This window comes from Tinamus guttatus, unplaced genomic scaffold, assembly GCF_059628265.1.
Source record: "Tinamus guttatus ecotype Peru unplaced genomic scaffold, ASM5962826v1 Tinamus_guttatus_pri_ptg000036l, whole genome shotgun sequence".
NCBI classification, from domain to species: domain Eukaryota; kingdom Metazoa; phylum Chordata; class Aves; order Tinamiformes; family Tinamidae; genus Tinamus; species Tinamus guttatus.
In genome coordinates this window covers 876535-1019661 of record NW_028288570.1, presented here as the reverse complement: position 1 = coordinate 1019661, position 143127 = coordinate 876535, and the positions used below count along the sequence as shown (strand labels likewise).

The 143127-nt window shown below is 42.8% G+C and overlaps 6 protein-coding genes across 7 annotated transcripts in view; 1 reads left to right on the top strand and 5 right to left on the bottom strand.

Annotated features, from left to right (window-relative positions):
- FAXC (failed axon connections homolog, metaxin like GST domain containing) overlaps positions 1-9066 on the bottom strand; it is a 19706-nt gene extending 10640 nt beyond the window's left edge. Inside the window, exons 1-3 of the mRNA XM_088534605.1 lie at positions 8763-9066; positions 7717-7852; positions 2411-2607 (exon numbers count right to left, since the gene is read on the bottom strand). Of these exons, the coding sequence (XP_088390731.1) occupies positions 2411-2607; positions 7717-7852; positions 8763-9028 (599 nt within the window). The 5' untranslated portion in view covers positions 9029-9066. The remainder of the gene's footprint in view (positions 1-2410; positions 2608-7716; positions 7853-8762) is intronic.
- Positions 9067-16962: 7896 nt separating this feature from the next.
- Positions 16963-22893, bottom strand: COQ3 (coenzyme Q3, methyltransferase). The gene is made up of 7 exons (XM_088534725.1): positions 22821-22893; positions 21807-21927; positions 21308-21460; positions 21048-21147; positions 19191-19433; positions 18164-18323; positions 16963-17159 (listed from the first exon to the last, which is right to left on the bottom strand). Exons 1-7 carry the CDS (start codon positions 22891-22893, stop codon positions 16963-16965), a joined length of 1047 nt encoding a protein of 348 aa, XP_088390851.1.
- Positions 22894-26142: 3249 nt separating this feature from the next.
- PNISR (PNN interacting serine and arginine rich protein) lies at positions 26143-40706 on the bottom strand. The gene is made up of 11 exons (XM_010213702.2): positions 40446-40706; positions 39121-39306; positions 36411-36634; positions 34546-34732; positions 33813-34003; positions 33166-33303; positions 32314-32413; positions 31540-31593; positions 30056-30226; positions 27529-28630; positions 26143-27264 (listed from the first exon to the last, which is right to left on the bottom strand). Exons 1-11 carry the CDS (start codon positions 40531-40533, stop codon positions 27234-27236), a joined length of 2472 nt encoding a protein of 823 aa, XP_010212004.2. The 5' UTR covers positions 40534-40706; the 3' UTR covers positions 26143-27233.
- A 16078-nt stretch (positions 40707-56784) lies between these two features.
- USP45 (ubiquitin specific peptidase 45) lies at positions 56785-104537 on the bottom strand. Its single transcript, XM_088534660.1, has 18 exons — positions 104519-104537; positions 95987-96092; positions 93816-93985; positions 93147-93250; positions 92354-92454; positions 83323-83468; positions 82037-82132; positions 79334-79464; positions 69067-69154; positions 65607-65688; positions 64519-64610; positions 62459-62515; positions 61826-61969; positions 59917-60586; positions 59069-59166; positions 58608-58694; positions 58014-58167; positions 56785-57136 (listed from the first exon to the last, which is right to left on the bottom strand). The coding sequence occupies exons 2-18, from the start codon at positions 96084-96086 to the stop codon at positions 57006-57008; spliced, it is 2451 nt and encodes an 816-aa protein (XP_088390786.1). The 5' UTR covers positions 96087-96092; positions 104519-104537; the 3' UTR covers positions 56785-57005.
- Positions 104538-104963: 426 nt separating this feature from the next.
- TSTD1 (thiosulfate sulfurtransferase like domain containing 1) lies at positions 104964-110879 on the top strand. The gene is made up of 5 exons (XM_088534716.1): positions 104964-105127; positions 106589-106688; positions 109045-109294; positions 109516-109675; positions 110799-110879. The coding sequence occupies exons 1-5, from the start codon at positions 104964-104966 to the stop codon at positions 110860-110862; spliced, it is 738 nt and encodes a 245-aa protein (XP_088390842.1). The 3' UTR covers positions 110863-110879.
- A 4073-nt stretch (positions 110880-114952) lies between these two features.
- Positions 114953-130219, bottom strand: CCNC (cyclin C). 2 transcript variants are annotated; one of them, XM_088534681.1, is made up of 12 exons: positions 130126-130219; positions 129640-129746; positions 126363-126447; positions 126032-126101; positions 124478-124529; positions 121924-121979; positions 120510-120545; positions 118736-118827; positions 117894-117961; positions 117725-117804; positions 117322-117440; positions 114953-116676 (listed from the first exon to the last, which is right to left on the bottom strand). In XM_088534681.1, exons 1-12 carry the CDS (start codon positions 130155-130157, stop codon positions 116622-116624), a joined length of 852 nt encoding a protein of 283 aa, XP_088390807.1. In that variant the 5' UTR covers positions 130158-130219; the 3' UTR covers positions 114953-116621. The 2 variants fall into 2 exon arrangements, with proteins under 2 accessions (XP_088390807.1, XP_088390815.1); XM_088534689.1 differs by lacking the exons at positions 126363-126447; positions 130126-130219 and having other exon boundaries at positions 115407-116676; positions 129640-129745.
- Positions 130220-143127: the final 12908 nt, after the last annotated feature.

Here is a 143127-nt window from a genome sequence, read left to right as displayed (position 1 = left end):
CTGTGCGAGGTCGAAGTTTGTGGGCTGGAATTTCCTGATGTACCAAAGGATGTCAACAAAGTCCCTGCACAGGTAGCTGTAGAAACCTGCTTGCCATGCAGCTTCCAGAGTAAATGGCTTTTGCAGGACTCAACCTTCATCACTGCCACCAGCAGGAGAGATAGCACTGTTATAACTGACTTGATGTATTTAAACATTGTTTATATTCTGTTTAAACCATGGCCAAGTTTGAATTCCCTTATATCACCATATCATGCTTTCCCTGTTCTTCGGGCACTCCCTGCACACATCCATCTTGGACAACACGGTAAGAGGGCACATTTGCATGGTCTTGAAAGACAAAACAAGCAATGAGTTACATAAATATATTTTTAAAAAACTATAGTTTGACAACACAAGCAAGGCAACCTAATGGGTTAGACTGGTTAAGCTCAAAGCTTTAGCTTCTCGATAGGCGCATTAGTGTTAATGACCTCAAGATCCCTCTCCTAAGACTAAAGCATTAGAAAGTATTTGCAAGCTATGACTGGTCCAAGCACCAGGGATTCCCAGGTTTCCTATGTTTGCAACACCAAGTAGCCCAGCATGCAAATGTAGGAAGGACTAAGAAATCAGGCATGTTCTGGCCTTTCTTACACAGAAAGTCCAATCCCACTAATGTGCTGGGGATACATGGAAAACTGGAGCATCCTGAAGGTGGCCGTGTGGCACCCAGCTGATTTCGAGTGGCCCACTGACTGCTGCACATGGCTGAGCCAGAAACAACCCAAGACAAGAGCTGGGCACTCATACGAGCTCTGAAGCCAGACCCAAGACGCTAGGTGAGAAGCCAAGACCTGGGCTGCAGAACTGGGTTGCATCCTTTCCTCCCTGCTCTCTCAGGCGTCGGGTTAGTTAGCAGGCTTTTCTTCCGCCTCACTCAAACGCAGGAACAGCTTAACAGGCTAGGCATTCTCCAGGGACAGGGGTTCCAGGGCCTGCTCCAGTCACTCCTGCATCCCAGAGACAGGCTTTAATGCCCACACTAGCACCTGTGCACTTTCTCACCATCCTTCTGTGCCTTAGTGAAGCTCAGTCCTGCGATTAAACAGAAAAGGCCACATGGAAGCACACCCGGGCGCATTCAAATCCTGAGTTATTTCAGATTTGCCCATCTCTCTGTCCGAGTCCGCACGTGACTTTGCGAGATGTCTCCCTCCAGCTCCCGCCTCGCGCCCCGCAGGGCCGGGGCAGCCGGCACGAGGACGCGCAGAACCTGGGAACGGTTCTTACCAACACTGCTACACTCAAGGCAGTAACTCCACAGACCACGGAACAACCCGGACTAAGGACAGGAGGCATTAAACACCTTATCTTCCCTTCCATTAACTGGAAGAAAATACAATTTTAAAAAAATCGTATTTGCAAATGACTGAAGTCTGGGAACGGTAATTAGATTTTTGAGGATATATCACTGCAGACTGGGTATAAGAGACAATAGTCTGGGTTCGGAAAGAAGGGTTATGTTTCTAAACCATATCATTTCATTTCGTCTGCTAAATGCTAACATTGTCCCTAAGAATGACTTGAACAGCAACACGTGTCACGTTAAAGTAGAGCTTGGGCTTAAACACAAGCTAGAAAACAGCATAGAAAACTACCGGGAGCAAGCCTTGTGCCTGCACAGGTATCCCATGCAGGATCCAAGACACTGTGTCCATCTTCCACTTCTATGAATCCACTTTTGAAAGGACAAGGAAGCAAAGACTAAAATATGAAGGGTGAGAATAAAAAAGAAACAGATATTTTTTGTAAAGGTGAGAGTAAAATGTATTAATACCAACAGTTTTAGATTTTCGTTCATGTATGTACTTCAGTTGGACACTGTATTTCTCAGGATCCTGTATCCTACCAGCTGGCACACTAGGTCGCAACACATACTAACAGGACAATTCTGGGTGAGAGGACAACCATATATATTGCAGTCACACCCATAGATTATTAAAAGCAGAGACTGTAAGAACACAGTATTTGGGATTAACTCCAAATTCTGTAATTTCTGGGAGCTTTCCGCTGTCAAGCTACAGAAGTATATGGTCATCCTGACTTTTAGCTTTAACAGGGCTGTTTCTCCAGCTTTGAAGGCCATGTGCAACAGGACCAAGCCCACTGCTGCTCCCTTCTACAAGGCTGCAGGCAAAGGGCCTGATTGTTTCCATCACTTATACACGGCTACAGCTCCCAGAGCAGTCACTCCAGATTTATGCTAGTGAATAGAAAGAAGCACCAGTTCCCTAGAGTGAGAAAACTTGCAAAATTCATAATTGATTTTAGGTTTCCTGCAAAACAAATAAGCACACATTTCCAGACAAAAGTGCAGGTGAAGGTTTGACAGCAGCAGAACAGAACTAGCTTTACCATGCAAGCTTACCAATAGAAGTGCTCCTCCACCATTTTTGTCACTGCTCTGGAAACAGCTCTTTCATGTGGACCAAGGTGTTTATTTAAATTCACTCCAAGTTTCTCTTCCAAAAAGTCAATAATGAACTCAGTGCCAGACACCCTTGTGTGATTATATTCAATCCACGGCATTTTCCCTTGAGGGGAAAGTTTTCCATCAAAATAGTTCTAAGAAAAAAAGCAAGTAAACAAACAAACATACAGACAAAAAGGCCCTTGAGATTCTGTTTATATCAAAAATAAAGCTTTTTAAATAATTTTCTGCGTTTTAAAGGCAACATTATGCAACAAACATTCCAAAAAAAGGTCAATACTCTCTCTACTAGTGGTAGTTACTAAATCAGAGCAACAGTATTACTCTATATGAAAATATAAAAACAGCTATTTCCAGGCCCTGCAATGCTTTTATACTAGAAGTTGTATGTTCTAACACTACTTAAGTAGTTATTTACTTAAGAGGCTGGAGACACTCCAACCTCCCAGAGGACGGGACCCAGTATTTTAAGCAAGTTTTTAACCACCAAAATCACACGAACTTTGGCTCTGAGTTGTTACAAAGCAACACTTTTCATGTTGACAGTTTTGTACAAAGTTAATCCACTACCTGTTCAGAAAGCTGCACCAGCTCTGAGGATAAAATACACACCCCAAAGTGTACAATGAAATGCGTACCATCCCCTCACTGGGTAGCAGGGAAATCTGCCTTTACACATGCTCCTAAATTTCATAGCTTAGAAATTTCACATATTTACAGACACGCTTATTACAACTGGATCTACAGGAGTTCAGCACCTTTGCCGAGTACAACATTAGTTGTACCCATACATCTTCTTAATGTAGCATTCCTACAGGAATATTAAGGTATTTCTGCTTTTTACAGTTGAAGGAGGTGGAACATGGAGCTTAAACAGAAAATGTATTTCTCATTCTGACAAGCTCTACAGGAATTCCTGGCTTGCAAAATGTGATCAGGCATTTGACTTCAACTCTCTTTTTTCTTCTGAAAGTAGAGACACAAGGCAGAACTGCTTTCCTTTCTTGGGGTTCAACTCCTGGTGTGCTGTTATTTAGAAAGAGAAAAGAAAATCCTAGCTCAGAAACATGAATCACAGACTCACAAATAAAAGGCACTCTGAACTCAATCCCTGGCAGTCACCCCAAGTACTTTAGGGTCTAGTTCCTGATCTCTGAAGGTTTAAGGTTAGCAGTTGTGTGGTGACTTAATTGCATCTAAAATATCTCAAATATTTCCCCTTCGTAGCCCCATTAAAGGCTGATTAAGGTATCTCATTATGCAGCCAAGAGCAGACACCAGAATGCAACTCCAAGCCAGCCCTCTCTTTGAACACACATCACCTTGGCCACTGCTCAACCATGCGAGTGCATGTCCACCTCCAGAAGCTCTTCCCTTTGGATCGAAGCAGAAGGAATGGGTCACACTGCTGGGAAGAACACAGTGCCTTCTGCTTGGAGCCCCCTCTGGGCCTTCTGCCCAAGCAAACATTATGGCAGGAGGGGCCAGTTACGCAGTGTCTCATCTACTGAACTTTATTCCTTGAGAGGTGTAATGTGTGTATGTCACACTGAACCCTGCTCACTTAACCTATATTTAAGTCCGTAGGGCTTTTCAGTAAGAGATACCCTTCACTGTACAACTATGTATAACAAACACCGATGTTTTGCAGAAGGTGTTGGACCTTATTACTGTTATCCTCTGCATTCTGCATATCCTCTGCATTACAGAAAAAGTACATTCTTTCTACATAAATACATGCTTATTCAAGCACATCTTTTTGTTTTGGTTTGTTTTTTTATATAAAAAAAAGTTTTGTCCTTCACTAATGCTACTTTTAAAAACTAGGGTTCCTATGGGAAAGTTGCTTTAGGTACACTTAAAAAAAATGCTCAGGATTTTCATGTGTCATTACATTTAGTTTATCAAACAAAACAGAAAGTATCTTCTGACGATCTAAGACCACCTTAATCTCTGGACAAACGTTCACTTATTCTGTTCTTACATTCACTGTGCTCAAGTAGGTATTTTTAGGTTTGAAACCTCAGTATCCTTATAGCTGCTACTAATTGCCATCAAATATTTATCAACTTTCCACTTAAAAACTGGCCAGCTGCAAAGCGGGGAAGAAACTTTGGTATCACCATAAAAAAAAAAAAAAAAAAAAAAAGACAAAAGCCCTCTCATAGTACATTAAATGCAGCCTACAAAGCAACTTTAATAAAAGCTCCTGAGAAGCTCATTTATAGGGGAATTTATAAACTGAATAGCATAAGGCACTCTGGAGTCATTTTATAGTAGTCTCTAGAAAAACTAAGGCTCCAAATTTCCAACTTCCAATTTACTGCTGCTTATGTCTTACCTTTCTTCATGCATCTTCTCAAAGAGATGATCGTTTTCCTAGATCTCATAGGAAACAGCATGTTTCTGCTGTGCTAATACTAATCAGTTCATATAAATGCTCAGAACTTTAATATCCATAGGAAAACCCCTGAAGATCCCCACAGGCACCCAAGATGGGTTCCTTCAAAACAAACTTTATGAAGAGCTTCAAATTCATATACTTTGAAAAAAAAAAACAGCTAGGGAAGCAAGTGTCCCTGCAGTCACCTGCAGTGGCCTGCTGGTAACGCACTGATGAGGGACCCAAATAAAATTTAGAAAGTCTTTGGGTAGCAGATTCCCCATAGGCCACTAATTCCAGCTCCAAATCACTGTGTTTATCTTCTACCCTCCAACAAGGTGTTCCTAATGCCCCCCTGCAGTCTGCTCCTGTTCCGGCCCTGCCTTCCGCAGCCAGAAGCAGCACCGCACTCCTAACGACAGGAACTGAATCTCTGCTTCTTTCAGATGAGAAAAGCTGTTTCCTCTGCTCACAAGTTTACCTGCACCTCTAAAAAGGCTCCAACTCTAAAATCCAATCTATGGCTGGTCACCTAACGAACAAGGGATGAGATGCTCTTACAGCAGGCCAGCCAAACACCTCTCTCCTGCGTAAGGAGCCACAGACACCAAGATTCCCTACTGAGCAGCATGAAGCAGGGTGGGACAAAGTGACCCACAGGAAGCAGGACCACTGCTGCTAAATACTGCTCTTTCTTGTGCCTAAAGCGAGGTTTCCTCCAGCAGTGTAAGCACCAGCTTGACACAATGACTGATCCGAACTGCGGTCAAGACCGCAGTTGTGGCCACCTCAGCACAAGGCCACAAGACGACTGTACTCCACCCAGATTCCTCCATTTTGCCTGTATTTCCACTTTTTTACAGAGTATGAGAGAACAAAATTAAAGACAGCGTTTCGATTTACACCGAGAAAAAGGTTCTCTAAAATGAGACAGGCTGAAAACACTTGTGCGCTTAGAAGACCGGCTGCAACAGGGAACACCGGAGCCCCCCAGACACCCAGGGGCTGCACGGCGAGCAGAGCGCAGACCCGCGCTGGAACTACATAAACTACTCGGTCGTGACTCTGGCTGTTTCCGTGCTGACCTACATGGGCTTCCCGGCCTGATTTGCCACGTGGAACAGAAAAACACATGCTGGGAAAGGGCAAAAGGGAACAGCCAAAGCAGGCTGAAAGGCAGGACTGCTGCTCCTGGGCGTCGTGCTGACCTACACCAGCTTATGCACCTACAGCCAGTTAACTGCTCCTAAAGGGAACAGGGAGAAAGAAGAGAGGCTACAGCAGAATGCAGTGATTCATCTGCAACCAGATAAATTCCTTATCAAAAATAAAAAGTGGAGAAAAACTCTCTGGAAAGCCTTCCCTCTCTAAAAGACTCCATCCTGAAGCACCCAAGTATAGAGGATTATCTTTCAGAAATAATCAAATTTGTGACAATCATCTTTTATATGGCAACTTTAATTACTCTCCACTAGGGCAATTTTAATCATTCCAAACCTCCAAACCGCACAAACTGCCAAACAGAACATAGATTCCACCAGAAATAATTTTCCCTTCAAATGTGCAGTTTCTCTATATATTATTGAGAAGTAATACATCTTAGGTCCTCCTGGCCCTGTCCAAACTTCAGTGTCTCACCGATTCTGTGAAACAAACTGAGGAAAATGTATCCTGTGGCCTGGAAACCTCTCTGCAATATGCTGCAGGACTTGATTCAAGCATCATTAATTTTAACATAACAGACATTAAATCTCACGCTTTAAAAGCTAGGAGTGTTTTAATCAGATTAGAAAGTAGAAGGATATCAGTTACAAATACGTTAAAAATTGTAAAAGGCCTTGTTTTACCCTTGCAAAACATTAGATTTGAACGAGCAACCTTCATAATAGCTTGACAAGCACTAAAAATAAAAAGAATCTGAACCTATCTTGGGTGAGCGTGCAACTTACCCACAACTCAGCCCCTTTCAGACAAAGTCAGGTCCCAAACTTACTCCACTTGAAAAACAGAGACATTTCTCCCATATTTCTCCTGCCTAGGATCCTTATCATATTTATCAGTACTGTTGTATCATCTTAAATGCACATGATGTACGTCTACAAACAGAAAAAAAACCCTCACCCTGTGTCTTGCATTGCGCGTAACCTCACTGCCAACTCTGCAATGAATTGTGAAAGCCAAAGCAGTGGCAATGCAACTAAACCTTGACTTTTGTAAACAAGAGAGCTAGATCCAGATGCTGCTCTCCTGTCTCGCACTCACTGCAGCAGCCTGAGCTTCATCCCCTGTGGAAAGATGGCACCAGGTTCTGCTCTACGGGGCCCCAGTGCTACTAAAACACAAGATTCGTGACTTCTAAAAACAATCCTGTTTTCCTTCATCCGAGGGGAAGCACCAGTGACAGGAGGTTAAGTGAAAGGAAGACACATCTTTCAAGGAGAGCACAAGAGGGAAACCCTCCAGGAAAACAAGAAGTTTCAACTGTACAATCTTTATCTCCTTGGCATCGTGAAAATCAGAGACCAAATAACACTGGTTTAGTTTTAGGGTATTACTTGGCATTATATAACCTTCATACTACTCTCCCACTTAAGCATTTCTAATCGGGATTAATTTCTAACACCCATTCAGCTTTGCCAATTAAACCTAGAACTGCTTAGACCAATCTGCTTATTCAAGTCATACCCTTAAAGGTTACAGCACAAATTTAGCCAGAGAGAAGCAAGCAGCAGATTACCCACCTATTTGTATGTACGTTTTACATTTCCTTCCACGAGGCAGGACTTTTTTTTTTTCCATTATTTGCCATTTCATGTGATTATAAATAACTGCAACATGAAGAAACAGTGTCCAAATTTACCTGGTAGGGTAAATCAGCCATCCTTAAGTAAGTTTCCATTTTCAGACAGAAAGGATTTAAACTTGGGACACCATTGTTAGGCCTCGAAAATTGATGCAGTATAATGGCATCTTTCGAGTCAACCTCTTGCTCTTTCCTATCAAAAAGGAAAAAAAAAGGGGGGGAGGAATTAAGGAAACAAACAAACAGGTGTGTCATGCATCTATATATTAAACACACACACGGCAGAAACCCTGTCTGAAGCAAAACGTACATCCTCCCTTAATGGACGACGGCAATCGGGTTTATTTATTTGTTTGTTTGTTTGTTCATTCCCGGAGCCTGGAGTCACCCAGCAGCACTTAGGCCGCTGTAGCGGGCAGGACGCTCGGCTAATCCCGCACCAGGGAGCACTGGAAACCCAGTGGAGGACATGGAGGCCCTGCACGGAGCCAGGCCCCGCGTCCCCGTGCGACCCGCCGAAGGGGCCGCTGCTCCGAGGAAGGTGCCAGCCCGGGGCACCGCACCGGGGACACGCGGGGGCTCGGGGGCACCGGCAGCCCCGTCCCGGCGCCGCGGCGACGTAAGATGGCTGCAGGTGCGGCGAGGCCCGAGGTGCCGCCACCTCCGGCCACGGGCATCCCGCGAAGCTGCTTCTCCACGGGGGGCCGCCAGGAGGCAAACGCGAAAATAAATAAATAAATACGTAAATAAAATTTATGTGCTAATAAATACATAAAGTTTATGTACTCGAGGCGCGCGCGATGCGGCCGGGCGCCGCACTCGCGCCCTTCCCGCGGCGCATCCCTATCCAGCGCGGCATTCCCGAGACGCCCTTCCCGTGGCGCATCCCTATCCAGCGCCCTTCCCGCGGGCGCATCCCTATCCAGCGCGGCGCTCCCGAGGCGCCCTTCCCGCGGGCGCATCCCTATCCAGCGCGGCATTCCCGAGGCGCCCTTCCCGCGGCGCATCCCTATCCAGCGCGGCGCTCCCGAGGCGCCCTTCCCGCGCGCTCTCCGCCGGCCTCCCCGCCGGCGCCGCGGCCGCCATTTCGCGGCGCCGCTCACCGTATGGCGAGCAGCTCGTGGAGCAGGTAGGCGGCGGCGGCCAGCAGGGCGCCGCCCGTCAGGTAGAGCGTCTTCTTCCACCACGAGTCGGAGCCGAGCGCCGCCATGGTGCCGCCGGCGGGCAGCGGGAAGGCGACGATGTCGCCCCCATAGAGGGCGGGCGGCGGCTCGTCGGGCGCCGCGCACCAGCCGAGCGCCAGGCTGCGGTTGCGGCTCAGGTCCGCCACGCAGGAGCGCGGCGCCGCCAGCGCCACGGCCCAGGGCATGGTGCGGCCCCGCCGCGCCGCCGCCGCGGCTCCCGCATGCCCGCGGCCCGCGGAGCCGCCGCGCGGGGCTCGGGGCGGGAGCGGCGCCGCGAGGGGAGGGGAGGGCCGCGCTGCGCTGCGCTGCGCTGCGCGGGGGAGGCGCCCGCCGCGGGGCCGCTGGCGCCGGCCGCTCCTCTTTGCCCCTTCGGCTCGGCTCCTGCTGGGGCTTTTCTGCGCTCCCCCCTGCGGGTCTCGGGCTCCCCGGGCAGCCCTTCGCCCACAGTAAAAATACAGAGGGGAGCGCTTGTTTTGGAGCAGATCCGGTCCCGGATTCGGGAATCTGGCGTTAAAACACGCCGTGCCCTGCTGGTAGGCGCCTCCCTGCACCGCTGCTCGCCTCGCTAAGGGGCCCTGGCGCTTCTTGCACCTTACTCGTCCCCAGGCACCCTGCTGTAAAACCCGGGGGCCCAGCTGCAGCAGGGAGCAGCGCTGGGCTTTTCTTTTTTTCTTTCCTTTTTTAAATCTGAGATCAGGCAAAAACTAAAAAAAAAATACTATTTTTTTCTGTTACGCTGCTGCATGAGCAGGTGGCTGAGGAGATGGCCTCTCGCAGGCCCAGCAGAGCCAAGCCACCCTGGCGCGAGCGCCGCGGGCCGACGAGGCTTTACTGCGCGCCCGCGGGATAAGCTCGAGGTTTCCGCCGGGAGGCCTGGAGAGGGCAGCGGGGCAGGACTGGGCAGGGTGCAGCGCATCCCTGGCACCGCGCGTCGCCCCGCTCCTCGCTGCCCGCCAAAACCCACGTTTTTTGATTAATGCCCCGCTCCGAAGGCTGAGCCCGTTATTTACTGCAGCCATGTGTGCACAGCTGCTCCACAGAGAGAAACAGCAATAAACACGAGTAGAGTGATGAGATTCTTCATGCAAATTAGCAACTTGGAGCATCCCACAGGGGAAGAAACACTGAGTCTCTGTGTCCCGGGGCTTTGCAGGGCTCTGCTTCAGGATATGAGGCAACACAGGCCAAACATAACCCCAACCGGCCGGATTCAGTGTCTTGTCCTTCCTCAGCCTGGAGGGAGGAGGAGGGCTCCGAGTTCATGGTATTTCCAGACGTCAGCAGTGGACAGTTTTGTGTGCAGTTTTGCTTGGTGACATCAGAGCCCTGGCTGTGTGTCCTGCCGTTGCACAGCGGGAAGGATGTTGCCACTTTCCTGCAGCACTTCAATCCTGCAGGTAGATGGATGTTTCTTGGTAGTCAGTAGCCACAGGCCTCAGCACAAGAGCCCATTGTACCACCCGGGATGCAGAGTTGATGCTCCCACGAATTAATGGCAGCAGATACGTCCTGGGAACCTGATAAATCTCATTCCACAACAGCTTGCTCCCTCCAAAACCTGCTGCGCTCCTTTGTCTTCATCCTCTCTGGGTGTTGTCCAAAAACTTTCCTTTTCACAACTTTTGGGTCCTTCCACATTACAGATGAACAAACAACGAAGCAAGTGAGAAGTGCGAGCAGCAGAGGAAGAAGTTTTGTGCCACAGCAGATCTTTCGCAGCATAAGGATTTGTTAAATTCTTACGATAGGGCAGCGAACAGACAAAGAAGAAAAGCTCTTTCCCTCTGCTACAGCCTCTGCAAATCTCAGGCTGAAGATTAGTTTCAAGTTGCAGACAGCCTAATCAATCTGGGCTGCCCCAGCCTGGTAGCAGGTCTCGGCTTTTCCTATGGTGAGGGAATTGCTTACTGCGTTACAGATAGGAGCGATCCGATTACAGATGGGATCTAAACTTCCCTGAGGGCAGGGCATGGCCTTGGGTGCCCACATCACACCTGCTGGCACTCTTTGACTCTCGGGGGCAAATGAGCTACCCGAAGTCTTCCTTTTGGGCCAGTATCTGGCCCAAAGAAGAGGAGGAGGTTTTAGGTCTTTCACTTCTCAGCGCTGTCCTGGACAAGGTAAGTGGACCAGGTTTTTGAAGGAAACATTGCTGCAATTTAGGCACAGAGGTGAATTCTTTGTGTTGGCTTGCACCTCTGCTGGTGCAAAATGGACAAATTCAAGGGGTGTTATAGGGCGAAAGAGCTGCCCAAGGATTATTAGAGCAGTTCCAGGTGCTACAATCTCCTGAGCTATGTTCCTGTTTTCCCATCTTTGCGAAACAGAAGATCACAGGTAACGTGTGCAGGAAGAACAGCTGCCTCTCATTGGTTTGGATATGGAAGAGAAGTGAATGCTGCATCTTTGCTAAATAACCACCTAGTGAGACACCCACACTCCTGTTTGGTGCAAACACAGGCCAGCTAAGGGCAGAACAGTCTTGAGGAGTGATCCATCAGGTGTATCACACAGAGCAAAACAAGATCCTGTGTGTAGCTTGTCTGTAGCCTGTCTGAGGGAGACTGCTTCAAGTTACCTGTTTAAATGAGAGGCAGCAGTTGTCGCTGGCCATGTTGCCTGGGATCTTCTTTTAGACACTGACTATTTGCTGCTCGGAGCTCTCGTTTTGCCTGCTGGCCGGGCAGCCGCTGCGAGGGCTCCAGCACTCGGGGGACAGGCACTTCCTTCTGTTGAGAAAGAACCCAAATTTCCTGAGCTCTGCTCTGCAGAAGACACGGTTTCATCGGGTTTTGTGGTAAGGGCTGAGCTTGAGAGGGAGAAAAGGGCTTTTTTGTAGCTGGCAGGCTTTCCGAGTTCCTCTGAAATAGTCATCTATTGCTGCCAGGATTTGTTTTGTTGTAATATTAATGATCTCTCTGGGCAGCTTGAGTTTCATATACACATCTTTTTAATTATTAAAACAAAAATAGCCGAAGTATAGCTGCAAAACCTTCATGCTGCATTTCAGTTTGGATTTTAAGAAGGGATTAATTGTAACTTTAAATACGAAAATACATAGAAAAATACATACATGCTAAACATCTAGGATCAAAAATACTTTTTGTCTGCTATACATAACTTCCTATATGTAAGCCCATGTTACATACTATTGCATGAGTTGCAAGGAGTTCATCTTGTGCTTTCCGATAAGCAAAGCTGCTTTTTTGAGCGACTGCCCCAAATGATGAGAATAACTCCGTGTTCTCCTTTGCTTTCGCATAAAAATGGCAATGTATAAACCTCCTTTATGCAGATGGAGACACTCCAGCTGTCAGTCCCCTGCTAAGCTGGTCATATTCATAAGCTAGCTGGTCATGTGCAGAGCGAGATACTCACTTGACAGACCTACCGTCCTTTGAGCCTTTAGTTGTTTATAATTTTAGCACAATGTTTTACAAGTCAGTAGCCTTTCTTAGGTATTGTAGCTGCATAAAGGCTATTAGTCACCTGCAGATTCCTGTTTACCTTTCAAGTATCGCTGCCTTCCAAGGGTCCACGTTTGTATTTTCTATCACATTTTGTATGCAACTTAGTTCAGCACAACTTCTCCTTTGGGCAGATTCCTAGAGGCACGTTAGACACTGAGGTGCCGTTGCTTTTATAGAAGAAAACTTGCAGGTGAATGAAGGGAGGGCAGGTGCTGAGCTGCGAGACTTCTCCAGGACCAGAGAGGAGCCGGAGGATGACAGCGTGGGGAAGTAACCCCCAAATTCAGTGCTCGTGTGTTCAGGGGGGACCTGGAGTAAACCTGTGCACTCGTGGAAATTGCTCGTTTGTTCAGTAGTGTTGGTAATAAAAATAATGAATTGAAAGTCAGCCTGAGAGTCATTATTTAGTCTTTACATTTTTTATGTGATCCGAATACATTCTTTTGGTGTGTCCTCTTTATTGCATTGTTGCGTTATTTTCATTTTTATGTCTTACATGTTATGCACCTTTTTTTCCTAATTCAGGAGAATAAAACACTTCACACTTCCTGTCTTCCATTTTTATATATAATCTCTATATTTTAAGGCAAAATAGTGTTCTTATTTCTCAGTTATTTCAGTTTTTTGTTTGTTTGTTAGCACAACTAATGAGGAAACAACAGAGGCCTCAAATTTATTAATAGAACATTAATCATCTCTACTATTCTGGCGAGTAGAGAATATTGCATTTTTTAGAAGAAGCGCATATTGATTCTGTTGGTCACTGCGATGACTCCACAGGGGAGTAAAAGCTCCATAAAACGCAGCCCACATTACGTATCCTGGATTCCTAGTGCACTGATGTCATCGGCGACGCGGGCTGCGTAGAGCAGACGTGTGTAAGTCAAGCCAGCCACGGGATTTTACAGCCTCCATGAAATCCTATCCTCTCTGCCTGGAATAGAACATGACAACATTACATGTCCCTTCAAGGAAACAGGGTGCCAGTCTATCAGGGTAAGGAAAGTGCACTGTTGGCATGAATATTCAGTGACTGGAATTTTATCCAATCGTTTTGATAAGTGCAGAGAATGCAGGTTGATTTTATCACAAAAACATCATCTGAAAGTGTGTATTTTTATTTAGATTCATAGCACTTGTTACTTGAAGCAGAATTAAGTGATTTTAAGAGTTATAAAACCAGTGTTCTGCTTTCCATTGGATGGAGGCTAAGGAAAGATCAGGACACAGTGAATAGGCGGGGGCCAAGACAAAAGGTTTTCCTGTCTGCAAGACTGGCTGGCCGAGGACTTGAGGGAAGAGAAACTTTGCAGCGATTTCCTCGTGGCCTGTTCAGGCTTCGGGGGTTTTCCATGTTAACAGGTGAATGACCGTGTCTTTGCCAAAGCCGTCTTGCCTGGAGCCTTTCACCTGCTCAGTGAGCCAGGCCAGGGCTCCAAGTTGTTCCCACCTATGGGCAGCTTGGGTGGTGAAGAAGTTTTCCTGTATCCCAGGGAAAGTCTCCTGAATACCTAAACTCCTGCACCTGGCAGAGGCCTCTCCTGCCCACTGGCAGCTGCGTCCAGTGCACACATGCACCGCAGTGTCCTAAATATCTTTGCTTCACATTCCTGGTCCTTAAGAGTCCGATTTATCTTCCAGGAATATGAATATTCTTCCTTCTGTAACTACCAGCTCCCCAGTGCTGTTCCCCATCGCAGATACACGTGGCTTCCTTGCGAGTCACGTGCAATGACAGCGTCAGCACTTAGATTATGGTTTATATTCTTCCTGCATCACTTGTTCTCTCCTCTGCTTCACCAGGGCAACTTAAAAAAAAAAAAAAAAAAGTAAAAGAGGGGGCAGGTTTATTACGGAAGTGGAGCCTTTTGACTTCTGAACCCTCAAATTACACATTTCTGTCCCCACTACTTCCTCTCTTTTCCATTTCCCAGAGAACTGATACAGGCTCTTTGTGAAAGCCTATGTAGAGAAATCACAAAGTTCTGTAGAAACAGGCATGAAATGTCCCTTGACTGCAAGGGGGTACCAGGCAATGAGGCAGCGCGGCAGAGCATCATTTCTACAGCAAGTTCTATTGTTACTTAAACAGTAAATTAAATGCAAGTCTTCTCTGAGGCTCTCACCCCCTCCAAATTGGGACTGAGTACACTCAACATTGGCAGTGTTTCTTGACATGCTGCTCCCCGGGACAGGCTGAGCCAACCTGCAAGCTAATTGCCACTCGAGGAGGCTGCTCTCTCCCCACCGCCTGCTCTCACTGCCTGCCTGGTGCCTGGCTCTGGTCCTTGGCTGGGGAACGACTCAGCTCCCTGAACAGTGGAAATCCACCACCAAAAAAAAATCAAAAACTTTTACTGCGTCCAAGGGCTGAATCAGACTAGCACGAGACTCAGCAAGGGCGAGAGAGGAGAGAAAGCCCGAGCTGCACCTGGGGCTGAGCCGAGCCAGGCCAACATGGGCCGCTTTGCCACGTGTTTTTAGCCAGATCAGCTCCTTGCCTTGGTTTGGTGGTGGTTGCAGAAACCAACAACAGGAGGGAACAGGAGAGACAAGGACTGCTTAGACGATTCTGCAGCCAGAACTAAAAACTGAGCCCAAAACGTGATTGTTCCTCACGATCTCAAGGGAAGAATCACTTTGTATTTGGCTGCAGAGCCCCAGGTGCTGACCTGTTACCGTCAGCATTACATTTGCTCTTCTACAGCCACTATTGCTGAAAGTTTCAGAGGTGCCAGGAGTGGGAAACCAGGAGCGGGAAAGCCAGAGATTTGAAAACCTGTCTGACCTAAATTCTAGTTCAGTAGCTCTTGTTAAATTTTCACAGCAACGGGGCTAAGAGAAGCATGAAGTCTCCACTGGATTCCAGTGCACCAATTTCAGGGCACTCTGAAGACCTGCCATGCTGACAGGGCCCTGTTTCTCAGCCCTAGTGAGCCGGGTGCTGCTCTGCCCATTAGGTGCCCAAGGAAGCTTTTTGTCAAAATCCACAGCACATCGGGTGCATCTACTGGTCACTTAAATCTCAAGCAGTTAGTTTAGCTACATAAGCCTCTTGTGAGCAGGACCTGGGAACTCCAGCTGCATCAAAGGCTTTTTGGTTTTGTGTTAGGTACAACAGAAATAGAAAAAAAAATCTTTCCCAAGCAGCTTGCAATTTAATGAAAGAAAATTACAAGTATGCAACAAGCAGTTGGGAAGAAGGGAAAGGATGAGAAAGCCATGGTAAAAGCTGGTTACACAAACATCCATATTTCCAACTCCTAAAGCAAACAAAAATCAGCTTCCTCTGCCTATTTTATCCACCTTAATTTTATTTTACCTGACAGGTCTTAAACACAAATATGCAAATGGCAGATTCTTGGCCATGGAGGATGCCTTAGTGGCTCTCACAGGGATCTGCCTTGGACTGAGTGCTTTCCAGATACTCTTTCTTCCAATTCACTGTTGGTAAACTTTGAAACAGTCCTGGAGTGGTAACTTAGGGGAACTCACTCAAATCACATGCTTCAAGATGCCTGAACCCAAGGGCCACATTCCTAGGAGCAACAACTGTTACCCAAGAGGAGACTAAGGGATGACTTGACTCCAAACCTCAACAACAGTATTTGCCAGCAGGAGACAGCTGTGAGCAGAGGAAAGTTTCATCACAAAGAAAACCCTAAGCCCCCAGCTGGCTGGGATCTGAGGCTGCCACACTGCAACTAATCCCCCTTGCAACAATTTGTTAAAGAACATTGTGGCCTCTCCATCACTGAACTCTACCTGAAGATGAACCTTCCTCCCCAAAGTCAAGCTATATCCCAAAGGGATTTTACGAAGCAGAAGTCACCGTTACTGAAAGGGCCAAGACAGATAATCATGATAATCCTTTTTGGTTGAATTGAATTACTAACATTTCCATATCAACCAAACAGAGCCAGCCCATCTCTCTACCTGTAAATGAGATGCAGAGAGCAAGACAGAAGGAAAAAGTGATACAAGCACGGACATACACACAGCATTTTATTTGGGAAATCCCATTCCAAGGCAGACGAGCACTCCTTTGAATGCGTGGGGCCAGGACTTCAAGACTGTGTAGGCATGGAACTACTCCCTTCGAGGACAGACTGTAAATACATCGTTTTTCTAGCACAAAGATACAGTTGCTTAGTAATTTCAGTTGCACATGCTTTCGGTGGGAGGTTTTAAGTGATTTATATTTTTAATTGACTTGGTTAGAAACTTGACTACTAAAGGCATTTACCGCATAGTACTGTATTTTTGAAACTCATTCTACATTTAAGCTATTATTCTGTGGAGATCTGAGTTCTCCTGAGAAAGCTACCACAGAAGAGCCTCCTCCAAGTTACTGACAGAATAATTTACATTCCCCCATCTGACAATTTGCAGCTATATCTTATAAAAATACTTAGTCTTCCCAAGCTTTACTCATCTCAATCTTAAATGATTCCTGAGATAATGGGCACTTGTTTTTTTTTTTTTCTGAGACTGCCCTAAGACAACTGGCCAAAACCAGCCTCAGCATTATTAAACAGCCTCAGCGTTACCCACGGAAGCAGCAGACTCACTGCTGCAGGAGGTGTGCTGATGTCCCTCTGTGTAAAATCTTCCTTGGTGCCCTGCTGGCCACCACGTGTGGAGACGGGTCACAGGCGGGTGCCAGCTGTGGCAGAGGGCTCCTGGTGCTGCGTCCCTGGCGAGGGCTCCGCGTGGCCCGGCTCGCCCTGCCGCTCGCATTTCATGGCGTGGACGGCATAGTTAAGGCTCCTGCTTTCCCTCCAGCTCCACGCCCCCGTAAGGGGATTGTACAGCATCCCGTTCACAGCCTTCACGGAAAAGCCACCTAGGAAAACGAGAAGGTGTAAAGCGACTGATGCTTGCCAATACTCCAAGTCACTGCGGCATCACTTTAGAGGGGGTGCCTCTTCCCCTGAGCTCTGGAACAGCACTTGTTTTAAGGCTGCTCTGGTCGATGCCACGCAAGCTGGGCACGAGGCAGCAGCACCGGCCCCAGCTCCTGACGGCAGCAGCTGTGTGAGACACAGGGCCTGGCCCATGGCTGCAGGACACCACGTGGGCGAGACTGCTAAGAGTTGTTGCAGGTGGACAGTTTCTTCAGATCAACATCACTCAATACCCGATACGTCCTTGGGAGGGTTCTGGAGATGCCCCTGAAGGAGAGCAAAGGCAAGAGGCAGAAGAATGCAACCGGGTCCTCAGAGCAAGCGAGCAGTGCTGCAGCACTCCCTGCTGAGCAGCGCTCGGGCTCCTCGCGTCACTTTGCTGGGTCCCAGCAGAATACACCAGGGAAGGCAGAAAGCAAACACGCTACCTGAACAAACCGCTTCTCTGCACCTGCCTCTCCTCTGAAGGGAGGCTGGAAAGAGCAACCAGCAGGAGAACAAGGATTACTCGTGTACCTTATGGCATCACTGCAAAGTGCTAGGAGAAGAACTTAAGAAGAGAGTAATTCAAATCATACATCAGCTGCCTTAGGGACTAAGGCAAAGTAGTTTTTTTTTTTTTTTTTTTTTTTTTTTTTAATACCGTTTGTACAGAAGGAGGTCACTGGGCAGCGCTTTATTTTGAAGTAATCAAAATGAGGGCAGGTTAATTCTTTGCTCAAATCAGTTTCTCAAGAGCTGACTGAGAAACTTGTGGTGGGTTTCACCTTCACATTTTTAGAAAACTTTTTAATAACATGAGTAGAGAAAAAGAAGCAGCTGCCAAAAGAAGAAAGCACCTTCTCCCAACACGAAGATGCCAAACAGTGCAGTTGCATACATATGCATATATGTATAACAGTTGATATCTCCGTGCATTCCCACCGCCCAGGCTGGTACTTACTTGATTCCAGGAGGTGCTGTAGCTCTTCAGGGGGAACAAACTTCTCCCACTCGTGTGTTCCTTCTGGGACAATGCCTATTATTTTTTCTGCAACCACAATTCCCAGGACATAGGACAACTGTGTTTTATTGATTGTAGTAATGAATAAAGAACCTTCAGGCTAATTAAAAGATTAAAATGTTCAATTAGAAGAATATTTAACATATTTAACAGAATTTAAAAAAAAAAAAACCCTCAAAGCTTCATTGCACTAAACTATATAATTTGTCTATGTACAAATCTACATGCTTCAAGAGAACTGATTTAATGCCAGGACACACACTTACAAGTATACTGTTTAAACATAATACAAAAGTCAGAATATAATGTTCTAACGGTGTGACTCAGTAGTCTTCAGTCACCATAATCACAGCCTTGGATTACCTGAAAACTATCTCCTTGTTCAAAAAACACTTACCCTAATCACATATAACAAATACTATTGCCCCCGCCCAAAAAGGAATGAAAGGTATAAGGTTTCTGCAAGATATAAGTATGTATTTCTACTCTAATTAAAACTAAAAGAAAATGAACAACACTGCTTAACTTAAGATCCTGCTGAATGCAATGCTTGTTTTAATGATTTCAAGGACAAAAACAAAACCCAAAAACAGAACCAGGAATTAACTGTAATCATGTAAAAGAATGTCTGATAGAAACAAAGGATAATCTCACCCCGGAGAGGTCTGATGTAACCAGATTTCTTGAGGTCTTGATGCAAAGCAACACTGCAATATTAAGTAATGCCACTAAGGCCGGGTTGGGGGAACAAATTCCCTTTAACTTCAGTCACTGAAGTTGGGAAGATACACTTCTTGCATCCTCAGGGAAAATAAAAGGCATCTTCAGATGCCTTTCATATTTTAAGCACTTCAGTGTGGAGGAATGAATCCAGACTTAGGTGTTTTCACACACTTAGCTTCAAATAAAAGCTTTAATAATAAAAGAGAATAAATTTTCCCAATAACGAAAGCAAAAGCTCCCTTACCTTAAGCACCTGATAGCAACACTTGATAAACATTTCAAGGTCAGCCACATGCTCCACTACTTCAGAAGCTACGATTACATCAAAGGTTTCCACAGACTCTTCCACCATCTCCTCTAGTGAGCTGCTCTTGTACTGCACTCTCTTGGCCAGGATGGGATCAAATGACTTGTGCCAATCTGCTGTCCTAATGTTGTCCTCCACAGGATCAATTCCGGTAACCGAAGCTCCCAGCCTACCTAGAGGCTGATAATACAGGGGGTAATTTATTCTCTGCATAAAAGCAATTTACCTAAAGGCAGCTGCAACATCCAGATCTGCATAAACAAACCTGAAAACACTTGCAGCTAACATTAATAGCGGAATAAGACAAACAACAATAAATGATTGCCTCAACTATATTAAGCTTTGATTCTCCAGCTTTATTTGAAGGTTCATTACAGATAAAGCACAAACAAAAAGAGAAAAAAAAAAGCATGGAATTTCTGGAGGAGAAAAGAGAATACTCTTAAATGCAAAAAAGTTCCTACTAACATGTATCTTTTTTTTTAAGAATAAATTGGTCTGAATCCATTTTGCTATCCCAAATAAAGATTTCTTCCACTATTAGCATCACATACAGAAAAACAAAGGGGGAAAACCAATGCAGTATTTAATTACTGTCATTACTTTCTTCAACATCCTCCAGTAAAGTGTAGTAAAGCCTCATATCTTTTTAATGGTTACTTAATATATGATTATCTCTGGGACGTTCTCACTGCTGAGAACTAAACACTGGTGTTTACTAGGATAGCATCAGAGTTGGTTGTCACTCAAGTTTCTCTAGTGTCTTCTTACTTATGGGTTAACACCTCAGTCATCACCTCGTTTGAAACTGAAACAGGCTGCAGAACATGACCACATGTATGTTATTCCAGCCTGGAATTCGCCAGTTACTCAGTTTGAGAAGCTTATGCAGCATTACAATTTTGACATGTCTGAGAGCCAAGTCTCACAAGACTAGAGAATTTTGCTTGAAATAACAACAAAAAGTGGGAAGAGACTAGAGTCACTTTTGTAACACCTCATGTTTCAAGTGCTGATTAAAATTCCAGAGAAAATCAGCCAAATCTGCAACTCTAACTTTGCAAACTATCTATTGCAAATCAACTGTCAAACTACCTACTATTGATAGGAAACAGCACTGCCCAGAGAACTGGATCTCATTCCTTCCCAGCCCCAAATTTGTGAAGACTCCACGGGGAGCAGCAACAGAGCCAACACGAGGAGACTCTGCTGCCAGACAGGAGGTGTATTGCAGCTGCTTCACATTATTCTGTGCTTTCTTGATGACAAGGCAAAGGCAAGAACCTCACCACAGAATGAGAAAAATACAAAAACAAAAACTGATGATAAGCAATACAAAGAAATGAGCAGAAAAACAAACAAACAAAAAGTTTGTGATGGAAAATACTATTTTGATAGCAGGGATTGTCACAGTGAAGTGTTCTTGACAAAGTCGCAAAACAAAAGGATTTTCATACTGTGGCTGCCCAGAGGAATGCTAGAAGGCATTTACGTCATTCTCTCCTCTTTTTCTTTACCCTGCCTAAAATCTTACTTTTCTGATGACTCTTTAAGATCTTAGCATTTCTTACTACAGATTCCCTTCTTTTTTGTGCACCACCACCACTGTCCTAAACAAACAGTCTATATGGTATGTAGAATTCACTGCACTCCAAAACACTTCCTAACTAATATACCATAGAAGAGAAAAGGTTCTCTTCAGAGGTTGAGAAATTAAATAAAAAATCGTTTTAAAAAAGTCAAAATCCTCTGAAGACTTTTTAAAACAAGAAACCAGACCAAATTATTTCTTACTTCACTTAGCAATCCACCACCACAGCCAACATCTAGAATCCTTAGTCCAGAAAGTGGGTTTCCCAGTTGATGATGATTCCTCATGTTCAACAGGGTATCTCTAAAAGCAAAGGGATGTGATTAAGCACAAACACACAAGGTGGTTTAACAGACATTATGTGCATTTATCTTACATACTGGTTATTGTAATTCTTTTACAACATTTTCTCATATTGCAAAGAAATAACATCTGAAAACTGTTTGCACCTTCAAAAACATACCTAATAAATGGCACTCTAATATCATTCATAGAATGAAGGGCTGAATATTCCCCTTCTTCATCCCACCATTTATGTGAGAGGAGCTGGAATTTTTTCATTTCTTTTGAATCTATTGTTGAGCGCGAAGTGCTGAAAAGCCTCTTCATGGTGAACCTAAATAACAAAAGTGAAATGCCATGAAACTTATTTTGATGTTTCATGTTAGCTGAAATACAGGAAAAAACAAGTTCCTGAAGAAATTCCCTTTTTCCTCTACAGATGCTAGCTATGCTTGACTAAAACTGTAGGAATTACACACTGTAGGAATAATGTGTTTTCTAAAACAGATGACTCCATGGCTATAACTTTGGAGCAGTAATTATTAAAGCAAAAATATCCAACACCAAATATCTAAATATTTGTGAGATTTAAAAATAATCTCATGTGACACTGTCACAAAGTAAAATTGTTACAGAAAATGCCACTCATCATTTAAGAATATTTTAGACACAATACTTACAGGCTCTTTATTTCAGTTAGAGAGGCAGGCAGAGCACTACTGGATTTCAAATGTTTTTTCCAGGTAGCATTCTCAAGAGTACCCCTTGAGCCTGTCTGAAAAGACACATCACCAAGGTCACCTGCGTGAATGAAAAAAAAAGGCAAAAAATCCTACTTAAACAGTGCTGCTTCAGCAACTTTTAAACCTAGCACTCACCAGTATGCAGTCCCAGTTCTACTGATTACACTTACAGTAAAACAGGGAAGCCAGTGGCTCGCTTGCCATGGCAGCACCCATTTTACAGGCTTTTCTGGGTAATTAGCAGTGCGTATCATTGCCCGCCTGCTCACTGTGCTACTTAAGGCACACAGAGGCAATATGCAAGGACAGCATACGTTAATTTACCTGTACGTGTCAAAATACACGTGGTGACATTTCTCAGAGTGTCTAGGCAAAGCAGTTTTTCCATCTACCTGAAATGTTTCACGGCTAGTGATAATTTTGCTCTAAAATGCCTACTCTGAGCACTAGTTGCACACGCCATAAATGACTGTCAACATGGGACTATGATTCTTCATTCATTCCATACCAGAGTAAAAACTGGGAGCGCGTGTGCGCACAGATGCGACCGCTCTCGGCAGAGGCTGAGCAGGCACTCAGCGAGACCCGTGCCACCAAGCAGAAAGATCAATCCAGATTTAAATTTTATTTCACTTTAAAATTTTATCACTTTATTTTTTTTTTGTGACATTCATTAAAAACAAACAAAAAAACCGCCATCGGCGTTTTAAATTTAATTTTTAAAAAAAACGTTAAGCGGCGAAAAGCGCAGGCAACGAAGGCGCCGCGGGCAGCCGCCCCCCGCCCGTTGAGCGCTCCGGGAAGGGCGCGACAGGGGGCGGCGGCACAAGATGGCGGCGCGCGCCCGCGGCCGTTACCGGGAGGCCGTTAGCGGGAGGCCGCGGGCCCCGCCGCAGCGCAGCGCAGGGCCGCGCGCGCCCCGTCCCCGCCGCGCCCCGGCCCGCCGCTCACCGGCCGCCGCCCGCCGGGCCGCCAGGGCGCGGCGCAGGCTCAGGGCCCGGCCCGCGCCGCCGCACATCGCCATGGCCGCGCTGCGCGTGCTCCGCCGTCCGGCCGCAACGCGGCCCGCGCCGCTCCGCCCCGCGCGGCCCTCCTGAGGAGGCGCCTGGAGACGGCGCTGCGCCCGCACCGTTTACCCCACAGCGTAGCTCTGTCGAGCACCGTGAGCTCGGGGCGGCGCGGGGGCGGAAATCACACTGCATTTTTTTTTCCCTCACGAGCTCTGCAGTGCCCAAACACATTTTCCTGATAACACCGCTACTGTGGCAGGCCCTAGTACCCTTCCTCCCTGCAAAACCGAGCCTCTAACTGTGAAAAGCACTGCTGGCACATTTGAGCTTCCTAATGCTTGTTGCTATCTCTTAACCTTGAAGTTATTCAGAAAATTCATGCTACTATTATTTATATTACATCTAACTTTAGACTATAATAGCAACTCCTTAGCAGCTGTCTACTCTCTTACGTACTTATCAATACCAGCATCCAAGTATTTGCCAGAACTGCCTTATTTTTTTTAGTTAGCTGGATTGCCTTAGAGCTAAATAAAGCTGGACTTAAACACATCATGAGACTCATCACCTTTCTCTGGAGACAGGCGACATGACAGGCACATGAACAGTCCCCGGATGGCAGATCCGCAGAGCAAAGCACTTGGATCTCTGAGCTGGTGAGGTTGAGGCAAGCGACCTGGCAGGGCTCCAGCAGCAGCATCCCCATGCCCTGCCATCCACACCAGGGAGGTCATGATCTAACTCACTCTTCTCTGTACCCAAGTCTACTTCATTAACTGATACTATGAGGAGCTACAAGGCTCATTCATGAAATCTGTGCCCAGCGGTAGATCTATTCCCCTTCACACTTGCAGAATGTTTCTGCTGGTAACACTGAGGAGACACTCAAGTTTCTTCATACAAGCGTTCATGTTGCCTGAATCAGATATAAACTTGGCATCCATAGTTGAAATAATTCAATGACAAAACACTGTGAACTTTCTAACCTTGTCTAGCTACCTTCTCTAAGAAGGCTTCTCATTCCAGTGTTTGTTTTTTTGCACTTCTCCTTGCATACAGCGATACCGAGATGCCCATCAGATACACAATGCCTGAACAAATTCACAGTGAATGCACAGGAGCTTAGTTCTTGGATAAGGCAAATGTATTCTTGAATTATCTTCTTTCTGCTCTTACTGCAGTTACAAACAACTTGCTATTAAAAAGTGTTGCACAGTATATTCTGAAAATATGCTATTTTGAATTTTTAAAAAAGGAAAAAAAGAAAACCCACTAAATGAGGACTACAGCAAAGTCTCCAAGTTGTTTTCTCTCAGCAGCAACTAATACCCAACAAACCTTATTATTACATCTGCAGAAAGCTTCCCTACTCACCTTCTTTTCATCCAACAAAGCTCATAGTAGACTTAGGAGTCATTAGGAGTCGCACAGCTACTGAAGAATAAGAATTCAAAGCCAAGAAAACCTTTATGCTAAGAAAGTTTCCTTAAGACTCAAAACTAAGCCTTTCCATAAACTGTTTTGTTTTAGACTTTGCAAATTAGTTAATAACTTTTCACTTATTGAGCAAAGGAAAGGCAAAATACTGAGAATGAATATCTAGATTGTCATTAGACAATTTCAAAAAAAAAAAACAGCAAGCAAGTTACATGCCCACTGGCAACAGCCTAGACTCTTTCTCTTAAGCTCCCAAAGAACGTCCCTCAAAGACCCAAATGAGAGCAATTTATTTTCCAAGCCAGGAATTGTTACTAGGCCATATTTCAGAAAGTCTGGTGTTGCTCAGTCTTTATGGTTAAGACTGTCTTATTTAACTGCCACTGCCTGGCTTATCCCTGTAGCAGCCTGTTCCTGGTCTTAGATTTATATACTGTGTACCTTTGGATACTTACAGTTTCTGTTGTATTTATGGCCCAAGCAATACTTGCATGCAAACTGTTTTCCACTTGGTTCCACAGCATCTCTTTATTTATATATTAAAAAAGACTTTCAAGGCAATTCCCCCAGAGTCACTGCGTAACGTTTAGGTGTATGTCTTGCTCACCGCATGTCTTTCTCTCCTAGGCTGCAAGAGTATTCTTAAAATATTCTTATTTTAAAATCTAAAATAATGACAACCGAATTTAGACTTTTCTACGATTACCATCTTTGTATATATTTGCATATGCCTCAATTTAAGATCACTTAAAATATATGGCATCAAGACTGGATGTTATTTTAGCCTTTACATTTGAAAAGCACTGAAGAACGGAATTACCAGAACATGATGACGTGTATAATATGAACGTGAAGCTGACACAATCCCAACGTACTGATAATTACTGGTGCGCTTAGTACGATTTCTGAAACAGTTACATACAGCGGTTGTATGCTCTTTTTATTGGCATACAGTCACTAACCATATAAGTGCATTTGTGTCAAAAAATAATTTTAATTTTTACAGGAAGTGACAAAATTCCAGTTGTTGGCAGAGTATATAAAGCTCTTCATACACAATCTTTTTTTTATTATTATTGAACAGATAAAATCTGAATTGAAAACCAAATGCAATGCATCATGGAAACTGTATTCCTCAATAGTTTTTCTTCCTCAAAAACAAGTCCTTCTATGATATCTGAACAGTTGTACTACCTACTCTTCAGTAAAATCCTCCCTTTAACCAGGAACCAATAGTGTATTGATTGAGATATCTCAATATTTATATCTATACTAATGCAAGTAAAAGTAGCATGTTGCAAATTATGCCTTATTTTGCTATCAGGTATGACTGCTTAATCTACTTCATGTAAAAAGTTCCCAAATTTGGAGGGGGCATATTACTTATAACTGAATTAAATGATTACTTAGCTGTAGAAGTGTTTTGATAAACATGCATGTATTTCCCAGCCATTAACTTGCTTAATAATTGCACAGACATGGATTCTTTGCCAAAGCACCAGACTTATTTCTGCATCTCGTTTATGAAAAAAATGACATCGGCAAAAATGCTACATAGCTGGACTCTACTTTTAGTTAAATGAATTAATCTGTTCAAAAAGGCAAGCTTTGCAAAATCATATATTGCTGATACCAGCATATATTTTTTTCTTTTAGGAGATAACCCTCAAAGAGGCCTCTCACTTTGCTGTTACGCCTTTTGCCTTTTTCACGATTGCTATTACACCAGATCTTCTAGGCACAGATCATTAATCTTTATCTAAATTCTGTAACAGTCACTGGCCTAGGGTTGTTTTGGCTGGTCTTTGTTTGTTTCTTTTTATTAGTGTTATTTCACAGTCTTGTTATTAACAATGATTTATTTCCTGAAGAAGGAGGTAATCAGAGACTTCTTTCACTTTACGGTAATACTAAAATCAAAGTTTTGGTTAAGTTGCTGTTTAACCAATGTATTGACTTAACAGGAATCACAATTTTCATAACACTAACAAAAATAATCAGTTTCAATGCTGACTACACGTGATGCACGTGCCAAAATGTAAAGTTTATCTATTGTCAGTTTTCTAACATGTACTGAGGGCCCTTTATACATATATTCAAGAAAACATCTAAAATGCTGAGTCTTGTTCCTGTAATAACCCTGACTGTCCAAGAAGTTTTCTCTGAGCATCAAATACAAGTGGGTGAGGAATATAGTTCCAGAGCTTAACACTGTCACACTTCATTTAGTTGCACATACTCCTGAAGGGCTGTTCAGTCTGTTTAAGTATAGGCTTGCATTACAGTGACCCATATTTTACACACACAGCATATGTCACTTGATATTCAAAGAAAAAAAAAAGAGATTAAAAAAATTATTACACATACTTAAAGAAAAAAATAAGATGTCTATTCTTTGTTCTCCACATTCCCCACCCAGCAGATTAATCTCATCAGGTCCATGGATAACATACTTCAACAAGTGTCTTATGTTAAAATCTTTTTTTTTTCAAGTACTTTAAAAATTTGTTATACCAAAAAGCTGCCCTTTTTTTTTTTTAAAGTACTTTCTACAACTTAACACAAAATTCAGGTGCAAGAATTTTTAACAAAAATGAACTAAAGAGCTTTATTGACATCACAGTACATTCAAGAGTAATTTAAGAACATTACAGCTGAAAGAGAATGGCATGTTTTATATTCTTATTAAGCACTACCGTTCTCGAAAAAAAAAAAAAAAAGTAATACAAAGAAATCCTATTAGGTATTTAATTCTGAGCAGCATTTGGAGAAAAATACACCTATTTACAGATAAAAAAAAAAGAAAAAAAAGGATTCTGGTTTCACCTACATAGCCACAATGTGCCTCTATAATGAGACAAGCCTTTTATAACTCATGGAATTTTTAAACGTCATAGCACTTGTGCCATATCATTCCTCAGCGTTTACGACGAGGAGGAGTTGTTGATCTGAAAAATAAAGGGAAAGGGAAGAAAGTTAATTGCAAAAAATAAAAGACCCCCAAGCCCACACACACTTCAGGCTTAATAATTAATAGTTTTAAAAGACTTTCCAAAGTTACTTTTGCCCAAGACAAGAAATATAATAAATACCATACTTTATTAAAAAAAAACCCGAAACTTTCATATGCTGAACACATGAAGACGAATAGCAAAAAAAAAAAAAAAGGTAAAAAAAAAAAAGTCAGACAAAATACTTAAAAATTATACTACCTTGATCGTGACTTAGACTTGTGTTTGCGGCTTGCCTTCTTACCAGACCTTTGAGATTTCTCCACGGAGCATGATCGAATATGCTTCGATTTCTTGGCCTTCTTTTCTTTACTGCTTTCTGGGGATTCAGAACTACTCCTTGCGCTAGATTCAGAGCCTGAATGTTTTTTGCTATCTTTGGTAGAACTTTTTTTGCTGTCCTGTCTGGAGTCCTGTCTTACTATTTTCACAGTTATTGAATCACTGCGAGAGAAAGTTCTTTCACTGTCTCTTTTTCTCTTTAACCTACTGTCATCATGATTGCCAGCCTTAATTTCTTTCTCTTCTTTTTTTGGCTTGTCCTTTCTTTTTTCCTGATCTCTCTCCCTTTCTCGGTTCTTTTTCCTGTCTTTATCTGTATTCCCACCCTGCTCTTTTTTCCTTTCTTGGTCTTTGCCATCACTTTTATGTTTGTGCCTATTTCCAGGGGGACTTCTACGCTGGTCTTCACTCTTACGCCTATCCCTACTCCTGCTGCGGCTGGCTCGGATAATTCGTCTGTCTCTCGAGCGACTGCTACGTCTGTCCCAACTCCTCTCCCGGGAAGGACTTCGATTTCTGCGTCTCTCCCCTCTTTCAATGCTCAGATTTCTACTAGGTCTTCTCCTCTCCCTTATTTTTTCCCTACTTTTACTTCTCTCTCTCCTGTTCCTGTGAGAGTAGCTCCTGCTTCTGCTGCGCCTAACCTTATGTGAGGGGGTCCTACTGCGACTATGTCTCTTCTTCCTCTTCGGGGAGGAAGAACGTGAGGAACTGCGACTACTACCTGAGCTGGTGCTGTATGATGAACTAGACACACTGCTGCTACTGCTGCTACTTCTGCTATTGCTGCTGCTGCTACCACTACTAGAGCTCCTGGACCTACTCCTGCCTGTCCTCTCCTTTTCTCTACCCTCTTTTTTTGCTTCTAAGTCAAGTGAGATTGCATTTGGAGATCTTTTCTTCTCGTGAATCATATCTGCTTCAATTTCTTTTCCCTCCTGTGATGATAAATTACTGTTTTGTTCCTTGCTGATAAATTCATTCATCTCTTTCGACATTTTTTCATTTTGTAGCTTTTCTTCTAAAAAAGAAAGAAAAAGAAAAAAAAGAAAAATACATTTTGAAGTAATTAGAAGTAATATGTCAAAAAATTCCACACCATTACTTTTGGAAAAAAAACAAGATTTCCTAGTACCTTTCCGAACGCTTACAATTACTAGACTGTCACCATAAAACCACTTATCAAACAAATTGTTGTTTCTTGGAGTTTTCTTTTGTTGCTGTTGTTGTTTTAATTCTAAAAAGATTGTTCCCCCATTTCAGGAAAAGTGGAGAAACCAGAGACTTTTAGAACTATCTGAACATTTCATTTTCAGTGGCTCTGGACTATGAACACCCTGGGCCACGAGCGCTCCTAGTTCACCCACATGAACCCACTCTCTGCTGACAACCTCCCGCACACCCGGTTTTCCCCTTCTCCTCCCTGCTCCCCTCCTCCGGCCACACGGGTGCTCCCTGCCTTCCTCTGGGTCACTCGTGGGTTTCAGGCTACCCCCTCTTTGCTCTGCAGAAGCTGCATTTCCCAAAGAGCATCTCTCAACCTCAGATCCACGTGGACTGCACCTGCCTGCGTGCTCTGCAGGACTTGTTATCCAAAGCTGTCCTACATCCTGTCTGTACAGTACTTTTTACTGCAGGGATCATTGAGAGAAACCATTCCTTTCATGGCTTTATCCAGAGATAACTTAGATTAGCCCCAATGCCAAATAGTTACAAACTATTAATAATTGTTTAACATAAGAACAAAATGAAGGAAACTATCCATCTTAAAACAAGAAATAAATATGCTGCCATTTTCTCTCTTCTCCAGATTAGGAATTTAGATCACTGGGTATTATGTGGGTTTATTACTATTGTATTCATCTGTCCATCAAGATTGTTCTGCAGTTATACAAGGACAAGCCTGACTGCAATAGCCCTCTTTATAGTATTGATACAACAGAATACTTTACCTTGCAGGATAAAGCAGCAGTAAACCACTGTAAATCACACATTGTTCTTTGAGATCAATAATCTTCAGAGATGGGGTTTAATAATCTGTCCCCAGTATTAGGCCCAAAAATCCATTTATGAAGGCAGAGCATATGGACACATGCCTCAGTTACACCTCAGTTACAAGTGCAACACTGAACTGAAAGTTCAAAGAAACGAGAGCCTCCAGATGTACATTCTGAAGGGCATTCTGCACAAGAGCGTGCAACCCAAAAGCAGCTTTTCAGAACTAAAATGTGCTAAAAATTTATGAAGTTGCTTGAACATCTTTTCTTCTTTAGTAAAATAAGTAAAGTAAGTAAAAATAAGTAAAATATTTTACTAAAGAACAATATTTCTAAATTTGGCTTCATATTTTTGGTTCAAAATGTTCTTCCACTCAAAACGATTAACACGCGCTCTCTAAATACCAGAACCCCCACGGAGCAGCACAGCAACAAAACAGGCGATTTACCTTCTAGCTGTTTTTCTAGCAATAGCTGCTGTTCTCTCTCCTTTCTCCAAAATGCTTCCTGTTTTTGCCTGATTCTGTGTCGTAATTCCTCCTCATCAGTATCAGATGATTCAGAGCCTCTGTCACTCCTCTCATCTTCACTGTCTCCTGATCCATAACCACCCAGTCCACCTGCGTGCATAAAGTCCAGTCTATCACGAGGAAAGATTAAGTTTTGTTCTTAATATTTCTGTGGGGCAAAGAGGAGAGTAACACTGCCCTTCCTTCACTTTCTCTTCTCTGAAGAAGCCACTTTATTCTGGCATGTTGTTTGACTGCTGTGATCAAGGCCCCCATATCTGCATTGGTGCTTAGTGTCTGGTTCTACTCCTCCTGGAACAGCTTGTCTATTTTCGTCAGGCAACCACTGTGATCACGACACTTTTTCCATTGTATGGAAGGGCAAAAAAACGTGTGGAGATCATAACAATGCCTTCCTATCAGGAACCGCACGGAGAAAGCGGGGAAATGCCCGGGACTTTTCCCTGAAGACATCTCTGAAATGACTTCAGCCGTCTCCGTAGTCCAAGGCAACACAAGTTCTGAATGCCATAACAATTTCTCTAGTCTGATTTTCTATTCTGAAAATACTGCACTTTGAAAGGTACAGAGGTGGAACAGAAATGGTCTTTCTTCTCCCCAAAGATATTAATAACTACTGAACTGATAAAAAAGTCAATTTAAACATCTGACATGGAGAACCTTTACTTTCTTTGAGGCTGAAGTTCTTACGATCTTTATTAAAGTACTTTTAAAGCGTCTGAACACTCGGGATGAGAACCTTCAAACTAATTCATTGTAACACCATGTAATAGACACACCAGTGATCATTCACACTTTGTTGTCTTAAGTTTTTAGATGATAAAAAGTGCGTGTTAGGAAAGATCTTCTGCTGTAATGTCTCAAGCTGGAATTTCAAGTTGTTTTTCATGTGTTGCCTTTAACTCGTAATCTGACATATGGGAGCTTCTGCACATATGTAGCTTTTCAATAAACTAGAAATTCCAAACATCGTATTTTAGTTACAAACAATTTGTGTTCAAACATTATTGTTCTATAAACTTTTCTTTGTTGTTTGGGTGGATCAAAACAGGAGAAAAATATAGAAATTGTATTCTTCGCTCTAAGAGACAGCAGTGTGCTCCTGGAACAATCATCTTATTGAAAAGTAAGTTTAGCTCGTGTTCTCACGTATTTTTCAAACTTAGGGCAAGATTCTGATATACTAACTCGCACTGACTAGTCCTTTATTCCAAAAACCATCCCACTGATATCAGTAGGATCACCTGTGAAACAAACAGAGGTGCTGGTAATGACAAAGTTACAGGAAAGCGACCCATAGTCCTGGGCAATTAAAATCTAGCTTCAGAATACAATCTCTAGAAATGCAAGGCAAGAGTGAGACTCCCCCTTTAAGCCCTCTCCAAAATAAGGAACATACTTACCGAGTCCAGTGAGGGAAGCCAGTGCACTGGACTGTGCCAGCTGTTTTGCAGGAGCTTTGTATCACATCAACAACAGGAACAACATGTTAACACAAATAGCCACGATTTCATAGTCATGAGAGTCTACGGTATTGTTAAATCTACTACTATTGCTGTTCTTGGAGGGGAGAGAAGAAACATTAAAAACGCATCATCCATTTAAAACCAATTCTAGATTTTCTGACCACGAAGATTTAGAATTTAACTGCAAATTAACAGTCAACAGAAAAAAAAAACACGTCTATGTCCATAAAACATTTTTCAAGTTACAGCATCTGCACATCATAATTTTCAAGTTTCAATAGTTACAAAGTTAACTCAATTATGTTTAAAAACATTTGTTATGTAAATAGAGTAACATGTTAATAGTGAAAGCAGAAGAATTACTAATTGAGGATTCAAAGTTCGTCTCTTTTCACTTCTGAACAGCTAAGAACTTGAGATAAAAATGATAGCATTAAGAAACGGCTACAACTCAAAAGCGATTGACACACAGGCACCATTTTAACTAAATAAATGAATTATATGAAGGAAATGGAATAACTGAAGTAACTCACAATACACTGCACAGGACAACAGTACATGATTACTGGATTTGAACTCTATCATAAAAGTCGGATGCATTAAACTGGGCTTGTTCTTGGGGGACAGCTACAGAGGGTAAGTGTTCTAGAGACATGCAAATATAGAATATGCACAGAGGAAACTTCTTTTTTCTTTAAAAAAAAAGCATACCTTTAGTTGCTTTACGGTGCACATCTTTGGCCACATAATAAATTTCTTCATTTGTGACATCTAAAAGAATCTCTGTCAGCAGCAATTTTGTCATCATCATCTGAAGAAAATTTTATACACGATTAAAGGTAAAAAAACTCACAACTAAAATGGTCATTCAAGTTATATTCCACCACACAGCTTCATTTTTTTTAATAGCTATGAAAGTATTCTTTTACACATTTTATTTAATGTTTTATTTCTGCAGATATCACTTAAAGGAAAACAGAAAACAAAACAGAAAAGCTGTATATGAAATGCAGCAATTTTGCTCTACTTGATATATCAAAGCCAGAATTTTAGCAATCACTAACTCTCACTGCTAAAATGAGGTATGTCTGCTTTCATGCGAGCGTGAAACTCCCCCTTCTACAGCTATAACTGACAGCAGAGCCAAAAGTTTCCCAGACACAGTGAAACTCTTGCTGGTCCAGGAGTTGAAAAGTTCCTGGCCTTTCCTTGCAAGAACACACTTCTTAAAACTTCCTTGCACAGAAACCGAGGTTGAAGCATAGATTTCAGATGGATGTACTTAGTCTTTAAAAGTTTTCAGAAATTGGCAGAGTTAACCAAAACAAGAGAATTAATCTGGGTCAAAGAAAAGGTCACAGTCACTCTATCCTTCCACTACTATGCTAAATATGAGTTATATAATTCATGTCCTTGTCTATATTGAAAGGAAAAACATTATAAAATGTGTACTATACCCATATGAAATGAACAGCATCGGTCAGAGAAAAATGTATTAAATTCTGTTAAGGAGGAAAAAAAAAGGCAAATAGAAATACTTGGGAAGAACTAGATTATTAATACCATTTGATACTCCTTTTCTTCTTCTGTCATCTCTGGTTCACTTTGCTCCTCTTGAGGAGCTGGGGATGGACTCCTGCTGATTTTCTCAACACTTACACGTTCTGTGTTCTCAGCTTCTTCATCTTCCTCATCACTGTCCTACAAAAACATTTCAGGGAAAAAAAAAGATGTAAAGCTTATTAATTTCTATTTATAGTAATGATTTTGATACACAGATCCCTTCCCACACAGGATAAGTAAACTCTCAGTTCACTGCCAAACAGTCAGAATTGCAAGCAAATGGGGTAAACGCTAAAGTGAATGTAACACAAAGCTCTTTAAATTGGTACAGTTTAGCAAATACAGACATCTGAATTTGTTCAGGTCCTTATTTAGGATTCACACCCTCGTTAAAGACCATACGTGTTCCCAGAACACAAAACCGAAACAAGCATAATTTTATCATTCTTTGCTATTACAGAATAAGCAATAAAATTTTATCTGTGAGCCATTAACAACTTTAAATATCAAGTAAATATTAACAAAGAATTAGTTGCACGCACTTAAATTAAGTAAGAGGCAAACCGAAATACAGTCTCTCTTTTGAAGAGATCAAAAAGTTAGCACCTTTCAATAAATAGAAACCTGAACAAAGGCTTTCTACTTACAAATTTACTTTTCTGAGGTAATCGTGGGCCATCCCCTTCTTCAGTCTCTTCACTTTCTTTTTTTTCTTTTTTAGACAACTGTGAACGCTGCTGCTCCATCCTCTCTTTTTCCAATTTTTTCTGTTTCTCTCTTTCCATCTTTTCCAGGCCCTCACGAATCCAGGCAGGAAGAGTTCTACGCTTCACAGCATCTACACAAGTGAAGTTCGCAGTTTTGTAAGATGGAAAAAAAAAAGATTAAAATAACAAGATACCAAGCCCTCCACCCCCATTCAAACAAATCACCAGATTGCAGACTGGTGCAAAATAATAGTTTTTTCTTTTCATAGAATCCTTAAGTTTGGAAGGGACCTCTAGAGAGTACCTCTAGTCCAAGCCCCTGCTCAAGCAGGGTCACCTAGAGCACGTGGCACAGGACTGCGTCCAAGCGGGTTTGGAAGATCTCCAGAGAAGGAGACTCCGCAACCTCTCTGGGCAGCCTGTTCCAGGGCTCTGTCACCCTCACTGTTAAGAAATTTTTCCTTAAGTTCCTGGGAAACTTTTGATGCTTCAGTCTGTGGCTGTTTCCTCTAGTCCTATCGGTGGCCACCACTGAAAAGAGGCCGGCCCCTCCCTCCCTCAAGGTATTTCTCTTTTTTTTTAAAGCTTTTTATTAAAACAAAGTCTTCAAATTCTTTTTAAAATAAAATCTCTTTCCAAAAAGTGCTTTTCTGCTTCTGCAGCTAACACGTACCGATCTGCGGAGGCTCCTGCTTCACCGGCATGGCAATAGGCGAGCGCTGGCGATCTCGGAACGAGGGTCTTTCCCGTCGATTCTGGGGAGGTGTCGGAGGGGCAGGTGGCCCTGGTGGCCCCGGAGGTCCTGGCTGCCAATAAGGAGGATGAAATCCACCTTGGGGTGGACCAAAGGCAGCCCCATGCTGAAAGAGTAATGCAGTTTATTTTTCTTCACATTTAACACCATATACATCATGAGCATGTGTGCAAGTCGGTCTAGAGTAATCCATGCAAGAAGGAATCCATGATTTTTAGGCTACTGAGATCTCCCCATCTGCTCCCAATCCTGCGGTCCTCAAGAAACAGATTTTTTAAAAGTATTTAAGAAGTTAATTTACAGATTTGAAAAACATTTTTAGAGTATAAACATGGATGGTAACAAGGCAGAAATGGCTTCAAATGATCTCCTTTCATACTGTGCTAAATATCAGGCCCTATAATGACTCTCTAACTCCACCCATTTCTTGCCAGTTTATCATCAGAGCATGCAGCTGAACGAAAGGTAAACAAAAATAAAGGTTTTGTCTGGTTCCCCTACATCTACAACTTAAGGTCAAAAACTAAAAGGTCAAGTTTTTATTGCACAAAAACGTGGCACTGTGCATTTTAGAGTAATTATTCATGGATGTTATCAGTAAAAATAAACGTTATTGTCAATTAAAATAATAAATATATGCATATGTGAGTTTGGTACAGACTCTTGGGTTCTGAGTAAGGTTTATATAACCCAAGAGTCACAAATCTTGAGGTTTAGCTTTTGTTGTATTTGGTATTCAGAAATGCCTAATGCAACTATTTAAGACAGAGGTGTTGAGGAAGAATGCTGTAGCATCAAATATTTCTTTACTACATTCTATCCCCTATCAGGTTAAGTCACTAATAGCAGAAGCATTCTTGCACTACAATTTAAGGTCACGTATTCTTGTGGGAGGAACAAATCTTATGTACTATTTAGAGAGTTTTGAGAAATTAAGTTTTGATCCCCCATTAGTAAACACAGGAAAGTATTATAAGCTAATGTATTTGAAAGTGATTAGATCACCTCCTGCCTAACAATATGGATGAACATGAATATTTAGTAATAGCAAAAAGTAGGCCAGAAGATAGAAACACATTTCTACGACTCTGTCAGTCTTCCCCTGCACTTGTTTATGAACAGGAGGCCGATGTTCCAAAAAACAGTTTGTCATTTATTTCAAGAGCTTTGAATGTACTGTTGAAAACTGGGGAAAGATCCATTCTGCCCTTATAGAGTTGTATAATGACCGCTTTTATTATCAGTGTTAAAACTACCTCTAATTTTATTATGTTACACAACTTAAATATCAAAATGATGAAAAATTGGATGTGGATTTTTAGAAATACCATTTTTATTCAAAAAAAAAATCACAGTAGATAGATATGGAAAAGATCAACTGACCCTCCAGTCTATCTTCCTGCAAATACAGGACTGTCCTCTACAGTACATTATCTAGTCTATTTAACTATGTGTTTCTGAACTTTCCTTTTTCTCTTTTTTTTTTCTTTTTATACATGCAAAGCTTTATAATGTTAGTTATATAGTTGAAACCATTGAACTTGCACACAGCAGCCATTTCTCACTACTAGCATAGAAAAAAAAATCTGGCCTCAAAGTAAAACTGAAAATTCTAATGTCGTCTTCTGTAAAGTATTTTGTAAAATTGTATCTTAGCAGATAACAGATTCTGTAGTTGTTTGTAGAACCGAAGAACGAAAGTCGCCGCTAGATGATATTAGCGGAACACATCCATGGAAGGGACTCTGCACGTCTACAGTATTAAAGCAACAAATATGTTTCACCTGATAGTCAAACTGGTTCACTGGCCCCATTGCAAAGTTATCAGGAGGTCCCCCAAAGTTGTGATTGTTCTGGTTAAATATATGCCTGTTGTCAGAAGCAAATTCCCCACTGTCCTGACTGTTGCTGTCTTCAGATGGAGGAACAATTTCCATCGGTCCTGGGGTTGGTGTCATCCACTGCTGATCTGGAGGTGGATGAGGGGGCTGGTGAGGCATTCCCCATTCTGTTCAGGATTTAGAATACAGTTCAGTGTGAAGTTAATAAGATTTATATGAGATACAACGTTTCTCAATTCAAACACAGATGGTAAAGCTATGAAGAATCATTGCTCTGCAGACTGTATTATACTGGATTGATTAATAACTTCCTTGGCCAAATAAGAGAAATACAGACAAATTGCTGTAGCTGAACCAGAACATATGTTCTGGAGGAAAAAAAAAAAAAATCTGAATTTGTGCATTTTGAGTCCATCACAGCACTTTTAAATTCTACCAACTCTTAAAGCACTGTCCCTCTTTCTCTACTTCTGTGCTATTCAAATTTGAAATCAATGAGCTGCCTCATTCCTGTGTGATAGGCAGCATCAGCACTACTGTAACTACTAACAAGGCATCACATATTGTATCTACTTGGTAGCCCCCTTATTTGTAGGATCCAAGATTATCACTCCTTTTACTCTCAAAGTCATCCTGTAAAGTCACGTCTAGCCGATTATTCCATTTTTTTCCAGAGCCAATACCTCCCGGGACAGTAGGTTTTATCCTTTGGGAAAGTTCTACAGTAGTTCCTGCTTATAAATACATGTTTTAATATTTGACAGTGTTTAAATGCCTGGTTCCCTTCACTCTGACTGGAAGCTTCCAAGCTGCACAGGACAGGCACTGCCTGCACTTCTGGAACCCAGCACCCTTCAAAGGGAACTGTTTGCTGGCTCTACACCGTTGGTTTTCACACTGCCGTTATCCTCTGCTGTCACCAGTGTGCACAGGACCGTTTGAATCCAACGCAGACTGAGAAAGCGGGAAGGAATATGAAGATGACGTTTTCTAGAAATAGCGTGAGTATGTGAAGGAATATTTTGGCTAATATGATGTAGTTTGACTGTTGTGGTTACTTTTATAACTAAGAGTGAAGTTGTCTAAATTAGGGGAAGCTGGGTTGGCTCTGCATCAGCAGGGTCTTTACCAGAGTATCCCAAAAGACTCAGGAAACAACCCATTCCTCAAACAACACACCCAAAAACAGTAATAGGGTATCACATGTTTTGGCTCTCTAATCTAATTCTGAGTGGACACTTTCCTGCTCTCCACTTTCTGGGGGAGCTTGAGCTCATAACACCCTCATTAGCAAAACATCTTCTCCATTTCTACCATCCCGTGATTATTTGTCAAACTAACACTAGATTTTATTCTCTTTCACAGATTTTATTCTCTTTCAACTCATAAATGAAGCAGGATGGGATGAAGGACTCAGCACTGCAGGACCATACAAAGAACACAGCTGTTCAATACAGACAAAATACTACTGTGCAAACTTCTGCTTATAATACAGAAACACAGCTAGAATATGCTCTCTATATTACTACATAGTGAAGTATAAACTCTTACATATGGCCACAAAAACTTACAGCCCAGGACAGCGATGTTAAATTTAAATGAAACCTGATGACTACACCAATTTTTAGGAACTAACAAGGACAGACTAACCTTTATCAAGTACTGCACTCAGGCAGACCTAAGGAGCTACAATGAGAATTGGAGGTTTTACCACTTCGCTCATTACCAGAAGCAGCAGGAGACATGATTTTACTGTGCCTATGGAAGGCACGCAGGCAGACTGACAACCTACATTCCTCACAAGCTTCAAATCACATCATACCACACTGAAAAATTTTAAGAATACAAATTCTTGGTGGAAAATATCCATTTTAACACACACCTGATATCAGTGTTAATTTATGAAGAAAGAAACTAAAGTTGAGACAATTGCAAAGAACTGAAAGCAATCAATTTTAACACAGCTTTCAATCAGCTTCAACTTATAAATGAAAAATTATGTATGACAATTAGATATGCAAGACAAAAAAGGCAAATATTAACCTCTCACTATATGCTCAATGTCTTAAAATTACACTTTATACACAGACCTTCACACATCTCCTTCTTCAAACTTCTAAGAAAACTCAAACCAGCATCTGCCAGCTATATTTTGAACATTTTCTATATGTCAAAATCATGCCAGAAGTAGATATTTGGCTATAGAAGAGAGCAATAGATGTTCCATAATTCTGGAGCACCAGCCTTCAGCGCTGCAGTCCCAGTGCTTTGGGATAACCACTGACATGCAAGATGCAAGAACAGATTTTGGGAAATAAATATATAACTGCAATTCACACTTTATGATTCTACAGTATTCAGGAGTAGAACAACTCTATTGCATAAGCACTAGTATAAAACAGGGTTTTTATTTATATAGAGGTTAGTGAGTTGTGTCATAAGACCTTTGTATCTCTACTCTTACCCAAACTTTGCAAGACACTGACTGAAGAGTAGCAGTCTAATACTTGATTAATTAGCTGATCCTACTGCTAATATTGTATATTGAAATCACAGGGTCAGGACATCCACAAACCCAAAATAAGCCTGACAAAAAGAACATTTAATTATGGGGAGAAAAAAAAAAAAAAAAAGAATGGGAAGGAAGACAAACCTGGCTGCCACATTCTGTTGAAGTTGGAATCCCCCTGAAAATTATTATGGTTGTTTGGACCAGATTCTATTCCCGAAATATCCTGTCCATTTGGCATCATTCCCTGTTGCTCCACTACATTCTGTTGCCCTGAGGCTTCCCGCTGAGCAATCCATGCTTGAGCTAATGCAGCCCAGTCTATCTGGCCTAAAATAATCAGAGAAACATAAAAGGTTAGTGTTGGCATTTTGAAGGTGTGACATTGCTTCTCAGTTACGTGCCTAATTGCTCGAGAGGGACAGGCAATATTTACCTTCAGCAAGTATCACCAGCACAATGGTTACTTATTCACCGTGCACAATAAAACAAACTGGTTGCAAATATGAAAATGCACATACTTGCTGAAGTAGAGTTTCTCCATGCATATTTGAAGCACCATAAGGCAGATTATTTTAGGTTCACATTAGCATTGCATGGTAGCAGTACTTTTTTTATTTTTTTTCCTCCTCTAAACTATACTAATTATGTCAGAATGAAACACACCTTTACATTTTTCATTAATGAAGATTCAACCTCAGGAAAGATGCACAGCTAGAAAACATTTTGCAGTGTATGTTCTTTGTAAAACATCTCTTTTTTGCGATGCTATTTAATGTTACAGTTCTCTCCACCTGTCTTATGTACCATTATTCCTACCAGTAGTAAATAAATTGCACTGTCATCTAACAACAGGATGATGTCTATCGCTCATTATCAAACCAAAAAATGTTGATTATACAAAAATCTGAGCAACAGATAACAATGCAAAACCAGTCAATCTGTTCATTCTGCTTTAGTTTACATACCTCCCTCCACCTATTTTTTTGAATAACTATGTCATGATCATCACTACTGTAACCTGAAACAAATATTGTATCAATTGCCCCAGAGTGTGGGTAGAGGGGTTCTATGTGTACGCCTGCATCAAAAATCCTGCCACACGGGCACTGAACGACAAGGCAGATTTTCCCAAATGAAGGTTTGTTATAATTTAGCTTGACTAAGAACTGAAAAGGGTATAGATTCTGTAAAAGAACATGAGGCATAAATGCATGTCTGTATGACCGATGTAATGCTGATAGGTTATCCAGGCAACTCAGTTAGAGGTCTATTTTGCATATTAAGTATTAAAATTGTCAGAACTCTAGGTATGGATTCCATTTTTTAAGTTGTTCTGAAAAGCATCATAAACCTATTATTTTGAAAGCAGACATAATAAAGCAATTATCAGTAATGATCGGTAATGAATATTCTAAAATTGAGATTATAACAGATAAAATTAAAGCTGCAAAGCTTTCAGGACTTACTTGGATCTTGCTGGTGCTGAAATGACTGCATCCACTGCTGTTGGTTCAAAGGCCATTGCTGCCAAGGTTGTCCACCTTGATCCCACATCTTTTAAGTCTTTATATAGTCTATATTTCAACTAAAAATAATAGTTGTATGTTTAAATGGATGCCCATGAAATATCACGTAACTGAAACTTATATAATTGCAGATACATTTAAGCCTTCCAAAGCAAGCTGAAGCAATGCTGTCTCGGTATTTTTAGCTGGAGGAAACGGTTCATCCTCTAGAGCAATATCTGAAAGTATTACTGTAAGATTTCAGAAGATTAGTACGCTTCCTCCATACTTTTATGAGGAAATTAACTACAAAATAACATTCAAGGAGAGACATGAGAAGTCCATCAAAAAAACAAACAAAAATACCAAAAACCCACATGTATGACAATGAATGCAATTTAAAGAGAGCCAAAATAAACAAGGTATTATTTAAACTATATTCTTGCCTGCTTTCTAGGGAAAAGGGAGTATTCTCTAAAAGCTCCATACAAGGCTGTTAACCAAGTAAAAGGAAGGTCACTGTGTGGTAAGCAGATCATTAACAATCACACTGGAGAACTAAACAAGTACAAGATGCTCTCCACATGAACTTATATAAGTTAATTATAATTTCTCAGTGAAATATGCCTTAAGAGCGAAGAAAGAAACTTCACAGCATATATGCAGATTCACCAAAGGATCCCTTACAATCACCAGAAAGCTTTTCGGTGAGCAATGTATTTGCTTGCTGAGGGGCAAGCGACAGTGCTAGACCTTAAAAGAAGGAGAGCTCCCCACCTCCTTTGGGTGTCCTTCTGGGGCCAGACTTACAGAACAAACGGGGCACAGCAATTTCCCATGGTGTGCCCATGACCGGGCACCAACCTCCTTGGGTAACGTGCACCTCTGACGTAGGTGCAATCGGCTACGCGGAGAGACGGGCAGCGCTGTCTGCGCTGCTCCCAACGCCCTTCCTGAGGCCCAAGCGAGGGCTGAGTTTTGGAGCCGCTCCAGGGACTGCTCCCAGACGCCACTAGGGATGGGACGGCCCCCGGCGGGACTGACCCCCGCTGTCCCACGCAAGCTCTGCTACCACCTCAGGTGGCTTCACGTCCCCAAAGCCCTCCCAGCCCATATCCACTCCACAGGCCTTCCAGCTCACGACGCCTCATCTTGGGCTATAAAATACTACCAAACGCCCCAAACATACTGTGGGGTGCTGGGGAATGCATAGATGGCGGCAGCTAAATTACTTTTCCATGTTTTTGTCTTTTTTTTTTTTTGAATAAAGCAGAGTAGATTGCCTTAGTTTTGAGACGACTTAGACTCAAGTCAACACAAAATTACACGTATATAGTTCAGAACACTACAGTTGCCAACACATTTTTGGAGACTTTCAACAAGACCAAACCAAGTTTAATACCAGAGAAAAGTATCAGGCAGAACCTGCTTTTCTACTTTTACTATATATTTTTAAAGCCAAATTAAATCTATTTTTTATTTCAATGACGTTTTTATGACATTCAAACTTTTAGTAGGTGAAGATAGTGCATGTTCTACAGCGCATGCTCTTCACCAGCATTTTGATCTGTGTCTGCAAAGCCACCTCTCTTGCATTAGTTGAGTGTAGCAAAAAGCAGCTAATAACAGAACTACCTTGCCACTTAATGTAACATTAAGCTGCACCTGCAACACCTAGCCCTCTGAGCACTCACATAAACATATTTCACACATTGAGTATGAAAAAAACACCTTCCCGTAAATATTATCATCCTAAAATAAGAAGGAAGGAAATCATTCTGTTTCATCCTCCCTTTAATTCACCTTCCCCTTCAGCATCCAAAAATCTTTCAAAAGGCAAAATGAATTTAACACATTAAAATAAAGCTGCATCAACTGTGGTTCAGGATAACCACTTCAAAGAACTGAACTGCCTCACAGTGCCCATTTCCAATTATTAAAATAGTGCATTAAAATACACTAGTAATGATAAAAATGTAGTTCAGTATTTCTGACATTACTTACTGTACTAAATTGTACAGTACTAAATATGTACTACTTTGGAAAAAGGTTTGCGATATGTCACTAAAATAAATCCAGCCCAAGACTTGGCAAGGTTAAATTGTGAAAGTGTAACAGTATTATTAAAACACTTCAATTGAACTGGAGCTGCCCACATACAGTTTTGACCTAATAAGATCAGATAAGATTTATTTTTGTTTTACTGGCTGCGCCTCTGCGCTAAAGTCTTGGACAAATCAGATCTTGCTGACAGGTTCCAACTTGCACAATTAGTTTGTAATAAAATTTGGTAGCTGTTAAAACGCTCATTTATCTGTTTCTAATGAATTTGTCACGGAAAAGGATGTTTAATCATCTACTGTTTCTCCTTTATTCTCAGGCCTAGATGCTCTCTATGGACCAAACAAAACCCCAGTTTGGCAACACCAGTTCCCATGAAGGCCCAAGACACCTAATTCCTCAGAATCTCTTCTTTTAACCCATGCTCAGGGCACCCAGCAACTACCTCGCTACTCCGCAAGCTGCACAGAGAGGCAGGGCACGCTTCCCGGTGGCGGCGAGAGGGAAGGTCGCGCAGCCCCGTCCGGCGGTGCCTGGGAAGCCGGCGCGGGGAGAGCCCCTTCCGAAGCCGGCGCAGGGAGAGCCCCTTCCGAAGCCGGCGCGGGGAGAGCCCCTTCCACTGCCCCCCGCCCGGCGCCTTTACCCACCACCACACGTGGAGGGGCAGCAGCACCCTGTGGAGCTTTGAGGTCTGGCACTGCCTTCATTAGAGCCAAACACTGCCCTCAGAAAATGCAGGTTTTGATTTGTGACCTGAGTTTTCAAGGTTTTGTTTCTGTACTGCCTTTGAACTTCAGCTGTTTTCCTAAAGAATATTCATAGAGAATGGTGATTTTCATAGCTTGATAACTATAAAACATGCTGGCTCTCAAGTAAACACCTTTGCTATCAAAGTTAGCATAAAACTTCCTTTGCTAATCAGAAACATGTACTACACAAATATTTGAGCAAATACATCTCTTTCTTTATGCATCTGTGTAGGTACATGCAAGCACTTCTCAAATATGTGAAAAATGACCAAAACAATTTATCACATACAATTTATTTGCACTCTATTTTTCTATTTTGCTATTTTTGGCAGAAACGGGAATTGAATAAGGAGGGACTAAAACTGACATTATTCAGTAAAACTAACCTTAAAATACACTGGCGAAAGGAGAAAATATAATGTATTTAAATACTCCTAGCATTTACAATGGAACAATATATTTTAGCATGCACTATCCACAGCCAGTGCACAGAAATGATTTGTTCTACGGCTTAAACCTACCTGCCCCAAAGGAGCAGAAGGCCACCACTTCATGCTCTCTTAGAAGAGAGCAGGGGAGCTATTTTAGAGATGTTAAAAATAATAGCATCTATGCAGGCTGATGCAAGTATTCCCACAGTGGACTAACCAGATGTGAGAGCCACCAAAACTAGTTTTGAAATGAGGCCCATAAACTGTAGGGAGCCACAAATTACCTCTAAGGCAGGCATGCAGAAAAAGGCAGCCAAGTGCTCTGTACTCAGCATCCTTAAATTCACTGAACTCAGCCCAAATCCAAAGGGAGAAACAACATCCCCTACTCGGTCAAATCAACACCTTGACAACCCGGGAACAGCTGAGACCCCTTGTGCTGATGCCTGTGCTGAGGAGCAGACAACCCTTTCACACATGCAGGAAGTAACAACAAAAAGGTGAAGAAGAGAGAATCAGTTACAGATAAAAGAAGGATCTCCCTGATCAAATTAAAATGTACACTGCTAAAGCTAATTTGGGGCAGGTAGTGTCATACAAAACACAAACAACTTTGGATTTCTTATGAAATCCCCAGATCAGTATCTCCTGAAAGAGAGAGTCCTCATCCAACAGCAGGGGACAACTCTGAGCTGATTTCCCACCAATAACACAAGGCCAAATATGCTGCAGAGCACCCAAATTCCAGTGAAATGTTTTATTTCCACTGCAAGAGGGGAGATGAATACCTCCTAAAGTCTTTTAAATCCAAACATTAGGAAGACACCTCCTTCTTACTAAAGAGCCATGTCAATTTAGAAGTCATTAAGACACTCTGGTTCTGATGTCACTGGTGGCTAATGTGTGTACAACAACTTCTGAAAAGGAAAAAGGTTCAAGAATAGACTTTACAGGCTCCCACCTGCGAAGGAAAACACACTCACAACCCCTCATCACAGCAACGGGCTGCAGCTCTCTTGCTTAGCTGCTTTGTCCTCCCATTTATTTGATTACAGCCTTTCTGTATTTCCTCTGTATTGCCCTGTATTTTCTAAAGAGCATTTACTGGTGCTCCAAGATTTGTTCCCACATGTCAGATCAAAGAACTGGCACCTGAATTTATTCAAAATCTGTTTATCATTGGAAAATTAGAAGCTAATTTTGATTTTTTGTTCCATTTTTATATAGAAAAACAATCACAAGGAAAAATACACAGTCAATTATCATTAGTTTTCATGCATTTGACTGTCACAAATTATGACAGTCAAAATCATGAAATTCTGCTAAAGCTTTTAAAGTAAACATGTTCAGAAGTATTTTCTGTCATAAGCTTAACAGACTGATTTATATTCAAAGGCTGGATCTACTCAAACTTTCACATACCAAATTGCTGACAAGAAAAACGAACACCTTCAAGAGGATTGCTGGTAAAAGCACCTGTCCTGGCAACAAAACCAGAATAATGACATATCTAGGACTTACCTTCATCCCCAACAACCAGCAACCTCTAAGAGCCAACAGCACCCAGAAAAGAAAAATCTAGGCAGGTTTCAAACTCTTTACTTTAGGATATTACCCAGTAAAACGGTAGGCACATCTCTCTCGGGACAGTGAAGGAACAAATATTTTTAAAAAGCACCTTTCCAATCCTTTCCTCAGTTGTGAGGCACACCTCAGCTGTAGACAAAGCTCACTGTTAACTTGCTCTTTTAGGAAGAAAAAAACCCTCCACTTTAGCCTACCTATTCCTCCTCAAATAAGATATTTGCTGACAGAATAGTATGACACACCAGAAACACTACGCTCTGAAAAGCAGGATGCAGAGGCTACTTACTAGGAACCAGAGCTCTGAACAGTGCTTCATGTGCCCTTTTACCACTGCTCACAAAAGACAGTTACCTTGAGGCTCTTTCGCACAGACAGGAAAGTCACCCTGGCAGGTGCAGCACAACGCCCTGACAATTTCCCAATGACACAAGGGCTTCGTGAAGGCCCCAGTGGTACTGGGGGTCATGGGACACGATAGCAAAGATGGAGTTATTTTTTAGAGGTCACCCACAGAGCTGGAGCTCTAATTTACTCCCTCAGATTCCTCCAAGGTGACTCTACCTTAGCAGATTCATAGTGTGAGCTCACAAAATTTGCCATCCCATTCAACAGGGCTCGTACAGAGGTTATTATGGTTGGATCTCTCAACAACAGAGAGGAGCAGCCTCACAGAGCAAGGTCATTCCTGTGAATGCAGAAAGACAAAGTCTTGACATCCTGGAAAGACTGTCTTCAGTACATGCCTTCAGTACATGACACTAACAACCAAATTGAAAAATACAAAAATATCCATAGAAACAAGCAAAAACTGTCCCTGAACAAAATTATTTAGTAGAGTTAATGGGAAATGTGAATTCCTTTGATCGATTCCTTCAAACTGCATGAATGTCTTCATGTGGATGGTCCAAGAAGTTTATGAAGTAACCTCAACTCCAGAAGAGCATCATGAAGAGAACCACCACATCTGCTTAGTCAAACAAGTACATCTCTTGTACTCTTTCTTGCCACTCTCTTCCTTGCTCTAAGAATCTCCTATATCCATGAATCTCCTGTCATTGTGAAAGTATCATCCTCCTCAATAAAAGGGTCATACAGCTGCCTAACTCCAAAGTGCACCAGACAAAATGCCTTGCACATCCACAGCTCCCGCTGAAGAGGACGAGATCTGGAAATTCGTGCTGATTTGAGGCAGGAAAATTCCTGGAACCAGGAGTACCCTGACAGACAAAAACAAGCACCCTATTTAATTTCATCATCCAACAAACGCATGTTAGAAGCAAGATTAAACAGAATGCACACAACAGTCTCAACCTCAAGAAAGCAGCAGACAGCCCAGGCCTCAGACTGTCCTAAGGGAAAGTAAGAGGCACTCTCTGTTGTGTTATGAGCTGTAAGGATGAAGGTTGAGAATTCCTGCACCAGGTACTAGTATCATTTGACCAAATCTCAAACATGCAATCGGGTTTCCTCAACCCTCTGAGCAAGCAGACTACCGATGTATGATTTTGAAGCCTTTTGAATCAGGCCATAACGAAACGCCAGTATTCGCCAGTAACCAAATGCTTTCTGATGCAGAAGAGAGGCCTTAACACCTTTCTGATGAGGCTACCCATCATCCTTGAATGACAACTGCACATGTGATGTGAGGCAGCCCGAGAAGTTTTATTTGCAATCCGAGCACTCTTAAGTTGAAATTCCTGCAGAAATTCTTCCAGCAAATAAAGATCTGGTCTTGCAGACCTTCCAAACATGGTATTTCTGCAAAGAACATCCTTTATCTAAAACAAAAGATGCTGAAACAGCAGACACTCAGAACTTCTACAGGAAAGCTCTGTTTTTTTTTTTTTTTTATTCCTTCCATCAGTCAATATCTAGAGTTTAATAATAACAATAATGATAAAGAAGCTTTATCTCCTTTAAGTCAAACTTTCATTGCAGCCATGACTTTTTCCTATCTTTAGGTCTACTGAGTAGCTGAAGGGAAGGACCCTAAAATATGACTTACAATAAAGCAATTATGGTTTATTTAATATTAATTAAATATTTCATAATCACTGTCATTAGCTGGGTAACCTTTTGGCATGAGCTCAAAATAACCTAAGTGCTTCTAGAAGCAAATGTATCAACCAATCTGATTCTCTCTGTGGCATTCTTCATCTGCAACAGGTTGTCCAAGCCACAGCTTGGGAAGGAGGATCTCAAAAGCACCACACAGTTTGCAAGCAGAGCATCTTTGGCCCATGTAGGTCTAGGTTCTGAAGATGGAGCTTAAGGAAAATCAAAAGCTCTCGGAAGCAAAGGTCCTTGAAATCCACGGCCTGATCTCCAATCCTTCTTGTGGTGTCTTGCTCTAATGTTGGGTTTTCTTTTCCTTTCACTCAAAGGGAGTTACTCCAAAAGGATGGTGACACTGTGGACTTTTAGCGCAGCACCTTAAGGCTGGTGGTGAATTTGCATGATGAATTCTGCAGAACCATTCTGTGGCGAGCAGCATAAATCTACTCATACTTTTACAATCCTGGAAGTCGCACAGTTACAAACAAGACAAGAAGCAGAAAAATGCCACCAGCAGAATTCAAGTGGAATGGTCTTGCTTAATGAGACATTTTTCCCTCTTTCACAAAGAAGAGCAAAGACCAGACCACCCAGGTCCATCATAGACCTCCAGCTGAGCCCATGTCCAAAGTCTGTAAAGTTCACATAGTGTACACTCCAAGGATACCTGTCTTGGTGTGAGCTAAGCTTGAGGGAAGCACAAATTTAGGACTTCCTCCATGACTATGCCTCGGTAGAGTAAATACTAATTTACTGTATGAATCCGTACGTTAGACGTGTGACTAAAAGCGAATATGCAAATGAAAAACTATCTTGCATATCCAGAGAAGCCAGCCACTCTACCAAAACAAACAAAAAAAATGCAGACGACGTTCCACACACATCAGCAGCAGGTAGTCTTCGTTTTGGAGATCCAAGCAGTCAGTCCATGTCAGGAGCTGGAAAGAATTGAGAGCACAGGAGAATGTTCCACCCGTTGGACCGCGTACGAGCACCACGAGTTCCTGCAGGAGAGCCACAGGCACATTCACTCTGAGTCAGACCAAACACGGCTTGTCACTCGGAGAAAAAAAATCAAATCCAATCTTTGCTACAGTACTACATAAAACTGCTGACCAGAAAGTAAAATGTTAGGAGTTAGGCAAGTTAGGATTGCACACTTCAGAAGAGAGCTCACTATCCGGTCTGTTACCATGTTTCACCTGTCCCACTTAGACTTGGCCAAAGACTTTGCTATCAGTATCTAAGCTGAGATATTATGTATTTTTTTTCCTGAGAACCAGAAACAACAGGAACGTATTTTTTCTCTGCTCTTTGCAAGATGCCAAGTTAAAAAGTGTGTCAAATCCTTCAGCTCATATATAGTTGAGTATCACTATCATTGGGAGTCAGTTTTAATTACTTTACTGAATTTAGAACAACAACAAAACAAAACAAAAACACAAAAGGAGTCAAGAAAATTGCTTATTTGGTATCTACAAAGTTTTCCAGAATCTATTTCCCATGTTAGCATGTCTGACTAATGCTTACGGTGCTGCTAAGATGAAGCAGGCTGAACAAAAGCCAAATTTTTAAAAAAGTTCTATGAAAGCTTCTACAGTGAGTCATTCAGAGCGAGGCTTCCAACTTCTGTTATAGCCAACCTTTTTAAAAGCACAAAATGGCAAGATACTAGCAATTCACATATCATTTACTTATTTTTTGTATCCTGATGACATGAGGACAAACACATGCATTTCTTTAACTACCAGGAAGCACTGACAAACCATTATTAAAATGTTAATTACTGCAAAAATACTAAAAAAAGAATTTAGTACTTTCAGTCAAAATTCTACTGAGTTTGGCCAAAAAAAAAAAAAAAAAAAAAAAAAAAGGTCTGATGTGGTCTGATGTGGTTACTTTGTGCACATGTCATTGCAACAGAAGATGTGATATTAGACTTTCTCTTAGACATGCAACACACCATGCTGTTTTTCCTGAAGCAAAGCACACTGTCCAGCTGCTTCTTGGAGGACGTGCTCTGGACCAAACAGCTAACCAAATAGCCAACTAACAAAATGCAATAACTAACTTGTCCCTTTTTGTGAACAGATTTTATCCCCAAAACAAATGCAGCAAGAGAGTCTAGCTACAGAGAAGCAAGAAGGACTGCTAGAAGCTGCCAACGTATCTGTGGATAGCTGCTTTATGTTACTTATTGGGAAAAGCAGATTTCTGATCACAGTGTACCTCTGTCACAAAAAGAGACTGGATACTCTATAATATCTCTGCATAACCCTGAGTCCAAGTGAAAATTAATTACTGTCTATCACTACAGATGCTATGGCAAGCTGTCCACTGCAAATTTATGAAACAACACTGAATGTGGGGACTTTTAGGTTCTGCAGAACCTCTAGGCCCAAAGGCATAGAGAGCAATCTAGCAGGAGCCCGCATGACATGTGAAAAGACAATATAGGAAGTCTTGCAATGGCAAAACAGCAGAGATGACATAAGGTTCATTGTTGCCCCAGACAAATGAATAAACGGCAGCTTGTCTCCAGTTTACTGAATTCACAATAACGCTGGCATCTTGTCCCCTGACAAAACCAAGGCTCTCAGTTCCTACTGTGTTCTGCAGTCAGCATGAGCCGCAGCGAGAGGCGACTGCCCTCCGCTCAGCCCGACTTCCCAACTGGGAGAAAGTTTCTTACTTCTGCACACAGCGAAACTGTTCGGCTGCAGCAGGCCTATCTTTGTGAAACAAGGTCTGAATACTGTCTGCTGACAAACCTACCTTACACTTTGAAGGATGGCTACAGTTTCTTATCTTTAAGACACTGATGACCCTTTGTGTTAAAATAAATCTTTAAGCTCATCTGTTACTCCTTATGTCCCATAACTTCAATAACGGTCTTACAGACCAGCAAAAACAGACAATACTTTAACAGATGAAACGAACAACAACCTCTGTGGTTAGATTACTCTTTAAATTAACTTGTTTCGGAAACTATAAAAATTTCAGTGGGGTTAGTGCACCCTTAATTGTAAAGGCTAATCCTAGCACAACTCATACACGATAATTCAATGCTGAACTTCATGCAATTCCCTGAAAAGTACTTAAAATGTCTCAATGGGTAAGTGCTTATGGAAGAAAGGTTCACAAACTTCTGGTCTGCTTAAAGATCCATTTTGGAACCTCTTGCATCTGCGGAGCTACAGAACCAGGTTTAGGTGTCTTACAAAGTTGCTGTGTGCCAGTAATGTTAATTTTACTTCTCTGAAGACCTCCAGTGGGATGAGCTCATGAGAATGATCATGAAATAGCAGAAATATTCCACGCAGGCACTTCATCTGTGCAGGGCCTGTCAGTAGAGCCGACTACCGAGCCTCAGGGCGCACGGGGCTTCCCAGGGGGTTCCCAGCTTGGCCCGCAGACGCTCTCAGCTGTGAACCGAGCAACCGGGCAGCACCCTCGGCCACCTCCGGCCAAACCGTGCTGGCCCGGGCCCGTCTCCCCGGGCCCATCCCCCCTCCCCCCCCCAGCCTTGGGCCCCTCTCGCTCCCTCCGCGCTGGGGCACCGGCCAGGCCCCCCCGCCGCACGGAGCCTGCGCGGCGGCGCATGCGCACACGCACGTAACGGGACCCGCGGCGCGGCGGGACCCCGGCCAGGGCGGCGGCGCATGCGCGCTGGGAGGCACGGGCCGAGCCGGGCTCCCGCCGGGCAGGGCGAGCGGCTCGGCCCCGTCCGCCTCGGCCGCGCGCTCGGCGCTCCCGCCCGGCGGCGGCTCCGGGCGCAGCGCTCGGCGCCCTCCGACGCCTCCCTGCTCGGCTCGGCGTGGGGGAGGAGCAGCGAAGGGGAAGACCGGACCGGTCTCGCGCCCGCCAGCCCCTCGGGAGCGCCGGCGAGCGCTGCCTGCGCCGCTACTTACACTCTCCCCCGCCTCCCGCCGCGGGCGCTGCCGTTACTAGCGGTTCGCAGCCGTTTTCTCCCCCCGTTTCGCTCCTCGTCTTCACGAACAAGACAATATGGCGCCTGGCGGCGCTCACCCGGAAGTAGAACGCGTCACGCCGCTGACCCTTCCCAGGGCGACGCGAACGCCTCCCGCCACCATCTTTGGTGAGGGCGCGCGGCCGCTCCCTCCCCTGCCCGCGGAGCCGCCATCTTTGCTGAGGGCGGCCGCGGCGGGAGGGTCGGAGGGACAACGGCCGCCGGGCGGCGGTTCAGGCCTTTGCGTGGCCCGCGGTGCCGCGCACGGCGCAGGGCCGGTCCGGTCCGTGTGTTGAGGCGCTCGCGGTGATCCCGCCGGGCCGCGGAGGAGCCGTTTGGAGCAGGGGGCCGGCGGGTGGGCCCTGCACGCGGCGCCGAGCGGCCGCGGGCCGGGAGCGCTGTCGCAATAAGCTACGTCCCCTGTGCGTACTCGAAACACTCGTGGGCGAGGACAGCTCCTAAGGAGTGCTGGCGTCTTTAGTGCTAATATAAATATTAGTAATTCAGCGATTTCAAAATCTCCAGATTAATTTTACGTTCTCATGCGATTTACCTTTTGTTAAAATGATCGTTGTATTCTCCCCTGTAAAGACAAATCAAAATAATCCCCGCTAAGAGCTCTCTTGTATGGACAGCGGGCTGCTTTTGCGGGCAAAGGAATTGGCATTAGTGGTTGCATTGCTTTTCGTGGAACTGAGATTTTTATCAGCCCGTTCATTACTTGCCCCTGTGTTGACTTCCTTTGCTTTACAAAAAGAAAATGTGTAAAACTTTTGTGATGCTTTACCATTGGGAAAGCAATGTTAGTACTGTCATCGATTAACAGAATAAAGTAACTTTTAAAAATGGAAAATGCAAGCTTTCAGAAAATTTGTGCTTTATGTCATTGTTTATTGTTTCATTTAAGGGTTTTTAAGGTATGTTGGCGCCATTTTCGCTGCATGTTGCTATTAAGCGAGGTAGCCCAGCCTTCCCCGCTTTGGTGCCGCAGGAGGCGTGCAGCCCAAGGACGCTCTCGGGAACGGAACGGCCGCTGTGTCCCTGCCCCCAGCTGGGAGCTCGAGCGCTACCTCGTGCACGGGCAGCCCTTAGTGAAAGGGGGATCGGAGGGACTCGGCGTGGGCCCTCGCCCCGTTTACCACAGGCCTGAAAGGCTGTTTTGGTGAAGGGGCCGAGCTCTGTCTCGCAGTCCACGAGCGGTGCCACAGGTGATGAGGGAAATAGTGGGAAACTAGTGGTGGGGGTTAAGCTTTCAAGGATACATAGGGACCTGGAGAGCCCTTCCAGGTGCACAAGGTGAACAGGAGAAAAAAAAAAAACACTCTTTAATTAAAGTACAACGTACAGCTTAGAACTAGATAGTACAGCTTTCCAAATGGTTGGCTATTTTATTCATACATCTGTCAAACTATTCTGTAGTCATAAATGACAAAATGAATTAAAGTCATCATTTTTTACAATCTGTTCTAGGTACTGTCATGAGTCTCAGAATGATTAGAGTTTTTATTTTTAAGAAGGCCCTGTGGGAGTAAATGAATAAAAACAAGGCAATACTTTACTGCATTTGATTTATTGCTCAAAGTATTTGAGGCTTAGTGACAACTTTTCGATTATATAGATTGCTATGGCAAAACAAAGAGGTGTTAAAAGGTGCTAAAAAAGTCATAAACTTACTCAAACTAAATACTTTTTGTGCTTCTTTTAAAAGCAGTACTGCACCTGCATATTTTGCATTGCAAAATATTGGAAGCTGCAGTAGATGGAAGGAACATTCGTAAGACTTAGAATATTGGCTTAGTACCAATGAAGACAAAAATATCTAATTCTAGACAGAATGCATGCCAAGCTGTTTTCGAATAGTTGCAATGAATTCCAGTTAATTTATTATAAAATATAATCTAGACTTTTAATGCAGTGTTGTGAAAGGAAGTATTTTGACTTCTGTCTGAAAATACATTTTATGAATTCTCTTTGTAGGAAAAATTGATGTTTAATCTTTTTGAATAATGACTTTCCCATTATTTCTGCTATCTATACACTAAGGGGAGAGATGCTCACATTTCAAACAACAGGCAAAATGATATCCTAAAACAGAGTGCGTAGATATAGAAGTAAAAATAACCCATTAAAATATGTAGACTGAACCGTTTCTACTGAAAATCAATGCTATTCTTCTCATGTCCATCCCAAAATATATTAACGTGTATAGGGTACGGCCCAAAACTAATTAGTATTATATTTGCTATTTTTTCTTAAAATGAAAGTTATATTCAGGTGCTTTCTTTGTTCCTACTTCATCACATCTTGAAGTTTCTCTTCAATATCCTTTTTTTTTTTTCCCCAAATACTAGCTTGTTGTTGATGAGCAACAAATTCTTATTCTTCAAATAACAGTTTTATATTGGGTTAATCTGTGGATGCAGATGCATTAATTTCTGGTCCCTTTATGATTCAGTTTGTGTTAGTATAAAAAAAGGTCCAAAAGAGAAGCAAATGGTGAAGTTAAGACATTGCAGCCTTGTAATTAATTTATAAGCCACTCTCACCTGCTACCACTCGAAATTCGTAAGTAAGGGCACTTCATTCATATGCCCTGAAGGTGCAGATGGGAGTAGGCGAAGGGCAAAATGTAATTTCATTTTCTAAACAAAGGCACATACAGTGCATGCATCCTGGGCAGAGAAGCTGCTGCTTTTTTCTCTTTTCTTCAGCACTGCCTATTTGCAGCCCACTTTCTTAGCAGGCCCAGCTTGTACCAAGGGCACTGCCCCTGTGTTGGTGTCACCAGGTCAGTGCAGGAGTTTTCCTCTCCATCATGTTTTTGCCGTCTTTATGCAGTAAGCTAAGAGCTTCTGGACTTCATAGATGGACTCTAGATTTCTCAATTTGTTGAACACTTTAACAAAAGCAGGATGCACGTCCCTGTTTTCATGGGATGCTCTCAGCTTTTCTTTTGCAATTCCTGAGAAATAATGTACCCACTAGAACAGGTCTTCTAGGGGCATATTTGTTACAACCGCTTGTGTCGGAGCCAAAGTTTACCCCAAAGAAATATAGTGTTCAGGGATACAGGGATACCCTTAAGGGTATAAAACTTAAATCTAAAGCTGCGGATACAATTCTCGCTTGCATTCTTCATTCTAAAGCCCCAACTGCACCTGCTGCCCTCATTTTAACAGAATGCTTTTCTTTTCCCATAAAAGTTTAATGCCTCTTTCTGACTCTGAACTTCCTGGAGCTACTGCTACCCCTGTTGTGTTTTAATTATTATTTTTTTTTAATTTCAACTCAGGTAGTCAGGTAGCCTCATCATAAAGTGGCAGTGATCATCTCAGATCAAGACAGCAACTTTCTAATGCAGTTTTCCCCTCAGCTTCTATAAAATACTGTAACAGTATGAAAATATTTCTGGTGTGTTGATGACAAAATCTTGCCATTATGTCCACTTTCTAATGGTAAAAAAAACATTAGGTAGCATAAACAGTATGATGAACTCTGCTTAAAGAGAAGTGAACACCACCTCATCAAGCTTACCTGAAAATAGCATTAAAGTAGCCCCTCCCGCAAATTAAGAAAAGCTTGTTCTGTTTCTCTCCTCATCTTGCACTCTAGAGTGGAGTTACAGATTAAAAAGTAGGAGATACATATCCAAATTCAGCAGTTTTAACCCAGAAATTAGTAACACCAGGAACTTCAGGGTGTCATCCAGGCCATGTGCCTGCTTTACGGTGGATCTAAATACACCTCATCTAGGAAGCTGATTGTGTCATAGCCTGTGATTCTTGGCCACGGCCTTTTTTTTTAGCCAGCTATATATGAAAATAAGGTGCATGTAGGTGGGGAAAGGGTATGAAAAGAGATAAAAAAATCAGTAAATATGTTCCCTTCAGAACTAAACAAGCATTTCTCTCCTTTAGTGCAGACTCTGGTTGAGTTCACTTAGTTTGAATACAGATGGTTAAAATGGACTGATTGCTCTGAATTTTACTTCTTTCGCGTAAATTGATAATTTTAACCTGTGGAGGGGAAAAAAATGCCTGGGTTTGCTAAAGTACATGGCCTGAATGTGACCTACCCAAATGGGCCTTTCTTACTTTGGAAAATAAAATCCTGTGTGACTAGGGGCTCCCTGTGTTTCTTTCTGCACTCACTTGTATTTTCTGCCCTCCTCAGTGCCCACACAGGCCTGTACAAGTAGCGTGGCAGGACAGCGTAGCTCAGCCGCCTGCCTCCAAGCTCTAAGCAAATGTAACTAACTGCCATTCTGTTACTTTTTTTACTAAAAGACAAATGCAGGTAGGATACAGCTCTCAACTTGGACTAGAAAATTTGAGGTGTGTGTGAGGAGGGTATGTGCTAGACATGGCAAAAGGGACAGCAAGGTTTTTCACCATGAAACAAAGTGTTGCTGTAAATGAAAATAGTAAGTTGAAGCAAACACTTTTCTTTACTAAAAAATTGGGCATGATGCATGTAAACTGCAGCTTGTATTTAAGTAACTGTTTCTTGAACGAATTATAACTGCGTGAGACTCTGACCTTCAAAGGTAAATATTCCTAAGAGGAATTATGAAAAGAATCAGGGCAATCATCGTATGGACGGGAAGCAGAGTATAGGGACAAGCTGCCTTGTCCTGCACTGCTGGCAAAGGGAGGTCCAGAGGGCAAATGTTACCATTTACTGTCCAACTCACACACACAGTGCAAAAATAATTTATAGTTTATTACTCCTGTGAGAAAAGATAACAAACTCATGTTTAGAACCAAAAGTAACAGAATTATCCAGTTATACTTGAAAACTCCATACATATTCATACACAAGCTTACTATATGCTGTACATGTGTCATAATATGAATTTGAAAATTTACTAAGGGTAGAAGTATTTGCAGTTCTTCTATTGTAGTAAGTGACAATATATATTGATACAGTTAATGGTGTGCATATATATATATGTATCTCTCTACGGAGACATATAAATATATATCCCAGAGGAGTAATACATGCACGCCACAGCAATATACACGTATGTGTGTATACACACACACACACACACACACACACTAAAACAGGAGTAAATTTCTATCCTAGAGCCAGCTGCCGACGGCTCAGAGGGCGTTATGCGGTGAGGGCTCCCCGGGCCTTGCAGCAGGAACCTCCCCGTGGCAGCGGGAAGCACCGGGAAGCACCGCGCTCCGACATGCCCGGCTTTGTGGAAATCTCAACAGCAGGCGCCCGGCCCCCAGCTGGGAAGGGTCTGGACTAAGCCCCAGAGAAGATGAAACACTTTAGATCATCACTGTACGCCAGGAAATCCAGGCACTTAGAGCTATCAGTACTTTTATTCTTTATGTTGCAGAACTATGGGCGAAAGCTTATCTTCAGGAAAATCGAGAACAAACTTTCCACTGACTTCACTAGGATAGGACACCAGCTCACATCGTAACTACACTGTATTTTAATGAGTCCAGGAATTTTAAACGTTCGGCAAAGTGCATATTTTAACAGAACCATTCAAATATTCATAATAGCTTGACTGAGCTCCAGAGTCAACATAGGATAAACTCTCTACAAGATAAAGGCACAATATTTACAAGTACTGTTACCACTGCAGCATTTAAATAAGCTGGACTAAATAACCACTACCATATTTTTTTTAAACAGATGAAAATTATAATATTCTTTCATAAAAGAGCAGATATGCTTGTGCATTTAGTACTCGTGATTCTGGCACCACCTGAACGTGAGCGTCACTAACATACACCCACTGTCCTGCCGATGCTCCCACAGCCTCTTTTAAACCTGAAATGCAAAAACAGAGTCTGTCATATTTCTGTCTTTCACTATTTATTCAAAAAGTCAAAGACATTTTAAGTACAGCTTACTGAGTTTTAACATTAAGTTATGCCAGCACCTGGGACTGGTTCTGACAGGAAATAATTTTATTTTGGAAGCTAACTAATAGCAAACGAGGAACACAAGTTTAACGAGGATTTAATCAGTTTAAATAATCATTCAAGGGAAACAGAACTGAGGGAGACTTCTGTTTCGAAACATTGTCATTCTGGGAGATGAGCTTCAAATGCCAAGTGATGTCTCTCAGGAAAGGCAAAGGATGTGCTTTGTTGGCCCTCCCGAAGCAGAACAGTAAATACATTCACCTTATTCTGAAAACTCAACGCTCTGGTCTCCTCAAATCACTACCACACTCTATCTTAGAACCTTAGTTCCACACAGCTAAAACATATGATAACAACATAGCTAGGACAGGTAAGACATTGAAAAAAAGAAGAAACTATTAAATTAAATTGGCATGGGTTCAGTTCTTGCACTGGCATTTTTGAATGCAAGATTTGCCAAAATAGTTGTATTTCAGGGGACATAACTCTTGATGTGAGTGAATAATTTTGATTAGAAAAACAGATGTTTTCTTTCCATCAGTTTTCTGTCCAACTAAAGCAGAAGTCATTGTTCGCTCAGCAATAAGTGGAGCTAATATAAAAGTATATTATATATGGGGTATAATGTAACCAAAAATGATTTGTGGGGCTGTACAAATACCTGAGACTATTCTGAACCCAAATACCTGCTTTCTATAAATGCAACTACAGCTACGGAGCTGCAGCGAGTGGCTCATTTTGGTTTTCCTCACAGAGAAGGGGAGTTCGGTTGTACATACCTAGAACGTTTTTAGTGGCAGAAATATGCTCCAGTATTTTCTTGGAGGGTGTCCTGACTTTGACATATGCTGCGTAGTGACCTCCTCTCATTGACCCGCTGTGCTCCACTATTCCATAAAGACTGTACAGCACTCGGGCACCGTCCGCGACGTTCTGCATTCCAAGAAATATGGAAGATCAAAATGAGTTATTTCATGATGGATTTTTGTCACAGTTATTTTAATTAGCTTTGAACAATATTGTTTTAAACAAGGCAAACAGACAGTTATAGCATTTCCACTGGTGAAATAAATCCATTAAAAATCCTCAAGAGTCTATTAACTGCATCCAGTTACCATGGAAGCAGCAATACTTGTCTTGAATGCTGCTAGATGCAGTAAAAGGGGGAACCACAGCTTAACTGCTACTAAGTAACTAACATCAAGCCCTTCATCTCAATGAATTCAGGATACTTTTTTAAAGCATTCAATACACAATTCACTGGGGAAAAGGAAAAAGGGCACAACAGTAATAAAATCAATCCAGTTTAACTGTGCTCAGATCAGGACAACAGCAATTATTGAAACAGTAATGAGAAATTTACAGATGGGTACCTTGCAAGAAGCAGAACAAAATGGTGCCAAGTCTAAAACCAGTGGGAAATCCACGTGCCTGTTTACCTTCCGGAGACTCAAACCAGCCTTCAAAGGAAAAACAGCAGAAAGACTAAGGTAAATATTTTTATTAGAAGCTTAAAGCCTAGTATATTACTACACTATTAAAATAAGTCATGAGCAAGAATAAGCTTTGTTTCTTACTTGTTCTTACTTTTTCATGTTTTTAATACATGCTACACTCAAACATAGCAGAGACATAAGAGGCTTCCATGGATATATCTGCAAGGCTAAGCACACATTCCAAAGGTATTAGGGATGAACATGAGCATGTTTCAGAACAGAAATAATTGGTGTCTTCCCTCTCTCCATATATAAAGCAAAGTTATGCACAATGACACTTAAGGAATAAATTGCTTGTCCACCAGTGTGGCCAAGGAATGTTCCAGATGGCCATTTACCTGGTGGAATCTTTTCAGGTGCAGAATAAGAATAGCAGGAACTGAAGAAATCAGCAGCTGTTTCCGAGCATTTGTATAAACACCTTCCATTTTCTTTTCTGCATTCAGGAATATCAAAATGACAATTTGTAAAGGTGAGAGCAGTCACACAGAATAGGTGTATGTTGCAATGATTTTTTGATTCATTGATTATACTTCTGAGAAGTTGCCCAGCTTATACTAAAAGTGTCTTTTTGTTTATTTAAAAATTTCTTTTTGCTCAGTGAACACTAATCATCTGTTTGGACTACAGAAATATAAATTCTTCTTGCAAGAAGGTAACTCTATCTCATCTCCATTCTTCCAATTCTTTTAAACCAAATTCTTTAAAGATTTTTTCCTCTTCTTTACAAGCATAAATTTTTGCTTCAACACATCCTTTTTTACAGGACTTCCCTAAGCATTTAAGTTACTACAGCTGCAAATTACAGCATTTATATCGAAGCTTCCAAGACTGTAAGGACTATGTAAACAGCAGAAATATTAACAAATGATCAGCCTATCCAACTCAAGGTCATCTTATTATTTATTGTATTTATTGTAATTTTTATTGTATACAGTTAAAGAAAAAATGGTTTAAAACTAAAGATGTAAAATAAATCCTGTTCTATAATAGCCTTCTAAAATTTAAATTTGTTGCCCTAGCAGGATAAAGTTTCAGGCTGCCCAAGGCAAGTTTAGCCTGGGGAGACATTTTCTTGTTTAGCCACGGGGGGAAGCCTGCTGCTGGAGCAATGACCGAGGGGCAGCTCTGGGGAGCTTTTGTCACGCTTGTCATTTGGTTCCGACCGTGCTGGCTGGCCCGTTACCTGTGGCGCTGGGTTTCTTCTGATACTTGTGTTTCCGCTCCGTGCAGCTCTCGCACAGAAGCTTGTTGTTGCCCATGAGGAGCTCTACGGAGGTGAACTGGTAGAGGCAGGACTGGACGGAGCATTCCTTGGAGCTCGTGATGTAACTCTGCGAGAGCGTCTGGAAAGCGTTCTGGGGGCTCGGGCAGAAAGCGGGTTTCTCCACGGAGAACACGGAACTATTTGGCACGCCGAATGCCGGGTCACCACGGCCGGGCTTTTCGGCTTCGCGCGCGGCGTCGCACAGGCCGAGTTTGGCCACGGCGCAGGAGATGGCCTCGTCGCTGCTGGCGCCGGGCCTGCCCAGCGGCGCTCTGACGTTCGCGGGCCTGGCGCGCAAACCGCGCACACGGCTGCACGAGCCAAGAGCCGCTTGCTTGGGAGCGCTTTCGCTCTCCGAGGCCTCGCTGTCTGCGTCGAAGCTGCTCTCGGAGCGACTGGCTTCCTTCTCGCTGCCCTCGGTCTGACTCCCGTTCACAGCGGAGTCAGCAGGCGGGTCTCTGGGGTACAGGATGCCAGAGGGGCCTGCGGACTCCAGCTTCCTGGTCTGCTCCTGCATGATAACAGGGCTTCTGTCTTCTTCGTTGCCAGAAGCTTTTCTGGCAAGCCGCCTCTCCTGGTTCAGCTGGTTCTGCAAAGTATGGCATTGCTATTTGGTTAATGTCGGGAGAAACGGGACAAAACTGCCATCTCTCGTAACCTTTGAAACAGGGAAAATTCGAAGCAAATTAGGCCAATTTTTTTATCCTCTACTCACACGTGCTTAAGCAACTTAATCTCTTTAAGATCTTTTTAAACCAATTTAGGATTAGAATTGTACAGCAGTCAGCTAAAAACATTATACTTACTGTGGGATCAGTACTTCCCACTGCTACTTACATTCCCCATGTGACAGCTGTGAATGGCACATTCCAAGGAGTATCCGTTTAATCTAGCTTAAGCATCTAAAATACTCAAGTTTAAGCTAGTCATCATTATCCCTGCTTTCAGGGTCTCAGCTGATGAAAATTAGCACCCCAAAACCAAAATTCATCTCCGCCAACTATAAGATGCTTGAAAATGACAAACCTCATTAATTAGACAGACATACCCAGTAGCTCATTTCATCCATTCCTATGGAAATCAGAGTTGTGGTCTCCTTTCTGCCCTATCCAGTCCAGTTTATTGAATCTACACTAGGTTCAGTAAAAAGCTTTTAAAATCTGAATTATTTCTGAATTTTGAAAGCATCTCAGTAATTACATTTCTATGGACCATTAACACTGCCACACTCTAGTTTGGAGAGTGCCACATCTCCTCTATTAGAGAGTTTAATTAACAGCATAACCCTACAAGAACACTTATTAAAGAAAGGGACGTTAATAACAACCAGGAGCCTTTGTCCTGCGTCCATTGGCAATCCCACAGGCACACGATCCTTAGGACAGATCTCCCTTTTCTGCCAGCCCCGGTATGCACAAGCCCCCGTTCTGCCAGGCCGGACACGCGCTGTCCCCCCGTGCAGGCCGCGCACCAAGAGGCGCTCGCGGGGCCGAGCTCCACGGCCCGGCTCCTGGGGGCCGCGCGCAGGGTGCCCGAGGGGCTCCCGCTGCTCCCGCTGCCCCTTGCGGCAAAACCAGCAGCATGAATTCAAACCAACTTGCAGATTTTTTCCTTCCTCCTCAAAAAGGAGGCCACCTTTTTTGGAAAGCAAATGGTTTCTTGATAACTGTCATTCCTCACGTTTCTCGTAACAATCTAAATGTTTTAAAACAAATCCATGTCAGACATATGAAAAATAACATTGTTAGCTGTCAAAATTCCCACCCATGTAGCCTTATAAACTTCAAAATAAACTTATGGCTGGCTAGTGAGGGTATTTAATTCTTACCTTATCTTTTGTTAAAGGGTGTTTCCTGACAATTTTTGGTTGATTATTCAGTGCAGTGATAGAAGAACAGTTATACTGACCAAGGTCTGCTTCTTGTACACTTTTGCCTTTACTTGTCCTTCCCAAAGGCACAGGTTTTGCAACCTAAGAAATTGGACAGTACGATTTAGGAAATCTCTTACACACTTTTTCCTTTGCAGCGCACAGAAAAGAGCAATGGAGGAGTTTTCCTTTAACTTAGAAAATACTAACCTAGATAAATCTAATTAGCTAGCCCCTGGCAAGTGAAAGAAGATTGCTTTTAATTTGACACACATAAGCGTGCTGTCACGGATACAGCGCGAGCCACACAAAACTGGAGTAATGGGGAGTTTCCGTACAGAAAGTATTCCTAGCCACGTGTTGTAGCCTCGTACAAGCACACACGGAGCCGCAGGAGGTGCTGGTTTGCAGAGGGGCACGTGAGAGCTCAGCAGGTGCAGCCTCGCACCTCGTGAGGCGGCTGCGCGGCCCCCACCGCGTCGAGGGCAGCAGCCCCTCCGCACCGGGGGGCAGAGGGACACGTGTTTCCACGAGGGTGTGTAAAAAGCCCCCTGGAAACTGCAGGCGTTTATTAGGTGGTCTGTTTCTTACCCTTTCCTCTATTATAGGAAGTGAAAGATCAATGAAAGGTTCTTTTACTGTTGAAATCTTGAAAAAAAAAAGAAAAATATATTATATATTATTACTATATTATTATAAAATATATTAAGTACATAAAACTATATATGGGATTAGTAGGTAGCTCCCTTTTTAAAATTATTATCAAAGACCATACAGCAAACTAATTAGTTACAAGATGTATCAGATTACAATGAAGAACTTCCCACATGCATTTTTTCTATTTGGAATTTTATTCTTCAGTAGGTAGGGCAGACTGCAGCAGAAGAAGCAGCAGCCAGAACTAAGGGGCCAGGCCGTTCACCACTGCAGAACAGCCGCTCCAGGAATGTTTTGGAAGCTGCGTGGGGCTTGCAGATGGGCAAGAATGTTTTGGACAGCACCAAGGGCAAATCTAGTGGAGTTATGAGGAAAACTAACTTTGAAACTTTCCTGATTCTGGACATTTCTGTGCAATGCTGAGTAATGAGACTGGCTGATGACAGGAGGATTACAGCTCTAACCTCGTGCTTCCCAGAACAGATAAACTCAGGCTTACAGATCATGGCCAAAGGTTTCACTGGAAAATTTCACATGACAACAGTTTTTAAAATACCTTTATATATACATATTTTCTACATTTTTCTTTTGTCTCCTATAAAGGATAGAAAATCTTTGCTGAAACTAGACAGATTTGGTAAATCATATCTAAAGCCATTCTCTCACAGCACTTTTCACCTGCTTTTCTGGCTATAATATCTCTTTCAATCCTGTTTGTTAAACTCTCTCCCCTGCTGTTCTGAAATTCCTTCCAAATCTGACTTATCTTGCCTTGGAAAAGACTGTAAAAAACAAAGCTTAAAACAAAATCAGCTTGTGACCATAACTTGTAGAACTCTGATTCAGTCATTGCTCCACTTCTCTTGCATTGAGGACCAAATCCACCTCGATTTGGACGGCAGGCTTCTCTCAGCACAAAGCTTATGTTAACCTGTTGGCCCTGCATGGCTTAGGTTTGAGTAAAAAAATAAATTAGGTTAAAACTATCGTAACTATGACCCCCTGATGAGCAATGTTTACATGGGGCTTCTTCTAGACCTCAAGTTTGCATGAACTAGCCAAAAATATGTTTGCCAATGCAGGCAAAGAAAACTGACTGATAAACTTGTCCTAGCACTGCTAGCAAAGCCTGAATCCTGCATGTGGAATATAAGAATGAAGCAAAAACGAGGCGCACGTGGTACAAATGATCCCTACTGGGGTTACAGCTGAAGTTCTTCATTGGTGCTAGTAGCTCACATCACACACGGGAAAGTTCACCTGGCACCGCAGAACTCTGCTTAATTACTCACACTGACTGCTTAATCTCTATAATATGAAATACAATGTTTTAAACCAAAAGGAAATGTAACATTCAGTAAAAAGAATCATGCAAGTAAGCTTTTTCCCTCCCAAAGTTAAATAAAACTATAAGAATTATGGAAAACACTTAAAGGAAATAGCAGTGATATTAATTATGAAAGGAACATGTTGTTCATTAGCGATATTAAGTTAATTTGCAAAAGTACTTCAAGAAAAAAAGAAAGTTTTTTTTTAGCATTTCCCCGCTCCTATGAATTCAAAGCAAATATTTTCCAAATTATAGGTATACCCAGAAGAATAGGCAGGAGGATTTATGTTTTAAGGTAGGTGTTTAAAAAACATAAAGTAAAATTGAGGGGGGGGGGTGGGGAGGCAGAAGTAGTATGGACAGTTATAGAATTACAGAATTATAGAACCTCCAGCCTTAAATTGTTTAGATGCAAAATTAAACCCAATGTTTGAATTCTTTTTAAATTCACATGACCCCTCTTCCTAGGTTTGTGGTGGATAATGCTTTAAAGAAGGAATAAGTCATTTCAAATGAGATACTTTCAGTAGTGTTTTCAATAAAGTTTTTTAAACAGACAAGCAAGCAAGTATAAAATCGGCAATACAATTTTATACTTTCAAGACAACATAATCAAACCAGTATGTGATCTATTCCACATCAAACCAAATTCCAAAATACCTACATTTTCACATTCCTCACACATGACAGTGCTAGTCAATTCACCAACAAAGATCCTATCTATGAAGTTCATCTTCACACCCTCTCTTCCATATGCTGAAAAAACATTGCCTTTTTTTAAAGGTGAAGAAAACAGATCCAATGCCACACTATAAGTACAAAATTATCTCTAGGAGTTACTGTGAAAGTACAATATTTAAGCATACTCAAAATTTTTTCAACACAATTCAATGTATTGTATGTATTCATCATACATTGCTATTTTAACATTTAATAATATTTTAGTTATCCAGCGATATAAATTCCTTTATCCTTCTCTTCCCATCTACTTTAAACAAAATAATAATGCATCTCTCAAGAAGAGGCTTTTTAAATATATTCTGCATTAAAAAATACATAAGATTTTGAGTTACCAGTCTTAAAAAATGTAATATTTTCTTGTCTGGAAGGACAAAGATGGCAGATGGCCTGTAACATTTTCTATTTTTTTTTGTTTGAAACTATAAAACTCAAAAGAATGAGACAAAAGCTTGTTCTAATATTTTTCTATGCACTAAGTCATGTAGATGTGAGAAGGGGCATTTTTGGAACAGTTTAAACCGTACTGAAATTTTAATTAATGCAAAAATCCCCAAATTAGAAGAGTTTAATATATACAAAAGAAAAACCAAAGCTTGGAATTTAATTATTTTATTATATGTTATTATGAAAAAGCTTCATCTCTTGGCTTTGCAGTCATATTTGGAACTTTCATAGTAACTAAGAACTAACAAAAATTCAGTTTTGTTTCTTGAAGCAGCCTCTCTGAGTGATACAGCACTTGTAGCTACGTAACAAATCTGAAGATGCAGCAGACTGTTTCAGAAGACTCTCTATATCATTACAAGATGCATTACTGATCCAAGGGAAGGTTTTACTCTGGATGCCAAAGCTTCAAGTCAATATGTATTCATCTTGCTATACTTTAAACAGGCGCTAGATGGCACTAGAATAACACATAATCTAAGTCCTGTAACGCTGTTTGCAAGTTTTGAAGGAAATTCTATCTGAAAACTTGTGCAATTTTAAAACTGATTCAATAGAGTTACATACCTTTGACTTTTCTTCTGGTCTCCTCATCTGCTGTTTTAGTAGTTGGATTATTGAATGCCTTTAAGATACCAGTTTGTATACGCTACAATAAAAGCCACAAGCATATAGTAAGTGCCTTCAGCGCGAGATAAACAATCTAAAACCTACCAAGATATGATTAGATTTTTTACACTCTATTTCCATAAGAGAGAAATAATTTAGTAGTTTAAAACTACTGGTTTTACTCAATAACAGTGTCACTGTTAGCCACTTAAGTAACTCTCCAAAGATTTCCTCCCCATAAAAAGGAGGCAGTTGCAGATCACAGGAAAGTTTATCCAGAAGACAGGGATCTAAAAGATTTCCCCTGAACAAACGTGTTTCACTTCTTTCTCTGATAGAAAAGAAACGTACAGAAAAATGGGCTGTTACTGACTGACTGGGAGTACAAAATGCTTGAAAGCAGTTGACTATCTTCTAATAACCAGACTTCAATGAACACATTTACGGAGTACTTTCATTGCTTTTATTTATATTATAGCACCGCACACTTCTACATTCTATCACGATACCTTAGGAGAGAGAGAAGACTTTAATGAATTCATAAAAACATTTACTCAAAAATCCTAAAAAATATTTTTGAAGGAAATACAAAGCAACAACTTCATATGCATACGCTGTAGTTACACTGCTGCAGAGCAGGGCTTTCCACCCTGCTCCTTAGGTGCACCTGTCAAAGCAAAATCCTGCGTTATTCGGATGCAGAGCCTGGTAACAGAACTGCATGTGCTGACACAAAACACAGACACGCTGCCAGGGAACACGGTAGCACGTACCCTGGAGCTGCGTTTTTCCTGGGAAAAGTACTTGCTCTCTAATTCACAAACTCCAGTAATGCTGATAAAACTCTCTCCCATGTAGGCATGCAAACAAAGTTTACTGTTAAACGTGGTACTGAAGCAACCAGAGCAAGGTACCGTTCTGGAAACAATGTGTGATACAAAACGTCCTACAATCTGTGTTCGAATACAAGAAAACTAATGACTTATTGCAGGCAGACAGGTACACCTTTAAACCACGAACCAAACGCCGTAAGGACGGGCTGTTTTGGAGGTTTGGTGTCTCATTCAGCCACCCATCAGACAGAGTCACACTCCGACCTCACGAGTGTGTGACCTGGCTTGTGAATCAGCTCCTGTTGCCCCGAGCTCCGCTTTGTTCATCTTAAAGCCAACAATATCCTAAACGCACTAATCAATAGGTAATTCACCACGTTGAACACCATAAATGGGTTTAGGGCCATAAGCAAGGCTTTTGTTGGGATTAGTGCGTTGAACCATTTATTTAGGTCAAAGAAAGACACAGTCTTTGAATGGCGAGGGTGCCGCCGACAGTGGCAGCAGACATTAATCAATTAGCAGCAGGGTTCGGCTACCTCGGCCCTGGTGCGAAACCATCCCCAGCGCACGCCGTGGCACGGCAGACAGCGTGTCACGCTCATCGGGGCATCGACAGCCTTTTATCTGCGAAATCCACCGGGGGTCTGTGCGTGTGTACCCTGTTTTAACGGGGATATGGAGAAGGTCAATGTTGGTGTCGCAAAGGTGATCTGTCAGGTGGAAGAAGAGGCATTGTGGAGCGGGTTTGTTATTAGTTATTTAGCATCTTGCAACTAATGCAACGATGTATTACTTTAGTCAAAACTCCTTTAGATACATATATATGTGTAAGTATGTAGAGGCGGGCTCTCCTGAAATCGCCACGGAGCAGCAGGCCCCTCGCGGACACCCGCGGCAGCGCTCTGAGCGGGGCTGCTCCCTGAGCTTCACGCTCTCCAAAGGGAGCACGGTGCAGAGCGGCGCCGTCCTCCTCTCCGCGGGACCCTGGTGGCGGCCGCGGCGCCGCGGGCCCCTCGGCTGGCGGCGGCGGGAGCAGCTGCGCCGCTTCCCAGGCCGCACAATGGCCGCCGCGGCCTGCGCGCGACGGGCCCCGCGCCGCGCAACGCGCCGCGTCTGGCGCTCGCCGTTTGTCACGGCGTCCGCGGGGCCGACAAGCGCCACGAAAAAGGGAAAAACAAGGCAGGGCTTTTACTAGTCGCGTCGCTCACTGAGCAGCCCCGGGGTGGTAGTCGCTGTTTGGAGTGATGCACCATTAAGGCGGAACAGGGGTGTAATTGCAGGGAAGGGTGGGATCAGCCTTTGCTTGCCCAGCGCTGCGGGTTGCAGAAATGCTGGACTGCCTGAAACAGGCTGCAAAATTCTCTGTACGGCCCATTACTTTTCTTACGGTAGCTACAGCAGCTATCACTTCTCACTAAAAAAACTACTCAAAAGATAAAACATTGGTTATTGTAACGACAGCACATTCGCGATGAAGCGGGGGATTGATTTGAGGGAGAAAGAGAGTGGATCCATCACCAGAGAAGAGGCTTATTTGCAGTAATAGTTGTGCTTTTGGTGAGTGACCCCCAGTTGTGAAGCAAATATAGCTTCCACCTTTTATTATATTAAAAAAAAAAAAATCTATGAAGAACAAAATAAGCTTTCCCTCCACTGCAAAAACATGCCACATTTTTTGTTCAATGAAAAGAGAAAGCAGCAGCAGCAGCCAGCTGCTTCTGTTATGTGCCCACTTCAACCTGTAATTTTATAAGGGTGACAATGTCAAGATTCGGCAAGTCTTTAGGTAGTTCCGTTCTGCTCAGGATTCAGTATATTGCTGCCGAGGACAACATACAATATTCTGGCAGGGTAAGATTTAGCTCAGTGCTCCTTTACCGTCAGGAGCTGGGCTCATACACAGCTTTGTATCTCATCTCCGTGATAACTCAGCTTAGGTTCATTACATCCCTTCTATTATCAAATGTGACCAAGAGGAAGCACGCTGGTCAGCACCATGTTTAAGCACCTCCTTTGGACCAGTCTTGAAAAAGGCTGTTTACCAAAATGTCATCTGAAAAGAGGGTTCAAAGGCAAGCAGATGAAAACTAACAAATGAAGTTAGTTAAAAGAGGGAAAACAAGCAAAAATAACTCCTGTATTCAACAACAGAGGAGGCAGAAATAGCAAAGGGAAAAAGAAATGCAAAAAGAAGCACAGGCACATTTTCAATACAGTGTAACTTGCTATTTACTGAATGTAAATTTAAAATAATGGAAAGAAGTGTCTTATTAATGAAATGTATTCTTTGTTTAATAAAGCCAAAAAAAATCAGCTTCTGTAAAATTACTGGTAATGTATTTATCATATTCTTTCTACTTCTGTTTGAAACACTTTTCCAATCAGCAATTTTAACATATCAACATGAACATAATTAAATCATCTATATACAAATTATCGTTTTTCTCAAGATAATAAGAAAAGCCACCCTTACTCAATAAGTGCATCTTTAAAACATTAGTAATGTGACCAATACAAAAATAATGACACCTAGTTTACAGTGCACAGCAAGTTCTTCAAAAATACACAGAAAAAGACGTTACCTTTGTTTCTTCAATCCTCATTGCATCTAGCAAATAGTGCAGAAGCTCCTGGCTGTCCTGTTGCTGGAAGCCCTTAAATCGAGGGGCCCTGGAGGAGAAAGAAGAATTTACTTGGGGGGCTCTCAGTAAGGCAACATCTACATCAACATTTTGACCCTATGGGGAATGTTTGACCAAAATGCAGCTTTGTGTGCTGGCATCCACGCTGGCAGCACTTCTGTCAGAGCACACCAGCACTACTGCAGCAGCAAATGGCCCCAGGTATTATTATTATTAATAATTGTTATTATTATCAGGTAAGAGTAATGATTCTTCAACTAAGTTTTAAAATGAAGTACTACAGAAATGAACTGAGGCGTTGGAGTTTGTTAGACTGGGGAACAAAAGTTTGGATGTGGATACGGTGTAAAGTGATATTAGTTCATGATACTATTTTGTCTGCGAGATGGGTGAGCAGTACCTATTGTAGAAGTGTGTGCTTCAGCCCTCTCGCTTACAATAAAGTTGAGCAGCTTTTTTTCTCAGATCTGCACCAGCAAAAAATCCCATTAGAGCTGCCACTAGAAAAGACAGTACTTTTGCATAAATGCAAATATCACTGTCTTTTGGATGTGCGTTATCACAAGACTGTCTGAAATTCCCAGATTGCATGCCCACCTTCTAGAATATCTACTAACATTAAACAACGAGCTGAATTGTCAAAGACTGCAAGAGCATTAAAAACAACAACAAAACACCTAGCCTTCTTTCACCAAACTTCTCATCTCTACAAATGAGAAGACTCGCCGCAAAGGACCGACGTGCCTTAGAGGAGGCGCCTCAGGTGTTGCCCTCCTCCTCTCCCACGCGCTGTCCTTTGGGCTGACCTCCTTTGGGGCGTCTGGCCGCGGCACCAAAAGAGGTCAGCCGGCGTGCGAGCCAGCCCACGGACAAAGGGGGAACCCTGGCAGCTGATGATTTTTTGCTTTTACCCTTTATTAGGCAGGACAAACGAAAACCTAAGCCTCCACAGCAAATAAAATTTTTGTAAAAAGGAAATCAGCAGCAAGAGCTCGCACCAAAAGAGGAAAAAATAAAACTACTTCGGAATGGACTACCATTTTCCACCAAGGATGTTTCTGTTAACTGCACAGGCTTAACAGTGCCCCTACTTTCAGCATTCAGCAGACTAAATCACTGCTACTTGAAAACTGTAAAGTCCCTTTGTACCATCCACATCTAAATATACTCTAAATATGTATTTTGCAGGCATAGATTACATACAAATTATAAACACACTTACAAATATGTGGCTAGATCCTTAAGGTGTTATTCTATGCAAGTAGGATAACCACAGTTGTCAAGCTGCTTGTTGGATCTCCAGCTTCTTGCAGCCCCAAATGAGACTGTGTGTAGATGTTGTGTATAACTTACTGATCAAACCACATATATCCCTCCAGACAAGTTATTCTGTAGATCTTAATTAAGGCCTTGCAGCAATTGATCTAAAATGAAATTCAAAGGCTTTTTTCCTTTGTTGTTTTTCCATTCCTGCCACCACATGGCAGGGTGACTCTCCCTGCGCTCCGACCAGGAACGGGCAGGCTGAGCCACACGCACCCCCTCCAACACCCGCGCAGAGACAACTGGCCGAGCACAGCTCACACAGGGCTTTTACCAAATTGTCAGTGGCCAGAAAAAGCAACCACTCCCTCAGTCACACAATGTCTTTTAAGGCATGTTGATCAGTTTCCCTCGCAGCCTTAGGTGCACTGGCTCATCAGCACATCAGGCTGTCATCAGGTGTGGGTGTTATCTCAATGGGCAGCTATCCCACTTGCCCAACCAAGCTCTTCATCTGCTCTAGGACTCGTGAGGATGAAGCTTCTTCCCTACTCTTGCACCAACACTAGTTAAGTTTGCTGCAGAAATTTCTGCTCGTGGATATGAGATATTCAAGGCTGCTGCTGTAAGAGAAAGCATCAGAATAGGATGTGCATGAAAGAATGAAACGTGAAGGCTGGACAAGACTCAAGGCTCCAAGTTTGGATCGCAGTAGCCCTGCGTTACATGCAGCACGGAGGGGTCCAGGCTCTGAACAGCTCTCTGGAGACGCTGCAGTTAAGTAATTGGAGAAGGATCTAAGATGATCAGGCATCTAAGGTCAATGTCTAAAATTAAGTGGAATAAATCTGGACTTATATATGCAAAGCAACACGTTCACACTCACAAAAATGATACAATACACACGAGACATCTTGTATCTACTTTTCATGCAAACATTCTTAGTTAACAAATGTACTAATAATGCCATTTCATTCTGAGGCTGATGATGACATCTAAAGTCAGCAAATCAGGTGAAAATTTTTACCATTCTTTGATTTTTTTTTTTTGCATGTGCAGGACAACCTGAAATTTATTTCAAAAAAAAAAAATTAGATCTTGAAATATTCCTTCTAAGAAATATTTTTATTTCATGCTATTAAGATGTTTTGCTTCTATTTAACTCAAATATTTTGTTTCCAGTTGTTGTAAAAAAAAAGTAAGCAACGTATTACCTGTGTGCACATTTTTAAGAACATTCATGCACTTTTGAGAAAACTACAGCATTTTGAAAACACTACGTTTTGAAGCACTACTACATTTTGAGAGCTACTTTTTTTTTTTTATGGGCTATTTCTTGTTAGGTTCCTGAGACACCAAGCAATATGGGGCATATTCAACATGTATTCTCCAAAATACTCACTGGATAGTACCTGAGCAAAACTCTTGCATTTACACAAGACTGGATTCTTGTGCTACGAGTATCCTAATAGGAGTTTTCTTTGCTACAGAATCGGAGTGACAGGGTTTCAAGAAGCAACATAGCAAAGGGGAAGAAAAATGGACACTTCAGCAGCTGTTTTCAATGCATTTCAGAGAAAAGCCCTCACGTACCTTTTATTACTGCTTATCGTTTGCAGCGTAACCTCCCACTGATGAAAAACACGTATCACCTCAGACAAAAATTAATTTACTAAACCATATTTCAGGGAAATGTATGAAACCTATATATTTTGCACACGGATTTTATCGGTTTAAATGAAAAGCAGGGAAAAAAAGAGAACCAACTATAGCAGTTTTCAGGGGCAGCACTAGTTTCTTTTAATAACTCCTTAGGCCACAACGCACCTAAGAGGACACGCTGATTTAGGCTCCTCTGTGCTTGCACTAAACCCACATGTGCTCTTGCACGGACCGACTGTACCTGCTTATTGCCACGTGCTGCGGATGGCTGGGAAACGGCGCCGATGGGAGTGAACAGCAACGCCTGGACAGCCGGAGCGGCGGGAAGGCGGCCTGCAACGGCGCAGCGCGGGGTCTGAGCGTTCATCCCAACAGACTCAGACGTCTCTATCAGCACCAATTAATGTCTGCCTCATGGGTCACCCGTGTCTGCGGCTATTTAGTGCGGTGCCGAATTCTAAATAGCTCATGCTCCGTGGAGGAACATTTCACAATAGTGCACTTGTTGTCTAGGGAAAAGGACGAAGGGAGAGAAACGTGCACTACCCAATTTATAGGATGCTTCCTTCCTTTATAAACCAGTATTTGGGGGGAGGTGAAGGAATTAATCCACGCTGATACAGAGGGATCTGACAACTAAAAGATGTGCGCTCGTGTCTCCTTGAAAATATGCTTCAAGCAAGATCCTTGGCGAAACTGGGGGACGTGAAGATGGTTGGTTGGGCTGACCGCTCACAGATGTGCTGACATATGGAAGCCAGTGCCAACGCGAGACAACCTGTTGTACAGTGTCAGCGGGATAATGACGGAACAGGTTGGGCTCTCGCTAAGGGCCGTGAGTGGTGAAGGGCAACTGTGACAGCGACGGGCCCGCTCTCCCCTCGCCGCTCATCTGGGGACGAGGCAGGATTCCTTCTCTGGAAGTTCAGGAAACATTTTTTTCAACATGATCCACTCCTACAGTGCTTTTAGTAACAAGTACTATACAATAATATATATTTTTAATGAAAACAAACAAACAAAAAGCATTCAAATGCTTTTTATTCCATATCAAGTCTGTCTAATATGATGGGATTAAGCTCTTCTTTAAGAGCAGAAGTTTAAATACAGTAAAAGTCATTTAATCTGTGGCACTGAACTGAAATAATTTACTGCCTTTAATAAAATCCTCTCTCTAAGGGCTTCTTTCCAATAATAAATACTATCTTTGAACAGGCAGTCTAATACCTTGGGAAACTTACAGAAGGGCAATAAATGACTGGAAATAGCAAAAAAAAAAAAAAAAAAAAAAAAAAAAAAAAACACCATACTGTTTGCTTGTTTCAAATAATGTTAACATGCAGAGGAAACCTTCAAATCCTGCAATGCAGGATTTCAAGAAGTGAAATCAAACAAAATGCATTCTTCATACTAGTCTCTGAAGAAATTTTGCTTATTTGCAAACAAAAATGTTAACTCCTCCTCATGTCTGAAAGACTAATGAGAGCTATAAATAAGCACAGGAAGGACCATTTTGTAAAAGTTAACACAATTTGTAGGACTTACCTTCCTTAATGACACTCTAGCTATTCACTGTCATTTCAGAATACCTGGAACAAAATGGTTCCAAAACAGTGGTTGTCATTTGCCATTCACAAAACCCTAAACTTCCCGAAAACTCTTTTCAAGTTCAAGAACAATTACTCCTTGCTAACTTTGTGCAGTTCTCAGAACGGGTACTCTTAGCCACTTTTGTGCTGTCAAAGCACTGCTACAGCAAAGCACATGTGTCCTGAGAATATGTCCTCGATACATAAACAAATCAGCTCTCAAGGCTGTGGTTCCCCATCCCCAACACGAAACCCACACCGTGCCAGAGGGCCCACAGGAGCAGACTGAGCACCTGGTGCCCCTCCTTTGGAAAACACACGAGGCCCTGCTCGTGCTGGGTTTATGCTAGCAGCAAGAAGGCAGATGAGAGCTGCCCCAGCACATACTTGCTACAGAAAGAAAAATGCTAACAAGCAAAAAGAAATCACTAGCAAACCTTGGGCTGCTCAACTTTACAGCTTCCACATTTTTTTAAAATAAATTTGAATCTCAAGCCTGTCCCAGAATCATAAAAACTCTACTATCACAAGCTACTGAGTAGGAAAAATAAAATTAATAAGATAAAGATGGGTTTGCGACCACATGTACCGAGAATAAACGGTGAAACACACACTTGCCCTACCCCAGTGGCAAGGACAGGGAGATCTTACTTCTCCTTTTGACTGGCTTCTGACTGACTTCTTCCAACCATTTCTGCCTCACTTTCCCCATAAGGAGGAAATGAGGCATCAATACTTCCTCGTAATGCAGCAGAACTGTGGTACACAAACCAAAAGCACTCATAAGAAGCATCTTTGAATGGCTATAATAGCTGACCTGCTGGAAGAGATCTGTCTCCCCTCTTTACTATCACAGGGAAAACACGAGCCTTTTTACTGACAGAAGAGAATTATTTGTCCTTGGAGAGTTTTTCCTGAGTACTAGCCGGTAGTCAAATAAGGCTTTTATGCACGAGGTCTTGCACCCCTTTAAGAGCCTCCACATCATATAACTATGAACACCTAATGCTTCTTTCTTCCTTTAAGTCCTGGAACTATTTTTGCTGGGGATAGCAAAATCCGCAGGTTAGCTACATAGACTGTTAAAAGAAGGACTTTTTTTTTCCCCGGCTCTAAATCTGTTGCCTTTCAGTTTCACAGACAGCTTCTTGAAGGGCAGTTAAATAAGCATCGCTAATTAATGTTCCATCATCTATTGTGTTCTTCTGCTATTGTGCCTCCTTCTCCTTTCCTCTCCTGTCTAAATTCCTAAGTTCCTCTTCATATGAAAGCTTCCTACTTTTGATACTGCTCCCTCCAGCTCTCAATTATTCTGTAATGATCTATCCAGGGTGGCATTCCAGCTGAGGATACACCTCATGATGTATTTAATGAAGTTGTTTTCCCATTGTTTTATTATACCTGCAAACGTTTTTGCTAGTTTATCAGTACCACCCACACGGCAAATGCTTTTGTTCCCCAGAACAATGTACAGGTTCTCCAACCAAATGGGAGAAGTGAACCTCAACTCAGTGCATGCTGCTTACATACGCCATTTATCTGCCTGGCGTTCCTAAGCGTCAGCCATCCGGCTTTGTTAACTTCTCCCCAAATCTCGGGAAACCCTGGAAAACTTATCCAAGAGAAACACCCGCGATCTCTCAAGGCAGGCTGCAACCAGCCGACTCCTGGATCTCCTCCCGGAGATCCGTCTCCGGAACGCGGAGGAGCCGCTGGGAGCGAGCCGAGCGCGCACCCAAAATAACACCTACCAGCTGCTCAGGAAAACAGCAACCTTGGAGCCCACTGCTATTCTTTATTAAACGGTGAAAGTAGAGCGGGCAAATGAGAAGTTGGATGTTTTTTCTTAGAAAAAAATTACCCCTTACTGAAAGCAAAAGGATCAAAAAAGGCTCCTAATCAGGAGAAAAACCCTCTGGTTCCTTCAGGCCTCAAGTCCTGTGCAGTATGATCTTATCTTTCCCTGAACATTTTCTCTCCGAAGGAATTTGTGTGGAATGCTCCAAGCATTTTTCCCGGCTTCCCTTCAAGATGACCGACAGCCCTAACTGCCCATGGTCTCAATTTTGTCAGCCCTACATAAACCTTGAACTTTTGCTACTCATTAGGAAACAAAACAAAAGAAAACAAACAAAAATGTCTGTGTTTGGTAACCACCAGTAAAATCTTTATCAGGCAAAAAGTCATCTCCTGCATGCTAGTGTAGTGATCTAGTGCCACTATAAATTATTCTCTGATTGAAGTTCGAAGCAGCTTTTCTAAAATCTGTAAGAATCGCTTCTAACTAATCATTAAAATACTGCCACATTTACTTGCTAAACAACCCTATGATTTTTTTCTATCAATAAAATCCCCCAGTCACTGCAGATAAAGGAAATAAAATTCCTGTCCTCTTAATATATGTGTTGCATTAGTCACTAAGACTCTAGATAAGTCAGAAGTCTGCAGCCCTAATATTCAGAATAGTGGAAAACAAACAGAAGGGCCCTGTAGCTATGCTCACAATCTGTCCTAGCAAAACATCTGACAGCTGCAACACTAACAAAATTAACAGTGGATGAATTAGTACCAGACGCTAAACAGTTGCTGCAGAAAAACTCATCCATTTCTTCTCTTCTGTCCCTTTTCTTCAACCTGGCTAACCCACCACTTGATAAAATCAACACTCGGTATCATTTTTTTCCTGTTGTTATTTTTCGAAAAATGTACCACAAATACCCTTCTATACATAAGGCGCTGAACGTCGCTCCAAGAGCTCTCGGGATGCTTAAAGACACAGCTCACAACCGAAAGGACCGTCTCCCAGTTCCCCTAAATCTTTGGAGCAGAGAACACGTGGCACCTCCAGAGCTCTTCACATACCGATTTTGGGGGCTCCACGTTACGGAGCTGCCAGCTGAGGACGGGCAGCTCCTGCTCCCGGCTTCTTTTACACACTCCCTGCCTACACCTACAGGCAAATCCCATCCTCTGCTCCTTTTGTTCTCTACCTTCCTTGCCCAGAGGTCTCTGACATTTCCTGCACTGACCACTTTCCAAACCATTCCTGAGGAAGGATGCCCCGATCCAACGCAGGCTTTTAAAGGCATGCAGAAACATTGGGATGTTTCAGGTGGTCACCTCAAGTCCCACAAGGACATCACAAAGGACAACTCTGGTCATCGGTGTAGAAGTGCCCATGCAGCGTGGAGCTGCAGAGGAGGGCAGAAGCGTCAGGCACCAAGACAGACACCTACCCCTACTACATCTTCCATCAGCTGATCCAGCACGCAAATACGCCACTATTGAGCCAGCAGATTAGCAAGAAAGATCCAAATCCTTCAACACTGGCTCAAAGAAAATTCATGTATTTATAACCTACTTCACTGCCCAGGGAAAGCATCCATTTTTAAGGGACCAGCCTGCTGCTGTGCAGGAGAACGGAGCTGCTAGGAAATCGCTGTGCTACTCTTCAGCTAGACAGCACATTGTAGCACAGCCCGATGTGGAGGTGGATCCCATTACCTGCAGACAGCTTCAGTATTTCCACTAGCCAGATCTACATTAGGAACTGACTGTACAAAGCATCAAGTAAAATGCATTAGCACTCAGTGTGTATTGCCTTATTTTGAAAGCTGCAAGAAACTACTCAAAAGAGTGCTCAGGTAAATGGGAACACGGGACTGGGAAGATAATCCCTGGATCACTGAGTCTAATTCTTGATATCACAGCTAAGTGATATCTTTATTTCATAAATTCTTTACTGAAGTACAGTGGTACATCAGTAGATACACTAGTAAGGTCATATATTAGTAGTAGATACATTAGCACGGTCATATATTGTGTGCTGGAACTGAGATGGCCAGATCCATGATGGGGAGAGAAGAAATCAAAATAATCACAGGCAGGTTGCAACCAGGCTCAGCAAACTTCTATGCTACAATGCTACATGAAAACAAATCCATAACATTTATTGCCTGACTTATGTCTGTCAAGTATCACATCTGTAACAGTATTACTGCTGTAACTACAATAAAATTACTTCCTTCTCCCGGCTCCGAAATGGGTAGATTCTGCTTTATACACCCTTTGGTAGCTCTTCACAAAAGATTTTAACTGAAGAGAGTGAAAGAGATAAAAAGCAGAGCGCAATCCACATCCTAGACCCAAAGGCAACATTCCCCTTTCCCTCAGTTTTGTTGTACAAGAAAGGGGTGTTTAAATAACACCTAGGATTATATTTCTATAGAGAACTTCCAAGGATCCTACCTAGGAACTTGTGCTGGAAGGAGCATGAGGGAGGTCTGGGAAAGGCCATCCCTTCACAAACGCAACCTTCCTCGACTCCCTTTGAAAACCTGATCACATGTTTACAAAATCAACACAATAATCCCATATTTAAAATATTCCTGAAAGCCAGCGGATGTGTAAACACATAAATTTGGTTAATTTTTGAAATTCAAGTCACAGGCATTCAAAATATAATAAAATATTACTTTGAGGTCAGTTTAGTCTAAAACTGAAGCAATTTTGAAGTAATTTTGATGCACTGCAAAGCAAGAAAGTTTGGGATACATTTCTTAGATCAATATAAGCCATGTTTTATTTCTAGTCTTATTTCTTTAAAAGCAGTTAGAAGAGAATACTGGGTGAGAGCGACTCCTGATTAAACCTCATGTGGCAATTTCCACCTGTACTGTATCCTTCCTACTGATCTTTCCCTTCAAAATACAGACACTACCACACCATCAGCACTTGTGCAGTCCACACAACAAAAATATTCACCTGCATATTCATCTGATCCTCATAACTTTTGAGCCTATTAGCCAGACTCAAACAAATTTTATGAAAATTAGAAATATTTCATTAAAATTTGTTAAACATGTGGCTGGACAGAAACAGGGGAAGACCATCAATAGCCTTCCACTGAACAGCAGAAAATCCACGTATAAGGACGATAAGGGTCTGCAGATAAATTTTGAGGACAAATAGAAAATAATAATGGATTTCTGTATCTGAATTAAATTGTCCCTGCTCTAGTTTAAAAGCTTCTGTTTCTTTACAGGATATCTTAATCCCATGCTTGCACCGTGAGGTTGCCTTGAGGTAGTGGTAAGCAGGACCCCTCCTCTTAAAAATCATGCTGCAGAGCACTTAAAATTCCAGAACAATATAGTGACAAATACATTAAAATACATTATTAACTTTCAAATCTTTTCAAATGCAAGATTCAGCTATATCATACTTCAGCTACTCTGCCTCTACAGCTTTTTCCTGTAATATCAGTATCTAAATATTTCTATCAACTTTTATATAGGCCTTCTACGGGTATTTTCAAAGGCAAGATGGTTTGTGTCTTAATTTAGGACACCTACAAATACCACTGTAAACATTTTCCACCCCAGGAAACAGGGGCTTCTTTAGGGCTTGTGAGCCTTTGCAATCTGGAGCTATAGGCCATTTTCACAGTGCTTCAAGTCCTTTCTAATATTGGATTAATGCCAAGGACAGACAACACTGTAGCAGACGTTTCACATTTCAAAGCTTATCTCTTTTTTCCTCTTAAACATAGATTTTGCAGTATTAGCACAGCCTTGACCTAAAACACAACTTTCAACAAAACCTGAGTGGTGATTTTGTTCTCTTCAGTTTCTCTACACTACAGATTATTGGAAATTTTAAAAATAAACCAACAAAATACTAACAACACTTACTTCTGACAAAGCTGGCTGAACAGCACTTTGGGAGAAAGAGGACCTTTTCCAGCCTCCTTCATGCTGTGAAGGAACAGGAACATGGCTGAAGTCAAGGGTCCTGGGCTGGATAGGTTTACCATCAAAGGGTCCTTCAAAGGAAAAGGAAACTGAACATCAGATTCCATAATGAGTAACATGTAGGACTTATTTCAGGTTGGCACATTTATACTCAGGAACAACACAGCTTTTAGTCTTACAGTTGTTTTTTTTTTTTTGATTGTGTTGTTACATTATGATTGAAACAGTCAAGGAAAAAGCTTATTATTTAAAAAATAATAGCTACAAAATCAAGCAATGCTTGATGAGCAAATTGATTGATAGTCCAGAAATTTTGGAAGCAGGAATGTCAATAATTAATGAAATAAAGTAAAATATAATAAAACTTCTGGTAACAAACAGGGATGACTTCTTCAACACAGTTCTCAGTGTATTCCTGGCTAACATTTAGAAGGCTCAAATATTCTCTCTTGCTATGTAAATGGTATTTACAAGCTGGATTTACAATGCTGACATGGTGCTGCTGGGTACCCCAGAACACTAGGCGCTGCCTTCCCAGTAACTCAACAAACTGCTCACTCTTTCCATCAAGAGCCTGAGCTTCCCAAGTTCAGAGCTCAGGCTGGAAGCCACGCCAAAAGAGCAAATAAAAATAAATAAAATAATAAAAAAGCACATCTCTTGGTTTGTTTTTGCCCATAATATTCATGCAGTTTTGCTAGACGTGCATTTTCTAGTTTTTTGGTTTGCCTCACCTCTGTGTGCTATCTAAAACTACCGAGGCCAGGCAATCAAGATTTCAGGAGAAGTTTAAAATCCATCTAAACACAGTAGAGCCCAGACAGAAGATCATCTGGTAGCAGGATATTTATTACAAAATTTCCTCTAGAAAGCAGCGGGGAGAGCGGTTCCCCAGCCAGCAGGGGTCTGCAGGCCCAGCGCCTGGGCAGGGTGTGTGGGGAGGAGGCACCTCTGGCCTGCGGCAGTTCCCTGGTTGCCTCCAGCAGCTCCAGCAGGTCCCAACGCTGCCAGCATCCAGCTTGGGGTCACCCAAGACAGTGCCAGAGTGGGAGACCCTCTAGGCCCCTTTGACACCACACGAGCCTCCAGGGTTGCGCTGGGGTCAGCTCGAGGTTTGGTGCCGCTCGGTCCACATGCGGCCACAGGGCTCCTCACTGTCACCAGGGGGTCTGATTCTCATGAGAACAGCCTGCAACTTCTCCAGGAAGTATGAGAGAAGATGCTTCTTTATAACACATGCTTCCCCCTCAAAAAAAAAAGGATTAGCACTATGGATCCTCACAAAACCTCCCAGAGAGGCTGCGGAGTCTCCCTCTCTGGAGATCTTCAAAGCCCGCTGGGACATGGTCCCACGCCACATGCTCTAGGTAACCCTGCGTATGCAGGGTGGTAGAACTAGACGATCTCTAGAGGTCCCTTCCAACCTTAATGATTCTATGAAATATTACACTGTTAAAATTGAAAAATACTATTTACCAAGCAGGAGGCTAAGCTCTCCTACATTACCGTTACTCAGACCCATGGAGGTCCCACTGTGCTAACACGCAAGCATCAGAAAATACAGTCTTTGCTCCAGAGATTTTATTTACACTCTAAGCACTCACATTAAATTAAAAAAAAAAAAAAGAAGAAGAAGAAGAAAAAAAAAATCTTTCAACCTTATGGCTGTGCAAGGTTCACATCAAGCATGAACCAACATACCACTGTCTTTCCAAGCCTCCGGGCACAGGCTCCAGCTCTCAGTTGCGGCTCAGGAATAACCGACTGCAATGCTGCTGCTCAGAGCTGCTATTAGAGGTAACGTGGGTAACAGTGCAGGGAATTTCACACTGCTCTGGCCTGGGGAGGCTACAAATGTTCCCAGCGGCAGCCAGCAGAACCCTCTGTCATTGCCGAGGTACCCAAAGCAGATTCCTACCCCACCAACCCTCAGTGCCACCAGAAAGCTCCGGGCAGACAGTGGAAAAAGAAAAAGGAAATTTAAAAAAGTGAGTAAGAAAACCTATGCAAACCGTTTTCATTAGCTGGCACATGGAAAAGGGCATTATCAATTTGCAACATAAAAACCTAAGTCTAAGAAATGACCAGGAACAGCAGCATATTCTATAATCTAGAGTCTTCATAGTCTATAAAGACTATAATCACGGTCTCCTTTTCCCACATGCCTCCAATGAACTGAAGACAAGAAATTTGGTCTTCACTGGAATTTTGCTTCTCTACATTTAATCCTCTGGCTATGAAACTGGTAATATATTTTACAAATCTTACCAAAGAAGGTAAAAAGGTAATCTGAGATAGACTGGAATAAAGTATTTCACGAACACTTTATACAGCCAAATATACTATTTTCTGTATTATATATGCCCATTAAAGAAAAGAAATAGGAAACAAATACAAGCAGGCCAGTTTAAAGGTCAAGTGATATTTGCTACTTTAACACCACAGAATTTCAAAGGAGGCAACTGTTCCTTCTTCAGGGCTGAAAATAGTTTCGTAAATGAAGTGAGTTCACAGATATCAACCTGGCTAAAAAAATTAAAGTCAAAAAGAAAACAGGGAGTAGGAGCAAGTCTTGCAAAGAAATGAGCTTTTCTGTGCTCCAGCTTCTTCCCACATTCCCCAAATTTCTCACTGCATACTTACCAACTGGGAGTCTGAAGTTTGACAGATTTTTAGCTTTGTTCCCTTTTCCTTCATCTCATACATCAGTTCATTTAGTATGTGAGTCTGTGCCAAGTTCTTAAAGGAAAAAATAAACAAGAAACACTAATCTTTCAATGATACTGTTTTCTTCAGTTATAAACTCTAACTTCAGAAACAGGCAATAGATTTAATAAACATACCACTGAGGTTTAAATCAGACCATCAGAAAACCCAGGTCTCACCCGCACAGGAGGTACCACTGATCTCAGAATGTTTCCCAAACTGCACCTATACTTCTCAAAATTTCATAGCAACTACGTTGTTATTTCTGTTAAACAACAGCACTCTTTAATTTTAAGGGTTTTTTTTTTTTCCCCTTCTAGAAGTGAGGAAACCACCAATGAGAAAGCATTTGTTTCTTTTGAACTCTGAAGTCTCCCTTCGTGCCCCAGGAAGAAGCACACAGGTTTTGGAACATAAGTAAGCATTATGCAACTGAATATATGAGAACCAACTCAAGGTTTTATTCTTTTTTTTTTTTCTTTTTTTTTTTCTTTTTGGTAAGCGTCGATTACAAATGACTTAGGTCTCAGCGTATATACGGTATTCCAGTTCTCACCACCTTTGTAGCAGTTTTATGTCATTTGCTCACTTCTGCCTGCAGACACACAGAGGTCTCTGCTCAACTAAGAAGCAATAGGATATTCCAGTCTAAAACCCATTTCCACTGGGTTGTTATTGGTTCGAGTATGCTGGATTAGTTATACCCTCAACATCAATAAAAGCATATCAGTATAGCTCATGCTGTTCAGAAAGAAAAAATAAATAAAACATCATCAATAAAAGTACTTTTATACCTGCATCCATTGTAGGACTTAATCAACACAACTCACTGTGCAGACACTGGTGCTTCATAATTTAAATTATGCATAAAGTACCACTTTGACACCCACCAGTATGGTAAATGTAGTGTATTACTCATGACTGCCTAATGAGGAACTACAAATAAAACCATACACTGGAATACAACCCACACACACATGCAATATACAACACACTTGACATTTTCATTTGTCTCCTTACTTTGAAAAATGCTACCGATCCGGGAATTCTTTTTTGTTATATCAGAAAATACTGCTCAGATGGGAGGGAGAGAAAAAGATTTGAAAAAGACCTTCAGAAGGTAGCATGAAAATTCATAACCTTTTATGAACACCCCATTTCCTATAGATGAAGTATATCTGAAAGCTATCAAGAGAAAGCTGTATACTATCTTTCTATCTTACCTGCATAACAGCATTAAAGAAGCACGTATTTCCTAAATTATTTATTCCTTTAATTGGAACTGATGCACTGTTACCAGAACCTTTTCCTCTCAGTATTTCACTTGTTTCGGTATTTTCTTCACGGAGTCGGATAATTTTTGATGAACCTATAATTAAACCATGGATTAGCATTATAGTATAACTTTGTAGTCTAAACGATTCCATGCTTAAGTAGATTAGGGTTACCTTCTAACATGTACTGAAAGATACCTTGTCGCTACTTCAAGTTGCTCTTTACAGTCTTTAAAAAAAACGAGAAATGTCAACAGCTAAACCCTTGGAAAACGTCTCCATCCAACATATATCCAACATTCTACAACAAATGAGCTATTTCAATTATTACAAATGACAAACAAATAAAAATGGGTTTATTAACAAGAGGTGCTTTAAATGTTTGCTCGCTATACAATGCAGAAATACCACACAGTGGCTATCACTCTCCTTCCTGGTGCATTTAAAAGCAGGTAGCCAGAATTCACCACCTGAACACAGAAGTTATTTATCAGTTACTGTACTTGGCTTATATTGGCTTGTGCAACTCACTCAACAGCTGCATCTGAGTTGTTTTCCCCCCACTAACCTTCCTTTGTCACTGCCCGAGGAGCTGCTAACACAACCCAGATACACACAATGCTGTTTGGTTTCTAAAAACAAAAATTTCATAAAATTGCAATAATATATGCTACCAGTACAGCATCAATGCACTTTCCGATTTGCCTTATTATTTAAATAGATGAGAGACAGCAAAGTTAGACAGTCATTAACTTGTAGCCTAGAGGTAATAGAAAAATGGAGATAACAATATTTAGCCTGAAATTCTACTAGCAACTTTCATATTGTCATGGTTGCGGACTAAATATGAACATTACTGACATCTGCAGTGTCTTAAATATTGATTAACAATGCACATCAATGTAAACGAGTTATGGACTTAATAGATGCCAAGAACTGTGATGCTGCAATCTATGTCTTGACATATGAATTCACGTATTTGTTCTAATGAGTTTCACAGTGAAGTCTCATTAAAGTGTTCCTGAGAAATAACTAACAGACCTATTTACGATAATGAAATGCTCATGCCAAAAGGTTCTTTTATGTACACTGCTAGATACTTTTTTGCTTAGAAGATGAAAAAAAGATACAATCAAATAAAAATAACCCATTAAAATATCCATTGCACCTCTCATGTAGTTTGTCTGCAGTATATATCACTTGAGGAATTTTCTTTTTCCTTATTTTTCTGAGTTTGTCAAAATGCAGATAGAGATAACTTTGCTGTTTAAAAGCATCTTAAAACATTCTTAGCAAAACTGCTTACACAGCATTAAAATACCCTCCATTCCACTGGTGTGGAAGACAGTAAAAGGACAAAGCAAGAGGCCAAATCCTTCATGAAAAAGCATACAAAGCAGTTTTGAACCCAGTAGATGACAAACAGTAAATGGTGGGAGCTGCCTGCACCCCAAAGGGGCTCCCGTCTTGGAGGTCTGGGTGGCACTGGCGCCTTCACAGGGTGCTGGGAACTGCCCCGTCCACGCAGAGCTCCCGACAACCATCAGCACAAGAAGGTGCTGCAAATACCCACAGCTCAAGGGCACTGCTCAGGCTCAGAAAGTTAATAATATTACTGGAGTCTTCAAACTGAGAGAGGGGTGCCGTACACAGAAGCGCTGGGGGAAAGAGATGGTTAAAAAAAAAAAAAAGCCAAAATTGTGTAAATAATTTGCGTATTAGTAAACCACAGTTGTTGCATTTATCCATCGGCATTCAAAAACATCTGGGACAGCATCTTAAAGTAAACAATGTTCACAAGGCCATCTGGACAAAACTGCAGGCAAAAATTAAAGCATAAGCATATGGAAAAGCAGATTTTTCTCTTCCCTGTAGCAGTACAGGATGACAAATGTCAAACCTAGATCTGTCCACGCTTCACTGTGCTATGCTTTGCAGCACCACCTGGCTCTCCTTGCACAGCCACCAAATATGGACAGCCCTGCCACAGCGGACCGTATCTGCAGGGCAGGCGCGATAAAAGCCTTTCACTTCATGGTTAAATGGCAGCTTCACACAAGTAGCGAGCTCCCGTTTGCCGAACCTTGCACAGAAATCATTCGAGGGGGTGGAAAACAAAGTAAAAGCACCCAGCTTTGTGGCAGGAGCTCTGTGAACATGTAGTTACAAAATGCAGTAAATGACAACCAGACATCTGATTTCACAAACCGGGTAAGATGTACAGAGATAAGGAAAGGCAGCAGTAAATTAACGAGTCTGCTGCTGACATCCAGGAATCTCCTTTTACTCGTAAAGATTTTAATTAATGTTTCTTACTGTTTCGTACTTTTCGCCAAAGGTTACAAACATATTTCCTGGGACATTGTACTGGTTTGTTTGTTTTGTTTTTCTGTGAAAAATATTTGCTAGAAAAATGTTGTTTCGCTATCACAAGCAGTATCTGGTATCTATCTTCTTCCAGGCAAAGGATTTCAAGGACATACACACAGCCATAGGATGAACAGCAGTTCTTAATTTAACTCTGGAAAGTCCCCAGTCAGCGATAAATGACAGACAGGCCTAAAGCTGGATGTGTTTAGTTGACATGTGAAGAGTTGGTCAGTCTTAATAGGAGATGCTGGTAATGACTGGGGTAGCTAATACTTCCACAGATTGTGGCTGCAGGGTCTTTCAACAAGATAACCCAAGATTACGAGCACGTTTTAATCCAAGAGTATGCAATTTTTTTTTTAAGTGAATTTGCCTGGAACTGTTTCTTACACTCTTCCCAGCTAAATCTTGTAATTCTCCTACATTTTAATAGCAGTGTTTTTAGAAAGGCGACTTCTAAGCCAGTATATTTAGAAGAAAGACTATCACAAAAGGGTTCTTATCAAAATGGTTTTATTTATTGGGCCTAACCACTCCTGACCAAATAGTGTTCCGAGAAAAGAAACAGTGGAAAAAGACACCCAGGTGGTACTATCTACTAAAAAGGAACTCTTGTAGATACTCACACAGAACAGGGAGGCGAAAAAGATGTAAGTAATTAAAACTACATACCCATTTCTGCCCGTAGCTCACTATTGCATCTCCCAGAGACTTAACATGATTTCCCCTCAACTTCTCTGCTCTTCTCGAGCAGGGTGAATGTCAGCCCTCGTGCCCCCTCTAACCTGGGCAGGGGCAGATGACAAACTTTGGCCATTTGACCATCTCCTGCACCTGCTGATTCCCCGATAACCACCCTTGGGCTCACACCCAGCCTAGCACTTGGGAGGGCTTCCTGCCACCACTCTTGTCCCCTCATCCTGGCGAAACTGCCCTTCCCACCACATCCCCAGGAAGGACGCGGGCAGCTGGGGGCTGCTGCTGAGCTACCACTCTTACCTAGGAAGGCAGCCAAGGGCAGCTGCGCCATCGCCTACTCGTGCCCATCTGCTCTCTCCTCTGCAAGCTCTGCGGAGGCAGGAGCGGCTCTTCGGCCCACACCTGCACAACGCCAGCCCAACAGGGTCCTTCCTCACTGGCACTTCTGAGCACCGTGCTACTATAAAGAGCTATCCAGTTTAGCAATTAGAACAAACCTAGGGATTAAAAAAATAGCATTGACAGGTCCTCCTGTATAAGATGCACAGAAAATGTACCACATTTTCTGTATCAACTTATTTTGACAGTAATTCAAATATTTGCAGTGTACACACACTTCTACACCTCTCCTGCTGGAACTGAAACGTAGCCAGGGGTGCAGATGGGATGCAAGCAAAAATACAAATGACATTCAATTTTTCTTTTACCTGGGAGAGTAAGCATTTTTGCTTATCTTTTCAATACTTTTTATAATAATTAGTATTAAAAAGGAAGGTTCCAGGATATGCACTTTTATTTCAAGGTCAAGCCTTTTCTGATGAATACAACTCTGGTGCTTCAGCCGAAGGTCATCACAGTAAAAGCAAGGTTAATGGACTTCCTTTCTCTTACCAAGTTCTCATCACTCTGTATCATGAAATAGGCTACCAAATTATCTGGCACATTTTTTTTTATTTTTAAAATAAGTTTTTTCAATGTTGGACAATAATGCAAACCTAACCCTTAGAAAAAATAGCACTGTTCACTTGTTAAATGGCCACTATTTTTTTAATCATTTTTATAGTTATTTTATGTGTTGTTTTAAGATTAATTTCTCCTGCCATGTTACGATCCTACCAAATATAAAGACTACAAATTCCAGTTTTATTTCTGCGGTCCCACCTGAATGCTATAAACTAAAAAATCATGTCCACTCACCAGGAAAGAACAAGGTATTCAATCAACAGATTTTATCACCCACGTTCAAACGATCTGTGCTACTCCTCACAAGTCAATCGGTGTGTGGACTGCAAAGGGAAGACTCTGCAGATGAAAATCTCAAAATATGAAGAAAAGAAAAAAAATCCACTCGTGTACTTTTCACTTCTTTGCAACATGTAATAATTGATACTTGAAGGAAAATTTATGGCTCACAAGAGAAACATCTTTTTGCCAAAGCATATCTCCTGTTTGGATAGTCAACATATTTGCTAGGTAATTATATCTCACAGAATCACAGAATGGTTAAGGTTGGAAGGACCTCTAGTCCAACCATCTAGTCCAATATTTCTAGCTACAGATAGATACAATGGACTCATATAACTCCAGCCTTCAAATTGCATGTTGTGAAAGTCAATTACAAAAGAACATTACTTTTTTCAGGAAACATTATTTGTCAATTGCTAATATTCATGGCCAAATGTAAATTGGAAAACTCTTCATACAATTTGCTGTGGCAAACAAATTAAAAAAGTTTACTTGTAAAATTATTTTATTCTAATCTTAGTTTTACACCAGCTGTACCCATTAAAACAGAAATCAAGTTTCTAAGCTTGACCTATTGGCAAAATCAAGACTGAACTTAATAAGCTGAACTTATTAAAAAAAAATAATTATTTCTCTATTTGACCTTCCCAACAATAAATCTGACTACAAAATTTGAGAACAAATATTCTTCCTTTCCATTCTATGCTCACACAAACAAATTTAATCAACTGGTCTACAGAGAAATTCAGACTCTGAAGATGCTTCACAGATCTCTAATTTCCCTTTGATAGAGGAAAAACGCCTAAGGTTCATCTTGAAGGCTGCGGAACAACTTCTTTTCTGCAGCAAAGCAGCAGCCAGCCAGCGAGCCAGCCAGGTCTCAGCGTGGTTGCCGTGTCCTACATGTGCGTGACGTCCCTGTGAAGCTCACAAGTGGCCACACGGACAATGCTGCACCTGCCTTCCTGGGAAAAGCCGCGTGGCCCGCGACCCTTCCCCACAACGCTGATTTCTGGGTGGCACACCCCAGAAAGCAATCCTGCTTTATTCTTCCATCTCGTGCCCAACATGACCTCTTAACCAAACAGACTCCTTTAAAGGGAAAAGGGAGGGGAAAAAGAAAAAAAAAAAAAAAAAAAGCAGGCATTGCTGGGTACAACAAACCATAGGATCAGATGCGAAAATCACACAGCTGCAAGCATTCTTTTGGGAACCCAGCACTGGGATTTATCTCAATCGCTTAATGTAATTACAAAAGTCAGTCATGTAGCAGTAATGTAATTTGCACATTTTTACAGCTGAAGTGAAGTCGAATCTTTATGAGAGGCTGAGTGAAAAACAGGGATCCTGCTGCCACGCTATTCCACCACATTAGTACCAAATGACAAGCGTTTTGCTTTTGTTTATTTTCCAGGATGCATTAACTAGGAAATCTATATACACCCTCCCCTACACGTTTAAACTAATTTGCTTCATCTTTAAATGACTCCTTCACTTAAAAGGACCAGGAAAAAAAAATCCCTAACCGTCCTCATCCACCACTTATGCCCATGTTGCATTTGTGCAAAAATTTCTACACAATACTCTTTGAATTTTATGAAGCACCATGCCAACCAGTTCTTCCTGATACGAAGTTTTGTTACAGTGACATGTTCTGACAGGAAAATAAAGTAACATAGTCTTCACTTTGTCTGCTTTTTGAATTGAAAGAACAAGTAAACCGGCGGGAAGCCCTCAAATCACTTCAAAGAAATGAAAAATAAGCTGTAAGAAACAAGTATTGTAAAACTGCCCATGAAATTTCATGTTTCCCTACTTAACAGTAAAAATAAACTCTTCTGATTTTAACTATTGCAATAAAAATTATTGATAGTCTAGTAAATATACAAAATAAAAAAGATAATAATTTAAAGAATGACATTTACAGTGAAACTATCACTATAATGATAGTGAAAATATCACTACAACCTGAAACAGACACCTACGCCTTTAAAAAAAAAAGTACATTAATGAGAACAGAGTTCATTTTCACTGTTACACCTTGTCTTCTTTGTTTTCTGGACAACAGTATAAATTACAGTTGGATCTCAGATTTTATTAAAAAGAAAATCTTTAAAGGTGGCTTAACTTAAAGAAAATCTCATCTAAGTTACATTTCTGTAATGGAATCACTCATGTTTCAGTATTCAGGAAAAAAAAAAAAAGGACAAGAAATACAGAAAGGGCACTGCTGTTAAATTAATCAAATTGAACAAATAATGATGGTTTGGAATTTTCCTCTTAGACATATGAGCTATTTACCACTATATCAGCATTTCTTAGCTTCATCCAGCAAGTAGCCTGGACCGATGCATCAGCTTGTGCCAGGCAAGCAGCTTTTTCCTCCTTTCCTTTCCACGGCAGAAAGCCCAGCAAACAATCTTTGTGCCAATATTCCCAGAGCTCTCCACAATTTCACCCTAATTGCTTACCATAGTCAGAAGTTGGGGCAGGTAGAGGGGGTTGCAGACCTCTAAGTTTAAAACATTGGTGGACGCGCACACATGTGCTTGCTTTAGCAGGGATACCCAGTGTAGACGCGAGCCGGCACGGAGCTGGGAACGCCGCGGCCTTCGCGGAGCAGCTCCACGAGCTCAGGCCTCTCACCGCCGAGCTGGTCCCTTTGCAAAGCCTGAGTGCGGACTGCTCACCTTGGACCAAGTAACCAGCAGAAGTCAGTGTGGCTAAACACGCTCCAGAACAGGATAACGTGTAACTCTGCAGCCAGACTGCCCCCAACACACCGGCTCTCAGCCCTCTAAGCTGCCACCAATGGGCACTGCTGCGCGAAAGACCTGGTCTTATCCACCCAGTGCTGCTGGCAGCTCCCTCCTACCCTCCATCTCCTCCCGCACGGAGCGTCAACGTCCCCCAGGGGAATCACTGCAGGGAACTGCTGCAGACCAGACCTAACCCAGCAAGAATCCCACCCCAGCACCCCACAGACCTAGCTAAGGGCCGGGCCAGCACCAGGAGGCTGCAAGGGAACGAGCGGAGCAGCAGGCAGCACCTTCTGCTCTGAAGCGGTGCTGGCTCAAAAGGCTCAGGGAAACAGCACTGTAGAACACACTGGAAAAACATCCCCACCACTGGACGTATCACGCTGTGAATGCCTACACTTGGAAAAACTGCAGGATTTCTGAGTAAGTGTGAAATACTCAACCCAGCTCTGTCACAAAACAGCAAACTTCAGAGCAAAACTGGGTGACAGCCACCACTTCATCTTAATACCCGGTTAAAGAAACTGAAAGTTTCCCCTGGAAAGGGGAAACTGCTTTAAATCAAACAGAAAAAATTGAAAACAACAAAAATCAACAGAAAAGTACATTTCTCAGATATTTACGTGAAATACGTCAGAACACCGAAAGAGAATACAGACTACCCAAATTAAATGTAACTGCCTATATAACGGGTATATGTTCTGACAAATTCTACTATAAACACATGGTTTTTCAGCAACACTGTGTCTAATTCAAGCATACTTTTTGAAGCTGTTTTTTGTTCCTGGAATTATGGATGTCTAGTATAAGACATTTCACAGAAAAGTTCTGAACGCCAAACTCAGAAAACTTCAGAAAATGAAAAATGGAGGAAAAAGAAAAGCATACAACAGAATCACTTCTGGGTGTGCCCAGAAGTTCAAACACACAATTTTTTTGAACAATTGAAATTGTTTCCTTTAAATTAAATGAAACAAATACTACAGCATTTGTCTCTGCAAACAAGCTAACTTATTAGTGCATGAAACCTGAAACTGAAGCTGTGAATACAAATGAAATCATGTATTTTACTTACACTGGGCCAAGTGAGAAGAACACAAAAAGGTAGTAGTTTGCCAATTTATTGTAATTAAATACTTTATTACTTATGATTAGATGAAAATGTAGAGTATAAACTTCTATGTGACACCTACCTTTTTTGTTTCTCAAAAGGTATAAAATATCACAGAACCACAGAATGATGGCATCAGACTTTACATCTCTTATATATCTCTCATATATCTCTTAAATCTCTTACCAGGATTTATGTATACCCAGCTAGAGGAATACACAGTGTAACAATTGCAGTTCAGCCCAGTAAGGAACACAGTTCCAATCGCACCTCTAACTAGCAGAGACTATCAGTCTCTGCTAAAAACTGTAATTGAGTTTTACTTTTTACGTAAGGGTTTTTGTTTGTTTGTTTGTTTGCACGTGTGTGTGTGGACAATCTAAAATCTGATGTATTCCTTGAGTCACAAGCCTGAAATGCTGCAATAGGGATGAGTAACATCAGCAGTATAATCAAGAGAACACAGTTGAAGGCCATGTGTACAAAGTTCTCTATACTATACATGCACAGTGAAATATAGCAGGATTCTAAACTAAAAGAAGAATTTAGTATGTTTTTAATCAAAAGAAAGGATCATTCTATCAATTAAAACCCAAAGAAACTGACAAACACAGAGCACTGTATCCAATGACAGAGTACTACAAGTTCCACTTACACAAACTTAAATTTACAACTAATAATTTTTTAACCAAACTTTACTAAATTTACGTTAATGTTTAATGCGTTTCAAAATCTGAGAGGTGCTTTTTTAGACACATTACATTACAGAGGCCTCCAGACAAAAGAGCAGACTTACTTGGTTCAGCCTTGGAACCATGTTTTTGAAGAAAGTCAACTATCTGAGCCAAAACCTTTTTGTTGCAATGTGTTGACAGCTCTTCATCACATTCATAACACCTAAACAAAAGAAGGAATAAAATTAAATTCTGGAAGGCATTATTTAAGCTCTAGGTTTCAACTTTCCACACTAAAAAGGAGAATATCATTAAATTCCTTCATCCCTTACACAGTTTTCTGCCTATCAGTCTTCATTCACTTCAACACTTACAGATTTCAGTAATCTCAATTTAGAATTCCGGAAATACTCAAAAAAAAGAAGGAAGGTCAACAAATCCTATAACCACCCAATTCTTACAGACCACAAGGAACCCATGAATTGCTCTCTTAGGCCGTTTAATCTTTTTTTCATGGCAATTGATGGCCACCGCAAAAAAAGTAATTCAGTCTGCAAGTCAGGACATTTTGTCTACATCAGAATTACTGAAATAATAGAGATAGGTAGGTGGTCTGATCGATAATCACTTAACGTGGACAACAATTACAGAGATGATTACAATATGTCTCACTAAGAATGAGGAAACAAGCGAGAATCCCACTCTGTTTGGCTTGTCTTCTCCAAGAGAAAAGGAAGCTATTTTCCTTATTTTGCGCTCCAGAAAGCCTCCCTTTCCTCTTTGTAGACCTAGCTAAATACTCATTTTATCTGTCAGAATTATTCCTTAACAAGACACTGCTTTAAGTTAGAAGCAGTCCTGAGACATAAGCATACATAACAAAATTTATACAAAAACCCTCATACCCCATCTTACCATATGATCCACGTGCTGAGACTGATAACAATGCAGTGAGGTTCTGTGCGTGCTGTTTGAAAATGCTTTAGAGAATGCTGGCCTTCTGAGTTCTTACTACATCCCTAGAAGTGGAAATAGTAACACAGTAAGAAAAGAGTAAGGAAAGTAGGAAAATAGTATACAGTTTTGTAGTAAAGAAACACTACAAAAAATCCTTAAAAATAGACAGAAATCTATAGTATTCTGAATACTCTTAGCTGTAACAGCTGCTCTCAGTCAAACCTAGCAATAAAGTTTGCACAGTGCAAGCTTATTCAGCAATACACACATTCCTTTATTTATTCATCTGTATCTGCAGGACTTTCTGCCAGATCAGCCAGCTAACCTGGTGTATTCTGCAACTGTTCAGCTCCTGGAGCTCTCTTTATATAAGCAGCAAGAACCTGAATTGGAGAACAGCAAAATTATGGGGCTACCCCTCACTACCTGTGACGCCGAAGTGCACCTTGGCACGTAAACCTAATTGAAAACACTGACTAAAACAGTCATCAGGAAAAGAAAATCACAAGCAAATACTGAAAGCAGTGAGGTTCCAAGCAGATAGGATCTGCACTAGTCACGTTTTCTAGCAAAACGAGACCTATCACCCATAAGCTCACGGCGCGGGTCGCAGCTCGCTCACGTTACCTGAGAGCCGCACTTGAGGCACAGCCACACGTCCGAAGGCGCCACGGGCTCCCCGTCACTCATGCGCCGCTCCTTCAGGCACTCCGAACATATCGACCACACGTTCTGAGCCACCGCCCTCTTCACATGATGCACATCCACCGCTTGGCTCACGTGCTGGCAGGTTAAGCCTTGAGAAAATGGCACGTACCCACTTTTAGAAATTAAAAATGATAGTTTTGAAAGACAGCACACATATGCTGGGAGAGCTGAATCTTCAGCAGGTTCAGCATTAGGAAAAAAACAACAGAGAAATCAGATAGCAAAACTGGCCAACAGCTCCTCCATATATTGAATTTTATGAGGAATATGGCCTGGTCTTTCTACAATAAGAATTACACCCAAGTTGATAAGCACCACCTCTTAAAATCAGTTTTAAAAAGCTAAGGACTACTTTGTATAAAATTCACTTCGCTGTTTTTTGTCAACAGTGAAATATTATGCAAAGCTATTTTGCATTCATCAACACAGACAGGTGACATCCCCTCTTATCCTTAAAGGCAGATTTCCAGATGCATCAGTTACCCACCCATTTCTACTACACAATTGCCCACCATTCCTTCTTGTCAATTTTTTGCACCGTCTCCAATGAAATACCACAAGATAATCCAGGTTTGAAGGGGTCTCTGGAGGGCATCTGGTGCGAAGCTTCACGCAAAGCGGAGCCAACTGAAAACTTGATTAGATTGCTACACGTTTTGTTCAGCTGAATTTTGAGTATCTCCAAGGATGGAAGTTTTACCATCACATTAGAAAATCTGTTTTCTGTCTGACAATCCTTATGGAGAAAAAAATAATTTGCTTCATCCAATCTAATCAAATTCATCTTGCTGAAAGGTCTGTTGCCTCTGATTCTTTCACTATAGACCTTCAAAAAGCTTCTAGCTCTATCTTTTCTGTAACAACCCACAAGGATTTAAAGAAACTTTATTTTCTCTCTCTTCTCTAGGCTAAATAAACCCATTTCCATCAGCCTCCCCTCATATGCTGTATTTCCCAACCCCTTAATCACCCGGTGGGTCAGCCTACCGCTGCGCTCACCTTGGTGTGTCCACGTATTTCTTCTACTAGGGTGCCATTGGACACAGAACTCCACGGGAAGTCTTACAAGTGTCAAAAAGGTATGAAGAATCACTTTCATTTCCTTGTCAGCTACACTCTTCCTATTACGATCCACTAGGAACAAGCCACCAGGATTCCCTGAAGCTTTTCAGTAAAACTGCTTCCAAGTCATCATTTCCCAGGCTGGATGTGGTTATTTTGGCCCAGGCAGAAGACTCTCTGCTTGCCTCTCCACAGGCTCTCTACAGAGTTTCTGTCAGCCTGGTTCTTGCAGACAGTCCAGGTCACCCTGAATGGCAGACGTACTCGCCAAGATACTCATTACTCTTCCCAATTTGTTGATAATAAAGTGACAGTGTGGCCCCACAGAGACATCAACCAGCTCTCTCAGCACCCTCAGATGCATCCCATCCGATCCCACAGATGTGCATTATGTTCCATTTGCCTCAAGTTTTCTAACTCTTCCTCTCTGGATAATGCTTAAATCCCCTCAAGTCTGCCACTGGGCCAGGGACTTGAGAGGACTGAGAGCAGAGCTCATGTGAAGGCAGAGGCACCAAGTTCCTTAGCCTTTTCCATGTCCCTTATCACCAGGTGCCACCTCTCAAGCAGTGTGCTCACAGTTTCATCAGTCTTCATTTAGTTGTCAGAGTATTCACACAAAAGCATCCTTTTTTTCCTGCTCTTCACATCCCTTATTAGATTCCACTCCAGCTGAGGTTGCCTTACCCAAACCCACCCCTGCCCACTGAGGAGCGCCAAGGGCAGCCCAACCCTTCCACCCTTGCAGGTTCTCCGCTCCTCGTTTGACAAAGCTGCCTTCTGCCATGGCCTGTTGGACTTCCTGCACTTGTTCTTGGGCTTTGGAGAGGTTGTCACTGAACACGGACTGCCCTCAGGGCAGGCATGTAGTGTAACAACTGATCATGTCATAAACATTTCATTGAAGATACTTTTGTTATGAATTCAAACAGGAAAAGCATTTCACTTTGGCACTGTGTTGTGGTTTTCATCAGTCAACAGGAAAGTTATCCCTCAACCTCAGGCCCAACATCACTTAATGTGTTTACCTGCAATATCATCTGAAGAGTCTTCATCCTGTGGCCTATTAGGCCTTTTGTTTCTCTTGGTTTTCTCAGAGTTAGCTTTTGATGGATCTTTCACCCGCATCTGTTACTAGGAAAGAGAAATAGGAACTGTTTTATTGCCTAAATACTTGATCAAATTTAGAGAGTTTAAATCCTGAAAGCCTGAGACTAAATCAAAGATTCAAAACTTATAATTCATAAACACTTTTAGGTTTTGGTAAATGAAGTGTAAGAACATGTTAGAAAACATACTCAAAGATCAACTATATTACATGAAGTTCCAAGAACTTTATCAAACTAGAAGGTTCTCTTTCTTAACGTACTTTCCAAAAGAAACAAGGTGTATGTCACCATTAACCTGTGTGCATTCCCCAAAAGCTTTTAAGAAATTTCAGATAGTTTAATAAAATACAGAAGCCTTCCAGACCTCCTGAAATTGGGAAACTAAGAAAAGGAAGGATATCTCAATTTTCAATGAGGAGGGACTGCATTGTGAGTTGATGATCCACACAGATGAACTCTCTCATAGAAAAATTAGTTCATTAATCAAGGAGTTCTGTGAGGAATGGAAGTAAAGAATACATTTTTCTCACCAAACTTTTTCTAAAATCCTCCAGAGATTTCAACACACTGGTTGTTTAACCAAAAATCCAACTGTGAATTCATCAAATTAGCACAGCCATGCATCATACCAACAGCTTCCATAAATCAGATTACAAGTTGCCCTTTTGACAACACGCTTCATAAAATCAAGAAGAAATGTATGATTTGATATAAAACCACATGTATGTGAGTCTTTGAGTATCTTACAGACTGCAAACTTGTGAATCATTATTTCCGTTTAGAAAATAAATGCCTTCTTCCTGTGGTATCATCTGCAGCTTACTAATGTCACCTGATCCACTAATATTGAAGTATTTTTAACTGTACTACTATAGATTATGTATATGATACTACTGAAATGCTCTACATTTGGTAACGCTAATAAATACAATGCCTGTGTAGATCAACCAGGTTAAAGCTGAACAATTTGTCCATTTAGATTTTTAATTCTTCTGTGCGTTTGCAATTACAGTTCCAAACCCGAGAGGCCGAGACTCCGGGAGCTGCTCGAACTGCTGTGTAGGCAGAGCTCAGTATTCCATCTCCTTCCCCATCCGCTGTGGGGGTCACTGAAAAAGTCTGCAACCGCGGTACAGAAGCCCCATCACTGGTGTCTGCAGAGACCTCACGGAAGCCAAGCGGGCAATTCATTCCTCAGAGCTACTGTTATGGGCACGGTACAAAATCAGGCGGACATCTCTGCATCTGTCGCACTCGCTGCTGGCGACGGGGCTTCCCGTATGGCCACAGCAATAACGGTCTTACTTGGGGAAAACAGTCGTGCACAGTACGGAGCATTCTTGCAGTGCTGGCTTCAAGCCTCCTCAACCTTCCTGAGTACTTTTTTTCTGTAAAATGCTACGATTACCCAGCAATCAGTTTGCACTATATTAAATACCATAATGTTCTTCAATTACATATACTTAGGAATCTAAAGCTTCTAACACTTAGACATAGATAAGGAATGCCATGGAAGTCAGGTTTGCTGATTCTGCAGCTTTGCAGAACTAAAACCTTGTTGGCTAACCTATAGCTTTGACTAGACAACAAACTTCTGCCTTGCTTTACATGCATAATGATAAGTCCCAATACGTTATTCTCCTATCCCACATACATGACAGCAATTAATCCTCTTTATTCACTTCATAATTTACTTGTAAGGTCTACTTAGACATTCAATTCCAAGCAAGCCTAGTGAAATCAGTTGTTGAATAGCTGAACTCCATGCTGAATAGTTCAAATTACAATAATGCAATGGCTTTGGGTAAAAAACTCTGCTGTTAGAAATCAGTCAAAGTCATCACCACGATGTTTTACTTCAAGATACATTTCACCCACATTCATTTCTATTTCCACCAGCTTTTGAACTCTTTTACAAAAGACTTTTACAAAAGACTGAGTTACCAAACCGAGTTTGCTGGATTTAAAAACATATGCTCCGTAAAATACAATAAAATATATTTTTTTAAAAAATATGCATCATCTATACAATTTAAAAGATGAAGCAGTGAATAAATTAAATAAAATAATTTTATGTTTTACTGCAGCAATCATTGGCTGGAGTATTTTTTAATGTTAGGCATCAAAGTGTACACAACAGGCCAAATGGATAGAAGGGGGCAGGTACAGTAAGCACCAAGTCTGCAGCGAAATTCATGTTCAAGCAACAAGACATGACTCTTCCAGCTCTTGAGTATTTATATTTATTCACATTTAAATCCCTAATGTGCTTCAGCAGCTGTGCATTATAGCAGCCCTCGTAAAAGGAAAAGGTGCTTCAGATCCAAAGGCTTTTAAGGGGGCTTATTTCTGCCTGGTCATCTTATAATTTACATATAAGCTACTGTGAAACTACCCATCATCAGTTGCTGCACAACTGAGCAGTGATTGTTTTCCAGGCAAGTAAGTTATGCTTTAAACAAGCTCTGAAGAGCACTCAGTTTACCTGGCTTGAAAAGTGTATCATTCCCAGGAGTCTTGCTTGTAGATCCCTCAGCAGCACTTAGCATTGCAAACTATCAGCGCCCACTGGCCAGTGCATGGAAGGCAAAGACATTGGCCAAGCAGGGTGACTGATACAGCCACTATAAGGAAACTGGTGATATTACACCAAGTAACACAGTCAACAGCAAAGACAGAAAGAAAACCAACCTCCCTAGAGGAATGTAGTTTTGCTTAGGTTACTCGACATGGACACAAATGACCATGCAAGTTCATTTCTGCGTAAAAAGTTCTATCTGTTTGGACGGATTATGTAAGACTGTCCAAGCCACGTGACTTTCATTTGAATGTATGTTTTATCTGTTTGCTTTAGGATCTCAGACAACTTTAGGAAACAACAACTACGCACCATTATCAGGCAGCTGAAATGCAAACAAACCTGTTCCACTTCTGAAATCATGGGGACAGGAGGCAACTTCATACTGCCTGGAACAGGACAGCAGGAACCTACCCCTAGAAACCACACTGCACAGCCCTCCTTTAAGACACGTGGAAAGGGTGTATTGTCAGTTAGTGCCTGGAATGCCTGGAGATGTGACATTTCTATCCCAAAATAATCGAGGCATTAAAAATGAAAACTGACATGGTACCCAAGGACTCACACTGCAGATTTGGGAATCCACTGACAAAAGCAGAGGTTTTTCAGTCATCTTTTAATAAGAGTGGGCCAAACAAAGCATAACATGCCATGACATTAAAGAGCTCTCATGAGCACCCCTGTGGGGAAGCACACAAGCCTTCCCGACTCGCGAGCTCCTCGAGAAGCCACACGGTGTCCAGGACCCAGCCAGGGTCTGTGCTTGCTTTTGAACAGCACGCAGAAGGGCAAGAGCAAGGGAGCTGCCTAGGAAGTACACGAAATGCAAGGTGGCTACTACGCAGGCAGCGCTGTTTGTCTTTTTCCAGCACACCTGAGGGCAGAAAACATTACAAGTAAAAAGATCTGACGATCAAACAGCACTTCAGATATCAAAATGCTTACACTAGAAATCTGCTTAGTGCATTCAATTGAGATAAAGGAGTAAGAAAAGTAAAGCAGTTCAGAAATTAATTCTAAGAAATGTTTGTATAAAAAACAGATTTGTATTGTAACGGAAGGTCTGAAGAAATGTAGGGCCAAAAAAGCATAAAACACAGTTAAGGAAAAAAAAAATCAGGAGGAAACCCTCTATATGTCCACTGACCGTGGGGTCCATTCAGGACAAGAGAGCAGAGGATAAATGATCAAGTGGCACAGAATTAGCTCAGTTCTCTGGAGATTAAAAGCCATGACAATTTTCCCATGATTTGGTTCTTTCTAACCCACTCCTCTTTTCTGAATACATTCACTGATTCTGTTTTAAACTATGGCCATCAGTAGTCAGGTATCCTAACGGAGACATCTTATGATGATATTCTCTGAAAGGACGAGCAGAATGAAATCTCAGCGAAATCTTGATTTGAAGTTTCTTTTTGTAATGGAAAACAAATATGGAAAGCTTTAATTTCTTATCCGCAAAATAAAATCACGGTGCTCACGATATTTGATTAATAAATCAGACAATAACAAAAATGAAAAAGATTATTTGCAGTACAAAAAGCTGAGTTCAGATAGAATGTTCCCTCACCTTTTTATCTCTTCAGCATACAGCAAAAATTCCAAGCGAAAATTGTGCAGCTTCTTGGGGGAAAAAAGTGAAAACAGGAAGAGTTGAATCACACCTTTTTAAACACATGCAAACCTGGAAACCAGTCCTTGTCCAAATGGTTCAGATTTGTGAACTTAGCATAAAAGAGTTTTAAGTATAATAATCCCTGCTTGCTACTCTTGGTGTACTTTTTGCACTCACCAAGAACCCTAATGGCACCAAAAACCAGTAAGATCCAAAGTTTCTTACTACAAGTGCTCATTTCCACCTTTCCAGAAAAATCAAAATGCTTCAGAAGCAGCAGAACAATCTGGTACCCGTTCTAATTTTGTTAAAGTTAAATCTAAGGTATACCTTGACTATTTTAGGTGCAAGGTATGCCTAAAATAGTCTCTGTTTAATACAATAAAGGAGCTGCTCCATGAAATATATACAGAGAAACTAAAAGCTAGATTTCAGTTCTTAAAATACATTATTTTTAGGTGTTTCAGTCTACTAAAAATCAATAGAGTTAGGATCAATAAAAAGCAAATAGAAAATAAACTAGAACTCACTTTTCCTTAGGAGAAAAAAGCAAGAAGAGGTCATTCCTCTCACAGCATCTGTGCACAGCAGAGGCCTCCACTATCTAGACTCCTATTCCCACGGTGTCACCTTGCACTCATTACTCAGAGGCTGAATCCCTCCCTCCTACAAGGTCTTCACAGCTCACCTACTAAATTCTGAAATACGCAACCTCACTGGTATTTCCCACACTGTGCCTTCACTAGGAGGTTTAGAAAAACAACTCACGCGATCAGTATGCTAGAGGAATAACCCGTCCTGCTGACTTTTACCATATCACTTCCACTTTCTCTGTCAAGACCCACCTTTTCCCTCACCTTATAAGCAAGGTGCCAGCTCTCTCAGGGAAGTGCCACGCTTCTTTTCTTCGTTGGTACAACACTTAGTTAATCATGAGGTGGGAAAATGTAATGCTGAGAGTATTACATTTGCATTGCTAGAATGCAAACAGCATGATAAAAAGGATGAGGCAATCGTCAGGTTACCTACACATTTCTGCCCTATGGGATATATCCAAATGAGTGTACAGACAGAGCCTATGTACTATTTTGCATGACATCAGTACTGATAGTTAGTTCATCAGAAAACATCTGAATTCAGAGGAGCTGGGGCAAATACATTTACCCATCTGTTTCTCAGCTCATCTGGGGTACCCAAAGTCCAACCATTTGTAATCAAACTTTTAAATTAAAATACTCTGAGGTTTTGTTGCTGAAAGAAAACAAAAAATGCACTGCACTCAAAGTGCAAGGGCAGCACAGAGCAATTCCAAAAACTAGCACAGGGCTTCCCTATAACTTAAACAAATTGTTCAGCAGACTACCACCCAAGCAAGGGGCTGCTGAATGGAAAAGCCACATAAACGCTGGTCAAGACGCTCCGCAGCACATTTGTGAACAAGCCTCACAAACTTCCTATGTGTGTGAAAGTACAAAAGGACAAGACCTGAACTAGTGAGTGATGCCAGATCTTCTGCGAGTGCTGCAGAATTTCTGCGTGTTTCAAAGCAAGCTGTAAGTGGATATATTTCGGCCAGCTGTTCCGAGCGTTACCTGTGGCATTTTGGCTGCCTCACAGCTAGATCAAATGTCATCCAACGAGAGCAGGAACCGCATCCGTCACGGCCAGCAACTGGGCAGCGCCATCAATCAGCGGCCGGGGCGCTCAGCGCTCTGACAGCCACCAAAACCTCTGCAGCACACGAGCCCTGGCTGCCTGCTAGAGCAGTGAAAGGACCAGAAGTCCTGACTGGTAGTGGCAGCAACACTTCTTCCCCTGGAAAACATCACTCGAGATTCTGGAAGCGTCATCTCCAAGTTTTCCTTGCCCCAAGGCACATCACACACATCCTGCTCCATTACTGGGGCTCACACGCCAAACCTGACGTCATATCGCGGTCCCAGAAGGGTGACACACGGATGTACTTTCTGCACAGGGAGTGAAGCAGCTTTCTGAGTACCACTGAGTACAGCTTTCCAAGTGCCAGTAAAAATTCCATGGCATTTCTCACTTTCATTAAATGTTTAATCCATCTGTCCATGCTAAATATGGTCTGTCAGTTTTCTTGTTTGCATCCTACACAACCCTCCTCAGCTTTGCTACTGAAGCATGTTTACCACAGAAACCTTTAATGAAAGCAGAAACCCTGTGCATCTAGAAACCAGAATAAAAGTCCCTATAACTGGTTTTATGACTAAAGTAAATAAAAGGATTGAGAGGACAAAAGCAGTAGTATTTTGATGTCACTATTTTTGTTAGTAACCTAGAGCAAGGGTTTTGCTACTGTCTCATAGAAAAAGCCAGGGAGACCTGTCAATATTCAACCTCATAAACCAAACATGCAACGTTTGCTTATGCTCTCTGTCCCATTTTAAATGCATCTTAAAAATATATATATTCTAACACATGAAAAGGGAAAAACATCTGGAAGCATGTCTAACATATTCACAGATACTCTTAAACAGCAAAGCATGTAAATAACACAAAAAGAGCTACGGCTTAAAGATGTTGGACTGCAAGCAATAAAAAGTCTAGATGAGGCTAGATGAGACCACAAGCAGCCCATGCAGTCAAGTGACATTAGCAATGATGTAAACAGTCCCAGCGCCAAGCAAAACTTGAGGGGGTGGCAAGTGAAACAGCTGGAGGACAAACACTGAACACATGGTGTCTTGGCAGCATAGCCACGGGACAAAATAGCGGGGAAAAAGCGTTTCAAGATGTCATAACTGAAAATTATGGGCAAAGGATGAGGGAAATACTTATTCTGTAAAGTCTGGGAGCAGAAGGAGAATGTAAAGTAACAACAATAGAAAGAAACTGTGGCTGGAGCACACCATGTGAGACAGTACATTGAAGCCCACACAGGACAACAAGCTAAGCTGATGGAACAAAGATTACAGCATTCAGCTTAACCTGCTGTACCACTGCCTAGGGACCGAGCCGGGGCACACCACTCCAAGACGGGAAGACAATGTCAGTGTTTAACTTTCCATCCACTTTATGATATACGACGCATAACTTTCCATCTACTTTGGAGGGGTGCTGCAGCTAGCTAATTAGTAGTGGTAAAACAACCTGAAACGTCAAGGACTATGAAAAACACTAAAGCGCTTTGAAAGGCAAAGTCTGGCTGCTGAGAGGAAAAAAAAAATCAATTTTCTCCCTACATACAAACTGCCCCAGTTTGTTTTGATGACACATCTAAAGTAGAACAACTTGTCCTTGATCTACGTTTGATGTTACCAGCAAAACCCAGGAGACACTAGCTACGTATCTGTGAATCGCATGGAAATGAAACTACAGAAGAGCATTTCTTCAGCAGTTCCTGAAGCCTAACAAAATATTTACAACCGTAGTAAACGGCAAGGTAACTTTACAAAGCATCTTCTGTGACAGGCCTGGCACATGCTTGTGTCACTTGAAAAGCTAGAAACGGCTGTGGAATTAAACATTCCTTCAAACAAAAATCTGCACAATACACTTCTATGAAAAGGCTGCTTAAAGAAATTTGGGCATATTGGTAGCTAAAGACAACACACAACACTATTTGTTGGCATTGTCATCCGCTTATAAACTCCTGCAGTTTTGTTTTTGTGCATCCATGCTCAAGGTGCCCTCCTGCAAATTCCCTTGAGCCAGGTGCAGCGAAAGTAGCACCGCGTGCTAAACGCAAAGCACACGTATGGCAAAAGGCCAAGTGAAGCCGTAAAAATAAATACATAAGCGAACTCAGGGGCCAAAACCAAAACAGAAACTCAAACGCGACCAGCAGAGCTGCAGCGGCGGGGCCGGAACGGCGGGCGCCTCCGCGGCGGGCGGCCCGGCGGGACCGCGGCCTCTCCTCCCGCGCGTGGGCCCCGCCGGGCGAACGCGGCTGCGGGCGGCGAGGCGGCGGCCGCGCTGCCTCCACCGGGCGCCCCCGGCTCCCGGTTTGCACCAGAAACCACCAGCGCACAAACACACACATTATGCATGTGTGTATATATCATATATATATATAAACACGCACGTATATACAAATACGTATATAACGCACGCGCGCAAAGCCAGCTCCGGCCGGGCCCCGGCCTCCCCGCAGGCCGCGGGCCAGGCACCCCGCGGCAGGCCCGGCCCGGCCAGGCCGCGGCCGTTACGACCGTTACGGCCGTTGCGCGGCGGCGCCGCCGCCCTCCCGCCAAGCCCCCCCGCTCCCGCCCCGCGGGCGCCCCGCACTCACGGAGCGGCGGCGGCGGCGGGCGCGCAGCGACGGCGGCGGCAGGAAGCGGCGGAGGAAGCTGGGCCGCGGCCAGGGCCGCTCCGCCCGCCCCGCGCCCGCCCCCGCCGCCTCCCGCCGCGCCCGGGCCCGGCTCCCCCCCGCTCCGCTGCTCCCCGCTACGGGACAGGCCGGAAGAGGAGGACATGAAGGGGCCCCGGGATGAGGGACAGGCCGAGCTGGCGGCGTCCGGGGTGGGCTGGTGGGCTCGGGTTGGAGACTGAGCTCAGCGTGTGGCTGGACACCCGTAGGGGGATGCCAGGGGCAAAGCCAGAGTGTATCTAGGACAGGAGGCGCGTGTGAATTCAGGGGAAAGGGCTGCGTGCCTTTTGTGTAGAGATCGTGGCTTGATTTTAATGAAAGAAGATCAGGTAGAGATAAGACCTAGAGTAAAAACAGGGGAGAAAGAATGAAGTTGCTATGGGACACCCCAAAAGGAGGGGTGAAGAGCCTGGATAATCCTGGTCCCAAAGGCAACCAGACTGAAAGAACTAGAAGAGCATCCGTCCAGGAGTCGCTGGACCCACCAAAGACATATGTCAAGAGCGGTGTTGCAGGAGGTCGACAGATCACGTAAGGAAAGGAAATGTGGGTGTGTGTAAAAGGATAGTCTAACGCAAAGGGATTTTGCCCCCTAAAGCTCCTTTAGCACTGGAGAAGACAGCGGAATTTGAAAATGGCACAATACACAGGTGTAAATGTAACCTGGGAAATCAGGTGGGAAATGAAGCCACCAGGGACGAGTGTGCGAGGCTGAGCAGAGGTGGGGAGAGAATCCCAAGAGGTGCAATGAAGAGAGCTGATGAGGAAGGGTTGTCTGTGCACTGGATGTGGCCGTGCCACGAAGGCAGGCAGGCAGGCAGAAGAACTAACATGCTACTTCTGAAGAAAAGAGTTACTAGAAACTTAGATTTATTTAGGTTTGTTGGATCGATGTGATACTGCAAGGGGGACTGATGGTTGGAATATCGCTGCTTGTCTTTCTCCAGTCCCTTTCCTAGCTGGGGGGAGTTTGCGTAGCTTGGTGTCCGCTGACCCCTCACGCAGCATTTGGGAGGATGGCAAGCAGGTCATTTCTGCTTCTTCAATAAAATGAACCTGTTCTCTCTTTGTGTGTACATTGTGTGATACAATGACAAATTATAACTAGAAATTAATTTATAAAAATGCAATCTTATATGAATATGCACTTCATATGATGAGTATTCTGATGCCACAGAGCTCATACTCTGTGTCTTCATAGCCATCTGTACAGTCAATGTAATTGTGGTCATCATTTATTTTACTACAGATCAAATATACAGTAAAATATACTTCAAAAGTGAGTCCCTGAAGGATTGTGTTCTATCCATATCTTGTTGAGAATGAAAAATGTTTGAAACTTCAACTCACATATAGATACAGTACTTCAAAGAGACAATTTGCAAATGTCTGTTAAGGCCATCTGGAAGGGCTGGCAGAAGGGCAGCTAGTGAACCAGTTATACGTGCCAGGTTCAATTTGTCACACTTTACAGTACTGAGAAGTATTTTCTTCTCATATCCAGAAACAAAACTCTCATTAGCAAAGATGCAACAGCATGTTTCTCAAAATACATCTTCTATGAATGAAAAGATGCAATGTGCCTGCCTTTAGAAGACTGGTATCTCAGGTGTGTCATGTATGTATAAAGAAAGGTATGTAGTAATTGGTTTTAAACATAACAAATAGGAGGACTCTCATTTCTGTGCTTAAAACAGTAGCATCTTAACAACAAATCCTATGAGCTGGGAGACTGACAGTTGGCAAAATGAAATAATTTAAAAACTAAGAAATAAAATTGTTGACTATTGACCACAGCAAGTGCAAATGTAAGCAGAGTGCTAGAGAAGTAAAAACAGTGCAGGTTTTCTCCTTAGATATAACAGTGACACTCTTTTTAGAATTACTTTGGTTACACTGATTTCAAAATTCCTGATCTGCATTCAGCCTAGTGTTTTTTTATTACTTTTACATTAGGTGTCTTTTTTTTTCAATAATTTGACTCTTTTATAGAAATTACTTAGCTCAGATAAAGCAGCAGGGACTGGAGTTTCTGAATGAACTGAAACTGAAGGCACCAACTGAGTACTCCAACTGCGAAAAACATTTGCTGGTACTGTATGTGGTAGTGAAAAATCTGTGTACAATTTATCCGCCCCGGCTGCTCCGCTTTTAAGTACATGCAGTGAAATTCAGACCTTACTGGAATCACTGTGAACATTCCCACTGGTTTCGCCAAACACAGAGATGCTATCACAAGCTCATTAAATGTTGTAAATGTCCTTGTATTTTATCAATGTTTAGTTATAAATTAAGGCTAGAAAGTAGAGAGAGCACTGATTTTCTAAAAAATAAAATTACAGTGGGACTTCTGAGGGAGAAACAATTGATTTTCAGATCACATTTGGTATGTTTTATGGCAGGGACTAGGAATTGATCTTTTAACATTTTGAAGTAACAGCATTTTCTTTTGTAAAGACAGGTATATACATTTACTCAGAAATAAAGTAGTATGAAATAATACTGGATGAACAATAAATTGTGAAATCAGTAATGTTATATATTAAGCTGACAGAATAGATCCATCATGCCAGCAACGAAGCAAAATAAAATAATTCTTATGACTTAATCTTGCAAAGATGAACCACTGTTCATTGGCTCGGCTCAGCTTAAAGGTTAAACTACTCATCTTTATGAGTAAATTCAACATGTAATTTGAATTTAACACGACTTGCATTTAGAGTTGTTAATGAGCCTTCTGCCAGTAAGGGAAAGCTGAACCAAGATCTTAACCATGTCTCTTCTCAGGCTTTTTATATAAAAACAGACTGAAGTAGCTGCAATAGGAAGACAAACTGCTTGGGAAAAAAAAAAAAAAAACACTGTCACTGAATAAAACACACTGAACAAGCTTTCACAGTCCACCTTCACAGCAGTAGTTTCATCAGTCTGGTCTATGATCTTTGTGAAATCCTGTCAGACCTTCAACTGGTATTTGCAATATTTCCTGGAGAGCTTTTAAGATTCCAATGGCTCTTTAGTGCCTAGCTTTACATTAAATGTTTCTGTTAGGTCAAACACAGGTATTAGCTGAGGCACAGGGTGGGCCTCTGAAGTGGGTCAGCAAAAAATGTACATGGAGAAGAGGAAAAACAGTCCAAGAGGGGCCTGATCCCCCCTGTCTGAACTGTTAAGTTGGTGGAAGTTTTATGTGAGGAGTCATTGCAAAATCAGGGTGTAAACTGCATTTCTATCTACATGTAATTAGAGCATGTTTTTTTTTTTTTTTTTTTTTTCCTGCACTGGGAGGCATTCCACCCAAATCAGCTCCCTGGGATTTACATGCATAAGTTTTTGAAGCCAAAACATCCTCTGTATTCCCTTTGCTTTCCTGCATAGGGTTGTGAGATGATTAACTTTTTACTATAACTAACAAGTCCGTGATACCTTTTTTAATGAGTATTTTTAACATATAGTGACGATAAAGCTATTTATATTTTTTTTTATTTTGAGACATGACTTTCTGATACATGGTGAAACCAGAGAGTTGTGAACATTAATTCTCATTATGAACAAAGTGTTATAATCTCATGGAGCAAAACTGACCGCATAGCTAAAAGCTTTTTGGCATATCAACTCCACTTAAAGTTGTTGCTAGTAGTCCAGTTTACAGAGGATTGCAATGTAAATTAGTCTTTCTACCAATATATGAAATATTGTCCAAAATGGGTGATAAGTTTTAGCATGCTGACAGTGTGGGAACAGCAGCTCCATACAGTGAATATTCCACCTGTTGACCGGTACAGACGTTTTCAAGATCTTCAAACGTGTGGAGAGATGTCCAACCTACCCGTCCCTTTGATAGCAACGGAGAGGTTCGAATGCGGGGATGTTCCCAACGAAAATCACCAAGTTGCAGCTTTCACCTTTGCTGAAGATGAGGCTTAGCTCACTCACGCCCTGCGTCTGCTTATGCCCTGAAGAAATGTATGCTCGAGCACGGGGAAGGGCACGGCCATGGGCACGGGCAGGGGCAGAGGCGGGACAGGCCCCGGGGCGGGGGCAGCGCCGCGGCCGCGGAGGCCGGGGAGGACCGCGGGGCGGCTGCGCGGCGGCCGTCGCCATCTTTGGGCACTGCGATGCGGGGCTGGAGCTGGGGCCGGGCGGCGCGGGCCTTGCGGGTGGCGGCGGCGGGAGCTGGCGGAGAGGCGGGGGTCGGTGAGGCGGCCTGGGCTTGGCCTGGAAGGGCGGGAGCGGCGGCGGGCTTGACCTGGTGGCGGCAGCTGCGGGGTTGACCTGGTGGCGGTACCGGGGTTGACCTGGTGGCAGTACCGGGGTTGACCTGGTAGTGGTGCCGGGGTTGACCTGGTGACAGCAGCGGAGGGGTTGACCTGGTAGCGGTGCCGAGGTTGACCTGGTGGCGGCCGTGGCGGGGTTGACCTGGTGTCCCGGTTTGCGGTTGTTTTTAGCCTTGTTCCCGGGAAGAGGCTTCCCTGAGGGCAGAGGCCCGGGCTCCCTGCGTGCTCAGGGAACATGTCTCTCTTGCAGGGCCCTGGACCGTCAATGTTGTTTTCCGAAAGCTCTGTTCTGCTGTGGGGCACTGCGTTTCTTACGAAGAGCTCAAAGACTTGAAAAAAAACAATATCATCCACATAGATGTCCGAGAAAGATGGGAGATCGACAGGTTTGGAAAAATCCCAGAGTCCATCAATATACCTTGTAAGATACTCAGAAATACAATGCCTAGAAATATTTGCCTAGAAATACAATGCCTTATTTTTGTTCAGCTGTCAATTCAGTGTGACGATAACTTAGAAGAAACTTAGCTAAATAGCGTCTAGTAAGTTGCAAGACTTGGCGTTTTCCAAGGACAGTTGCCAGGGTAAACCGATCTGTGGGTGTTGAACCTTCAGGTGAGATGTCTTTTCCTTGTCTCCCAGTGAGCGAGTTAGTGGAAGCGCTGCAGATGAGCCCAGGGGACTTCAGGGAGCAGTACCATCAGAAGATGCCCACCAAGTCGGACCATGTGGTTTTCTCCTGCTTGGCAGGAGTACGGAGCAAACAGGCTCTGGATTTCGCTGTGTCCTTGGGTTTCAGCAGGTGAGTCTACAACTTCTGCCGTGAGGATGGGATTAAAGAGGTTGCTGCGAAGCAGAACTCTTCCTCATCTTCCCAGCAGCTTTTGCAGCTCCTTCATAAAATGCTACTTGCTTATTCAGCTTCATGCACACTTGTAGTGATGTTAAGGTGGCAGCTGGATGCTCGGAAAGGCGGAGATCTGCCCATTTTGGTAGAAGTACAATTTTAAATTACATTAAATAGTTTATGAAACAGTGCCTTTTGGTAAGTTGCGATTCACCTATACAGCTCATCCAAGGGAAAAAAGTAGACCTTTGCTTTCACTAAACCAGTGCATCATTTGCCAGAGATAAAATAGTGAAGGGAATAATTAAAAGACAATGAAACTGATATAATGCGGATGAAAGCAGGATTTTGTTGGCAGAATTCTTACACCCTTGACAGAAGGTGTCTCACTGACTTGAAGATTGAGAGTGAAATTTCGGCAATTGGTTGTTTGCACATGTTTTTACAGAACCACATTTCTTGAACTGGAATAATTCTGGCAATTACGGTCAAAAAATGTCAAAGACACTCTTGTTTTTATAGGCATAATATTTTAATAAGTGCAAAATATTCTTCTTCATACCTGTTTTTCCTGCTGCCTAACTGAAGGAGCCTGTGTTGTGTTGCATGGTGGGGCTTTGTTTCCTTTGTTTAGGTTTGGTTCCTCACAGGCTTATGTGAGATCTATACAGTATGTGGGTTCACAAGGAGTTAAAGATCAGTGTGTTGCTTTTATTTGATGACATAATACCATGTAAATCTCCACCGCAGTGAGTCAGTTCTCTCCTTAAGAAAAAAAAAAAGGAAAAAAAGGCAGTGGCAAACCATTTCATTGCTGAGCCTAGTACTCCTCTCTTGACGTTTAGTCTCCAGCCCTGCCTCATTTGGAGGAAATGTGCTGCAGAACGTACCTGAGAAAAGCACTTGTTTGGTATTCCTTAGACTGTGTCTGGCTCCTCAAACCTCGAAACAAGCATGTATAATTTCAGAGCATTTCTGCATGCTTCGCTTCCTGTTTTTTTCTTTTGCCATGTCCTCTTCCACAATTTTATCAAGAAGAGCCCTTCATAACACTGATGAATCTTCTGTGTGTTTTCAGAGTTCAGCACTATGCTGGTGGCTTTGAGGAATGGGCAAAGCGTGAACTTCCAGAGAAAAAGTGAAGATGACCACCCTGCCCCACGAAGGCTTCAGATGCTTTGTTTGTTGAAACCTTTCAAGATGAAAGGGGTTTAAAATTCAGAACACGTGGATTCCAGTCCCAATATACAGCCCTCTGGTTTTCTTTTGTAACTGGACATGCACCTACAAGTAGCCATGTATTTTAACTGGTGGTGTCAATCACATCTGAAGATTATGGTTTCAAGAGAGAATTTTATGTTTGTTCAACATTTACAGTGGGCTATGTTTTTCACTGTAACTAGGTGAAGAGAGCTTTAATAGTTACTGCTAACTAGGATTTTGTGTAATGTGGTTTATGTCTGCTTTAAAAAATGGTGATAAAGCTTTCTTATAAACTTATGTTTTCCTTATTGACTGTGTCGGTGGTTTGTTTAGAATAGTCTGAAGTTATTAGAATAGCCTTTGGGTAACTGTCCTAAGCATGACTTTATTATACTTCTTGTATAGTTACAGTTCTGAAACATTGTTTGTATTCCAGAGAGTGCAAGGAGATTCATGAGCTATGTGACTGCAAGACCTAAAGTCTGCTATCAGTCACAAAATACAAGAAGCTGACCTAGTGTTAGAATACTTGCCTTTTAAAATGGTGTATGGTTTCTTGTTTTTTAAAAAAAGCATATCCATATTTACACACAAATCTACTGCTGTTTACAAAATGCTATGTCGTGTAGTCAAATTTTTCTGTTCCTGTGGCAGCTCAGTGTCAAGTGGGAACTTGCCTGCTACAGACCTGTAATCATTGCAGGGTAGAAAAATTGAGGTGTCCAAGGAAGTTACTTCACTCCTCTCTTTCCTGTACATAAATTTGTATGTCTTAGGCTTTAAAAAACAAACAACCAAGCCCATCCTCACCTATGAATTTGCATAGTTATAGTTTTAAGATTTTTTAATGCTGTTAAGAATTCAGAGAAGCTAGCAAAGCTGAATTACTTTGGCCTCTAGAAAACTTGAGCACAGAAGTTCATGTTTGTGCAGTGTCTGGAAAAAGAAATAAAAATAGGGTGGTGATCAGTGGTGCAGAGTCTACTTGGAGGCCTGTAGCTAGTGGTGTCCCCCAGGGGTCAGTCCTTGGTCCAGTCCTGTTCAATTTATTCATCAATGACCTGGATGAAGGCACAGAGTGCTCCCTCAGCAAGTTTGCTGATGATACCAAACTGGGAGGAGCAGCCGATACCCCAGAGGGTTGTGCTGCCATCCAGAGGGACCTGGACAGACTGGACAACTGGGCGGTGAAAAACCTTATGAAATTCATGGCCAAGGCCAAGTGCAAGGTTCTGCACTTAAGGAGGAATAACCCCAGACACCAGTACAGGCTGGGGACTGACCTGGAGAGCAGCTCTGCGGAGAAAGACCTGGGTGTCATGGTGGACGACAAGTTGACCATGAGGCAGCAGCGTGTCCTCTGCCTGGGATCCTGGGCTGCATTAAGAAGAGCGTCTCCAGCAGGTCGAGGGAGGTGATCCTGCCCCTCTACTCAGCCCTGGTGAGGCCGCATCTGGAGTATTGTGTCCAGTTCTGGGCCCCACAGTACAAGAGGGATGTGGAGCTGCTGGAAAGAGTCCAGCGCAGGGCCACAAAGATGATCAGGGGCCTGGAACATCTGCCCTGTGAGGAGAGGCTGAGGGAGCTGGGCCTGTTCAGCCTGGAGAAGAGAAGGCTGAGAGGGGACCTGATCAGTGTCTATAAGTACCTCAAGGGAGGCAGTGAGGAGGATGGTGCTGGCCTCTTTTCAGTGGTGGCCACTGACAGAACTAGAGGTAATGGCCACAAACTGAAGCACCAAAAGTTCCACAGGAACTTAAGGAAAATTTTTTTAACAGTAAGTGACAGAGCCCTGGAACAGGCTGCCCAGAGAGGTTGTGGAGTCTCCTTCTCTGGAGATCTTCAAAACCCGCTTGGATGCAGTCCTGTGCCACGTGCTCTAGGTGACCCTGCATGTGCAGGGGGGTTGGACTTGATGACCTCTAGAGGTCCCTTCCAACCTTAAGCATTCTGTGATTCTATGGTTCCATGAACTTCCCCTATTTCTGCTCTCATTAGTACTGCTGGTGACAGGCACTTAGTTGGGATCTTTTCTGTTCCAACAGTGCCATTTGAATGGTCAGACAAAATAGAGGACCTAAGAATAGACAGCTTGGCAAGTTCAGAGAACAGACAAGACAAGGTAAGCAATATAACTAGAATCGTATTTGTTTCCCTGCTCTCATTTATTTCTGCAGCAGAGCTGCAGGCAGTGCAGCCAGCTGTGCCAGCTGGGCTGGCCTGGCCGCAGATCTTCCAGTTTTGGTTGGGTCAGTTCTCTCCTCTTTTCTAATAATTAGAGAGAACTGTGGTCAAGCCGTCCTCCTAGCGAGTAATGCTTTTTTCATCAAAGTGTCATTGTGTCTTTAGCAATCTTACTGCAAGGTCTTATTTCTAGCTCGTAAAGAAAAAAAATGTTAAATGAAGAATGAGGATGTAGGCCTAGCTTCCAAAACACTGGGGTTTAGCTGGTGAATTACTGGGAGTAAGATGAAATTAAAATGAGTGGGTGGGACCTTGTTGTCATTCTTGACTACTTGGTATTTTTTTGCTATCTTACCGTGGTTTTTTTTGTTTGTTTGTTTTCAGGCTGGATCAGGAGTAGCAACAGATGCTGTCATATGTTTTGGATTTGGCCAAATCTACAGTCTTTTAATTTTTTCCCTTTAACGTGACACAGTGTTGTGAGCATGGAATCAAAGGGGCAACTGAAGTCCTGCCAGGTCTCACCAGGAATAACAACACCTTTTGATACGGATCATTAGGATGGAGTTGTAGTCTGCAACACTGGATGCGTTTAGCCAACTGCCTGAGCAAGCGTGCCTAGCTGTATAGGCTGAATCACCAACCTTTAGCACATGGACGAGCAAAGAGCCCAGAGACTTAACAACTAGGGTAGTAGAAGTATCTAAAATTAGGTAGCCACAAAACATGAGCAACCAAGTTGTACTGGCTCACAGCAGGGTCTGTCTAGCCGGTTATTTTCTGTTTGGCAACAAGCAGTAGGAGATGTCTGAGCACGACTTCAAAGCAGGGTAAGCATGGAGTGACACGATCCCCCGCACAATCTGACCTACAGGCCTGTTTCTTCAGGCCTGAGCACGTCCTGGTGTGCTGGGATCCCTGGGAGCTTTCTTTCCTGAATCCATCCATTTGCCGTTCACTCAACACAATCCTCTTGCTGCCACATCCTCCTGGAGCAGTGAGGCTTGTGGCTTAACTCCATGGAAATATCTTTTTCCCTTTGTATGTTCTAAATTTGCCCTATATCAATTTCACTTAGTGACCCTATAGCTTCTGCTAAAAGAAGTGATGGGCAGCAGTTACCCATTCATTCTTCAGGCCACTTAAGATTTTTATAGACTTTGCTCTCCTTTCAGGGTGAAAACGTCCCCTTTTCATGTGAATGCCATTGCATACCTCTGATCACACCAAGGGCTTTTTGTGATCTGTAATCGCTTTGAGATGAGGTTGTGATAGGAACTTAGTAACTTAATGGAATAAAACATCATCTTAACATACATTTTCTGACAATCAATTGTGGATTTGATCTCAACTGTTAAGCACCTGAAGTAGGGATATACCTTTAAAAAGCAATTTAAACCATACTCCTAAAACTACTGAACAGCTTTGCTGGCTTCATTCTGTAATCTAACAGCTTCCCGTTTACATCTTTCTTTTTCTATTTCTCATCACTAAATCCCATTCCTCTGACCTCAATTCACTGGTTTTGCCTGTTTACTCTGTAATTGGAGATGGAAATGTGATTTTTTCCAGTACAGAAATCCTACAGATACCTCTGCTTACTCTCAAGAAGTGCTGGGTGTTTTAGCTGGGGTCTAGGCTCTACAGCTGTGAAGTAAAGTCTGCAAAGACTTCACAGCTGTAAGAAACCCTTTCTTTTTTTCTTTTTGTTTTTCTCTAATCGGAATAATGTAAAATCACTAACTTAAAAAACCCATCTTTGTTAACTAGCATGTGATAGCTGTAAGAAGACTGATGTTTAATTAAAGAACGGTTTGTGTTTATGAACTACACAGATCAGGTGGGTCAGTTTGCGTTAATTTATTCCTATTTGCCAACTCCACATTACAAATAATGCATTTTAGACTTTAAGAAACAAAGATAAATAGCCAAATTTCACTTTGTTAATCAAGTGTTTATAAGGATACGGATGAAATTCCAACAGAAACAGTAAAGGCCAAAACACACACATTTTCTATCTCATCATAAAGTGGTTTGGGCTCATCATCTAATGTTTTACAAAAATAACTTGAACGGTAAGAAATGCAAATAACCTAACTGACTGCATACAAACACACACATCTTGGTTACATTTCACTGAATGGCCAGCCAATGAGAGGCTTGTCTGCAGGAACAGAGTATGTTTTTTCAAGTTGTCAGGTTTTTCTTTTTAACCAAAAGCACCATTGAGCAATTTACCTCTATTTTAATCTAGTGAACCATGTTGTTTTATTAAAGAAGAAATTGGACAACCACATTGCTGCACTTTATTTTATTGTTCAGCTTTTGTACTTGGTAAGTCAACTTTCTCATTCAAAGTTGTACAGAAATTGTTTAGGAACAAAATTATCTAAAAATCAGCAAGTCTGACCTAGGTCAATTCCTGCCTTTACTGGGAGATCTGCCTGAGTAAGGAACACAGGATATGGCCTTCTCTTTGAAGGAATCTCATTTTCTCCAGCATATAGTTAACCAAGGAATCCCATTTCAGTTATTCTAAACAGTTGCTCTGAGGATCGTTGTTAAAGTTAGCCAGTATAAAGCTCACTGATCCTCATAAATAACCTCTCTAATGAACCACACAAATCCACACTAACAGTGAAGGCAGACTAACAGTGTATATATCTTTTGTACAAAAAAAAAAAAAAATCCACAATGAAAATAGCACTCGTATCCAGATTTGAATTTGATCAGTTACTTGTAGAGTACTCCGATGTACCACACAGCACAGGTACCTGCAAGTAAATCAGTGTGTTGGGTTGTTTTTTAGTTCCTAACACTTGAAATGATGAAGAAAACTGCAGAAACACTATACATATTGCACTTCTCTGGTAAGCTGGACTACTAGGCTTCATGGTAAAAATATCCAAGTACATCTACAGAGTAAAACAGCATTTCTCTAATCCAAAAGGGAACTGAGTTTCTTTCCTGCAGTTTCGATCAAAACAATACTCTTTGTGGACTCTTCTAGGTTTGATCCTGAAGAATTCCTGTTTTACCTGTTACAGTATCCACAGTTATTAAAAAAAAATATGTAATGAATAGATTTAACAGACAGTGCACTATCTTCCTTCAGTCACAAACAAAATGAAGACAACACAGGTCATCAACATAATTATACTTAGGCTTCAGGTTACTGTTGCTTTTAAAAAAAAGTTCGCTCTAATGGCAAGCTACAACTTTCTCAAAGCAAACAAAACCCGTTTGTTTTGAGTGGATAGTGTTAATCTTTTGCAGCTTGGTTTATGTTTGATTCCTTACACTGAGAAATCTTAGTACATTTACTCCAGCTTCAAGGAAAATGATGCAGTTTTAAAGAAAAAGCTTTCAAAATGCTTGACAGAAACAAGCTATTTATTCTTCAAGTTCTTTGTCAAAGATGGTAACTAAAATCTTCTGTCCATTCCATGAACACAGGAAAGATCCCCAGATGTCTTGATCCAAAGTGGTCCGTAAAGAAATTCTTTGGAATGTCCTAAGATTGGCTGTAACTAGAGTTCTGGCTACCATTTGGACCCTGTTCTCCTTCACTGTTTGGAGGAAAAAAATCCACATGTCATTGAACAGGAGTATAACATTACATGTCATTTTAACAAAAAAATAAAAATATGGTTTTCTGAAAGTAATAAGTGCCTTTTCAGGGAAAATATATCAACACACACATGAATATATTAATAAATTTTGTGCAGTTTCATTAAAAAAACCACAATTGTTATTCTGTACATACATAAGGAGCATCAGTGTATTTGAATAATAATTTCAATCTATCCCATGCAACTTCATGGGGAATTTACTTCCGAAGGCAGCGTTTCAAAGGTGACCCTACACAGGCAGGTGCCCAGGCACCTGCACGTGCAGATGTTTAACCCCGTAGGCAGGAGTGAGGCCGGGCAGGCACCGCTGCCGCCCCACAGCTCTTCATGTTCACTGAGCTGCACTGGGAGCACCTTCCTTGCAGGGACACTAATGCCCCCCAGAACCTACAGCTCCTCTTTCTCCCTGGCTCCCGAGCAGCCAGGCTGGCTGTTTATAATAGAAAGGTCTGCACTGTGAATAATCACTATAATAATCACAATATTGCACTTCCAAGTAACTATTTACGCCTCTACTCATGCTTAAGATAGCAGTCCAGTTTTTCTGTGTGAAAGGCATATTAACTGACAGAGGTACAATACCTGTTTGGAGGTGGTTTTGGTTTAGGCATTTTGCTAAGAATAGTAGCCATCTCTTTCCTTTCATCAAAGTTCTTCCACTGCTCGTACAGCTTCAGAATAACCCTGATTATTTCTAAAATCTAAATAGCAAAAAAGAAAAAATATATATATATATATATATATATAAGGTCAGAGGCAGCACTGATTTTGATTTATCACAGTCAGTTTAAGTGTGCAATTATCTAAACATGCCTTCAACTAAATTAAGAAGTAGAATTTTGATCTTATAACAGAGTCAGTTCACATTTAATCTGGCTTGGCAATCAACCACTTCTATAATTAGGTTTTTTTTTTTTTTTTTTCATCTAATCATGACTTCTGCTCACTCCATAACAAGTTGGGGGAGAAGAAAAAAAGGAAGTACCTTTTCCATATCAACAGACAGCTCAGCAAACCACTGCCTTGCATCCTTCTGCTGGACAACACAGGCCACATGTAGGCAAGCTGCAAAGACACCACGACATGAGCACTGAACCAAGACGCGCTCCTGAGACATTCTGAGTATCAGAGAAATCCAATCTGCTGTTACTTACCTAGAGCTATCATGAAAGGAGGGTACAGCAGACAAAGATCAGTTCTGTATGTGTCATTCACTATTCTCCTGTGCAAAAAGAGCTTAGAAGTATTACCCTGTTCACCTTTAGCCTTCATGACTTCAAAAACTGCTGCTAGTTCATAAACATTTTGTGAATTTCCCGACCAGCAGAAACAGCAGAGTTCCAAGGGTAAAATTAGCACAGCTGAGATCTCTATTCTTGTCTAAAATTTCCTAAAGCTTTTATTTTCCTTGTTGTCAGAACACAAATTTGAAATACTTTATACAGCATCATAAATGTCATTCTGCAGAGGGTGTCGACATCCACCATAAAAAAAAAAAAAAGAAAAAAAAAAAGAAAAAAGAAAAACCCCTGAGAAGCAGGTTAGGACAAACAAATTTTATTGTCCATCTGCACGTGAGAAACCGCTTAAGTATTTAAAAGTTCTCCTAACTCAGCTAAACAAACCAAAAGTAGATACTGTTTCTAGCTGCTCTAACAAGATAGCACAGAAAAGTAACATTTACAGATTTTGTTGTTGTTTGTTTCCTTTTTTTTTCCCCCCTATTACTCTCAGTCACTATTCAGGAGCACAGAAAACTGTGCTATTAAAGATAGTCTAGAATTAAAAATTGTCCCACTTCAAAATAAAATCACTAAAGATTTAAAGATAAACATTTCAAGCCACAGACAAATACCTGCATAAGTTAATTAGGGCACCCTTTGTATTCTAATATGCTTTATAAGTTTGCTTTTACGTAAACACTTCTGAAGCCTAACTGTTCAACACTTGCTTTCCTGCTGAGAAGAGGCACTGTTATTAATCTCGTCTTCATTACCATGCAAGAGGTAGCAGCATGTCTTCTTGGCCCATATCTTGCACATACTGGAGCAAAGGTCTATAAGGATGATACACTATCAAACAGCAGTCCTAGGAAAGATGTCAACAGGATAAAAGTCAGCTCACAATGCAGAATGTGCTGTCAGTTCACATCAAAAACAATTTAAAAATCAGCGACTGATTTTTTTTTAAGTAGCATTATGACACCTAGCTCTGCTCTAATGAGGGCAGTGCTCTCTCCAGACTACCACTCCAGAGCATGGTTGCCAGTCTGTCCCTGTCCTTTCCCTTAGAGACAGGGAGCCACATCTGCAGCACACTGAACCCTCATTTGCTTACAAACCCGTAATTCCCACTTGGAAATACAAAATGCTGCCAGAAAACAGTCTGTCACTAAATACCATACATGGAAAGCATGCTGACATAATTGACACTGGTTTGGAAAGAAAAAAAAAAAAAAAAAGAAAAAAGAAATGTCTTCACTGCTCTGAAATTCTGGCCCAGGTTGCTGTGTACAATGAGGAATAACCCTCTCACTGAAAACAACCAAGTGTATGGATACAATAAGGGGAAAGCTGCATTAGTTTACATATGCTAGACACTGAAGTGAAACACAGTTATAGAAAATACACTTTTTAAACTTACTTTTCCAGGACACCATGATCTCCAAAAGGTGAGTTGTTAACTAGGTTCCTCAAAATAAAGCTCTGAAATACCCAGCTCAAAAGCTGCTGCCATGTGTAGCAGGGGTATCAAAGACTAAATACAGCACTTAAAAAGGGGTTGCAAACACTTTAGGCATTCGGGTATACCCTAGTTAGGAATCAGGGTTCAAACTCCTCACCACTTCTCACTACCACATATCCCTCCTCACTTTTTGCCTCTGTCACCAGACTCTTCCCTGTTTTATTCTCCCTTTTGGGGCACTTTAGCAGGACATCCTGGTAGAGTCAGCTTGGTGCCTAATACATCCAAGTCCAACCAACATGCAGAAACTAGGTACAACTTTATCTAAACTGCTTGATAATCCTGGGCAAGCTGCATATTTTCAACTTCTCTAGAAAACACGGCAAGAGACCGTGACCCTCGTAGAAAAACACTTGTGGTTTCTTTCTTTAAAAATTCTTGGAAAGAAAAGCATTGTGCTGTGCCCCTTTCATATAACAGCCCAGTAGTTACAGCACTGTCTCAGAAAGCAGGAAGCTCTAAATTCACTTTCTTTCTTAGAGGATTCAAAACCACCTTCACTTCTTAGAAGGCTGCTCTAATTACCAGGTTATATACTAGTCTGGAGACACCCATGCCCTCTCCAGAGAAGCTGGAAGGGGATTCAGCAGGATGACAACTCCGTGCTCCTGCCTGGCACACACCTGGCCATTCCGCTGGGGAAACAGGCACACCAACACCCTACTCCCTGTTTCAGGACCTATATGCAAGTACCTCTTATTTAAGAAACACAAGTCGTCCTACAAAGAGGACTTATGCTTCACCCTTCCCAGCAGAGCTCTACCAACTGGAATACAGAGATGTCCACACAATCCTGCTGCCCCCCCAGTCCTGCAATCTGCATTTTTACTGTAGAGATGCAACAGAGTTAAGAATTCCCCCACTCAGTCTAGACAGCAGCTCGGCAACTAGGGCATTCTACTGAACACATAAATGTTAAGACTTGTAGGGACAGTATTCTAAAATCACAAATTCAAAATACTCTTAACACATCAAAAGTAAACTAACACAGCAGTTAAAAAAAATAATAAAAGATAAACACCTACCATTAATTCTAAGAGATAGAATTCACATTCTAGTATCTGCAAAGAAATAAAAATACAATTAAGGAGTAGCATGTTTCAGAGAGCAGAAAGAATTAACTGACATCCAACTTAACACCACAAATACACAAGATTTTTTCTTCAGCACCTACATTTCCAACACTTCTAGATGAATTTCATATACAGCTACAAAACACACAAAAACCCAACGCTATTCCTTGCCTTACTACACTATAACTTAACTCGAGTCATAATAACAATGTGTTTAAGTGTTTTGAATCAAAGTTACTATGAAAGTATTTCAATGCCTGGCAACAAGAAAACTGTTCCCAGCCTGTAACAGCAAGAGAGAAGTCATTATGTAGCAACAGAGCCTCTTGAGCATACTGCTAACAGACCAAACGGCCTTTTAATGTACTCTCAGCTTCAATTTCATATGAAACATTATGCAGCAATTAGAACAGCACTCCTCAGTCAAGACAGTGACTGATATACTAGTAATATTAAGGAAAATACTGGACTGATTGTGCTTTACTACACTAGAGAAAAGTGGTACTCTACAATATGCTTCTGCCTGCTTTTATCTGTAAAACAGCAATTTAGTTTTATTGCAAGGACTTAAACACTCTGTAATCTATCATCTGCCTTTGTTGATTAGCTGAAAACCAAAATCACAAAGAAAGTAGCATCACGGTCAGGCTAAAAAGTGAGCTGCACTTAACTTTCAACTACTAGAGCTTAAGTCAAAACTAGTTTTAAGAAAAAAAATGTACCAATTTTTTTAATGCTGTGACTGGGAATGCCTTGAAAACACTGGGAAATCTCTAAATTTGAAATGAAGACTGTAAAAAAAAATTCTGTAGAGGGCATGAGATACTACAGTCAAAAATAAAACTGTTTTCCTTAAGTCAACTGTTCCAGCATGCACGGTTAGAAACATCCCAGGCACAGGGGTTATTTATCTTCCCTGAAGGAATGTAGTTGTAAATAAAAACATTTTTAAAGGCTGTATCTTTCTTTATCACCATAATGCATAAAATAGCTATTTCAGTCACTCATTGTTGAATTTCTCTTTCTAGCACTCCTTTCAACAATTTAAGGAAAGGAAGTTATATAATTTTATTACTTTCCAAAGATAAATTTTCCCAATAATCTATCTCAAATTAATTATGCAAACTTGCTCTACCAGTAAGGAAATATTTCTGTCACAGAATTTAACAAAAAAGGGCTAGCACTTCCACTGTCAGAGTAATATTCTTTTTGCCATATTTGGCTCCAAAACAGGCACGTATGTTCCTATTCCGATACGCAAATAAGTTAAAAACAGTCAGAATATGTCAGACATACAATTTCCTGCTAACAAACATTTGTCTTTTAATTTATTTGATCAAGATATATTTTTGAACAGCATACTTACATGATTCATCCTATAAGGAAACTCCTTCGGAAAGGCATAAGAAAACCTAGTTTTCACTACAATAAAGAGAAATCATTATGTTAAAATATTTAACTAATGAAATTACTTCTCTTTTCTGTTATTTTGTCTGTATAGAACCATTTACATCCATTTGGCAGAGCACAGTTGCTTGTAGCACATAAAATATTTGTGTTAGAAAGAGAAAAGTTAAGTCAGCTGCATAAGATTTGAGATCCCGAAAGGTGAAAAAAAAAAAGAAAAAAAAAAAAAGACACCCGAAATCCAAACTGTTACAGGTTCTCAGCCAATCACTAGTCTGCTGCTTTGGACACCATTAAATATTCCAGTTAACTACTAGCCACATGGACACCTAACTTCCTACAAGTAGCATTCGGAGAGCTACCTACTTACTTCACTCCAAGTCTAGTGGATCACTTCCACATGGGATTGTTTTAGAAAGATTTTTAGGGCTGGATCCATTAAAACACGCAAAATTTCAAGTTGTGTAATGAAGTCTCAGAAAAGCCAGAATGGGAAGAAGGGATGTCGGACAGAGAGGTCTTGTATGTTCAGGATGTTCATTCTTCCAACATTCATGCAGAATATGCAAAAAACAGACTCGAATTCAAAGCAAGAAGTCAATACACTACACACAGACCTTTTGAGGGTGTTTATCTCCATGAGTTTTCTCATACAAAAGCACCTACTTTGGCATAAGACTTAATTTAATAAGCTGTTACCTTCACGAGAACATGCAAGTGCACGTTTCCTGAGGTTCCTAGCTTTTCATGATCCCTGCTTTAGGTACTTAATTCTCCTCTTGCCTTCTACAATTAGAATAGGTAATTGGGGTTAAAGATGATACTAAATGGCAAAAATAGCCATCTGATATAGAATGCTGAGCAACAAAATTACAAAGAGGATACCCTTGAGAATGTGGGTCTGAGAACTCGAAACTTAAAAAATATTTTAAAATCTGCTTAAATCTCAGTCCTCTAAGGAAAGCAGATAACATTTAACAACTGGGAAGTAGACGGTACTCCATGTATTAACATCAGACAGTAAATTATGAATCGATTCCACATCCAGACTATCAGTATGTGATTCACTTTGATGAGGAAGACAGCACCAGTCCTCTGGACTAAAGATTTCAACATTTAGACCTTAAAGGAATTTTTCACCTATGGTAAACTTGGCTAGAAATTTTGCCTTAGGACAAAAACAGACAAGTCTTTTGAACTGACTAGTACCATGCCAATCTTCCCCTTTGACAATTTCCTTTTGTCTCACCTCTTTTTTTTAAAAAAAAAAAAAACTTTTCCATGAAGGTTTTCAAAAAAACGGTATAAGTCAAAGAAGTAACTTTGGTAATGGAAGAGCACGTAGAATAAAGGTTGTATAAGCACTAGTGGAAAGCATTTTGCCCCCACTTCCACAAAATGCAGAGCACTCAACAGAGCAGATGAGGATTGTAGGTCTGAAGGAAGTCCCATGGGCAAAGGCCTCCACGGGAGTCTGAGACACAGGACTTTCAGGAATAGCAGAGCTCAACTGTAAGAGCCTAAGCTAAATCAACTGCTCCTGATCTACCAAAATCCATCTACCTCTCTCACAGAGGCATCAAAGCTGCCACACAGATCTGTGCTTTGAGATGCTCCCGCAGTAAAAATAGCAACTCTGCTGCTAAATGCAGTACTGGTCTTGGTCAGGCTGGCACCGCAGATGCGTTTCAGCTCCTGGTGGCGGAATTGTCGTAAGGCCAGCGCTGGGGAGTGATCCACACATGGAGGCTACAGATGCAGCCAGTCACCTGTCCCCTCGACCTCTGCAAGGGATTCTGGAAGCACTGACCTACATTTTGAAGAGCACAGGGAGGAGCTGCCTAGTGAGAGCAGCTGGACCTTCTAGGTCAAATTACAGCATTCAGTTAAGGAGCCATCACTTTACGGGTCTGGATAGATGCGCTGCGAGTCACGGGAACCAGGAAATATAAGGCAGATGGGAAAGATCAAGAATGAAATAACTATGACAAGACTGAATTGTGCCTTTTAACTCTATTTGGGAAGAACATGTAAGTTAAAAATGTATATTTAGAAATAAACATTGTGTGCAAAGACTGATTTTCTGATGGAAGAAAAAAAGGATTAAAAAAATAGGCCATATGAAGCCTACCAAAAATTCTGAAGATGGATATTTCCATGAAAATGGACCTGCTATAAAACAGACGAATAGAATTCTAAGTGTCCAATTCTATCTTGGAGCAGTTCTGAGATCAACTTACTACTTAAAATTGCTTCTAAAGGACAATACTTTAATTTTAGTATTTAGTTTTTAATTATGCTTAGCATAAGCTCCTACCACACTCACATAAAACTAAGGAAGAACCCTTCTGTTTTAAATATGGAAACAGAACTTATTTATGCTAACCGGCTTAAATTACTTATTAACAGTTAATGTGAAAAAAAAGCCATTCGCAACCTGATAAAAAGCTACTTTTTAATCTCCCTATAGCAAGACACCCAAATCTTGCACAACAAAGTTTGCTAATACTTACATACAGAAGTAGCAGCAGAAATCAACCTTGTATTTGAAACAACACCAAATTCCTGAAGAAAAAGAATGGTAAATGAGGTGAACCATCTGCAATGTCATTTATTCACACAATTACAGTATTAAGATTAAAAAAATAATAAGTAAACTAGACTTCTTACGCATTATTTCTTTTTTCCCACCCTTCTTTTTCTTTCAAGTAAACAGAGTAAATTAAGTGGTTATAGGTAAATAGAAAGATTTTTTCATCTATTAGTTACTTAGTTGTTTGAATTATAAGAAATAGAAAACTTTAAAATGTGCCAAAGACATAATACCTGAAGTTCAGTTGGCTCACAGCCTACATAGAACAGACAAGAGGACTTCAAGAAAGTAAGTTTTAACCCACTTGGAGAGAAAACTGTCTTTAGCAACTTGTCATTAACTACTTTCTTTTTTTTTTTTTTTTTTCCCCTCTCTCTCTAGGCTTCCATAAAGCTTTAGCTTCTCTGCTGAGGCAGTGAGCAAGCCAAAAATGGCTATGTAAAATATATTTTAAAAAAAAAACAATTTCAGAGAAGTCCACAGCAGAAATGTTACTACTACAAATTACCCCCACAGCTGTGGAAGCCTTAGTGTAAGAAAGGCTGCACTGACTCCTAGCATTTGTGCTATTACATATGGTCATATGGTAAATCTGTAAACCCATGTCTGCCCTTTCCAACAAGCTTCATTAACAGGCTGGTAGGAAATACTCTCCCCTCTGTTCTGTCTCCTTCCTCTCTCCCCAACACTGGAAGGTGCTACAGTATTTGCACAGACCACAGCATCGCCTGCAAACACTGGCTCGTTTGGACTGCTTCTATCCCACAAAAGATATTTGGGATCCTCCTGTAACACTCACTGGAGCTGACATACCACAAACATGCTAACCTGATATCCGCTCATTATGCGGACACTTCTCAAACAGCCAGAAAACTTGTTCCACTGCAGAGGACTAAGAGCAGTGCCCAGCTTGGCCACACTCAAAGCGGACTCTAAGGGTGAAGGGTCTGCTCACTGCTACCCCTAAGGGGTCAGTTCCTTATTGCCAGCTCCCAAAGACAGCACAGGAGCCTGCTGCTTACTGCAGGGAATGAAAGCATGACAAACCCTGAGATCCTTTGCTATGCAAAAGGGGAAAAGGAAATTAGGAATAAAACTTCGGCTTTAAGTTTGAGCAAACATACATAAGGAAAAACACACCAGAAAGGAGATACTTTAACAAAAACTGCACAAATTAATATACGCTATGCAAATATGCGAACACTTTTACAGTGAAATAGCCATTTAATTTTTTTTTTCCAATTTTCAGAGGCCCTTCAGGATTAGTAATTTAGAGAAAACTGTGAAAGATCAGGTACTAAGCAACATGTCTGAAGGCCTTTCCTGCCTCCTTTTTTAAATTATTATAGAAACCCATGGAAAGAGGTTTCAACCCCCAAAGCATGAAGAACCACAAAAATTTGAGAAGGCCTAAATGTTTTCTCTCTCTCATACACCACAAAAATTTACATTAGAAAATTGTAATACTTCATACCTCTACTTTGGATGCCAAAAACACACACGTAGGAGCCATTAATACTGGATCTATACTTTTTAGGGAATATCTGAAATGTTATAACAAAATTATAATGTGTTGTTTCATACACGCAGAAAGATTAATCTATTAAGAGCACCACACTTCCTTTTGAAAAAAGCAAAGCTTAAGTTAACTTTACCAGCATAAAAGCTTTACACCATCCAAAAAAAAAAAAACCCAAAAGTGTCTTTTTTTGTTGTTTTTTAATACAGAACTGCATTTTAAAAGGGCTATCAAAGTGTGCCTAACAAATGTTTTATTCTTGTACCATCATAGTAAACAGTCCTACCTGGCATAGAATCTCTTGAAGTAGACTGTTGCAGTGGCAATAACTTGTTGTCTTAATTTAAGGTGTTCACCTAAAGCCTGGATAACTTGAGAAAAACGAACAAAAGCTTGAGTTGAGTTTTTGAAGACAGTTTGATAACAAATAGCACAGGATCTCAAAACGTGGGTGCTGCTCAGGATCCCAGGAGCAGCTGTACAGCCAGCACTCCAGTTCCTCCCCTCGGGCGAGAGAGCCCCTTGCTGCAAAGCTACAGAGCTGAGAGGGGAAGAGGAGGAACTGAGGAACTGCACCCTGGAGCTCAGGGTCTCCTCTGAAGAGGTGAGGGAAGGGAAAGGAAGGGGGTTTCACTGCATACAGAGCGAGTGTGCCCGTCAACGAGGTGATGACACCGGGCCCAGAAGGGTTGAGCTCGGGTAATTCCTTCTACAGCAAAACAAATGCAGATAGTTAAAACATAAGTCGGTGGCTTCTCAGTGCCATGCAAAGTGGATATTGCCTCTGAATGACTGAAACTGCCAACACAAACACAGCCATTGAATCTGGCAGAGGCAGCAGGTGTTGAAGAACTGACATATTTAGTCCAGGGAGAGGGGGTGGGAGACCAGAGGATGGAGTCAGCTGCTCCAGCAAAGGGCTCCTCTGCCACTTGGCCAGGAAACCACCCCGGTGTCATCTGCGCAGGTAGCTCCTGTTGGGCCTCCCAGGCAAAGGAAAGGTGCCAAGCAAATCAGGTGCACCAAGCTGGGACTAAGAGCAGGGCAGCATGTAGAGAATGACGGAGTGAAACATAAGGTCGCTACTTGTTCGTGGGTTTTGCTTTGTTTTTGTTTTTGTTTTTTTTCCCTCCCTGTACTGCCTCATGTCTGCTATTCTGAGCTACATTTGATTCCTCCTTTTTTCCCCCCCCTCTACACAAACGTCTAAAAAGCTGATTCAACATATACTCAAGTATACATTTTTGAAATGTACAGCAAGATCAGGACAGTGATTGTTGACGGAAAAAGCAAACAGTTCTGTTATCAGTCATTGCAAAGTCTCTATGCAAAGACTATTAAGGATGCAGTTTTCTACCCAAGCTACTCTCCACCGGCTCTTGGGAACAAAGTACCTCTCGCTGCTACTTTTGATGACACCTCAGCATAAAAGAAGAGCAAATATCAAGAGTCTACATCACAGTAAAAGGGATGAAATGTGGGGAAAAAAAAAAAAAAAAAACCCTTCCTCCCCCTAGTCTACAGGGGAAAAAAAAAAAAAAAAGATTTGTCCCTATGTTAACTCAACGAGACTTTAAATCCCTTCCCTGGCCACACTGCTCTTCTCCTAGGAAGGAAGGACGGTCACCGAATGGAGACCAGGGTGCAGTGACCCTCGGGCTACCAGGAACACTGCTGGAAAGGACGTTAGGTCAGCTCGATCTCCAGACAAACACTGAAATATTACTCAGTGTGTCTTGGGAAGCTTAAAAGGATCTTTCCCTTTGACTTGACCAGAGGGCTACAAAGCTGTCTTACTGTTAAGGCATCACAAACATCCAAGCATTAAGCCAAGCAAAATTCTCCAAATAGGTTTCTCATTCCCATGGGATTTTCAGGAACGATTAGGCCATCTGCTGCCAGACAGAAATCCAGTAAGGTTTAGGGGAAAAAATGGACAAGGGGTCTGGAGAGACTTAATGAAATGGAAGCTTGTACATGCTGAGAAAAAAAAAATCCAACACTTGTAATTAATTTTTGAAGAATTTTAAAATAAACTGTTGGATTATTTATTCCCTTATATCTACAAAAATAGATTTTTTAAAAAACAACATCGCTTTAAATTTAAATGTTTTTAGAAGTCTGTAACACAAATATCATAGCTTATGCACTAAACCAAAAAGGGAAATCAATTAATCTGCTTTTCAGCCAAAATCTCTACTAAAAACTGTGATCCGAAGGGAAAAGTCAACACGAATTTCCTTCTTGAACTACTTGAGATGACAGTTTTCCTCCTCTACATTTTAACAGCATAAGCAGTTGCATACAGCCAAACAACCAGCAACCACTTTCAAATGGGGATGAAACAGGAAGCTGCTTTCGTCCAGATAATTTTCTACTGAAAAGCAACATAAAATATCACTTTAGAAGTATCAGCATGCCACTTTCTTTATCATGAAGAAGTTTCAGGACTCAAATGAGAAAACAAACCACTGGTTGCTTAATGTTCTGGTGCTGTACAGGAGCTACCACAGGCCTATCAGCAGTGATCACATTTGCAGCATACTCACTCACAACAGAAGAGTCAAGCTAAAGGAGAGGCTGGGGTAAGTATTTTCCTGTTATAATCCCAGCACCAATATAAGAACTTTCAGTGGCCCTCGGAAAAAACACTGAACATTTCTGCCTCAACTATGTTTGAGGACCAGTTAGATACCTTCCCCTGCCCCCTCCAAAAGGTGTTCTGTACTTTAAAAGATTGCCATGAAAAATATTTAAATAACTGTCTGCAAACAGATTTCTACTTGGCTTTTTTTTTTTAAACCCTAGAAAGTTTTTTTTTTTTAATGCTGAATAATATAAGTGCCTGTGGAGTCCGTTTCCCTCCAGTGATACCACTCGTGCAGCCAAACGGCCTCCAGGATCTAGTCTCGGGTAGCTGCACAGCCCGAGAAGCCCCCAACTCTCTAGGAGAACAGGCTGCTGGTGGCACTCGGTCCCATCTGAAGCACCGGGCAATCCGGGAGCCACCCAGCACGGAGTTAATTAACTAACATGGCATTAACTGGTCATGAGGACACAGGCTGAGGGGCAGGTTTCGAAGAGTGTAACTGAACACAACCGTTTGCACAAGCTGGCACAACAGGTTTGCTCTTTGCTAGCACTTCATAGAGTAGCTAAAGCCAAGAGGAACAATAGCTACTACAGCTAAGAGCTCACCAAAAACTTCTACTGTTTAGCACCGACTCTTCAGTCGGCTAGTTTAGTAGTTTCTGATGGCTTCCCCTCCTTCTATTTTTTTCTAAGAATTCATTGTAAATAAAGAAAAAAAAATCTACTATTTGTCCTCTCAAATATTAGAAAAATAAATCTGATTCATCTATAAATTATCCTAAAAATCTGTCAAAACAACTGATCCAAATGACAATGTCATTGACACTCCAGCTCTTTGTTAAAATACATTAGGAAAATGGATGCAATACACTAGTGAAAACATTGCATTCTCTAAGGAATTGGAACTCATGTCTAGACATGGCAAACACAACACAGACTACACAGCTGAACTGAGGATAAAAGAGTTTTACCATTCGTAAAAAATATCTGTAGCTTCCAATATTCTTCTTCAGAAAGAAATTTCAAGTCTTTTTGGCGCTCCTTCAGCAGATCTTGCTTATCCAAAATCCATTGTAAACTGGAAAGAGGGAGAAGAGGTTTGGTTACTCTTTACGAGCACACTGCCAAGCATCTCCTGTGCGAGCGGGCCACAGCTCAGACCCGAAGGGCCGGCGGCCTCCAAGGAAACCGCGCGCATCCTTCCCAAGCAAATATCCACCGGGATCCTCCCAACTCGGAGCCCTGGAGAGTCTCCAACCCCACCGCCCCACACACACACCCGACAAGGGAGCGAGGCGCCCCCGTCTCTGGCGCCAGGCCCGGGACCCCGCAGCGCGGCGGCTCCGGCGCGTCCCGCGGGGCAGCGCCGGGACGGGCGGCCCCGGCCCCAAGCCCGGCCCCGGCGGGACGAGCAAGGCCGTCCCGGCGCAGCCTCCCGCCGGCGCCGCGGCACCCACTAGTGCGAGCTCTGCCAGAAGTTGCCGGCCATGAGGAGCAGAGCGGAGCGGGGACTCCCAGGGCCCCGCCGAGCGCCGCCCCAGCCCGGCCCGGCCCGTCCCGTCCCGCCGCCTCCGCCGCGCCGGCAGCAGGAAGGAGGCGCCGCCGCCTCCCCGCCGGCCGGCAACACGCGCCACAGGCAACGCGTTCCCCCCGCGCGCGCGTTCCGCCCGAGCCGCGCGCGCGTCCCACGGATTTTTTTTGTTGGATTCGTTCATTTAGCGCGGAAAAATCCTGCCTGTTCTGCGGGCCGCGGGGAGACCGCCACCTAAAGTTACCTTCCCCCGTGAGATTTTGTTTTCTGGAGGTTTAGATGTCAGCCGTTTGGCTGAATCACTGCCACAAGCAGGCCCTTTCCTTCCCCCAGCGCCGTCGTGACATATATGCTTTATATAACACGGTGCATATGTGCACTATGGCGGACACGAGTAACGCCCGCCGCAGTCGGTTTTGCAGTAGTGCCCAGGGACGGGCAGCTGGTGTGGCCTTGTCCTGCGAAACGGCGCCGCGCGGCTCCCTCCGCCAGCCTCCCCTTGGCACCCGTTGGGCCCTGCTGGGACCTGCTGGTGCCATGTGTGAAAGGGGAAGATGTGGGTTTCGTCTTCCCGAGACCGTCCTTGACAAAGTTCTTGGTCTTTATTCTGATGTGTGACCCGACACTGCTGGTTGCAAGTCACTGCAAGGGTGGCAATAATTCTTGGAAATACTTCTTGAGAAATAAAAAATAAATAAAAATAAAATAATAATAAAAAAAACACAGTGCTTTCCAGCATGGTGCATTTCCACTGTTTAGCTCAGTTCCGCTCCACTCCTCATTTCTGAGGTGTCTGGAGATGAGGATTGTAAAGGCATTCCAGGCACTGCCTGGAACACCTTACTAGGCCTTTCTTCTTTTTTCCCACAAGCTCCGAGGTCCCCTGGGAAGGGCAGCAGAGTTGGGGTTGTCACTGAAAATGGGAATAAACCTCCTAACACCAGTGTAGTATTAGGAAGCAGGCATTCACTTTATTGCAGCGTGAGGGATAGCTCCTCCTATCGTGCATCCCCTAAACTGCATTTGCCAAAGCTTTTATGAATCCATTATCTACATATGCATTAAATTCTTGGAATGATCATACATACTCATTATACTTCCTGGAACTAATTACAACATACCCACTCTCGCGCACATCCACCCTCTGTCCCTTCGGTGGTTCCTGGGGGTCTTTTGAGACCCCTCGTGCTTGTCTCTTTGGTGTCCTTTAGCTGATCTCTGGTGACTCACTTCCCGATATGGTCTCATTTTGTCTCAGAGAGCCCTGTTTTGGCCCTGTTGCCCAGTTTCTGCTGGTTCCTTGAAGATACGGCAGTCCTTATCTTTGTCTGCAAATGGTGTTTTCTGTTTTGCCCCTACTCTCTCATGATGATGTACCAGCAGCACCTGCTGTTTTGCCCGTGCTGTCTCGTGACATGCCAGCAACAGCAGCGAAAATTATGTCCTTGAGTGCATTCTTGTCTGGGGCTTCTCGTAACAATACCACTTATTTCACTTGTGTTGTCTCCACTGCACCTGAATTTCCCCTTATCTTACCAGTTCCTTCAGTCCAGGGCTCTGCTCTGTGTTGCAATTTTCCTCCTTCTTTGGGGAGAGGCTCCAGGCAGATGTTTACAGTTGTGTAGGAGATCTGGGCCTAAATCCTTTGCTTTCTTTTCTTGTTCTTTATTGTGAAGATAAATGAAACCATGTCTTCAACTTTCTAAATGGGGTCTGAGCTGTCCTTGCCCTTTGCTATATGCTGTTGTGAAGACAGCACCAATCCAGGCGCTGTAGGTCCTGGTGCCTATGCAGCAGCATGAATGGGATGCTGCCATGAGGATGAGGCTGTAAGAGGGAGGGTGGACACCACTCCGTTTCTTCAAGCAGAACTGCCACTGGGGGAAGTATCCTTGATCTTCACAGTGAGACCAGTGGGAGAAAAAAAAAAAAAAAAAAAAAAAAAAGTGCCTGTTTCTAAAGGCTGAAGGGAACATAGTTGAATACTACGAGAACCAGGAGGACACACACTCATCCAGGCAGTCATTGTAAGGCTGCCATGACTCATGCTGTTGCAGTCCAAATATCTATATTTCTATCACACCATTCCTAAAAGCCTGCTCAATATTTGGGGACAGTGGGGGAATGTAAGGAAAGGGGTGTTCAACACTGTTTTGCAACTAGTTTTAGGCATTTTTAGAGTAGTGACATGGCACAAGGCAAGGTCATGGGGCACTGTGAATGCAGTTGTGCTGTATATTGGCTCAGAGAGTGAAGTGCATCAATAGGAAAGCTTGAAACTTGGTAAGTGAGAGCAGTCGAGGGTCTATAGGTAAATGAAAGGATTAAGCAGAAGAGGCCAACTTGATGCACAGAAAAGCTGCTGAAGGACTACTGAAATGTTTTAGTTTACTAATAGCTGTGATGTTACTGTGAGTTCTCAGTGAACTTACAGATGAAGTCTGAGGAATCAAAGCTGTTGAGCGCCTCTCTAGCTGCACAGATCATGGGGCTGAATGGCAATTAACCAGTCCTGTATACAAACTCAGGATTACCTGGCAATAAAGCTCACAGGGCCGATTGTTATGTTGCTTAATTAAAAAAAAAAAGCAATAAAGCAATTTCTTATTGCTTTTATATTTTTATATTGCCCTGTAGAGGCCCTGTGGCCAGGGACATCATTGCTGCACTGCAGAGCAGGGACTGGCATCTCCGGACTGGACTAAGATAGGGCCAAGCTGGGGAGGCAGTGACCAGGAGGTCCCTCAGGGCCCTGACACATGGAGCTGGTGCATGGCCTGCCAGTGCGGATGCTGTAGAAGTGCCCTCTTCACAAGATGCAGGATTTCAGCCTCACATGCTCATGTTAAAGCAGTTTTCCAGCTCAATATGTCAGTGATTCTGCACTTTGCTGCCTCAGCTATTCAGAGCTGTTTCCTGCTTTGCTGATTAATCAAGGACATGAAAGAAAAAAAAGAGAAATGATTACAGTCTTGGAGCCCAGCCCTACCCCATGTTTGGAGCTGCCGGCAGTTACGTTCATCAATTCCTCCCCTATATTCCCCTTTCCTCCCTAGGAGGTCTGTATAAAAATGAGGATTAAGTAAGTCACTGCTGGATGCCTTGCCCATTCCATACCCTCTATTGCAAAATCAACAGTCTCAGTTATCCCTAACGGAGACTCTGGCAAGGTGGAATCTAGATGCAATATTCTGGAGGGGTATTTTTTTTCCTTTCCTTCCCGATATAGAGATACATACGCACACACACATCCTTATACATGAATTGAAGCTGCCTCAGTCTTATTCAGCGACGAGCACATGTACTGCTTTATGCTGCGAGCCTCATGGCAGGGCTGGATGTGGGTCGCAGGGAGGCCGCGGCGCCACCGGACGGGAGGGCAGCTGGCAGCTGGCAGCCTTCCCGGGAGAGCGGGAGCCTTCCCGCGGCCTCCCGCTCCCGGCCGGCGCCTCAGGCCTCTTCCCGCACCCCTGAACTTGGCAGAGCTGCTGGCACCGCTCACAGCAGGAGCAGGGAGCGCGCGGGGTAGCACCATGGGAAGGGGCCGTAACCACCGGCGCGGCCTGAGCCCGGACGGAGCCCAGTGCTGACGGCTCTCGGGACAGGCAAGCACATGCAGGCTGTTTTTGCTTGGGTTTTTTTTGTTTGTTTGTTTTGTTTTTCAGAGCAAATCAAAACTGATTTGTTCTAGAGGGGAAGGATGCCTTGGCTGCGTGTGAGAAGGAAGGGCAGGCCGCTTGGTCCTTGTCACAGGTCTGCTCACAGGGGGCAAAGTCTCCGCGGCTCCGTCCACCGCTTCGGACATCTCCCTCAGCCTCATCGGCCTGAGCTGAGAGCCCGTCTTCAAGAGCCACAAGTAGAGACCCCCGCGAGGCTGCCGAGAAAGTCACCAGCAGTAATCAAGGAAAAGGCTCCATCCCGCAGAATTTAGCATGGGAGTTTTGTCAGTCAGCAAATCATTGAAAAAAAAAATATGTATATATAAATGCAGTTCCTTTCTGAGTATCTCTCAGAATATGCTTTAAATATATCTATATGTCTGTGTGTATATATATATATAAAGGGCATTGTGCTAGGCAAAGGTGGGCCTAGAGGTGTGTAGGAGTATATATATATATATGTACACATGTATAAATGGATACATATATATGTGGGGGAAGGTGAATGCTATCTGGATGCTCTCACAAACAAGAGGTGCTGTGAATGTCCCTCTCTGTCCCTGCAGCCTAAGGGAACCCTTTGCTCGGGCCATGCCAGGGGACTGGCGGCAGCTGGGCCTGGAAGCAGCAAACCAGGAATTCCCAAGCACCGGGAGTGGGGAGAAGCACCACAAACCAGGAATTCCCAAGCACCGGGAGCAGTGCTTGTCCTGAGACTGACAGAGTGCCCCCAAAAGGCATTTCAGACCCCGTCCCACAGGACCCTGCAGCGAGTTGCTGCTCACACCACAGCCAAGTGCTCAAGATGCTGAGGAGCAGTGGAAAGGGAAGGTGCTTGGGAAAAGTCGGAGACAGCGATGTTTGCAGATCCTGGGCTTTGCAATGAAACACTGTCTTGACATGGCAGGGAGAGACTAGGTCAAGACCTGAGGTAGCAATTCGGGGTCTGAGGGGAAAGGAAGAAAGAACTTGCATTCCCTCCCTGCATTTCCTTTACATCTCACACAGAACTTAAGAGAAGGGAAAAAGGCGCTGCAAACTGGGAGTTATTCTGTGGGCTTTCTCTGCTCAGCTCTCTGGCCTGGCATCTTTCTTCAGGAAAACCACCCAGACCAGCAGAAGTGCAGAGCATATGGAGATTGCAGGGACAATGTCCTTCTCCCACTGTCCGTTTCCTGGGGGTGCATTCCCGGGCAGGGGCAGTGCGAGGTGCAGGCAGGCCTGTGATTTCCCCCATTCCATCACTTTCCAGCCTCTCCCTTCCAGGAGCAGAGGATCCACATTATTCACCGCGTCCTCTCGGTGCCTTCCTGTCAAAGGAGGATTTCATGGAGCGGACGTGCGGCGCTGCCGCGTGTGTCTCTGCTCAGCCCTGGACCTGGCTGCTGCTCTGAGGGACGTGCAGATGCGAGATGAAGGAATCGCAGCCAAGAACCTGCAGGTAAAATTCTACTTCATCGTATTTGTAGACAAAATCATCTGTCAGCTCCTGCAGATCTTTTCCCGCTCTGCCTCCCTAATAAAACCTGTCAGAAACATATTGAATATGCTTACTAGCTCATCACCAGATATGAATACACACAGGATAGTTGGGTAGGTTCTTTTCTTTCTTTACAAGATAAATGCTTCTTCCGATCCACATGTCTTAAATAAAATAAAAATGATTGAAGTATGATGCACGTCTCGTTGTTTTTCATAGCTTTTCTGCTGGGATTCCAAATGCAGTATTTCTTCTGGCCCTTTCCCTTAGTTGCACACAAAAAACAGTTGCCAGTGCTCTCACGTTTTTATACACGTTTACATATTCATCTAACAGCAGAAAACAGTGCGTATCTTCTCGCAGACCTGACAATCAGCATTCGTGTTGGCTCTCTTCTATTTAATTCCCCCGGGGGAGATAAGTGAGTGGTACAAAACCAGATTTCTTGACTTTAGTCAAGCTTCCACGAAACATGCCGAGAATGTGAGACATTTCAGGGAAGCAATGGGAAACTGCAAAAGAAGTGTAAGTGGAACTGAAAACCCCTTCCAGCCTATGCTGTGTCACTTCTAATGGGAGCCTTTGTTATGATTTCACTACATTAGGTAACGTGACAGATGTCTGATATTTTTCCCAATAATAGTGGTCTTTTGGGCTATATTTTGCAAGGAGGGAGGAGGGAGGAGTGGTGACTCTGGATGTGACCCCATGTCAAACTGGTAGTGAGTATCCGCAGATAATGTTTATACACATGAAGGAAAAATCCAGCTGATCATTAATGCACATCTCTGAACATAAGGATGCTGTTTTTCTTGATTGACAATTTTAGGGCAGATGAGTTACAGAGAAATATTTTTATTTATTTCTTTATTTGAAGCCACCCCCAACACATACGCACATCAAAAAATTTAAAAAAAAAAGGAAAAAAAGAAAAAAAAAGACAGTTGCAAAGGCATCTAGAGGATATTGTTTGTAGACAACGTTCAGGATCATTAATGAGGTTAGGTAAAGGCTTTGAGATCATTGCGGTTTGGTTTACAACACGAGGTTAAATAACACGAGACAGATAGATATTAAAGCCACCGTGTTTATTGTCCGAGCTCATTGGCAAGGGTAGCTGAAACCCGCTATTTTAGAAAGCTGCTCTCAGTCACCTCCTTCCAAGCTGCATTTAAAATCATTAAAAATTATTTAAAAAAGGAAAACCCAAACCCGCCAGCCTTCCCGCGGAGGAGCCAATTATTGCGGAGGGGTTTTTCATTTCTGGGTCACAAACACTCGGGCATTTAACCCCACCTCCTCTCACGAAGACATCCGCAGCAGAAGCATATGCGGGATGGAGTATCCAATCAGTGTCCTGTTTAGTTGATTTTCCCCCGCTTTTTCATTTTTTTTATTTTGTTCTTCTTCTTTTTTTCCCCTTTTTAAAAAAAAAATCTTTTTTTTCTTTCTCCTTTCAGTGCTCTGGCCAGCTAGAAGCTCCGGCTTTAAACTTGTCCTTGAGGGCTGGGGAGCAGTTTAGGTCACGCCGCCGTCCGCGGCTCTTCATTCCGATCATTCATGGAAGGGTTGCGGGGGAAGGGATATGTCCCGATATGTCACGTTAGGGAGGACTTGCCTCCCTGGAAAGGTGGTCAAGTTTCCAACGTGAAACGCAGGCGCCCGTGAAAAGGTATTCGGCGGACTGCCCTCTCCCTCCCCAATAAATAAATAAATAAATAGGAATTCCCAGAACTGAGCGGTTTGGGCTTCCTCTTCACCTCTCTTGGGTCTGCCCCCAGGCTCTATGTTTCTGTGCTGCTCTCCAGCCCTTTCAGGAGAAGATGCCGTGAGGGGGAATGAGAGCGGGACCTGAGCATCCCATCCTCCGTCCCAGGGCCGGGACCATTTCGCAGAGACTTTCTCTGGCTTCCTCGACGCTCCGCCAAGTTTTCACCCGTTTCCCCTGAGAACAGCTGAGGCAGAGCGTGGATGCAAGGGAAGGGGCTCAACCTCCCTCCGGCCCCGCACCCGCAGACCTGTTACGTCGCTTTTTTAAAATTGATTGAAATTACGAGCATCCCTTCCTCGCTTTTCTTCGCGACTTCGCAGAGGAGTTTTTAACCCCTGGGTGCCCTGGCAGCGGGGACAGAGACTTGCGGCTCCCGCCTCGGGAACCTTCCTGCTCCGCGGGAGACCGACCGAGGAGACCCCCCCCCCGGGACAGGTCCCTGCCGTCCCCGCGAGGAAGGAGCGCGAAGGAGAGGAGCGAATGGACTAGCTGCGTCTCCCTCTTGAGAGGGAGATTTTCTTGCCCGATTCTGAAAAAAAAATAAAAAAAAAAAGGAGAGAGAGAGAAAGGGAGAAGGGGGAAAAAAGCTCTTTTTCCCCCAGATTTTTCTCCAAGCTGGAAGCTCAGGTCAGGCTTCTGGGCACCAGGCAGCTGTGGCTGCGAGGTGCTTCTCCTGTTCCTCTTCCCGCAGACGGTTTTCAGCGCGCTACCTGCGCGCGGAGAGAGCTCTTTCCTGCGCAGTTTGGCAGGCTCTCACGGGCGACTTGAGAAACGGTCACCTCTCCGCCCCAGAGTGCAGGCGCGTCTAGCACATTCCTGCAGGAAACCTCCACGTTTTATTTTTGTTCCTTTTTTTCCGGGGTCTCTCCCACGTGCCTCGGCCGCCCCCGCGAGCCCGCGCGGCCGCGTGGGGAGCCCCGCGCAGCAGCGCTGCTGTGAGCACCGGCCCCGCAGTGCCCGGAGCTCCGGGTGCTCCCCGAGCAACGTCCAGCGGCTTCTCCTCCTGGGAACTAGCCCTGAGCCCATCAGTGCACTCACAGAATTACTGATTTCACCCTCTCCCTCGAAATTTCCAAAAACGTAGGATTTAAAAAATTCTGTTTATTCTTTCCTCGTAAGGCGAAGAACTAGGGTCTCCAGGAGGCGCCACCGCGAGCAGAACGAGTGTCCGTGGCCCCAAGAAAGCCCCTCGAGGGCTGCTCGGACATGGCCGAGCCGCCGGGTATCCATCCCCTTCTCCCTTCCCACACGGTCATGCTCCTGGGCCTCCCGACCCACGCGGTTCTGTCCCAAAGCCGGCGGCTGGATGCAGTGCGGGCTCGGGAAGAGCTTCGCTTGCAGCCAAACACTGCGTTTGTCCGTCCAGCCTCTCGAGACACGGCGTTAAACACGGAGGTGGCAAATGTCTCCGAAGGAGCAATACCTGTGCCCTAGGCAACGTCGTCTAACGTTTAAAACGGGTCCCTCTGAACAAGGACTTGGTTTTAAGAAGGGTTCATTCCACAAAGAATTTAAGGAGGTTGGTTTATTAGGAGAAAAAAAAAAGCCGTGGTAAAAAAAAATGAAATGAAGGAGGAAAAGAGTTTTTATTCCTAGTTTTCAAAATGAAAAATCTTTTGTATGTGCGCACCCGTTTTTTTGTGTATCGGAGTGATAGAGAGAGAAACTTCTTTGAGATTAATCTGTCTCCTTCTTCTAAGACCACATTTGAATATTTAAACTTAAAGATGATGACAGAGGAGATGCTGAGGGCAGCGGTCCACGGGCAATCTGGCAAAAAATACTGCATAATTTTATTTAGATTTTATTTTTAATAGAACAAACAATGAATAAAAAGAACAACATTAAATTTACAGACTGTAACAAAAATCATTTCCGACAGATGACACCTACAAGTTTCTTTGGTTTCGTAACTACAATCTGTCAAAAATGATGCATATTTCAGCGTCAGAAAATACAAAGCCGAAATGGAGAGAAGGAAAAAGGCTGTGCTTCTTGACGCACTTTAAAATAAGCCCCAGATAGTGAGGCTTCAGCCTCCGTTATCCTGAACATCTAAGACGAATAGTTTATTGTTTCAAATAACTGCACTGTGTTAAAAAAAAAATCAAGTCACTTTAAACAGGAACCAGAAAAAGACCTTTCAGTTTGTCAAACTCATTAATTAGGGAGCTGCACGCACTGGGCGAAAATGCCTTTCCTTGCCCTGCTTCCCGCCCCCACCACCAATTTCTCCGGGAGGAAATGTTTGCCAGAGTGTAACGAACAGTTTCTGATGGCTGGATTTTTGCAGAAGTTCTGTTTTCTCCCTCGCCTCGCTGACAGTCATGTCTGGAAAAGCAGAAATCGGCGAACCCCTTTACAGCTTTATACGCGCTCATTAGGGAGATGGCCTCTCTTACGACCCTTTCTGCTTCTTGCTGGCAAAACCCATCTCTGTCTCCACTTCGATTATTACCAGCCTTGCTCTCTGGTGCCGCTGCAAAGAGGAGCTTCCTTCCAGCGGCTGCCATGGATTTTCCTCCCTTTCTCGCTCTCCTCTCCTCTTTACCATGCCGATGTTTCATTTCCTGACTCTCCCCGGATGAAGCGCTGAACTGCGCTTGAGGCCCCCGCGGGAAATCCTCATCACTTTAATGCTCATCCCGCTTTAATTCCCAGGGGCTGAGGCCGGGGTCGCCGAGAAGCCTCCCCCCAGGATGCGGCTTCCCGTTTCCCCGCGTGTAATCCCGGCGGGAATCGCCCTGGCCGCTCCCGGGGTCTCTGGCATCCCCCTCCCGCGGAAGAACCGCGGCCGGCGCCAGCTCCGCGCTTGTTGTCGCTGTAAAATAGAGCGCGCTCCCCCGGGGGAAGATTTACGGGAAATTAAGTGGCTTATTTCGTAGCTGCGACTCCTGCGCGAGTGCGGGGCTGATGTTCAGAGAGATGACAACCCCCGCGTCCCCTCCCCGTGAGCTCTTGAGGAAAACACAACAAATTTACACTGTTTATGGAGCTCTTTTTTTGCCTCGAATCAAACGGAACGCGGCAGGAGGAGAGCTCGGCGGGCCGCTCGTTCTGCTTGCTTGCTTCATGTCTGCTTGCACAATTTTAGTCCTGGAAGAGATTCAGGGTTGGACTTGTGTCTGTCAAGCTGACAGGAGGGAGGGAAGGCAGCCTGAGGAAGCACTCAGAGAAAGGGACTCCCACCACATATATATATATATTTACACACATATATACACGTGTAAAACGTTGAAATAAAACATCAAAGCATTTTGCTGTCTGCAAACTGAAGGCCTAGGTGATGTAGGTGGGCCAAGCACTCTCTTTACAGCACAGCAGTGCTCCTGGGAAGCTCTGTAAGCTGAATTGCTGGGCATATTTTTTAATGGGGGGAAACAGGGAGATAGGGAAAAAAAAAACCCTTCCAGTCCTCCTCAGTGCTGCTCGCCAGAGAACGGGAGCGAGGCAGCTCTGCAGCACCACACAGACCTTTGCAGAGGGTTTCTGGCAGAGTCACCAGCGTATTCTGCCTGACCATTTACAAAATGTTGTTCCAGGGGTTACATCTGGCTCCTGGCTCTTCCGCCTGCTCCAAGGACATGGGCACCTGCTCCGGCCTGGCCTCTCTCCTGGTCGCAGGGCTCAGGGCTCGGTCTGGGCCTGCGCTGCAGTGTCCCCTCGAGGGGGGGGACGTGTGGCGTGGAGAGGCGGGAAGGGCATTTCTCCCCCCCAAAAAGTCAGGGAATCTGCACCCGACAAGGAATGGGTTGCTAACCAGTGACCTTGGGGTGTGTAACTATAAGTCACCTTGGGGTTTGCAGCTATAAGTGAATGCGTACATGTGAGTATGCACATGGAAATGCACACCTGGATGCGTAGGTAGGCACACATAGACGTGCCTGTGAATGCGGAGGTGAAATGCTCACACTTGGGAGAACTGCTGCCCCTGCTGCCTCTGCCTTCCCCACGAGGATGTTCCTTTCTCACGTGGGGTTTCTCCGTGCACTCCGAGAGTGGCAGTTCCAGCTGCCCCACGAGGCCTAGGTGGCAGAGCAGAGCCCTGTCCCCACAGTTGGCGACACCACGACTGGCAAGGTGACTTCTCGGGGGCTCAAGGGACAGTCTGGCTGGCCAGGACACAGGAACGAAAACACACTGTTGCAAGGTGTGTCACATTTGGGCTGCAGCTGCAGACAAGTGCAACTTGTCTGGGGATGGCAAGGGATGGTGAGAACAGCAGATTTGTCCATCATTTCTCAGTGAAAAAACGGCCTCTGCAAACCAAGGCCCTGCTCCTCGGTGCAGACTCTTCTTTGCCCAGTTATGTTGCCTCCAGAGCAGCTAAACCTCATGTCTCTGACCACCCACCACAGTGTTTCCACTCTTTAACTTCATCTTCCGCTTGTATTGCCACTCCTGTGCACTTTTGGGATGCAGCAATGCCGTGTTCAGACGGCTCCACACCCAGACTGGCCACAGTCTGAAGGCCAGACCTCAAGTTTAGACGTCAAGGGAACAGGGAGCTTCTAGGGACAGGACACTTTATACTTCTGCGGTTGCCTGTGTACACGTGGCCTGCAGGCGGCTGGATGGGCAGATTGAGGGATATAGACCTCGCTCTGCATTTGAAGGTGAAGTGCATCCTATTTAGCCAGGGGTTTGGGTGCCGCCGTGCTGCCGGGCGGGGGTTGCGGAGCGGCGCCGCTCTCAGAGCTGAGGTCGCTGTGCGGAGGAGCCCTCTCTTCTCGGCGGTGTCACCTGTGTGGGCGGCGGGAAGGGGGACGCTGCTCCCGTACACCCACCGCGCTCCCTTCCCGCTTCCCTCCTCCCCGCCTCGTGCCCCGGCCCTTGCGAAGTGCCCGGGGCTGCGGCCATGGGAGCAACACGCAGGCTCCCGAGGGGCTGTCCCCGAGGGGCTGTCCCCGAGGGGCTCGGGGGAGGGGAGCCCCTCGGGGAGCCCTTGCGGGTCCTTCCCGCTTCTCCCCGCACCCGGTGCCGTGGCCCCGAGGGGGCAGCCCGGGGCTGCAGCGGGCGCGGCGGGGAGACCCCTCTGATTGAGATGTCCCGTCCATGAGCGGTTATCCTGCCCTCCCCTCCGCCCCTCGCCGTTCCCCTCCCTCCCTCCCTCTCGGCTCGCTTCAGCTCTGCGCGCAGCGGAGTCCCCTGGAAGTAGAGGAACGTGCCCAGTGCAGGTGCCTTAAGGCGAGAAGGGCAGCCCCGGGCTCGGGGCTTTTAGGTGGCCAGGGACTTCTCCGAGGGGGATGCCCATGCAGCCCAGCCGAGCCCCGTGCGCGTGGGATCGGCTCTACTTTCTGGTCCCCGCTGCGACGGGAAAGCGCCCCGGCTCCGCGCGGTCCCCTCTCGCCGGCGCCGTCACCGAGGGCAGCGGCACAGAGGGACGTGAGCGCGGTCACTTTCTGTGTCCCTTTTATTTCCTCAGTTTCTCCCCGAGATCTTTATAAACGTCCCCTCTCCAGGAGCAGCGTCCAGGCGGGTGGAAGTCTGAGCACAATGAAACCTGAGAATTTCTGTCACTCTCTGCATATGGTCCGAAGTGCTTTAATCCCAATTAGGGGCGGCTGACACACGGTCCTATTCATCCCAATCAGCTCTTGAATACATTTGCCTAGAAATGAACTTCACAAATAGACTCTCTCCTAAATGTGCCCAACAGCAAGGAAAATCGAATTGAGGCAGGGGCTCATTCTAAGGCGATCGAGGGAGAAAAGGTATGAATTTATAAGGTACACCGAAACATTGCAATTCAGCAACAAGTTTACTGACTTTTATTTGCACCATGTCAACCGAAAGAACCAAGAGATACGGTGGGGGTTGCGGGGGGAGAATCCGGTTAAAAGGCAACTTTAGACAGACTTTGAATACTTTATGCGGCAAGTTTCGCCTCCAATTGAAGTTGGGCTAAAAGACAAAAAATCGCAGACCATACGCTGGAATTTTTAACGAGCGCAAAATGTGTTTGAATCTGATCTCGGCTGCAGCTCGCCGCCAACAATAAGAATACCAAATCGCGAT

Excerpts from the sequence above, each read along its gene's own strand:
- TSTD1 (XM_088534716.1), top strand. The coding sequence starts at position 104,964 with ATGAAGTTGCTATGGGACACCCCAAAAGGAGGGGTGAAGAGCCTGGAT. Across the intron at positions 105,128-106,588 it reads GCAGGAGGTCGACAGATCAC|AAATTACTTAGCTCAGATAA; the intron begins GTAAGGAAAGGA and ends ACTCTTTTATAG. Across the intron at positions 106,689-109,044 it reads ACTGCGAAAAACATTTGCTG|CCTTGTTCCCGGGAAGAGGC; the intron begins GTACTGTATGTG and ends GGTTGTTTTTAG.
- CCNC (XM_088534681.1), bottom strand. The coding sequence starts at position 130,157 with ATGGCCGGCAACTTCTGGCAGAGCTCGCACTA. Across the intron at positions 126,102-126,362 it reads TTCAAGAGATTCTATGCCAG|ATATTCCCTAAAAAGTATAG; the intron begins GTAGGACTGTTT and ends ATAACATTTCAG. Across the intron at positions 124,530-126,031 it reads TTTTGGCATCCAAAGTAGAG|GAATTTGGTGTTGTTTCAAA; the intron begins GTATGAAGTATT and ends CTTTTTCTTCAG.
- USP45 (XM_088534660.1), bottom strand. The coding sequence starts at position 96,086 with ATGCGGGTGAAAGATCCATCAAAAGCTAACTCTGAGAAAACCAAGAGA. Across the intron at positions 79,465-82,036 it reads AAACTTCAGACTCCCAGTTG|GACCCTTTGATGGTAAACCT; the intron begins GTAAGTATGCAG and ends TTTCCTTTGAAG. Across the intron at positions 58,695-59,068 it reads ACCTGAAAAGATTCCACCAG|GCTGGTTTGAGTCTCCGGAA; the intron begins GTAAATGGCCAT and ends TTTCCTTTGAAG.
- PNISR (XM_010213702.2), bottom strand. The coding sequence starts at position 40,533 with ATGTGGGATCAAGGTGGACAACCTTGGCAGCAATGGCCTTTGAACCAA. Across the intron at positions 34,004-34,545 it reads GCAGGAGCCTCCGCAGATCG|ATGCTGTGAAGCGTAGAACT; the intron begins GTACGTGTTAGC and ends TCACTTGTGTAG. Across the intron at positions 27,265-27,528 it reads AAGTCTAAGTCACGATCAAG|ATCAACAACTCCTCCTCGTC; the intron begins GTAGTATAATTT and ends TTTATTTTTCAG.
- COQ3 (XM_088534725.1), bottom strand. The coding sequence starts at position 22,893 with ATGGCGATGTGCGGCGGCGCGGGCCGGGCCCTGAGCCTGCGCCGCGCC. Across the intron at positions 19,434-21,047 it reads GTGGTGGATTGCTAAGTGAA|CCTCTAGGTAGGCTGGGAGC; the intron begins GTAAGAAATAAT and ends CTGTATTATCAG. Across the intron at positions 17,160-18,163 it reads ACAGCACCTCCTGGAATCAA|GTGGCTTTTCCGTGAAGGCT; the intron begins GTAAGTACCAGC and ends TCGTTTTCCTAG.